This window comes from Pinus tabuliformis, chromosome 4_2, assembly GCF_031772625.1.
Source record: "Pinus tabuliformis cultivar Carrire ecotype Pingquan chromosome 4_2, CPIR1, whole genome shotgun sequence".
Lineage (NCBI taxonomy): Eukaryota > Viridiplantae > Streptophyta > Pinopsida > Pinales > Pinaceae > Pinus > Pinus tabuliformis.
Genome location: NC_142304.1, coordinates 1,086,067,692 through 1,086,211,870, shown reverse-complemented (window position 1 = coordinate 1,086,211,870; position 144,179 = coordinate 1,086,067,692). Strand labels below are relative to the sequence as shown.

At 39.6% G+C, this 144,179-nt stretch overlaps 2 protein-coding genes across 2 annotated transcripts; both read left to right on the top strand.

The window, feature by feature from the left end:
* Window positions 1-49,858: 49,858 nt before the first annotated feature.
* On the top strand, window positions 49,859-50,512 carry LOC149173413 (uncharacterized). The gene has a single exon (XM_089426691.1). It carries the CDS (start codon window positions 49,859-49,861, stop codon window positions 50,510-50,512), a length of 654 nt encoding a protein of 217 aa, XP_089282817.1.
* An 11,248-nt stretch (window positions 50,513-61,760) lies between these two features.
* On the top strand, window positions 61,761-125,620 carry LOC149173412 (uncharacterized). Its single transcript, XM_089424592.1, is given in 13 exon segments — window positions 61,761-62,291; window positions 63,707-63,783; window positions 70,083-73,395; window positions 73,398-75,016; window positions 75,180-75,732; window positions 122,338-122,446; window positions 122,584-122,696; window positions 122,776-122,960; window positions 123,061-123,583; window positions 123,712-124,204; window positions 124,537-124,665; window positions 124,857-124,938; window positions 125,121-125,620. Coding segments are annotated over 12 exon segments (7,296 nt in total). The 5' UTR covers window positions 61,761-62,183; the 3' UTR covers window positions 124,931-124,938; window positions 125,121-125,620.
* The last annotated feature ends 18,559 nt before the right edge of the window (window positions 125,621-144,179 follow it).

The window sequence follows — 144,179 nt, the reverse complement described above, 5'->3', positions numbered from 1 at the left end:
ATGTTACATCTACTAGTCATCTGTCTCCCCCATTTGAGGATGCGCATGTGAGCCTTGTCTCTCATGCAAATGCCTCGGTAGCTCCTCTTCATCATGTGGTCTCTCTTCCTCCCATCTTCCCATATTCCATTTTGATGAAGACATCATGGAATCCATGACCACCCTTGATTATCCTTGGCATGATATGCACCATCGTGCATACTTCCTCCTGCAACAAACCCATGACCAACATTTTTTGGAGTCCAAAGACTTCATCCATTTATTCTTGGATCAACAACACAACACAATCATGTAAAATATAACATTGCATGCACATGATCAACTGTTATCACCTAAAAAAATGATCACCTAGCCATTTCCAACTAGGTGGATCAAAATACACTATGTAGGAATAATTTTACCATAGTAAAATCACTTTCACCATAGTAAATGATTTAATAAACCATTTTTATTAAATTACTTCTAATTAAAATTAGAAAACCCGCTGAGAATAATTGAATAAATCATTATTTATTTAATTTTCTCTAGGAATTATTATTAAATCATTATTTGATAATTATTCCTTGTCACATTTGACTAAATCACCTTGGAATAATTAAATAAATCATTATTTGTTTATTATTCCTTAATTTTATTTTTGGAATAATTGTTAAATCACTATTCAATAATTATTTCAAATTCACACATTTCTTAATCCTCGTGAACTGATTAATTTTTCATTTTAGTTGTTAGTTACTTCTAAATAAAGATATTTGACCATTTTGAATATATTTTCTCTTTCCAAAAATATAATAATGTATTCTTAATGGTTAGATCTTGATTTGGTCAATATTATTTTATTATTTCCCATTTTTTGAATCTAACCCAATACTTTTCTATAAATAAGAGGGTTTTCCATTCATTCTTCACCATGATCACTATCATCGTCACCATTATCGTCTTCTCACATTTGAGCTCCCATTTGAGTTCCACTTTTGTTTTGGCTTTTCCACATATTGAGAGAGAGAAACAGATTGCTGAAGCACAAGGACATCAAAGGACCCATCCCATGGAGGGGGATTTGCAGACCCATTTTGTAGATCTCCTTCACCAGGTGTTTCAATAATAAAATTATTCATTCAAAGATTTCTATTGGGTTATTACACTGGTTATTTCTTTTTGTTCTATGTTTTTGGTTGCATATGATTTTTTTACTACAGGGTTTTCTACTTTTATCATTGCAGATCTAAAGCATAAACAACAATATCTTGTTGTTAGGGTCACTGGTCAACAGTTACTTGAGTGAAGCATTTTTGGTACACAAACTAAGAATTTTCATGCTAACAAATGGAGACTCCACTATTGTAGTAATTCAGATCCTCAGTGAATATCGTTTCAGAAATATTCAGTGTTTTTCTAGCTATTTTTAGCTTCTAAATTTCTATTTTTAGATCTACTTTGTTTTCTGGAAAATTCATGGGTCTTATTGTTTTTCTGCATCTTTCCACATATCACAGGTACCCACTAAGAAGGTGAGGGCACAATCTAGTTGAGATCTGTCGATCGAGACTCTCAGGAGTAAAAAGACTTTTTGGCCCCATATCTGTGTTCTGCAATGCACTTGTTGGTCAATTTTCTGTGTTCCAACACTCTTTTCAAGTAATAAGCTATGTTTTGCACTTTTTCAGAATTGCAGATTGTGTTGTGTGTGTACTGGGAAGGGTATCTATTCTCTCCTAAGTCACCCCTAGGCCTAGATTCTCTTATTAATTTCTCATTAAGGAAGGAAAAATCCCCCTAGGGTTTAGAGTACACCTCCATCTTATAGGAAGATATTTGTTGAGTTGAGGAGTCTAGGGTTTAACATTTTCAGCCACTAATTTACAGGGTTTTGTCCATTGTTTTATAGCCCTTTTGGATAGATTATTTCATCATTTTAATCCCTTTGCAATTTAGTGATTGCCTTCCCCCTTAGGATCTCCTTGAGTGTCCTAGGTTTTTGGAGCTTCTTGTCTATCCTTTGCAGCATTTTTCACCTCTGATTTTTGTTATTTTTCTGCACCATTTACAACAGATTAGTGCCTTTAGATATTAGTCCCTTAGACATTAGATCCTTTGGCCATTTATGTGTCTTTGAGTTGCTTGTTTGCCATATCTTGCTTAGCTTCTTGATAGCCTTCTTGGGTGGGGTTTTGTGTGCTTGATTTGTTTTTCATTTTACTATCCATTTTCAGCATTATTTATAGTTTTTCAACACTTTATTTTCAGCAACACATGGCATCATAAAACATGCTCAATTAACTCATCCACTTGACACATCATTTTCACACACTCACACCCTAAGTGAATGTGAGCTTGGTTAACACCGCCAAGCCAAGACTTGAAACACTACACCTTAATAATTCAACACACATATATTAAGCTCACTTGGGCACCAAGGCCAAAATAATTTGTGTAGTAAGGTGTAGGATTGGTGCGATAGGCTTCCAATAACACCCATTAATCACTTACATTGAGACATAGAAGTTGAAATATTAGCAGCCTTGAAATCCTTCACCATCCCACGGTCTAAAGTTGGAGTGCTCTAGAAACCTGATTTAAAGGGGGTTAGGCTAGGTCATCATGCAAGTGATTCTCCTCATGGCTACCTAACCTATGGCATGGAATCCTGTGTGATGGTTGATCGCCAAGGAGCTTAAGAATTGACCACCCCTGTGGAACGAAGGTAATTGCAGTGACCAATCATAGGAAAACACCCTATAGGACTGGTTATGGGCAACAATCGGTTCTCTACCCCGCCTTTCTCTAGACAACTCTGCTTGCGAGGATCAGATTTCATCAAGTAAGAAGTCTTTTGGAAGGCCATCTGAAATAGTAGATCTAGGACTTGTTTGAGGATTTATATCACCTATAGGCTAGAGGTCATTTTTATTTTATTAGACGTGTTTTCTTGAATTAATAGTAGCATATTAATATAGTTAGTTTACACATGGAACCACTGCACTAGGTGTTTGCTTGTTGTTTGTTTCTATTTTTCTCCTATCATCACCTTTTAGTCTATTGAGTAATCTTTTGACATCATTGCTCCTCCTAGGCATTTGTCACAGAGACTTCATTGGCTTTTCCCCCATTTTCCTTAAGGACATCTTACTCCTCCTCGTCGAGTTAGATTTCACCCTCCTAGTCCTCCATCGAGTCCCTATTCTAACTCTGGTTCGTCCTTTGATTTTGTGTCCTCCCAACCCCATACAATCACCATGTTAAGAACCAATGTGGGTGTGGGAAACCAAGGTAACCTCACAAGCGGAACCTTTATTAGTATGGTCACCAACCCCCCTATCTGGCTGGTTTGAGCCTCCCAGATTTCAACTAGCTCATCAACGATCCTCTTCTCCATGACCCCAATTAGCCTATTATGCCTACAAATCTTCCTTCTGACATCCCCAAGTTCGAAGCTAACCTTGGAGAAGATTCCACGAATCATGTTCACTCATTTCATATGTGGTGTTCATTTAATTCCATCATTGAAGACTCCATTAGTCTTCGTCTTTTCGAATGTTCTCGTACTAGAGTTGCTACCAAGTAGTATGTGGACCAACCGCATGCCTCCCATTTCACCTTTGTGAATCTCACCAAAAAAAAGTCTATCATACTTCCACTTACCCTTCCGATATGATACTTGTACCAAACTCTTGACCTCTTTCCGTCAAACTTCTGCCACTCGCCTATCTGACCATGCTTAAGAATGGTGCAGAAGGAGGAGCCTCTGTAGAGCCCCTGATTTTGAAAACCGTGTCTATATGGATTGGTTCCTTAGATCATTCCCCCCCCACCATAGGTAAATACGTCGCCTCCCACTTCCCTCAGTATGGGAAGAAGCGCTCCAAGTATCTTTGAAATTCGACTTGATTTATAATTAGGATACATTTATATTGTCCTTCTTGATCTCCCTCGACCTGGTGTTGCTAATGCGTCGGGGGAATCTCACACCGTAGACGGTATTGTTGGACCCATTTCACACCATCAACCTTCACCATATGCTCCATCTTTGATGAGTTATGGTCAAACCCAAGGCGGGACCAATTCCTCTTACACCTATCCACCTCGCAATCCTTCGCGTGGAACCACTTATCCAGGTTCAAGAATGTCATATGCATATTCCCATATGCATCAACATATGCCAAGGTCAACAGTTGCTTCACTTGTTTATCCTAATCTTGTCACCAATTCTTTCTACCCATATGCACTGCCTAGCGCTCCAGCCCCGCCATCACTAGTTCCCTAACCTCTGATGCCTCCTTTACCTCTTCCACCACAACAACCACCTCCTCAAGGTAAAGTGTGTGATCAGTAGAGCTCACCCAATCCCCCAAACCCCAAGCGAAAGAATAAGGGGAAGGGTAACCAAAACCAGGCATCTAAAGGTAATCAAGGAAACCAAGATCCACCACCTAATGCCCCTCAGGGTGACCAACCTAATCCTGCAACCTAGCAGCAGGGCGAACAACCTAAGAAAAACAAGGTTCTTTGTACAAATAAACCTTGTGCCTGTTACCGAGTATTTTTCCATTGTACTCACGAATGTCCCCTTTTACCTCAAATGCGACAAGCATGGGAAGCTCACGCAGTTACTTCTATAGGACCTCAGCACATTGCTACACCTCCTCCTCCTCATTCTTCATCACAACCGAATATTCACACAAATCCTTTTCCCTATTAGGGATATGTAGCTGCTCAATCCACACAGGGTACTGCAACTCCTCAACCTTCACAATCTGGCCAAAATGATTACCAGATCCTCATGATTAATTCCAACGAAGTCAACACCCAACAAGTCAACTTCCAGACTTGATTGTGCTAATATGACAAGCCCTCTGCCAAGTCAGCAATCGATTCCCAAACCAAAGTATCCACTGAGCCTCTGTCGTCACCAAACCTAAAGTCGAGGTTCCCTCCAAAATCCCCAAATGTCCATTACGTCGAAATGTTTCTTCTTTTTAAGTCGCCCATACCTATAGCATAGTAGATGATTTGGCACAATCTCCTACAACCATGTCAATGTTGGAAGTCCTCAAGATGTGCCCATCCCAAAGGAAAGCTCTACTATCTGCTTTAGGCATTGTGGATACTTATGACGATCACCTTATTGTATTTGACTTTGACAAAGCGAAACATCCCCCCATTCCTTCATCATTTGCTTTTCAAATACTAGTCTCCATAGATAATGCCTCGATTTAGTGGTGTATCATAAAGGAAGGTGTCTCCACCTATGTGATGGTCGCTAGTGTTTGGAAGTAACTTGGTTCCCCTTGTTGTATCTCCCAGCGACAGCCTTGGATTGCTTACAAGACCAGTGCCTGGGCACATCTAGATTCTGTGTGTCTCATATGATTTTCTAGAAATGGAGACATCACACACACACACACACACACACACACATATATATATATATATATATGAGACATCACACACACACACACATCACACACACACACACACACACACACACACACACACACACACATATATATATATATATGAGACATCACACACACACACACACACACATATATATATATACATATATATATATATATATATATTTATACATATATATATATACATATATATATATATATACATATATATATATATATATATATATATATATATATACATATATACATATATATATATATATACATATAGATATATATATATATATGTGTGTGTGTGTGTGTGTGTGTGTGTGTGTGTGTGGGATTGGTTCATTCTCCTAAAGGAGTAAGACATGAATTTCTGGTACTTCTTCACATGTACAAATCTAAGAAATATGCATAAAATTATGGAGGCCAAGTAGTTCAAGGGCTTAAAGCTTAATAAGATTTTGAAGGGCAGATGAGAGAAGATGAGGAAAAGGGGAAAGTCATCACATAGAGCATAAGGCTTCAAGAATTTTACACTTAACACATAGAACTTAAGGCATTAAGAATTTCTAGATTGATTTGAGTTACAAGCAAACGTAATGGATAAAGGGGGGAATTGAATGCTATGAATAATGTAGTGTAAATTTAAAGATATGATTTCAATAATCCATATAGGCACATGCATCAACAGTGTTGAGACAAGTGAATCTGTGATATAATTATAGGCACTTGCATAAACATATCAATACAAATGAATCTATGAGGAAGCTTGAAATAATTCTAACACCTATAATTGCATGAATTCAGAGAAGAAACGTGAACATAATGGGTTTTAACAGAGGGAAAACATATTGTAATACTTGAAGGGGGAATCACCACCATTTCTTCATATTCTGAAAGATCTGTATTCTGAAGTTATACAGTCTGAAAATTACATGTAGAGTTTTCTTTAGAATTTCTTAACCTTTCTTAAGTCTTGCTTTCCCCTATTTATCTGGAGAGGGGAGCAAGAACATTCATTACAACAAAATATCTTTGGCCTAGTCTCAGTTGTCGGGTCGACTAGCTGTCTTAGTCATAGATGGCTCTGTGGCCCAAAAAACATTACAGAATTAAATGCCTCTTTGAAAGGAGGCACATTACAGTACAATAAATAAGTAAACAATCAGATAAAAATCTCTCCTTGCCCATCCTGTGATCATCTCTGCTTCAGGAGCTAGTCTGCTCACGGTATGGCTTCCTGTGATGCTTAGCTGACTTCTGTCATTTCTGTCTTTATTGCATTCGGCATTGACCTCATCGTTTCTATGTCACAGTGAGCCTTTCTGAATTAGCTCATCCTGGCTTTGAATGCACCACCTGCTTCCCTTAAAGCCACAGCTGCTAACCATCACGCCTTTAAAGCCCTGTCTTGCACTATCAGTGCCTTGATATACCTGGTAATGCTCTCTTGGTGGCAATATGGAGGGCCTTCTCATACTCGCATTTGGCTATAAAAAAGTGTTGTGAAATAGATGAATCTTGATCTCCCTTAGCCCCTTACATTGTTTCTTTCTTTATATGACCGGGGGTCGTGACCAGGAGCTTAGCCTTCAGGTGCTGACACCTTTAAACCTACGTCTAGGGAGGTGTTTCCTTTGTAGCGCAAAATTCCACATCCCAACGGTTTACAGTGCTTTCCCCTAAGACTTCCCTTTGAACCCTGCGATCGTTGATCTGTGGGATCAGGGCCACCAATATATCACAATCGCATTGCGGGATTGGAAATGCCCATTACCATTTTTCAACAGCGTGGGCCGATTTATCCGGATGTGAAATCCTCATGAGGTAGAACAAATAAAACATCGCATCCGGGAGGATTTCTCGCATATCGCAATCACAGGCCAGGAGAGACTAAGGTGCAGGAGTGCCTTAACCTGTGATATCGCAAATCGCTGATCTGTGGGGGGTGACGTCATTATTGTCACGTGTCACCTTATGAGTGGTGACATGTGTCACCCATAAATGCCCCTATAGGACCCTTGAAAATGCCGAAAATGAGTGACACGTGTCCCTCGTATGGCCACGCCACCTTCCGTACTACCACGTGGAAGAGAGATAAAGGGTCCGCTTGACCTTGATTTTTTCATGAAATTCCTTTGTAAACGGATTTCGGCCTTCCCCGACACTTTTACACTGGATCACAAAATCAACAGTTCGCAGGGTTTTTTGTTTGGATGGTAGTCCCTCAGATCATTGATATGTGATATCCTGGACTTCGCCAATATGCCTGACGCATCGTATTGCCACGTGGAGGAGAGAGAAAGGGGGTCGCATGTTCCTATTCTTTCATGCAATTCCTTTGTTAATGAGACTTCGGTCCTCCAGGCGCTTAGCAAGAAGGCCTAGATTTCGATGATTTTTAGTGTTATCGCTGTCGAAAACTTCATGATCTGGTGTTGGTATGCACCCCTTTGTTTTTGCGATCACCAATATGCGATTTGCCTTTATACTTGGTAATTTTCTTTATTTTCGGGTTTTCCAAGGGTAACTTCAACATGCTCTAACTTCCGATCCAGAAGTCCAATCTTGGACTTCCATATACCGTTGGAAAGCTCTTTCTGAGCACTGTGGAATGGAGATGGTCCAATTAAGCTCTGAGATCTTTTATGGCCTGGGAAGGTGGCTTCAAACTTCATTGCTCTTGGGCAACCTTGACCAACTTTAACCCACAATGCAGTGAGTGACAACATTGGCTCCAACTAGGGACAGTGCCTTGCTGGCAAGGTGCTGAGAACCTACAGACCAGTAATTTTCCTTCCATTGGGAATGGACTCATTCTTAAACAAGATATAATTCTGTGAAAATGGACTTTTTCAATTATAAACTGAAAAATTCAAATAACAATTACAACACACACACACTGGTATTTACAATGAGTGTAAAACGAATACCACTAATTTTGAAAACAAAATTTGAGGAACTAACCATTTACTGGTAGTTTCAGCAATTCACCATCCAAGTTTTCAAGCAGGTAAGTGTTCTTTCCCCTCTCTTCTGCAATATTGAAGGGATCGAACCATAGCGGATCGAATTTCCGATGTTTGCCTTTATCTTCCCTCAAGACATCCCACCTGAGAACCAAATCTCCTGGTTGAAGAGGTCAATCCTTTGCCCTCTTTTCAAATAGAGATTTCATTTTCTGTTGGTAATTGGATAGCTTGGTCCCCACCTGTTCTTTGCTTTCGTCAAGCTCCACTAACTGATTTATCCTTCTAGTCAAGGAATTTGGCTCTTCCTCTTCTTCTTGTAGTGATCTCACCACCAGCATTGCTAATTGGATAGGGAAGACAGTAGACTGGCCGTACACTAGCTCAAAAGGTGATTTCCCAATGGATCGTTTAGGTGTTACTTGGTTAGCCCACAGAGCAAACTTCAGTTAGGAGTTCTAGTTCCTTTGATTTTCAGTGATGGTATTCTTCAATTCCCTCACCATAGTTTTTTTTTAGGACTCAACCAAGCCATTACCTTGAGGGTAGTATGTAGTGGATTTCCCAATAATGATATTCAATTTATGTCAGAAGCTCATGAACTTGGTAGATTTGAAGACCTGAGAATTATCTGTGAAATTTTGAAAGGACACCCAAAGCAGGATAGTATGTTCTCCTCCATGAATTTTATCACCACTGATTTTGTAGAATTTCTAGCAGGGATGACCTCTACCCACTTGGTGAATTAGTCAGTGGTTGTCAGTATCCAATTGTGTTGGCCACTAGATTGTCAATTTATTTCTCCAATGAAGTCCATTCCCCACTGTCTAAAAGGTTCCTCCACATGTAATCGAATCAGAGGGAGGGGAGCAAACTTTTGTCTTTCAGCTAACAATTGGCATTTATGGCATCACCTGACCTCAAAGTAAACATCTCCAAACAACGTAGGCCAGTATAATCTTGCCTCAAAGATTTTATGTGCAGTGGTCTTCTAGCTATATTGTCCCCCACACACTCCTCCATGGAAATCCTCAATCACTTTATGGGTTTCTCCATCTACCAAACATAACAGTAATTCAAGATTGCCTCGGGGATGGGCAAGAACTTCTCGGGAGGCGATGACGATAGTTGGGTATTAATTAACATTTTTTTGTGTTGGAACGTCATAACCATGATGCCAGACAGGTTGATTCCCTCTCGTTGGCTATTAATTATGAAGGAAGGTGAAGGCCTTGACAATACCATTGTGTTTCATTTTGAAGTCAAATGAATAGTGATAAGGATGGAGGATCATGCCTTAGCTAAGTTGTAGACAGGGAAGGCATTTGATTGCGATAGGATGGGTGCCTCTTAACAGGAACTAAGCAGTTATATATAGAAGTTGGGTGATGCAGCTCAAGCACAAAAATATCGATGTGCTAGAAAGGATTGTGCGTAAAATGGCTTCAGCTAGCAAAAATGGAAGTGGTAATAGATGAGAGGACCTTCGAAACACGAGCAATGGAAATGTGGAGGCTATGATTGATAGTTCAAGCAAGCAAATTATGAAGGAAATACATGACCAAATGACTGTAGTGTTGACCCACCTGGTTGGAATTGGAAAAGATATGGAGTTGCTCCAAAAATCCATGGAACTTTTGAATATTGGCATGATCAATTTGAAATTCAAGGTGGAGAACATTGAGGTTAAGGTGGAATCCACTACCGTCGACGTGTTGAAAGAGGTCTTCGGATTGAGTCACACACCCACTCTAATGATTGAGGAGGGAGAAGAACCAGAGAGTCGTGGACCTATGCCTGATGCTAAGCAGAATGCGGAACCTAGCCAATCTTCTGAAGTAATCCAGGAGGAAAAAGAACTGGGAAGCAGCAGGTAGTTTGTCGCTTCAGTTATATGTTTTATAGGATAATTAAGCTTTGTGGTGTTTTCTGGAAAGTTTATAGCTTAAATAATGTAAGAAGAATAGATAGAAATAAAAGAGGTAGCAATAGGATCTCTCTGAACTTATCTCTACAAAACTATGAGACATAGAAAAATTTGAATGTAAGGGACCTAGCCTGTTTCTAGTTTTGTTTATAAAAATTGCTACTCATTTCTTTAAAAAAAAATTAAAAAAAAAAAAAATCTACTTGATCGCATCCAACTAAAACACAAAAACTTTCAATGGACCCAAGTTTTAGATTATGATAACACAACATTTAGGTGTCAAACTTGCTTTCAAATAGGAAAACACATGCCCACAAGCAAAAAAAATCTCGAAAAATGAAAAAGAGGCAGACAAATAAGCCTAAGGGATAGAAGGTATCTGACCGTTACCTTTCTGAAGAAGAAGAAGAAGTAGAGACCATGGAGAATAATCCAAAAATGGATGCATAGGCGCAACATGGTAACCAAGAAGATGGAGGTGTTATGGGTCAGTGAAGAACCATGAACCACATCCAAAAGAGTACTACACTAGTAGAGATCAAAACACCAGAGTCGCGGAAAGAGGAAACACTCAACAAGAAGGGCAAGGGGGGTATAAAGAGAACTCATGTATTTGAGAGCTCAAACTTAGACAAAGAAGTCCCTTTGCAGGTAGTTGGAAATGAATTGGAAATGGTATAAATAGTTGATCCAACAATGGGATATGGCAAAAGGTTCTAAAAAAGAAAGGCAAAAATGGGAACTTAAGTGATTTTTATCGCACTTGACCCTGGAAAATTTTATGTAATTTTTTACAGTTTTATTTTTATTGCTCTTTAGTCAAAAGGCTGATATGATCGAACGCTTAACAACATCTACAAAATGTAATTTTGTTTCTTGTTTCAGGTTGAATAAAATAATTATTTTTTCCTTAAAAAAAACTATATTTTATTTAAATTGCACCCATATACAAATTTTTTAAAATTATATATTTCACACTAAACAAAACAAAAGCCACTTAGTAGTTTGGATATTTCTGTGGTGCAAATTTTGGGATTGAGAGATCGGAAATTCCAAAGTTTGCATTTATATGTCTATGTTTCAAGTCTAGAACAAGACTTATCTTCGGGACTGAATCTACAAAGAAGAGAAAAATTGGAAGCTATAAATATGAGATGCAACGCTGCTAGGGTGGGTAGCCGACCAGCGCAAGGAAATTTTAATTAGAATTTTATTTTAACCTTTTTTAAATATTCTTTACTTTTTTAGTTAGAATAGAAGTAAATGATTTGTTTTCACACTTAATTAATAAATTTTAATTTAATTTAAATATAGATCTTTTTTTACTTTTAATATTAGAATAGAAGAGTAGGATTAATTTTTCACTATATTAATTATCTTAATTTATGATTTTAATAAACTGATGTATTAGATTATGTTAATATATTTTAATATAAATCTTATTAATACCTAATTTAAAATATCATGTTATTAGTAGATATAAGTAATATTAATTATGAATATGATATTAATAATAATTATTATTATTATTACTAGGGTAACAAAGGGTTAAAGCCAAAGACGGGAGGGGCAAATGAATGGAATCCCAGCAAAAGGGTGACTAAGGGGACATGTTAATAAAATTCACTCGAGTGAAGCATGAGAGGGTGATAGGGAAATTTGAGAAGAAGAGCGAAAATGTGATAAAACATCCATGGGAGAGATTGGGAGGAGGGGCAAGGGGAGGAGAAGAGGGACTGATAAAGAGTGGTAAGGATGATAAGAAAGGGGAAAACATCTTTATTCCTTGGTATCGCAGGGGAGAAGGGAAATCCAATTTTTGCTAATTTCTAAGCCTCCATCCCTATTGAGGTTGTTAGGGTGTTTGATGATTTCAAGGGCCTCCCGTACTTTATGTTTAAAATGATGTTTTTCATTGGCAATGACCTTAGTGTCTTCAAGGCAGATATGGTGGTTGGTCTTTCCTGCATGCTCTGCTAAAGCTGAGGATCGAGTTCTTTCATTTCAAATATCTGCACCATGCTCTTTAAGCCTAATCTTGAAAGACCTACCAGTTTCCCCAATATAGTATTCTTTGCAAGAACAATTGATCATATAAACACCTTTTTTTTGGAGGTGATCCGAGTTATCCTTAATGGATTTCATCCTTTGTTTAATAGTCGTCATGGCCTTGAATGAAGTTCTTATATCTTTCTTCAAGATAATTTGTTAACCTTTTCATAAATTTACGAAGATAATCAAGAATTATTTTATATTTTTCATATAAAAATAAATTTAACATTAAATTATAGTAAAACTCGTCATTAAAAAAATAACTTGCAAAATGTATTTTTTCTTCCTAACAAAATTCTCAAAATGTATAACAAAATTCTCAAAATATATGAATTTTAAGGGATTTAAATAAAAAACATATAAAATATTAAAATTTAATTGCCATATTTTTCAATATAATGTGTAACATGTTATACATTCACCTAGCAATTAAAATAATTGTAGTATATTTGTTACAACAACACTATGGTTGGCAATCATTTCAGCACGATCCAAGGTGGAACGCATTACAAACAATACTACGACAGGATTATGATGAAGCGAATGCAGCGGAAACGAATGATTAGTCGCCTCCGGATTAGGGACAGGAGGGGAAAAGACAGGACAATAAATGCGGGATTAAGGTGTATGAAGAGGCGAGTGTATAGATTTAACCTTAGGGACGGTGAGTTTAATCAAAACATGGGAGGAATTATCATCCCAAGAAGGAAAGTGGGCAAGATTTCGAGGACGAGAGGTGGCTGCGTCAGAGAGACAGAGTACGTCTCACATCATGGCCCAGTAAATGAGACGTGTATTAATGAAGAGGTCAAGTGGAAACGAAGTTTCAAGAAGCGAAGGTGGCCGAGCAGGGAGTCCTTATTATTTGCATGCGATCGAACGGAGAACAGGAAGAAATCAGGAGTGAATTGCAGCAAAGAGAGGAGGAGGGTTATAAGTCTGCAGCAGACGATGACAAGCAAAATGGCTGTGAACCAAGAACAGGGAGAAGGCCGGTGGACGCGAAGCAAGGAGGCGAATTTAGACAAGAAAGGAAAGAGTCTTGCAGAGGATTCCTTTCAGCGGATTTATCTGGACATTCCGGATGAGTCGGAGGAGGAGTTTGATATACGACAGTACTTTGTAGACGACAAGCCGAGATGAGCAACAGGTGGGAAAGTAGGAAAGGGCAAGTAGGATAGCAAGGAAACGGAAGAAAGGGATGAGGCGGATGAGGGTCAGGGAGGTGCTGAGGAGGGAGCGGGTGGAAGACGCAGTAGTAACAGAGGAATGCGAGGATGTGGGAAACAGAGGGGTAGAGGGAGGCAAGGTGGATATGGCAGTAGAGGGAGAAGGGCCCAAAGAGTTGAGTTTGAGGAAGGATCAGCCAGTGAGAGCAGAGGCAGAAAAAGAGGAAAGAGAGATATGGGGAAAAAATTGCAAGAGGCAGAGGAAGCATATCTTCAAGAAACTAATCCAAACATCAGGAAAATTATTGACCATTTAGAGGAAGAGGCCATGCAGGAACTTTCAGACCCTGAAATGGAGGATTGGGAGAGATTTATCCCTGACCCGGGCCACACAAGAGGAAGAATGTCTTTGTACAAGCAGTCATTACATGTTTATTGGGGTATGAAGAGATTATTGGCCAAAGCTATGGAACAGGTAGCAATGGAGATGGTGGAATTGGCTCAAGGATTCCCCACCCTCAAAAGGGAGCTGAAGAACATCCAGGTTACTCTTCTGATGCAAGACCGAAAGATGGACAAAATTCTGCAGCTGTTTAAAGCAAGTGGTTTGGAGATCAAGGCAGAGAGTGGACCCAAGCCAGATACAATGAATCAGTAGGATATGGAATTGCTGCAAGGAGGTTTTTCTCTGTTTCTTTTTGTTTTTTTGTAATCTTGGATGGTAATGCTTCAAAGAAAAAACAGTTTGACTGTAGAACCAATAGTTGGGTTTTTTGCATGGGTAGATAGACTGGTTATATAATTTTTGTGGATGGCTGTTAAAAACTTTCGATGGTCACCCGGTTTCCCTTAAGGGCGGGTTGAGACCTGCCTATGTATGTAGTATCTTTTATTTTCAGCAATAGAATATCGCCTCAGTTTACAAAAAAAAAAAAAAAACACTATGGTTGACATAATATGAATGAAATTAATGGCTTAGCCATAACCCCAACACACGTCTCTCAAGGGTGTGATTAAAACAAATAGTACAACTATCAATGAATACACATAACTATCAATAAGACCTCAATTCATTGGCGAGGTAATATAGTTAAATACTATTGAATTGAGCATTTATTTCTTTCGTAATATAGTTAAATACTATTAATAATATATAGAATTTCTTACATGTAGTCTTTACTATAACTCGTTTTCAAAGAAAATAGGGTTATAATGCATCAAAAAAATACTAGGGTTATTTTGAGATTTGGGATGTCCTATAAAGTATTCAATAAAACAATGATAATACTAGAAAATAAGAGCATAGCTATTTGGTTTACGACCATTACTACTTTCTTTCTTTCTTTAATAGTAACTAAGAGGATATGTTAGCATAAACGTGAATTTGGGGCGCAACCAAAAACCATAATTACATCAAAATTTCCCATGGGCCAAGTTATGCTAGAGAGGCTAAAGCTTATGCTTTAATTAATAGAGTAGTGTGGATATGTCTACTTCCTTGTATTCAACTATATAAACTAAATATAAATAATTCAAAATTTTGTTAATTTTCTATTTTACTATAGACAAACATAAGTTTTTGCTATTGGTAATTACTTCTAATGATATACAATCTTACTTAGTACATTCCATAACATTATTAAGCAATTACACTTCAAAAAATTCAACAGTAGATCTAACGGAAATAGTAAAGATCACAATAGAAAGGCCATGTACAATAGACACCAATATTTTTCACCTGGGAAACCCAAAGTTTTGAGAAAACCCAGCAATCCTTTCTATGAGAAACTTATTCAGTTCAACATAAAAAGTATAATATGATTGACCAAGTCAAATTTGGTCAAACTATAACATCAATCTACCACAGATCAAACTTGGTCAAACTAGCCTACTTTCAACCTTCTGCATTTTAGTCAACTTAGAGTCAAATAGGCCTAATTTCAGCCTCCTGCTACTGCCCAAAAGTTCAGTCAAACTGTGATCAAAGCTACCCAAAAAGTGCTTGGTAAACAAATTAGAATCTTGATCAAACTTAACCAGAAAGCCTCAGTCAACTCTACCCATAACAAGCTTCTTTCCATGGTTAAACTTGTCAAAGATTCAGTCAAATAGTAGCTCAGAAATTTGGTCAAGCAGATTAGAAAGAGACTTAGACAATTTTGACTTCAATGATGCTTTGTCAAACTTGAGAAGACTCCTCTCTTTCTCGCACGTGTGAACAAAAGAATATATTCTTTTATGTGATTCAAATTGGTTTCCAAATGAGTGAGGTTGAATGTCAATATATAGTGGTCAAATCAAGTGGGTTTTGACAAAGGGTCAAACCCATTCAGTTGTTGGGGCCAACCTATGTTTTGGAGCTTGCATGAGCTTCAAAAATAATAATTTTACTTCCTTTAATTAGGTTGACATGAATATCGACCATAGATACCAAAAATCAACACTCCCTCTTAGCTAGGGAGGTATTCAACTTTGACTTTCTTAGATGTCCTCTTTGCCAAACAATTCTTCCATCCAAAGAAAAGATTGAATGAGCTAGCTATGTTAATGCATCCATCCACTTCATGCTCTAATCTAGAACCATGTGGAAAGCATAATGCATCAACATGATGCAAAGGATACAATCACCTACTAGTCAAATCCCCTTTACAAATGGATCTAGTCACCCACTAGCCAAAAACCTATTAGTGATATGGTGGGAACCTTCTGACTGAGGTCAACAAGACTAGTCCTGGGTCACTAGCTACTAAATTTGTCACTTGGAGCAAGGTTAGTACCTTTGACAAAAAAAAAAATCGTGAAACCTTGGGCCATTTACCATTCCCACATGCTAATTGAATGGTAAAACACTTGCTTGATGCTAAAGGCACTCACTCTATCTGCTAGCCAATTACCTCTTGGCAATATGGTTAGAGCCTTCTAGCCAAGGGACAACTATGGGCCTTGATGCTCACTAGACCATTCTCCCTAACCACATTACATGGTAACTTGGTGAATACCTTTTGCCTAGGGAGAATGTCTACCCTTGATGCTACAACATCAACACTCCTTCTCACTGAAGGAGACATTCTCAGCCACTACAAGTTTTTTCCTAAAATAGACAAACTTCATCTCAAACAAAGGTTTTATGAGAATGTCAACAACTTGCTCATCTATACAAATGTACTAGAGCCTCATTGTTCCCTTTTGTACCATGTCTCAAATGTACTGCTAAATTATCTCAATGTGCTTTGACCTGTCATGGAAAACTGGATTTCTAGAAAGCTTCACACAACTTCGATTATCGAAATGTATCATGGTCATCTTCTACACCTGATCAAACAATCCTGCGAGTAGCTTCCAAAGTCATACTACATCACAACTCATCATACTAGCTACAATATAATATGCCTTTCCAATGTTAAGTGTAATTGATGTATGCTTTTGACTCATCCAAGATATCGTAGCAGATCCCAAACTGAAGCAACATCCTAGTGTTCTCTTACTGTCTTCTACACTAATTGTCTAATTAGAATTTGTATATCCCTGTAGTCGTACATCAACAGTTGAGACATATCTCAATCCATAATTAACTATATCATGCATATATCTCAACATATACTTCATTGCAACCCAATGTACATGCCTCGACTCAGCCAAATATTGGCTCAAGGTATTCACTACAACGTAAATATAAGGTTTGGTATTAACCCAATACATGTTGATATATAATGGGATCCACCAACTCATAATTAGAGTCTCTCAACTTATTTAGATTTGTCACCATGGGAGTGGCAATGGACTTGCATTCCATCATCCCAAATCTCTGAAGGATCTTAATAATGTACTTCCCTTGACCAAGGAAGGTCTCACCTGACTTCTACCATACCTCCAATCCCAAGCAGTAATGCATCAAATCAAGATCCTTCATGTTGAACTCAAAGGTAAACATCCCTTACACTAATCAACAATCGCAGGCTCACATTCAACAACCATGTAGTAAAGGTTAGGATCAACATCACTCTTGGCGAAACCAAGACTCATCAGGTACCCATCAATGTGAGAATACCAACCTCGAGGTGCCTTCTTGAGTTTGTATAAATCCTTCTTCAATCTGGAAATTGGAGCAAATGTCTTATCATAGTCCTCTCCCTCTTTCTAGGATAACCCTCTTGATACGAATCTTGCTTTGTACTTCTCTATGCTGCCAAATACCATATGCTTGATCTTGTATATCCACTTGGAAGTCACCATTGACTTCCCTTCATGTCTCAGTATAATCTCCCACACATAATTATTCGTAATGGGCTATTATTCCTTCATCATGGTGTCCTTCCAGACTATATGATTGTCTACTTCCTCTCAACTAGAAGCTCTTTTGGTTGTTTGACACAGTTCTAGATGTTTGTATAGTTTCTCCCTCTCAAACATAAATTTGTATACCTAAGTTTAAGCTTGACCTTAGGAGAATCCTCTTGCCACAAACTTTGATTTGTTCTTCCTGATGCTTCCATCTGCTACCATAATCATAGCCTTAGCAGGATTCACAGCGTACTGGAAAACCTCACTAGGAGGTCATGGAAGAAACGATTATAACCAAACACAAGAAACAAAGACAAGAGGTTAACTAATAATAAAGTAATGATAAGGAAGAGAGATATAAAGTACTTATCTTTTTAGGATTGTAGGGATTTTCCAAATCCCTCTTTGCTCCTTGCCTATTTTTGCAAAAATCATTGAAATTTAAGCATATCCTCATCCTCATCATCATTTTTTTCCCATAAGGAAAAATCGTAATTTCATTAAGAAAGGAAATTACATTCTGTAGATGTTGGTGCATATGCAGTTCATAAACATGTCATGTATAAACAAAATTGTTGCCTTTGTTCCACGCAGGGGGCAACAATAAAAAACAAAAAAGTTGTAGGCCATACAGTAACCATACTGTTTTCCACACTGTTCAGTGTCAATATATACATACAAAAAAGGTATGTGCCTGTTCAAAACATATCCATGAATGGCCGATGGTAATATTGGTAGAATGCTTCACCATGGTGCTCTCTAATTAACCAGATGCCCGGCTCCCCGAGCACAGCCTCTTTGGATAGGCTGTCGGCAGCCCCATTCTACTCCCTGTAAATATGAGAGCATGTAAAAGTATCAAAAGATGTAATCAATCTCAAAGTTTCTTCCAAGATATGATTTAATGCATAAGTAGAACATCTAGTTTTCTTGTTTAGCCAGTCACAAATAATTTTGAGTCCCCAAATAATTGTAGATCTCTGCAGTTTTTCTCCAAAGTGAAATGAATGAGATGTTTTGTGGCAAGGAGCTCAGCTGAATTGTTAGTGCCTCTTCGGAAACCTATGAGCATCCTATAAGTATGATGATGGTTTATATGAAGTATAGCCCCCTGCCCCCCCCCCCCCCCCCCCCACACAGCCTTGCTCTTGTGCTGCACCGTCGAAGTAAGCCCAAGGTTTGTTGTAGTCTATTTGAACAGGAGTGGGGATGTGGGTGTTACGTGGGGGAGGATCATCCAGAATGAGAGAAAAATCGGCCTTGACTTTGGCCGCCAATACAGCCCAGTTCGGCGTTGTGTCCTGAAAGATTATACGGTTTCTGGCAATCCAGATAGTCCAGCAAATCAGAAGGGGGAGGTTCCGGAGCTTATGCGATGATGAAGTGTTGTACCAGGACTGCCAGGCCGCAAGAATAGTATTGCCAACCCAATTTGCAGAAGGGGTGATGGGAGGGAGGATAAGTTTCCACAGGTTACAAGTAGCCGTACATTCCAGAAATAGGTGGGAAGTGGATTCATTTTCCTTCTTGCAAATGCTGCACCAATGGGGACCATATTGTGCTCGTTTGAGGAGGTTTTCACCAGTTGGGATTTTGTTCCATAGGATGGTCCACATTAAAAGTCTAGTTCTGGGAGGAGCCTTAAGCTTCCAAAGATGTCTCCACCAGTCGACAAGCAACAGAGGCTTCCTTGGTGCCGACAAAGTTAGATATCCTTCTTTTGGCGAGTACCTTCCATTTTTTGAAAGAGCCCATATAATCTCATCGTCACCTTCAAGGATACGGATGTGGGCATCAGTGAGGGCTTGAGTGTAGTCCTCCCAGTGCTGTGTCCAAATAGGAGGAATGTTTAAATGATGAGCATTTTTCCAGGCCTGTTGGAGGAAAGAGGTGTTCTCCGAGTCTGCAATTTGTGCAATATAAGAAATGTTATGTTGTTGGAGATACTGTATGAGTTCCATAGGTAGGTGGTGCATGTCCCCACATCCCACCCACGGATCGAGGCCGATGTGAACTGTGTTCCCTGATCGAATTCTCCAAGTGAGGCCCTCTCTGATGGGGTTCAAAGCTTTTAGGACGGCCTTCCAGATAATAGAGATGCCCGTGGTACTTAGGTGAGGTCTTCTAATCCAGTCCATAATGTGCATCGGAGCAATATATTTGGCATATGTAACCCTTGTCCAAAGGCTGTCTGCTGATACTAATTGCCAACCAAGTTTGGCAACAAGTGCTGATGAGAAGTCTTCTAGCTTTTTTAGGCCCCAACCCCCCCATTTTTTTGGTAGGTTCAGGGCCTCCCACCTGACCCATGCAAAAGTCCTGCCCTGTTTGTTCCCTTGCCAAAGAAATCTGCAGCAGAGGGATTGTATTCTAGTGAGAATGCCTCTGGGTATCCAAGCCAGGGACATCCAATATACAGGAGTGGCCTCCAGGACGCTTTTGATTAGAGTGAGACATCCTGCACGCGAGAGGTATTTGAGGTACCAGGTATTAAGTCTTTTCTCCATCTTGGAGATGAGCCAAGTCCAGTCAGCGATTTTATAGCCTAATGGCTTCAACTTGTAACCCAGATATTTTAAGCCATCAGATAGTTGCAGCTGAGTGAAATGGAAATGCTGCAGAGAAAAATAGATCTCATGCAGAGTACATTCAGCTGCTGTTAAAGTGGACTTGCTGTCGTTTATGATCATACCTGTTGCCTCTTGAAAAAGGGAGAAATTTGCTTTGATGATGCTAATGTCCCCAATACTGCCATTGATAAATACAAGGATATCATCTACAAAGAGAAGATGGGTCAGGATGCAACCTTCTGTTATCTTTATACCCTTTAATCTGCCCCTTCGATGCTCTTCTTTGATGAGATTACTGAGTCCTTCCATAACAAGCAGGAAGAGCAAAGGTGAGAGAGGACATCCCTGTCTCAGTCCCCTTTCAGAAGTAAAGAAGGGAGAGGCACTTCCATTCACCAGAATGTTGAAAGGGATATTATTAATGCAACTCATGATCCATTTGATGAATAAGTAAGGAAAACCTAAATGAGTTAACATCATTCTAATATAAAGCTAATTTACCCTATCGAAAACTTTTGATAAATCAACCTTTATAATCATACCTTTGCCACGCCTAGAGTGTAGAGTATGTATTACTTCCTGAGCAGTACCTACAACTTCATGGATCTGTTTGTCCTATAGGAAGGCGAATTGTTCTGAAGAGATATGATTAGAAAGAATAGGTTTCATCCTGTTTGCAATGATCTTAGCTATGATCTTATATATATAGTTGCAAAGAGATATGGGACGAAAGTCCTCGAATGAGTCTGGGTTGTCTTTCTTCGGAATGAGTGCAATGAAAGTAGAGGTGATTGAGGTTTCAAGATATCCTCTGGTTCTTGAGTCCTCAACAATTCTGAGCAGGTCTTCCCCAATGGTGTCGAAGAAAGCCAAGTAGAATTCAATCGACCAGCCATTGGGTCTCAGACTTTTATCCTTTTTGAACCACTTTAAGGTGTATTCCAATTCCTCCAGAGTAACTACCTTTATTAATTCACCTCCCTCCTCAAGATCCACAAATCTGGGGAAGAGTTGTGCAACCCTGATGATTTCTGCCAAGTTGATATCCCTAGGAGCACGGTATGTGCTTTTGAAATGAGAGGACGCAAGTTCAACAAGTTGTGGGAATGTATTAACAATCTGCCCCTGCTCATTTTGTAGCTACCATATGGTGTTGATCGCTTTTCTTCCATTGGCATATTTGTGATATAATGTTGTGTTTTCATCCCCTTCACGCATCCAGATGGCTTTACTTCTTAGGTGCTGTTAGCACTTGAAATTTCACCTCAGGCTGAAAAGGCAAATCTCAAGGCAACATCAAACCATTTAGCCCCGTAGCTAGCCCTACGGGGCAGGAGAAGGCTCTCTCCGGTCAATCTCGGTGGATTTTTCAATGGGATGAGATGACCAACACGGTAACACTGATATTAGGCTAGTAAATTGATTATAAAGGTTGATTTGGGGCTTTTTGGGTTTTTGGTGGCAATTGGAGGGAGTGCAATTCAGGGTGCGGGGATTGAGCTCAGGTTTTGCAGGTGGGTCTTTGGGGCAAGGTAGGAGTTTGTGCTGATGCCTTTAGCTGAGATGGATGATCAAGGAAGAAAAAAGAGAAGCTAAAGAGGGCAAACAATGACTTTGAATCCTCTCTAGACAGTGGAAAACATAAACATTAAACAAATTTGAAAGCTGAGCACGGCAAGCATGAATTCAAACTTTATCACTTCATTTGTTTAATAAGCTGCAGTAAAGAAAGAGATGGAACACATAAACACACTTACAATTACAATAAGAGAACACACCATCAACACAAGAGTCCACAAGAATCCCAATGATGTCTGCAAAACCCTGGTCTTCCTTTTCCTCAAATTGCAGAGATACAAGTAAAATATACAATAGGAGCTTCTCCCTCAAGAGTCCAACCATGAAAATGAGCAAGAGAAGGCATAATATAGATGATCTAACTCCTTTCCCCACCTCTAGGGGTCGAGCTCAGCTTCCTAGGAGTTGTTTCAACTAATTCTAAACTGAGCACTAGATAATAGGCAGTCAAAACAACTTGCCTCTAAAACTTAGGAAACCTATCCATGCATTAAATATTTACCATTTACATCAAAGAATCTTCTAGAAGTGATGAAGGAGAGTAAAAGTATCTAAGTGCCATGAAAATTACATAAAAATCCATCATTTACATGCCTCAAAAGTCAACCAAGATGAAAACAGTGTTTTGCTGGCCGAACTGGTCAAAACAGGCAAATTTCCCTGACAGGTCGCGCACATCACTCTGACAGGTCGCGCACATTCACAGCTCTGTTTGAGGGCCTTCCCGGTGTCCAAATCAGGTGCAAGATAGATCGTTGGAAAGGTCTGCGAGTCTACTTTCCAACCGCACTGGAATTTTTGATTTTGGAGTTGATTTGACCCCTCAAAAGTCATTTCTCCCAAGACAGCTTTCTGCAACTCAAAATAGGGGCAGAAAGTCAAAATTTGCATGTATTTTGAGCTTTTGGAAGCCCAAATCTCCATAAAATCTGAAACCCATCCATAGGCAAGTGTATTTTTGCATGAAAATTCCAAAAATGCAAAGTTTTCCCCGTTCTGAGTTTCCCCCATGTAGGGTCGCGCGCGGGGTGAGACCCGTCAAATGGCCAAAACCTGTAAAATTCCCAAAAATGCCAAAAATGCTTCAAAACTCTCAAAATTTCTTGGGTTTTCTGCTAGGAGGATGCTAATGAGTATCATGGTGAGTGAGAGAGGCCTCGGCCAAGATACGGAGCGGGTTGGTCTTCTTCTTCCTCTTGCGGGCCTCGGACAACCTCCTCTGGAATATCTTCATCTTTGCTTTGCAAACATGCATCCTCGCCCAGTAATGATTCTTCATGTTCCGTAGCAGTCTCTTGTCCTGGTTGGCCTTCTCCAACAGCCTCTCCAAGTGTGCATTCACACGGATAAGCATGGATTCCCTCTCCTTGGGCAGCAAGTCACCGGGCCTCCTACGGTTGATGACTCGGTCACTTCGAATCCTCCACAGCTCATCCAACTCTTTCTCATCCTCAAGTTGCTTGTTGCGCTGCTCAAGATAGTTTATTGTCCATTGGGCCATGTCTAGCTTCTGCTGTAACAAGCGGTTTTCCGCCTCTCTCTGTCGGATGATCTCATGCAAATCTGAAGTGGGGGAGCGAGCATCAAGATCAATGATGTCAACCTGTGTGTCACCGGCTCTCTCCTCCTCTGTCATGGGCTATTTGCCCTCCCGTAATGCTGATGGAGAATGCGAGGCCCCTTCCACCTGGTGTGGAGATAACACTCGCTGACCTGTAGATGATGATGGCGAGACCCCTTCCACCTGCTGTGGAGATAGTACTCGCCGAGCTGCTGCAAACAAGGCCCTCGGGCCTTTCTGATAAGTGAACTGAGGTGAGGAAGCAACATGTCTCGGAACAGTGATCTCAGGCTAGTGTGACGGACCTCCCTCCTCATAAATGGCCTCTGGCTCTGGCTCTGGCTGTGGTGGCACTGTAAAGAACTCATGAGAAATGAAGTCTGCCCATGGAATGCCCTGTTGACTCAACTGATGGGAAACAATCAGCTGGATGAGACCATGATGGCACAAACTCCTATACTGCTGAGCTGGGGACCGCCTCTGAAACACGGACACCATCCTCTGAATGTCCTGGAAGAAGAAAACCGGGATGTTCATCATCCTCACTCGGGTAAAGTGCATCAACAGGCGAATGTGATAAGAGAAGACCTGTGAAAATCTCCCCTCACATGTGAAGTAATGCATGATAAGCCGCATGATCGGAGCATACTCCCCCCGGAGGAATCTGAAAGGAAAGACCCCCGACAAGTGGCTCATGAATGCTGGCCTGACATATGGCTCAAAATAAACATAATCCAGCATTTTGCGCTTGGGCCACACCTCACCCACATTTGGTATCCTGGTAGCCTCTAAAATCACCTCCGGAGATAGCACAAAATTCACCCCTGCAAGAGTGACCTACCCATCCTGAAGGTGCAAAACAAATAAGCGGGCCAACTCCCTGTGGTGCTGAATCTGGGCAAGCCTCTCACAGAACTGAAAACATGACATATAACGGAAACAATTCACTGCCATAGGACAGGCCTGCAACTCTGCCAAAGAGGTGGGCTCCTCTCTTTTATGATGACCACCTTTTCCACCCCTACGAGGCCTCCGCTGTACCTCAACCTTTGTGGAAGAAGACCGGTCATCACCTTGCTCATAGGTTTCAATGGTTGACATGGTGCTTTTGAGCAAAGTGGAGAAAATAGATAAAGTAGACTGCTGCCCTTGCCTGCAAAAATGCTGAGTTGTATGCTGTTTTCAAGGGGAACAAAATCATGAAGGAAATGTTAGGGGAGGGGATTTTTCATAAGGAAAGGGAAACATATAAAAATAGGGAATTTCTAAGGGACAATTCACAAACTGTCAAACATACAATCTCATCTTAATCACCGGGAAATCATTTGCAAAGAAATGTTTTTATTAGGGAAACATGGATGATAATAACCAAGGGAAAGGATATACATGCTCAACAGGGGGTAAGGGACAGCATGTATAACAGGGGTATGGGGCAGCATAGATCACTAGCATCAACAACTTGCTCTTTGATTTTGTCCTTTAACTGTACATTATAAGGCATACTCTGTTTTTCAAGGGATTCATGTACATTTGATGCTAAGGGAAACAAGGGATTCTTTTACATTTGTCATAGGGGAAGGAGGGCTTTATTTACATTTTTGTCAAAAGGGGAAAAGGGATTTCATTGACAACTTCAAAAGGGAAAAGATTTGTATTGAAACAAGGATATTAGGGGATAGAAGGGAAAAGGGAAAACAGGGTTTAGTTTTGGGAGACACAGCAACATTATTTTTGTAATGAATACTCAAAGCAATATGTCTTTTTGATAAATATACACAGCTGCATTATCTTTGTTTTTGCTTTGAATATACACAGCAATATGTTCTCTGTTTTGTAATGACTATGCACAGCCATATTGCCTTTCTCTTAGTTTTGTCATTTTGCCATCATATTGCCTTTTTCTTTTTGCACATCATTTTGTTTTTCTTGCATAGAAATTTGTTCTTTTGCTGTGTGTGTTTTTATATCACAATGGAGGGTATTAGGGTTTTGGGAATATGTTTAGGGAGGGATAGGGTTTGACATTTGGAGATGGGAAAATTTTAATTTCTTTGCAAATGACATATGAACATATGATAGAGATGTATAATGACAATTGCGAAATCAATGGGAAAAAATGGAGGGAATATAAACCTTGAAAAAACACCAACCCTAGCACTATGCCTACATGAACAAGCAATAACTAAAATCCATTTCTCTTTACATTCTTGGTAGCAAAAATATATATAAGCACAAGCCCAACATCCTTGATTCAAGCATCCAACACGTTAAAAGACCCTACCTCGATTGATTTGGCAAGCACGAGGGCGATTGAGCAAATTTTGAAGCGGTTTTGTGAGTGACAGGTTGACGGGTCGCGCACAGGCTTTGACAGGTCGCGCACGGGCTGACAGGTCGCGCCCGTTATGTTTTTGCACTGCGGAGAGGCGCCTGACAGGTCGCGCACCGCCCAACAGGTCGCGCACAGTCCCTGACAGGTCGCGCACCTGAAAAACGACCAATTTCTTTGCACTTCGCCTTCGTTCGCCTCTTCGCCCTATCTCTTTGCCTTGCAAGCTCTTAGATGCACAATGAGGGTGTTTTAGAGGGAATTTGACTCTTTATAGGCCCAATTTGAAAAAAAATTACTTACCAAACCCACTTTCTAATGTTTTGTTTTGGCATTCACTTTTAACACTGATTTGAGTTTTCTTTGTCCTGAATTTGGCTCTTTGAGTGCTTTAACTCCGTTCTTTTTGCAGGTAGACCATCTGATGGACTCTGGCGAGAAGACCAGGGATATTGCCGACATTTTGAAGAATTTTTGAAATTTCCTTATTTTTTGCAAAATTGACATGACCTTGGCTTTAAAAACAGGGTTTTTAAATCCAAGGTATAAATGAGCTGTACCTGATGAAAATATCAATGAAACATATTTACATACCTCCTTCTGGCTTGCTGGGGACTCATGGACTTTTGACTCATGACATTGCAAAGACTTTTGACCGAAACCCTAAACCTAAGACTTTGGACTTCAAGACAAAGCAAAACAAATGTGACACAAGCTCATTAACTGATATGACCTGATCCAGCAAAGCCAAGAAGGGAACAAGGACCAGCTCCTCCATCAGTTTTATGGCATGCCTAATGGAATGCAAAACTGACATTGATGAGACACCTACCTATGCATAATGCAAAGAGATTTTGATCACCGATGGAGGGCATCATGACCAACACTAACAGGTGCCAAGTTTCTTCCTTATCCTTGAGAATTTTTGCCCTATCAGCATCATGAGAAACCATGCTTTCCTTATGTTCCTCTGAGGTGTATATTCCTCCAAGATCATTTTCAAATGCAACGATTTCATATTCAATCCTACAGAGAGATTGTTCCTCCTGTACTCTTTTGTTATGTGCCCAAAGTTTGGACATTCTCTTCAGGATTGTAAGATTGTGTATAAATCCTTTAGTATTGTCTTCTCTCCTCCCAAGGGGGTTGGCCTTCCAGAAATCAGTGACCATTCTTTTATAGGAGTCATCCTTGAGCCAGACAGAACAGAACTTGAAGGGTCCTTTAGGTTTTGTTTTCCCTCCATCAATTTCCAAGTAAATGGGTAGGTGATCAGAGATCCCACCTGTACCTACCCAATGTCTGATATGTAAACCCAAGTCCATAACCTTTTCTTTGACAAGGAAGCGGTCAAGCCTGCGGGCCAAACTGTCTTCCCCAGTCCTGTTGTTCCTCCATGTCGCTTGGGGTTTTGCAGAGGGGATGTCAATCAAATGGTGAGCGTCTAGTTCAGATAGAAAGTAATCCAAAAGGGAGTCTCGTTGTGCCCTGTGTCCCCAGGATTCAGAATGTCCGATGGAAAAATTAAGGTCCCCACCAAGGATCAGGTGGTCAGTCAAAAATAAATCAGTACTCAGGAGGTTCTGCCAAAAAGCAGGTTTGTTCTGGCAAGGCCCGTAAACATTATATATCCGAAAATTCATACCCAGTTCAGCAGATCTGATATCTGCTCCAAGATGGCCCAGACCTCCCCAGCAATTGAGCATCTTGATGGTATGGGAGTTATAGCCCAAAGCTAATCCTCTTGACCTCCCATGAGCATCAAGTCCAATGAAAATCCATCCAAGAAGCATGTTTTGGAGGGACTGAGAGATGTCTAATATAGGTCCTAGGGTCTCTTGTAGGAAAATAATATCAAGTGATACATTTTTTAGCAAACGACGAAGAGCTAGTTTTTTGTCCGACCTAGCCAGCCCTCTACAATTGTAAGAGAAAATCTTCATGGAGGGGGGACAGAATGGGATTCTCTGGCTCTAAGCATCCCTGGGATAGTAGATTGAACCCCAAAGCAATCTCATCTTCAGCAGTGCCTTGGGCTTTAGATAGATTGGAAGGTCGGCCCCTATGGAGTTTAGGGGGAGGGGGAGAGTGGAGTATATCAAGCCCGACATGGTTCTGGGCTTGTCTCTTCGATTTCGAGTGAGTCATGTACCCCCTAGGTGGGGGGGCCTGGAAGATAGATGAAGATGATGGGAGGTGAGAGGGAGTAGTCGAGGAGGGGGCAGGTGAGAAGATGGGGTTAGATGTAATCAGGCAGGAGAGCAGAGCGGTGAATGGGGGGTCAGAATCCTGACCCAATCCTAGATGTTCAGAGGATGGGTTCATGACATGTAGATCAGAAAAAGAGCTTGATAAAATGCAATCAATATGAGATGAGCAGCAAGAGGAAATAGGGATGTAGGGAGGATTCATACCCGACGAGGGAAAGCCCTCGGATGGCAACTGAGGACGAGTAGGAGGAGGCGGTTGAGGACGGTTGGGAGGCCGCCCTCGCTTCTTCAACTGTGGGGGTTCCGCAATCTTTTCTGTTGGTGTCTTCCGCTGTCCGGCTGGGATCTCAAAATCAATCGGGTTTTGTGGAGTAGTAGAAGCCTCGCTCCTAGGTTCTACGTCCTGAGGAGTATGTGGGTGGGTTGCAGTTTCCTGTGCCGAGGGCTGATTTTTATTTTTGCCTAGGAGTGGGCAGTCTTTATAAAGATGCCCTACATTATCGCACCTCCGGCAACAGAATGGTACGCCCTCATAATCCAGCTGTTGTCTTATGTTATTGTTCCTCCATCGGATGTCTATGTACTCGAGCAAGCCCTTTGAAAGATCCAGGTGTACCAATATCCTGGCATAATCCATCCTCCTCAAAGACTGGTATGAGTCGTCGAAAATGAGGTAAATGCCAAGGGCATTCCCAATGCGCTCGAAGACATCTTCCGTCTAAAAATTCAAGGGTAGTCTGAGCAGTCGAACCCATATAGGGCCGACATCGACCCTCTCCCACTCCGGATCAAAAAGGGGTGTCCATCTTCTGAGTAAGACAAGGGCTTGATCAAGGTGCCAAACCGTGGATAGCACCCAGTTTCTATGTTCCAGACAACTGAAGTGCAATGCAAACCAACCTTTGACGAGTGTTTGTACCTTCGGGGTATCCTTCAAGTTTTCACCCCAGACCTCCGAGGCCCATTGTTGTAATTTCTCCACATTGTAATATCTACCGTGAACCCGACCTACTAGCACCTTTTCGGTAATGTCCATAGCGTCCAGTAGTTTAATGTCCTCTATAAAATTGAGGGGCACCGCGCTGGTCCGAAGCTTAAGACCCCTTTTCTTTCTTGAAACCCCAAAATTCCTCGCAGTCGATGTTTCTTGAGTTGAGGCGGGTTGAGCAGGTCCCAAAGAAGGAGAAACCCTAGGGTTTTCGGTTGCCGTCTGCGGAATAGTGGCAAAGATACCAGAGATCGGTCCAATGCCCATATAATGCCCCCTAGAGGGGGCCAAAGAGAACAGAGGAGCAGATGGTACCGGTCCAAGGACTGCAGAACCCTAGGGATGTTCTGAAGAAGGGGGGTTTGTCACTGCCAGAGGTGGGTTAAGGGTAGTATCACCTCCAAGAGAAGGGCAGCTAGGTTTAGACGGAGGGTCGATAAGGGCCAGGGAGCACGGCGAGAGGGGCTGAGAGATGAAGTCAGGGGGAGAGGGAGCGTCTTCTGGGAGAGATACCGGTGGGATGCGAGGGCGAGAAAACGGTGGGAGAGCCTCTATTTCATCGGTAAGGTCAAACATGAAGGGGAATAAACCGGCAGCAGTGGTCCTGGTGGGTGTCCAAATGGGCACATCCTTCGAAGGATCCGCAAAGTCACCCAACTCATCCATAACTGTCAAGATTTGTTAATGACAGCTGCCAGAAGAGGACAAAAGCACTAACAGTAAACGGTGAAGGTTAGTAAGACGGGTGAGGAGGAAAGCCTGTGAGGAAATGTGTATACCGCAGTCGCAGGGGTCAGTTAGGCAATTACCCTAATCAAGAAACGCAGGGGGAAACGAAGGTTAAGTCCACACGGTTACGGGGGCAGGTGCAGGCAGGCATCAAAGGCTGCGGCTTGCAAGCGGTCGCGGCATCGAATCCCTAGACCCGTCGTCATGGCCGTCCCTCTACCTTATCCTTCCTTAAAGTAGTGGTGTATATCTAATTTTTTCCATAATGGAAAAATGAAAAAAACATATGTCCTCGTCCTCATCGTCATTTATTCTATCATACTTTGATTAATTCTATTATGGATGATCATCATCATTAATGTCTTTTGTTGAAGCATGTTGCTTGCCTTTACTCTTTTTATCATTCTTCCCTTTGGGACACTGTTTTTATAGTGACCAAAATTGTGACAATGGAAACATTGAATGTCCTTCTTCTTTTGATCTTGAATGGGAGTAGGACTTCTACCTGTATTCCTCTTATGAAATTTACCAAACTTTCTTCTTCCTTTACCATTCTTAGAATGAGTTTAAAATTCTTGGGACTCAACATCTTAAGATCTTTGAATCTTCCCTTTTGATATTAGCCTAGATTCCTCTTAGGTACATGAAGTCTTTAGTTGATCAAACATTGGAATTTTTGTTTTGCCAGAAATGCTCAATACAAAAGAATCCCATGAATATGACAAGCCATTAAGAGTTGTAGTCAGAAGTTCTGATTCATCAATATTTTCCCCAGTGGCCTTGAGTTGATCTTTCAACCAAGAGATCCTCATGAAGTAGGAAGCCACAATATTTGTTCTAGTCACCTGAATATCACGAAGTTGATTCCTTGAGGTCATTTTTTGTTCAATGTTGTTAATTGTATACAATCCTACTAGGGTATCATATATTTGTTTTTAAGTCTTCATCCCTGAAATAAAAGGAATAAAGTAGTCTTTGATGGATTCAACAAGAATCATCTTGGCCTTCATTTCCATTTTCTTGTGTTGGATATTTGCATCATTATCTCAAGGCTCATAATCCTTGCCTTTCACATATTTCATGACATCATTTTCTTCAAGAATGAGATATATGTTGGTCTTCCAAGCCCTAAAGTTTCATGCACCTTCCACCTCATGTTCAGGCTTAATAGAGGGAGACATCTAGTCATAGATCTAATTATATAATAGGTATCTTCAAAGAGTGATCTTAATGCCCTATCTTCACCAAAGCTTTGATACCATGTTGATTTTATAGTGCTATTATAGACAAGCACACTTTTATACTACTTATAATTACTTATAATGATATATAATCTTATTCAGTGCATTTCAGAAAATCATAAGCGATTACACTTAAGAAAATTTAACATTAGATCCAACGAAAACAATAAAGATCATAGTAGAAAGGTCATGCACAAAAAACACCAATATTTTCTCCTAGGAAACCCAAACTCAAGAGAAAACCTAACAATCTTTTCTAGGAGAGATTTGTTCATTTCAACGTAAAGTACAATATGATTTTCCAAGTCAAATTTGGTCAATTAGACCATCAATCTACCATAGGTCAAACTTGGTCAAACTGGACTTCTTTTGACCTTTTGCAATTGATCCAGGGATCTTTTACTTATTGATGTATGAAAAGAATCACATGTGAAAATTGCAGCTTAACACGGAAATTTAATGTGCACACAAGAAAAGAAGAAGAAAACACATAAAGGCACAACAAGAAGACAACAAGACTTTATAACGGAGTTCATCCAACTTCGTGCTACGTCTCTGGGCCCTGCTCTATCAATGGGGAGGCCTTCATATATTAAATGGCATGAAAAGAAGAGAATTACAATCACCAGTTACATAAAAAGGGGCTTATACCTCCATTCTGGAAAATGGTTGTGAAATGGAGACCTCAGATGGAGAAATGGACAGCACCAATGCATCTGTGGCTTTGAAAGGGGTTGAAAACATATAAAACTTATCAAAATCAGACAAAATGCACTATCGACCCTCTTGTAAGTTTTCCTACCTCAAACTACGTGCTCAAAATTCCTCTCCCCCATCCCTTTTCCAATCATCAGGTTTTTATAATGTCAGATTTGTAACAAGGCCGCTTGAAAATTAGAGCTGTTTTGTTATAATAGAGGCCGTTTAGATGGAAGAGTCAACGAGCACAACAAACCTTAAAAATAGTCTTCTTCTTCTTCTTCTTTTTTCATTCCAAGCAATAATATACGGGGAAACATTAAAAAACCGAAAACCCGGACTTTAAAATATATCAAATCGGGTCCATAAACCCATCAGATTCGGTTCCCCTATCGCAATCAGCATATCGCTAGAAATGGAGACCTCAGATGGAGAAATGGATAGCACTAATGCATTTGTGGCTTTGAAAGGGGCTGAAAACATATAAAACTTATCAAAATCAGACAAAATGCACTATCAACCCTCCTGTAAGTTCTCCTGCCTCAAACTACGTGCTCAAAATTCCTCTCCCCCATCCCTTTTCCAATCATCAAGCTTTTATAATGTCAGATTTGTAACAAGGCTGCTTGAAAATTAGAGTTGTTTTGTTATAATAGAGGCCGTTTAGATGGAAGAGTCAACGAGCACAACAAACCTTAAAAATAGTCTTCTTCTTCTTCTTCTTCTTTTCATTCCAAGCAATAATATACGGGGAAACATTAAAAAACCGAAAACCCGGACTTTAAAATATATCAAATTGGGTCCATAAACCCATCGGATTCGGTTCCCCTATCGCAATCGGCATATCGCTACTGCACTGGTCCTGTTAATGGGGGATTCCCGACCACCGATCGCCGATCACCGATATCACCAATCGCCGATATCGGTGTATCGCATCAGCCCTATCAGATTGACATATCGCATTGCTGCTGCTTAGGGGTCCTAGTCCTTGGTCCTGCCGATCGCCAATCGATCGATTGCTCCGATCGCCAATGACGATTACATGTTGCCTATCGTAAGTCCCGATATCGGCCATCGCTTGTCCCCAACTCCTATTTAATTAGATCTCGCTGATTGGGGGTTCCGCTGTGCATGCCTTAAGCTTGCCTCTTGCCTTCTCCAATTGTGATTTTGCCTTTTAAAAGGCTTAAAGCCATTTTTAAGATAAAATGCCTCATTTTCAAAGGAACTAAGGCAAACTCTTTTTGCCATAACTTCATCATCCAGACTCGGATTGGAGTGTCGTTCACACCGTTGGAATCAGGGTGACGAGCACTTCAATCTGATGCTAGGATACTTGCCTTTATACCACTTTGAATTTTGAGATTTTCCATGCCATTATATCTGAAGATCCACTTGGATCAATCCTCCCCATTGAGGAGCTTTTGGACCACCAAAAGCTTTCCTTAGTCAATTGGCAAGTGAGAGAATTGTTCCCTCACCCTTTCCTTCTCCAGCCATTTGGCCTTGCTGGGGTGCATTCCATTTAAACCAACTCGGAGGTATTCCACATCTCCTCGTCGTGAAGTCTTGGTCCTTCTGTCAAGGATGATGTCTTTAGGTAGCTCATTGAGATATTCTGGTGCAAAATCATGAACTATAAGAACTGTGCCCACCTCATCGATGTCCATGATCAATGGTGGTTCATACAGCTTTAGGTTCTCCACATTCACTACTGAGTACATATGCATATAAATCGACAAATCAAGATGAAAGGCATTGTTCCCAATCTTCTCCAAAATGGTGAATGGACCATACCAGATTGGTCGCAACTTCTTCCCTTCTCCCTTCATCCTGTCCTTGATGATGTCGAACAACACTTTGTTGCCCACTTGGAATTGATGGTCAACTCGGCATTTGTCATGTCAAGCCTTGTAATGCGCTTGACTTATCTGCAACTACTCTTGTACTTCCTGGTGAATCAATTGGATTCGCTGAATGAATTGTTGAGCTTTGTCCCTATCATTACATCCACTGGAGCCATCTTCCCTTCCAAAGACCATGTCAAAAGGGTCCTTTGGTAGGTAACCAAAGCATTTCTCAAATGGTGAATGCTGCGTAGATGAATGCACTACTCGGTTGTAGGAATGTTGTACATATGGGAGATGCTCATCCCACAACTTGGGATGTTTCCCACAATAGCCTCGTAACAAGTGTACCACGGTACGGTTGAAAACCTTTGTCTGTCCATTAGTCTGCAGATGAAATGTCATGCTTCTTTTCAATTTGGTGTCCATCATCTTCCACAAGTTGGTCCAAAACTCTCCAAGAAAGCGAGAGTCCTGATCTAACACAATCGATGTGGGTAATCCAAAATGGACCCAAACATGCTGAAAGAAAAGAGAAGCAGTCTGCTCTGCAGTGATCTGCTTTTTACAAGGCATAAGAATACACATCTTGCTAAAACGGTCAACAACGACATACAAATAGTCGTGACTCTTCCTAGACAAAGGAAAACCTCCTACAAAGTCCATTGACACACTTTCCCATGGACGACTCGGAATAGGGAGTGGTGTGTAGAGCCCGAGTTTTCTATTAGAGGGCTTTGAAACAGAACACATCACACAACCCTTTACATAGCGAGTCATAATGTTTTTCATATGAGGCCAAAAACAAAATCTTTGTACATGACATAAAGTCTTTTCGACACCAAAGTGTCCAGACACAAGAGAGGTGTGGGCCTCTCGAATTACATGTACTCTTTCCCCTGTGGGAATACACAATTTACCAAGGTGATACAACAGTTTCCCTTGCAAATGATAGTTGTCCACCTGTGAACCATGGGTTAGTTTTTCATAAATCTCCTTAAAGTCATCATTGTTATCATATTGTTCAGCATAACTCTCAAAAGACAACGAAGCATTATGCAAAATAACAGAATCAGAAATAGGAGGGTGAGATAGCATATCAGCCACGTTATTGCTAGTGCCCTTCTTATACTTTATTACGAGATGAAACTGTTGAAGAAAACCCATCCACCTGAAATGACAAGATTGTTGCAACTTGGTCTGTGACTAAAGGTACTGCAAGGGCTGATGATCCATATGGATGATGGTCTCCTTGCCGATCACGTAGTTTTTCCACTTTTTCACACTCTGCACCAAGACATAAAGCTCCTTGTCATAAGTGGGGTAGTTTATCACAGCTTGAGAAAATTTCTCAAAATGGTAACAAATCAGCTTCTTTTGCTGCATTAGTACAGCTCCCATGGCATAACCGTTGGCATCGGTTTCGATCTCGAATGGCTGTTGGAGATCGGGTAAGGCTAAGGCTGGCGTCGAGATGATCTTTTCCTTCAATGTTTCAAAGGACTTCTACTGTCTTCCTCCCCCTTGGAAGACCTGTTTCACACTTGTCAATGTGTGTAAAGGTGCTACAATAACAGAGAAATTAGCAATAAATCTCCTCCAATACTGGACTGCACCTAAAAAACTGTGAACCTCGGTTACACTAGTATGCTTAGGCCAATTTACAAGTGCTTCAACTTTAGAGGAATCAATTTATAACTGACCATGACCAACAATATGACCTAGGTAACCCAAAGAGGTTTTCCCGAACTCACACTTTGACAACTTTACAAAGAGTTTTTCATTTTTCAATACATCAAGCACTTTCTTTACATGACACACATGTTCAACCCAACTTTTACTAAAGACAAGTATATCATCTAAATATACAAGAACAAATTCATCAATGAAAGGCTGAAAGAGATCATTCATGACCCTCATAAAAGTGGCTGGAGCGTTGCAAAGTCCGAATGGCATCACCATCCATTTGAACAACCCCTGTTTGGTCTTGAAGGCGGTTTTCCACACGTCCTGCTCTACAATTCGGACCTGGTGATAACCACTGCGCAAATCCAATTTTGTGAAATAAACAACATTCTTTAACTGATCTAATAAATCATCAATGCGTGGAAGAGGGTAGCGATTTTTCACCATGATCTTGTTTAGTGCGCGGTAATCCACGCACATCCTCCATGTGTCATCTTTCTTTGGGACTAAGATAATCGGTGAGCCACACAGAGAAGTGCTCAGCCTGATGACCCCTTGGTCCAGCAATTCCTACACTTGTTTCTTGATTTCCTCCATCTCAATGGTCGACATCCTGTACATGCCAATATTTGGCAAAGGAGCATCATGCTGCAAATGGATCTCGTGTTGGATTTCCCTCTTCGGAGGTAATCCCTTCAGTTCCTCAAACAACTCATCATAATTAGAAATTAATTCAAATAATTCTTTTTATGCTCTTAATCATAGCCCTGGAAAGCGTCGGCTAATTCTGCCTCTTTTTCCCTTACAACCATCAGCATGCAACCCTTGCTGGAATTCACCAGCCTTTTCATTTGTCCAACGCTGACAAGGTTGGCATTGATTTTATTTTGATGAGCCCTTACAATATATTCTACCCCATCTTTTGTGATTTGGTATTTGTCTTCATGACGGAAAAAGACTGCCTTTCTATCATATAGATATGGGCTCCCTAACACCATGCCACAGATATCCAATGGTATTACATATAGTTCTAGTTCGTCCACTAGCTTCGAAGCGATTACAAATTTTACTTTACACTACATGGTTACATTTAGTTTTGCTTTATCATGTATCCATCCAAGCGGGTAAGGTTTCGGGTGTGGTTTTGTTTCTAAGACAAGTTTCTTTACCAGGGATTCAGTGATTAAATTTGCTTGGGATCTAGTATCAAACATAGTTTCAACTTTAGTATGATTTACAACAACTCTGATATGAAACAATTCAATTCTCTTTCGATCATTAGGAAGGGACTCATTTACAGAACTAGTGCCTTCATGCGATTCAGAATTAACATAAGATGTAAGAGTAAATTTTGTTCTCGTTGTTATGATCAACTCTTCATCTCCTGAATCTGATCCAAGGTCTTGCTGTGCAGTTGCCACTGTCTTCTGCTTCCCTTTTCTGCCATACTTCTTTGGACTCTTTTATGGGTGTTGTTTCCAACAGTGATCGTCATCGTGGCCTTCCTTTTTGCAATGATTTCAATACGACCTCTCTCCTTCTTTGGTTGTTGCCGTCTTCTTCTCCTTTCCTTTCCCTTTCGCTTTGGATTTGCCATTGGGAGGTTTGAACGGTGGTTTTTTGGAATGATCATCTCTTTCATTTTTGCCCCTGTTTTCAATATGAATTGCCTTTATGATGGCTACGTCAATAGTGGTTGGTTCAAACAACAACAATGAATACCTAATGTAGCTACATAATGAGCCAATATACTTAGTTACAACTTCAGGTGTATCAAGTGCAATACCCAAATTCAGTGCTTGCTTTCTAAACTCCTCTGTAAAACTCTGAACATCCTGACCTTTGCCTTGTCTTAAATACTGCCAATTCATTAAAGCTTTTTGCTTGTATCCCAAGGGATAAAATTGTTCCTTTAACGCAGAAATAAAATTAGGCCATGAGGAAAAGAGGTTACCCACATTCTTACTGCGCTGCGATTTGCTCTTCCACCAAACGAGAGCAATGCTGCTCAGCTGTAGAGAGGACAGTTGAATCTTTACCTCATCCTCCACAATCTATTGAATCCTACAGTAGACCTCAATCTGCCTAATCCAATTACTAAGCTTCTATGCGTTACTTTCACCATTAAACATGGGAAGATCAAATTTAACATCTAATTTAAAGGAAGGTTTCTTAGATGCATCCTTTGAATTTCTATGATTATGGTGGTGAGAGGAAGGAGAACCTTCACTCGCGGAAGGAGAAGAAGGGGGTTCTTCTCCACCATCCCCATGTGCTAAATCTTGTTCTTCTGGTTTTCTTTCTTCTGCTTTCTCCAACCTTAAAACCAACTGGTTGATATTCTCTGCCATTGAATAGAAGGTCTTGCAGAAATTGTGCTCCTCTTCAAGATGAGCATCATCTTCTGCCATGTTTCTCCTTCGTTGTGCACGCCCCGCTTCGGGATCGAAAGGCTCTAATTCCCCTTCGCCTCTTCGGAGTCTATCTCTTGTTAGCATACAAACATGCAATTCACATCTAAAAAGACCTGCTCTGATACCACTTGATCCAGGGATCTTTTACTTATAGATGTATGAAAATAATCACATGTGAAAATTACAGCTTAACACAGAAATTTAATGTGCACACAAGAAAAGAAGAAGAAAACACATAAGTCATAACAAGGAGACAACAAGACTTAATAACGGAGTTCATCCAACTTCAGACAACATCTCCAGGCCCTGCTCTATCATATATTAAATGGCATGAAAAGAAGAGAATGACAATCACCAGTTACATAAAAAGGGGCTTATACCTCCATTCTGGAAAATGGTTGTGAAATGGAGACCTCAGATGGAGAAATGGACAACACCAATGCGTCTGTGGGGTTGAAAGGGGCTGAAAACATATAAAACTTGTCCAAATTAGACAAAATGCACTATCGGCCCTCTTGTAAGCTCTCTTGCCTCGAATTGTGTGCTCAAAATTCCTCTCCCCCGTCCCTTTTCCAATCATCGAGCTTTTATAATGTCAGATTTGTGACAAGGCCGCTTGAAAATTGGAGTTGTTTTGTTTATAATAGAGGTCGTTTAGATGGAAGGGTCGGCACGCGCAAAAAAACCTTAAAAATAGTCCCTTTTTTTGTTCCAAGCGATAATACATAGGGAAACATTAAAAATCCAAAAACCCAGACTTCAAAATATATCAAATCAGCTCCATAAACCCATTGGGTCCAGTTCCCCTGTCGCAACCGGCATATCGCTGGTGCATTGGTCCTGTTAATGGGGGATTCCCGACCGTCGATCGTCGATATCGACGTATCACATCGACCCTATCAGATCGACATATCACATTGCTACTGCTCAAGGGTCTTGATCCTTGGTCCTGTCAATCGCCGATTGACCAATCGCTCCAATCGTCGATGTCGATCGCATGTTGCCTGCGGTAAGTCCCGATATCGGCCATCGCTTGTCCCCGACTTCGATTTAATCGGAGATCGCTGATGGGGGGTTCCGTTGTGCATGCCTTAAGCTCGCCTCTTGCCTTTTGCGATTACGATTTTTCCTTTTAAAAGGCTTAAAGCCATTTTTAAGAGAAAATGCCTCATTTTTAAAGGAACTAAGGCAAACTCTTTGTGTCATAACTTCATCATCCATACTCGGATTGGAGTGTCGTTCACACCGTTGGAATCAAGGAAATGAGCACTTCGATCTGATGTCAGGATACTTGTTTTTCTACCACTTTGAATTTTGATATTTTCCATGCCATTATATCTGAAGATCCACCTGGATCAGCAATTTGGTCAACTCTGAGTCAAATAGGCTGAATTTCGGCCTCCTCCTGTTGCCTAGAAGTTCGATAAAATTGCCTAGTCAAACTACGATAAAATTTTCCTAGAAAGTACTCGGTCAATATATCATAATCTCAGTCAAACTTGCCCAAAAAGTATCAATCAACTCTGCCTAGAACATGTTTCTTTCCATGGTCAAACTTGTCAAAGATTCGATCAAACGATAGCTCATAAATTTGGTCAAATATATTAGAAAGAGACTTGATTAATGTTGGTCAAATAGAATTCAAAGGTTCCTGTTCAAACTTTAGAATATTCCTCTCTTCCTCATACATGTGAACACAAGAATAAATGATTTATGTGATCCAAATTGGTTGCCAAATGAGTGAGGTCAAATGCCATTATATAATGGTCAAATCAAGTCAGTTTTGACCAAGGGTCAAACCCATTTAGCTGGTGGGGTTGACCTGTGTTTTGGAGTCTACACAAGCTTCAAAAATAATAATTTTATTTCCTTTAATTAAACCAACTTGAACACTAGTCGTAGTTACCAAAAATAAACAAATTTTGCATGTCTTACTTGCATATAAATTAGGTCTGGGAACTGTTGGGCAAACCTGAATTAGATTTTTTAAGAAGGGGAGCATTTAAATCCAAGGCCAGAGGAGAAGTGTTAGTTGAGTTTGATGAAGAGTAGAAGAGAGGGGCATGTTTTAAGTCTTCAATCTAAGATATGAGAGCTTGCATTTCATCTTCCATCGTTTGAATTTGTTACCTTTGAGAGATTAAAATTTCCATGGTGGAGGCCTAATTGGAAGCCAATTAGACTTGTTGAATCTAAAGTTGATGGATTTCCTACTGCATCTCATCAATTGTCTTTGTATGGTTGATAGGATTTTCCTGAATTTTCCCTTTGACATGCCAAGCCATTCTTATAGAGGAGAGCATTCTTATTGAACTAGTTGAAGGTTCTAGTTTAGAGCAAGAGAACCATGAAAGGCATGGGTGAGAGGATGGAAGCCAAAAGAAAAAATGTCCAAGGAGATATACCCTATTACTAACAAAAAATCCAAGAGATGAGTGAACACTAAATGGACCTACATCTGGATGAAAACAAACATAATGTATTGCATACAATCTAACTAACATTAGATGAAATAACTTAAAAATTACTCTATTAGACAATGATGATGTAGACTTGGTGCAGAGCCTCGTATCCTTCCGCTAGATCATGTGCCCAACCTGCTTACAGAGACTAAGGATGTAAGCATGATAAAGGAATGGACCCACATCCACAACAGGGTAAGCGTCGAGCATTGCATCCAATCCAATCAGCACAAGAGAAAATAAATTAGAAGTTACCTTGAAGGATGATGATATTGTATACATATTACAAGTCTTCACACCAATCCCTTGGACTGTGTGTGTAATCTGCATATGGATACAAAGGATGCAAAAAATGATAGAGGAGAAGTGTGGGGAAGGGTGGTGGGAGGGGTATAATTAAATTAAAGAGAATATCACATGTCCAAACATTCGACTGCATCACCACCTATTTTCCCACAAGGCGTTCAATTATCCATGGTTAGGGATTGGGAGCAAGGGAACCCTAACCAATGATTAACATGGTTTTAACTTGTTGGTTAATGGCTTGATTAGCCAAAGTGTTTACCCTTTTATTGTTTTGGTGAAGCACGTGATTTTTTTTTTTATCTCTTGAATGTGAATTAAGGCCATACAAATCCTTTTGAATATGGATTTCAATCGATCATTAGCTAATAGAGAATGGAGGTTGACATTTCCAATTATTAAGGAAGAGTCACCAATCATTATGAGTTGTCTAATATTTAGTGAAATTACTTGCTTTATTCCTTTATATACCATGTCGAACCCCACTTGATTATTTGAGGCTTTAAACATGCTCCGTAAGTAGATTAGTTATTTTAGTCCTTCCTGGAGAAGAATCACACCCCCTGGCACCTGCCATCACTTAAGACCACAACTATTTTTTTTGTTCCTTGGAAAAGAACCTTAATTTTGCATTAGCAAAATGAACAATTACATTTTGCAGATGCATATTGTGTATGTGTTCCTTGCCCGATGGGGCTAATCAGCTAAGAAAATAGAAATTTATGCTTTGAAACATAGCATCATATACTTATATGTAAACATCATAAACTCCCCTTTTGAGGGGCCAATACATCACACAAGTTTCCAATCTTTTCCAAAATTTTCATTTCATATGCTGTATCTGCAAAAAATATGCAGTTGTAGTGGTGGTTATGACTAAAATGTTGCAAGGCCTAGTAAGACATAATTAATCATTTGTGAGGAGAGTGTGAGAGTCACCATTAATAAAATACATGTGGTAAAATTTAAAATGTTCACCTTCACGATCTTCCTAGATCAACCACCACCCATAAACTTGTCGAACACCCTCCTTAGGCGAGGCATCCATAGCCCTATTCTTCTCCCTATATATGTGATGTATAGCAAAAAGGTCAAATGATTTTTTTATTCTGAAAACCTCTTCCAACAAAGGCAACAAAATTTGATGGTGGCATCTCTCGACTCCTTTTACCCAATTGATGACCAAAAGGGAATCACCAAGTATTTGTATGCTGCAACATCTTTTTTCAATTGAAGATAATAGTAGTAGTTCCAGAGACATAATCTTGGCTTAGTTATTAGAGCCCTCCCCTAGGCCCATTTGTAACGAAAATATTTGAGAATTAGTGAGGTGTAGAACAACACCCCCACTACATTCTCTACCCTTGGATGCCCTGTCAAAGAAATCCCATGGCCTTGAGCAATCAATTTCTTCAACATTAATGATCCTGGGAGTGAGGATCCTTCCTTTTTGTAGCAAGAGATGGAAAATGGCTAAAGATTGTGTGATTTTCCCATATGGGGAAGAAAGCACTTCTTGGAAAATTGTCTTGTTCCTCACTAGCCACACATCCCTGCAAAAGAGCAATGGAAGTGGCTTGAACTGGTGAACCTCATTGTTATTCCACCAAACATGCCATGCTTCCAAATTGTTCCACCTCTCCATTCACCTAGGAAATTCAGTTGGGTCACACAAATAACTCAGACAAACTACATGAACGAGTATTGAATGAAAAGATGATTGGCAATCTCTTCCTCAAATTTGCATAAGTTGCACCATCGTGGACCTTCAATTTGGCACTTTTGTGTTATGTCCTAGGTTGGAGTTTTGTTATCTATTATGTATCACATAAATAACCGAGCCTTTGCAGGACATTTATCTTCCACACAGACTTTCACTGCTTGGCCAGAATGGAATTTAGTTAATCAACAATAGTGTTTATATTCTAGCTTTGGGTTGTAGTCAACAAAAGGGGAAAATGCCCACTATTGTTAATCTTCCTTTGATGTCAACCTGGTATGATAATTTTGAAGAGCCATCGTATATCTTTCACATTAGCTAAAAAAAAAAATTGCATGTTCAATTGCCTAGCAAATAACCAACCATGGGCCCAAATGATTGTTTGTGTATATTATGCTACTAGGAGAACCAAAAGTAGCCATTGTAGTTTAATATGACCACCAAATTTTGTGTGAGCTGAAATTCCACACTGCACCTGAACCATGGTTCAACTCTAGTTCGCATCCTCTAACCATCTCCAACTCTCCAAAAGAACCCATCATCGATAAGCTAAAAAGATGTTGTAACTTCCTTCCAGATGACCGAGACATTTGTCCTTGGCCTTGTTGGAAGCATAACCCATTCTTCTATGGATAAATGATTAATATACTTCTGATGGACCATCGATGTCCAAAGGATTTGGGTATGTAAGAGCCTCCAACCCACCTTGTCGCAAGAGATTTACCAAAAAGGAGCATGTTTTTTAGCCCACAACCACCCAAGCTTTCAGAATTGCAATCCTTTCCCATTTTAGCTATGGCATGACAAATTGATCCCTGGAACCTACCAAGAAAAATCCAAGACATAACTTCCTAAGCTTCTCTAGCATACCCTTGCAGATCCAGGAAAGGGACATCTAGTAAACTGGAATTGCTTCAAGAACATATTTGAGTAGCACTAGCCTCCCTACTCTAAATAGACATCTAAAACTCCATTAACAACCAAGACCAATCAACTTTCCTGTAATTATTTAGCTTCAAATGGAATCCCAAATATTTTAAGCTCTCATCCAACATAATAGGAGTGTAACGGAGTAGAATATGCAAATGAAATAATTCGTCGTCATCAAGATAGTTTGTGGAAAGAGTATTTTTGGTAGCATTAATTTCATATATGTTACTCTCCCATACAGACTTAAAGAGTTTTGAAGAAAGGCTACATCCTGCCCTGAACCGTATCCAAAAATTATAATGTCATATACAAATAATAGGTGTGTGATGGAAATATTCTCGGCTACCGCTAAACCCCTAAATTTACCCCTACGCTTTTCCTCCCCAAACTTCTTGCTTAAGCAATATACTACTAGGAGGAAGAATACATGGAATATGGGGTAGCCCTGCCTCAGACCCTTTTGCGCTCGAAAGAAAGGAAACACTAAACCATTGATGAGCACAACAAAAGAGATTGTAGATAGACAACTCATTACCTAGGAGATGAAAGGAACTTCAAAACCCAAATCTATCGACAAAAGCTGAATGTATAACTAGTTTACTCTGTCATGGGTCATGGAGAGGTCGATATTTAGGACCACACCTTTCAAATTTTGAGTTTTGAGACTATGTAAACCTTCCTGTGCCACCCCTATAACTTCGTGGATCTGATGACCTTCCAAGAAACCAAACTGCTCCAGGGAGATTGCTCTCGAGAGGATGGGCTTGATTCTTATGGAAATTAGCTTCACAATTATTTTATATATGCAATTGCATAATGATATCAGTCTGAAGTCGTCAAAATTATAGGGATGATCCACTTGGGGATCAAGGCTATGAACATGGAGTTGAAAACATTGATGATGGATTCAACTTTGATTAAGTGTGAACCCATCAGTTACATATCGATCAAGTTTCCTTTTACATACAAATATAATTTTATGACTTATATATCCAAAATTAGGTTATAATCCCCCCAAGATTCAGATCAAAGCAACCATTATTCCTTTCATTATTGATTCCTCTACCACTCTAAGGAAGTCTTCTATAAAAACTTCAAACAATCCTAAAAATAATTCCATTGTCTAGCCATCGCCCCCAGGCTCTTATCCTTCTAGAAGCTATGTAGGACCGCTTGGATGTCTTCTTCAGAGATTTCCTCCATAAGTTGTTGGTTATGCTCCTAATTAACAAAACTTGGGAACAATTGTGCCAATTGTATAATATTTCATATCGAAATTCGCTCCTTTGTTTGGAAGATTGTTGAAATGCATTTTCCCCATGAGAGTCAAATCCTTAAAAGAGGAGGCTTTTTTCCTTTCTTGATCCTCCAACTTCCATATTATGTTGGGCATGTTTCTACCCTTGGCATAGTTTTAGAAAAACTCGGTGTTCTCATCCTCACACTCCAGCCAAACAACCCTATTATTTAGCCTGTTATTTTTCTTCCAAAAGTCTTATCCCAGTTGCTTCTAGTTGAACCAACTTGCCCTTCAATTCTTTAGTGGAAAATCGCCCTCCTCATCCGAGCACTTGTGACAACTAATTCATCTTCCACATTTCAAAGAGTTTGCTCATCCATCACTCTTTTTTGAGCTGCCAAATGGAGGGTGGCTTATTTGATTTTGGATAGGTTTGATGCAAACCAAGATTCCATTGAAGTTCCTAACTTATCATTGTAAGGAGTCCATGCAGTCCACACCATTTCATAGAAATCTTTGTAATTCAGCCAAGATGAGTTAAATTTGGAAGGACTTGTTGACTTTTTACTTACTCCTCTAAGTTTTAGGAAGATTTAGTGGTGATCAGATTCCCCCCACCTCATACATGTTAATGAACTAGCGGCAATACCTCCACCAAAATCTTCACTAGAAGAAAGCGATCCAGTCTCTTGGCCACTCTCGCCTCCCCAACCCGCTTATTTCTCCAAGTCAACACTGCCTTAACCAACTCCACGTCTACTAGGTGATGGTCCATCGAGGAGTGTGCAAAGAAATCAGTGAGTCCAGCCTAGCATTTGACCGCTACACTTCATCTGCACCCATAGAGAAATTTAGCCCCCCCAACCCCGCCCACCAAAAGATTAACACATATGAGCTTATAATTTCCTTCTAGGGTAGAGCTTCAAAAAATTGAAATCTTTCCACACAAGGCCCAAACACATTTACAATCAAAAGTTCCTTCCCAAATCTATCGAGAATAATTCCACTCCTAATGTTTATTGAAAGCCCTAAGAGTAGAGAGAGCCTATGTTTTGAGGGTTCCAACCTATTGCCAATTCCCTCAATCATCCCGAGCATTAGAGAAAAAAAAATCCAACAATGAAACAAGGCTTCTAATAAACTTGTTACTGCATCTCCATGACCAAGGATCTCCTGAAGGAGAACAATATCATAATTGATTGAGCTAACCAAATTGTGGAGGGATAATTTTTTTGAAGGGTTGGCCAAACCCTTGAAATTAAAGGATTGTATTATCATAAGGAACCCCCCCTCCCCAAGGCATTCACTTCTCTAAGTGCCCCATTAATGAATTGTTGTTTAGCCACTGCCACATCAGGGTGAGCTTTAACTTGGGCTTTGGCCATAAATATTTTCTCCCATGACCCTTTCCATCACACAAGCCTATTTGAACTTGTCACAAGCCCTTGAAACAAATCGAGGATACACCTAGGGAAAGCATAGGCCTCAAGTTATATTGGAAACCTAACTCAATAGAGTCTCCTGAGCACAACTCCTCTGTTGACATAATTGGGGGACAATGAGGACCAACGACAGGGAAAACACAAATCACAAAGGAAGGCTTGGGAATGGGAACGACAAGGTCAAAATGAGAGCTACCAACTGATCCACCAGAGCACCCCACCTTCAAATTGGAAAAGGAAATAACCATACTTGAAAGAGGGAGAGGAGGGGAGAATTTACCATGTGGAAGAACCTCTTGCTACACTAACGCCTTAAGAGTTGACTCCTGAAGTCCCTTCTCTATTACTGTGAATGTTTCCTTATCTATACCAACAAAATACTCCTATTGAGGCAACTTTGAGGCAGGGGGTCGCCCCTCTGGAGATGAGATTGTATGCATCTAAGTTACCTCTCACGAAAGTTTTTTAACCCCCAAATCATTAGCCTAGGATGACCCTCTTTTCCTTGTTTCTTCTGGAGGTTTATCTCCCTTATGCCCATGAAATGGGAGTGAACAATCTTTGAGGATGTGACCACACTGGTGACACCTCTTGCATTAAAAAGGTATTCCTTCATAATCCAAAATATGAGTAAAGGACCGAACCGAAGGCCCAATCTCTAATTCGGTTGCAAAGCCATCTCTAAGGTCGAGCCTTACCAAAATGTGTGCCACCATTAACCTTCTACTTTCTTTAAACTAGCCTAAATCCATCTTAACTTCGGATCTATCAAGCGCTGAGAGGGATCAAATCTCTGGAGGTGAAAACCTCTTTTTTTAGTGCAAAACTTGAGGAAAGGTTTGCATCTTGAGAGGTTTGATCCCTCTCGGCGCTTGACAGATATGGGGTTAAGATGGATCTAGGCTGGTTTTAGTCGTGTGCGGCTACACAAAATTTATTGAACATATAATTATTCTAATAATTTTAAATATGCTAAATATGTCTAAGATTGATATGGTCAATTTAATTTTAAATTTGCTTAGTTACCTCAGTTTGTTGAGATGAAAGAGATTGTTAGTAACTAGAATGATGAAAAATGATGAAATACAAATTTTGAATGCAAAGTGACAATGTAACAATGTTTAATGTTAGAAAATGTGAATTATAAGAATTACAAACAATCTTCATTGTGATCAATCTCAAACTATTTTCTTCTATTGTTCTTATTATCACACCTATTAGTTTTGTTATCTTTTAATATCGATCATATGAAAAGGGCAATCGAAATTATAGACAATTCAAATGTTTAACATGAACTACTATAGTAAACACCATACCTTGTCTCTCTTGCTCTCCAATATTAATAGTAGTTCTCCAAAGTTAATCATTGCGACTTATGGAGTGTTAAACCCCAAATAATTTTCAATGGTAGTTGTTTTCTATTAGCTCGTTTGAATGCAAAGTAATTAACAATGTGAGTGATGGAAAATGGGATTAATAAGAAAGAAGCCAATTACAAATAGTTTACAGGTTTAGGAAGCAAGCATTTGGGTAAGTGGACATTTTATTTAGGATGAAAATTCAAGTATTGTATTTATGGTTGAATTACCGTAACATAGAAGTTAATGCATGCCATCAATCATTTTTATGTTCTTACACTGAAAACAATGCACACTATTAATCTAATTACTTAGAAATTAACGTACATCATACATCTAGTTGCATCAAATTAGAAATCAACATCTACACTGAAATCAATGCATCTAGTGCAAACAGTCAAATAGGATTATAAATCAACATCTATATTGAAATCAATGCATCTAGTGCAAGTAATCAGATGGGATTATAAGTCAATATATACATTGAAACCAATGCATCTAGTGCAAGCAATCAAATAGGAGTAGAAATCAATGCATCGAGTTCAAACTATCAAATAGGATTAGAATTCGACATCTATATTGAAATCAATGCATCTAGTGCAAACAATCAAATAGGATTAGAAATCAACAACTACACTAATCAATACATCTATTTTAGTGAAAAAACAAAACATTCATGAATTTCTAGATCTAACTTCTATTTTTGTTTTTGTTTTTGTTTTTGTTTTTGTCTCTTTCTTCTTCCCTCTCTCTCCACCTTCCATCTTTGTGTCTATCTCCATCCCTCTCTCCTTCTCTCTCTCCCCCTCCCTCTCTCCCCCGTCTCTCTCTCCACCTCTCCCTCCCTCTCTCTATCTCTCTCTTATTCCCTCTCTCCCTTGTCATCTATATATATACCTCCCTCAATCTCTCCTTATTTATCTCTCTATCTCACCCCCCTAAACACATGTCATACTCTCTCTCTCTCTCTCTCTCTCTCTCTCCTTCCCTCTTTGCCTCGTCCATCTATATCTTTGTATCTCTATCTCACCCTGAAAAAATACTCTCTCTCTCTCCCATTCTTTCTTCCACTTATCTCTCCATATCTATCTCTCTTCCTCCTCGCCTCTCTTTTCTTCTGTCCCCCTCCATCTATATCTCTATCCCCCCTTGCCTCTCCTTCTCACCCCAAAAACATATGCTCTCTCTCTCTCTCCATATCTATCTATCTCTCTCCTCCTCCCTCTTCCTCTCCCTCTCTCTCTTCCCATTCTCTCCCACTCTCTCTCCTTTTCTGTCTCTCTTCCCCTCTCGCTCTCCTCTCTCCCTCATTGTTTCTCCATATCTCCCTTATCACTTCCTCTCCCCCTCCACCTTTCTCTTTCTATATCTTTCTTCGTCCCTCCCTCTCACCCCCTCCAACTCCATCTCTCTCTCTGAAGTCCTCTCTCACCCTTTCTCTCCCACCTCCCTTTGCCTTGCCCCCCATCACACTCTCTATCTCCACCCTCCAACTTTGTCACTATCTCCCTCCTCTCTCTCCCCCCTCCATATCTATGCCTCCCCCCCTCTCTCTCTTCCCCTTCTTTCCCTATCTCTATCCTCTCATTTTCTCTCTCTTCCCTCATCTCCTCTCTCCCTCACTCCCTCTTCATCTCTACCTTGTCACTCCCTCTCATTCTTAATGTCTTTGTTCTTCCCTCCCTCTCTCCCCCTCCAAATCCATCTCTCTCCCTCTCTCTCTCAAATCTGGCCCCATTGTACTGTATTTAAGAAAGTATCTAAAAAAAACAAAATTGGTTGTAAAATATTAAACCTATATTTTGGACCAATCACGTCAAAGAAAATACAATAATAAAATATTTAAAAGAATCTTTCAACTGTCATTGTTAGTAACTTTGCTTTCTCTCTTCACTTGGATCCTTGGTTAAGATATATATATATATATATATATATATATATATATATATATATATATAAGTATTCTAGTTTTAAATTTTATTAAAACCTCAATTTAATCTCTATGGAAATATTTTTTAGTATTAGCAAGGATGGAGGGATGGAGGGTTTAGATATATCTCAAGAGTAATTATAACCTTTTTATTTTTAGATTTAATTTAAAAATGTCAAAAATTAAATTAAATTAAAATATTTATTTTGATTGTGAAATAAGTTATGGTTTTTGGGCATGTGGTATTGATAAGCCATGGTATTGACCCATGGTATGTTATTGGTCCATGGTATTGTAACAGAATAATTAAAAGCTTAGATCCATAACATAACAATCAAAAGCATAGATGGGCCATGGTATTGACAAACCATGGTATTATGATTTTATTTTATCTAAAAAATTGTTCATAATTTTATTAATCAAAACAAAATTAAAATATAACAAATTAAATTTTATTATTTTGGTTACTTGGCTCAAATCGGTTTATTGCACTAAGAAGGGCTAAAGAGAACATGGAATATTGTGTTGCTTAAGTTATTATTATTATTATTAGTTATAATATAGTCAAAACAATAAATTGAATTCAGGGACATTGATATTGTGGCAAAAGCAAGGAGGAGAGCGCGACCAGGTCTCTGCTACGAGCCTCGGCTCCCCTCGATCTGCCCCCCGCGGGCTCTTAAACCTGCGTTCCTCCTCGATTTGCTGATCCTGCAATCTGCGATTTCAGATCTGATCGGATCTAGACAGTTAGTCGCCCTTCTGGCTAGGGGGTGGCCTCTGCTGCGCTGCCCCTGTGGCGGCCGGCATCAAGCCTGATGGAGACTCAGGGCCAAGATCCACCCTCCGGTCCTGCCGCAGAGGCATTTAATCAGCTCCTGGCAGGCTTGCCTCCGAAAAAAAGAAATGATGCCTCTAAATTCGTCAAGAAATTAGATGAAATTCCAGAGATCTCTCTGCCTCCGGAGACTCCCATGCAAGTAGCTTTGTCACTGGCGGATCGGGGACTTATTGGCCAATTCACAGGACTTTGGCCCTCCCCGAAAACTACAGAGCAATGGGTTAACAGGAACTGGGCACCTCTAATCAGCCAAAGTGCTACCTCTTACTTTCTAGGGCGAGGGTTCTTTCTTTTCGAATTTACCTCCAGAGAAGACAAAGACTTGATCTTTAGAAATGGACCGTATTTCATGGGTCCTCAGGGTCTCTACCTGAATAAATGGACACCGGATTTCGACCCGGCGGTAGATGTTCCCAAGGCTGTTCCAGTATGGGTTCGTCTCCCAAATCTGTCGGTTCACTGTTGGAACTGGGACTCCTTGAAACACATCGGCAACTCCCTCGGGAAATTCATAGATCGGGCAAGCAACAAGGATCAGTACGATTGTGCCAGGATCTGCGTGGAGGTAGATCTAGAGGAGCGTTTACCAGAACCAATCAAAATCAAAGTCGACAACTGGTCCCATGTGTAGATCTTGGATTATGAACAACTACCTTTCAAATGCAGGAAATGCCACGTGTATGGGCACTTCGCTAGAAACTGCCCGACTAACCCAGAGCCAGAGAAAGGAAATGAAGAGGGCTGGAATCAAGTAAGAGGGGCTAGAGCCAACCACAAGGGGCAGAACCAGGGCGGACCATCCGGCAAAGGCAATCTTCAAGTTAATGCCTAGAGACCCCCTACAAGAAAGACGCAAAAAAACAAATTTTACCTTCTAAGCCAACCGATGGAAGACATTCCAGAGGTAGAGATCCAAAAGCCAGAATCCTCAAGGAAAAGCACACCTCCAGCTTCCCCCAAAGAAGCTGAGAACCCCAAAGACACGGTCCCAGAAGACGAAGAAGAAGAACAAGAAACTGAGGAGTCAGAAGAAGAAGGAGAAATAGGAGAGTCCCAAACCTCGGTAAGAAGATTTGCAAGAGGTCGCAAAACAAATAAATAGAAAAGAGAGCAGCAGACCTACAAAGATAAGCTACAGGGCAGCCAACCAACTCTGGAAAAACTCCTTGCCTCAAAGCCCAAAATGTTGAAAAACCAGCCCCAAGGCTCCAAGGGAGCCCAACAGAAGCATAAATAATGAAGGCCATCTCCTGGAACTGTAGAGGTATGGGGAGCAAAGTCAAGGAAGAAGCCATAAGAAATCTAATAAGAACAGAAGCCCCAGACATACTTCTCATCCAGGAGACCAAACTGGAAGACAAACTCTTCCTGCAAATAAGCAAAAATTTGTGGCCCAAAAGCGAAGCAAGAGCAATTTTAGCCAGGGGTGCCTCAGGAGGGATCGGTACTCTATGGAACTCCAACAAATATGCACTCACCTTTGAAGCAAGCAACACTCATTGGTTGATGCTAAAAATGCAGAACCTCGACACAAAGGAAATCATTACTCTCTTCAATGTATATTCTCCAGTCAATATAAGGGAGAAAAAGGATTGCTGGGATACTATAAAACGACAGGCAGATCTGATAAGTCTGGAAAATACAATCATTGCTGGAGATCTCAATCTCACTCTCCACTCATCTGAGAAGAGGGGAGGAAGCATAGTCTGAGATCCGGCAAGAGAATGGGCGGAGGATCTTCTGCAAGATTGGGACTTGCTAGACATCAAGCCCTCAACAGGTAAGTTCTCATGGTCTAACAAAAGAGTAGGACCTGGGCATATAGCTGCCAGGCTAGATAGATTTTTCATCCAAAGTTCTTTCCTGCTACTTGGTCTAGAACCTAGAATGCACATTCTCCCTTGCAGCATCTCGGATCATAAGCCGGTAATGCTAGAGCTACTTGCCCACCTAGATCTAGGCCCCATCCCCTTCCGATTCAGTCCCTTTGGGTAAAGGAGCCCATTTTCATGCAATCAATCAAAGACTGTTGGAGCCAGCCTGTTAAAGGCTCACCTTTCTTAATTTGGGAGGAAAAGCTCAGAAGGGTAAAAGGAGTCTTGAAACGCTGGGCAAAAACCCTTCCAAATCCTGCAACAGAAAGGAAAGTCATCAAATCCTCCCTTGCCTCTCACCAAACTTGCATGGAGAGCGCCATAATCACAGAGGAGATGATAGACCAAGAAACTCATCTACAGCAGAGCTATCATAAGGCCTGCTTGGCCGAAGAAGAATACTGGAGATTGAAATCACGAAATCTGTGGCTTAAAGCAGGGGATAGGAATACGGGCCTCTTTCATAAGCAAGCTCAGGCTAGGAAATGCTTTAACACTATTTCTGAGATCAAGGAAGATAATGATACACATAAGGAATTTGCATACATCAAGAAAGCAACCTTTTTACATTTCCAAAATATATACACTGATGATCAGGAGCCGCTCCAGCACCAAGAGCTGCTAGACATTATCCCTCAAGCAATCTCACCTCGTATGAATAGGATTCTAGAGGCCAAAATCACAAAAGAGGAAGTTAAAAAAAGCCCTCTTTGACATGGAGCCGGACAAGGCCCCGGGACTAGATGGCTTCTCTGCCAGATTTCTTCAAGTCTGTTGGCCGATTGTTGAAAAGGACCTTCTTAAAATGGTACAAAAGTCTCAAAATTCTCAGAAAATAGGAGGCATTACAAACTCTTCTTTCTTAGCTCTCATACCAAAGGAAAAAGGCGCCAACAATTTCAGCAGATTTCGCCCGATCTCGCTTTGCAACACTGGGTACAAATTAATTACCAAGGTCATTGCAAACAGGTTGAAGCCCATCCTGCCAAAAATAATTCCGGAAAATCAAGGAGGCTTTATACAGGGAAGGCAAATCGTGGACAACTACACTCTAGTTCAAGAGGCAGTACATTCAAGTCTTCTCCAAAAGGAACAAGGTATGGTGATCAAACTCGATTTAGCAAATGCTTTTGATCAAGTCAATCATAGATTCCTTTTAAAAGTTATGTGTAAATTTGGTTTTGGAGCAAATTTTATAAAGTGGGTTCGGGCTTGCATCTCAGAGCCTTGGATTGCCCCCCTTGTAAATGGAAGAGCCATTGAATTTTTCAAAGCCTCGAGAGGCCTCAGGCAGGGATGCCCACTGTCCCCCTACTCTTTGTCATTCAAGCCTCTGTCTTCAATTTTCTATTAGATAAAAAGATGCAAGACCAGGATATCAATGGTCTGTGTATAGCTAGAGGGGTTAAAAGCTTAAACCATGCCTTATTTGCGGACGATACCCTGCTGTTAGGCAGCGCCACCCTCTCCTCCGCCTCTAAGTTTAAAGCTGCCCTGGATGTCTCCATCAAGGCCTCTGGCAGTGCTCTTAACAAGAACAAATGTCATATTTACAGCTGGAATACCTCGCCTAGGATTCTCTCTGCTATCTCTAGATGTCTGGATTTTGCTGCCTCATCCTCCTGGACCTCTTTTAAATATCTGGGCCTCCCTGTCTGTCATAAAAGGCTCTCTGTCAAAGACTGACATCCACAGCTTGAAAAATTCAAGTCTAGAATCCAATCCTGGGGCTTCCGCTGGCTCAACGCTGCTGGCAAGTCAGTCCTTGTGAAATCTGTGCTCTCCAGCCTCCCAATTTTCCATTTTGCAGGACTCCTTGCTCCATTAACCATTCTTAACAAGATGGATGAGTTTATGCGCAGATTTTTTTGGAAGGGCGGAAAGCAAAATGAAAGGAAAATCCCTCTCATCAGCTGGGAAACTATTGCCAAGCCGCTGTGGGAAGGCGGTCTGAACTTCAAAAACATAGGTCACCAGAACATGGCTATGGCAGCAAAGACCATTTGGAGGATCATTGCGCCCAAACCTGAATGGGCTCAGCTCGCTTTATAGAAAAAGTATTTCAGGGGATATCGGTTAAGATGTTTAGATAATGAAATTCAGGTTCAGAATTCACCACTCATCAAGCAGAACTCGTCATTTCTCAAACTATACGCTAAAGCAGGCCCTCTAATCAGAACGCACTCTTATTGGATCCCCGGGAATGGCAGGAGGATTAACATCTGGTCCGATCGAATAATGAACATGGAGCCTATGGAAAACAGAACTGCCATCAGTGATCTGCGTACGTGGATGGACAGCAACGGGCTGCGCACTCTCTGGGATATCTCACTATGGCACGATGAGATTTGGGCGGGCTGGAAGAGTGTGGCAGTGCCGGACCACCTGCGCAAGGAATGGACCACGCTGACAGAGCATCTCCACGGCCTGGCCCCCACGCAGATGAGAAAACAGGATCAGAAGGGATGGGGATCGCACGACAGAGGGTACACGGTTGCCATGGGATACAGAAAGTTAAATGAGAAACCTCATGTTCCTCCCGATCCAGCACCGTGGCATGGAGTATGGCGCACCCCCTCATGGCCCAAAACGGATTTTTTTGCCTGGCAGCTCTGCCATGAAAGAATTCTTACATACGACATTCTGCAAAGGAAAGGAATTCATGGACCTTCTATATGCCCATTGTGCAAAGAAAACTCCGAGACAGCTGCGCATATAATTCTTGAATGCAAGTTCTCCAAACGAATCTGGCGCTCCTTCGTTCAGAATTTGAATTCCAACTTCTTATTGCCAAATTCCATTGTGGAGCTGTTCTCAAATTGGACAACCATATATCCTGGTCAGCCTCCAAAAAATCAGGTAATCAAAACAGCTTGGGCCATTCTTCCAAAGACTATATGCTGGCAAATTTGGCTTGAACGTAATAGAAGAATTTTCAGAGGCACAAATCAGAGCAGCAAGGTTTTAGAGAGCAAAGTTAAAAGCCAAATCAAGGAATGCCTAGCTGACATTAAAGATGATTCAAACCTCAGCCAACAAGACATTTCCTGGGGTTCTCTCATTGGCTTGCAATTCCATCCAGCAAACAGAACTGTCCCCTCTTACAAAAATTGGCATATAAGAAAATCTGAAGATGACTTTAAAGAATGGCTCAATGCGCTTTCAAGACATTCCCTCTTCTTTGATGGGGCAGCAAAGGGAAACCCGGGCAAAGCTGGTGCAGGAGGGGTCATAGTAAACCCAAATGGGGAAATAATTCATTCCTTCGCATGGGGGCTTGGACATACAACCAGCGTGCAAGCTGAGGCTCTAGCTCTATATCAAGGCCTCAAGTTCCTCCAAGACATAAATATTGAAGTAGCCAATGTAATCGGTGACTCTCAAATTATAATAGATGCAATGATATCCAACTCCGCAGTGACGGATCTCAAGCTTACTAGACTGATATCCAGAATCAAGGGACTTGGAAAACGCTTCCAGAGCTTAAACTACTTTCATGTGCTGAGAGCCCTCAACAAAGAGGCCAATAAAGCTACTCTCCTCTCAACAGGAATCAAGCAGAAAGACAAAGAAGAATCATGGGATCCCATCCCTTAATCTGCAGGCTCCAATGTTTTACTGCCTTCTTTTAAAGCAATTTGTCTGTATCTCCAAGTGGGGGAAAATAATTAAAAACATAGACACTAGATCAAGGAAGAACTTTGTAAGAATAAGATGCATGCTCACTCACAAAAGTGACCCGCATCAGAATACAGAAGACCTCTATGTAATCAGTTTACCGGCATTCAGCCCAAGAGGAATATAAATACCCCATACCCGTTTTCGTAAAATAAAAAATAAAAAAATATAGTCAACATTAAAAATGTTGACATACAATCTTTCTTACATTACATCTAACGCCTACACATCGCCTCTCAACACAAAGACATGTCTACCTCCAAGAAAGTCCCTAGTTGATTCCTTATTGCTATGAAAACATCCATAGATCGATATTGAATTGATAACATTGATAACCTAACCCATATTAGAGGTAAAGCAACCCTCTCATTATTGGCATAGAAAAGGGGTGTCCATCTCTTGAGCAAGACTAGAGATGAATTAATCTACTAGTTCCTCTCCAAAGCCCACTCAATATCATCCCCTTGCCTAAACTAGAGCATGAACCAAGGGTTGAGACCACATGGCACATACTTATCTTATGGCTCCAGGCCTGGGCCATCCATTCTTCAATTGACCTTGAGCTCAAACGGCATCCTCAGACTCAACCCACTACTGCTAACTTCGTCATTTTCATAACTTCATTTATCTGGACATCATCACTAAGGAACATCCCAATTTCCTCTGGTTTCCTCTTTGCACACTTAAACTTCCTCTTCTTAGAGCCTGAGATGCCCTAAAGATGCATTGGGGAAACCAAATATGGGCTCTTACCAAATTCTCTGTACTCTCCCCAACTTTTTTCAGCCCTCCTTATGGGAACTCACTTCCTGCCAGGCTTCTTTTTGTAGGGATTCTACCACCAAACTTTTTTTGTTGAGGAGAAAGACCTCTCCTCTTCCTGACTACACCTATGATATGGCATGAGGAGAAAAACTCCTTAAGAAAGATCACTTTGCCCCCAAATAAGTTATAGACATTGAAAGGATTGGTGTTGGAATCCCATCCTTCATATAACATGCCTTTCCACCATTGTCTTCTACATTATTAGGGATTTTCTACCATCCATGACTAAGGGTATTTTCCACACTTTGTCAAATTTCCCCTACGAAATCCTAATGCACCTCTTCGAAACAAAAATTGTTAGGGGGTTCAGATAAACCCTGGGTGACCTTGATGCCTTCCCCCACAAGATCACGAATTGACCAATCTGCTCTAACTTCCTCTTCATGAAATTGTGTGTCCCTCCCAATGACCCTTTAAGCCTGAAGGAACCCATTGCAATGGAGGAAACAAAGATACCTTTGTAGCAATAAATCCTCATTCTTGGGCTAAACCTCCATCCCTAGGACCCTCTATGCCTATTGAAGAAATCTTGCCATTTGTCTCCCATCTCTGGAAGAATTTGTGAGGATTTGAGGAATAATCTACCTATATATCCTCCATGGATGTCTGACTACTTATATGAAGTTGCATACATATCAAAATATAAATACAATCTAATAATAAAACTCAGTATGGCAAAAGATAATAATCAATGTTTAGGCTTGAACCAACATTATTGAAGACGAGAATGGTGTCCACCTTAGGATTAGTCTTAATAGCTTCTCCAAATCAAACTACTTCTACCTTGTTCCACTCCTCTTGCTTCAGCCTTACAAGTTGTCCACCTTCATCTAGTTCCTCACTCCTTGCCTTCTATCCCCAAATTGCATGGATCAATTTCTTGTACTTTTGGTCTAGTTGGTCTAATTGAAAGACGATTTCATTTATCTAGGTACCTCTTACTTGCATGGTCACGTCAATGTATATCTTCATCCATTAGCGCATATCCACAAGATTTAAGTGTTTGGTGTCTCTATTATGTGAAAAACAAGTGTTTGGAACCTAGGGGTATATCTCCTCATATGATTTAACATTTGAAGTCATGCCCTTTTTTTCCTTGATCATGTTTTCAATTTCGTCTACTTCCATCTTTACCTCTGTAGAAAATCAACTATTGTACTCCCTTGCTACTACTACCATTAAGGATGATGCCTTGTTCCTTAAATGATCCTAATGAGGCATAAAGTTCTTCTCTCATTTACAAAAACTCCCTCTCTATGGCTCTTGATCAATATCCCTTAGCTCATACCCCTACTTGCTTACCACCCTTTCCAAATAGGGAATCCAAAAGCTAACAACTCACCTTGAATGCCATTGAGATAGGTTGTATCGCTAAGCTAAGAGTGGCTATATGAGATTAGTGGGTTGGGACTAAAATTCAAATGATTCAGAGAAAGACTATTGAGCTACCTTCAAAGAACATATACCCATAAACTATGAAACATGTAACCATATCCATGCAAAGTTGATGATATCCATTTCTTGTCTCGAGTGTCATTTTCCCACCATAAACCATCAACAATGTAACTGTATCCACTCTCACTTTTGCCATCATATTCCCAATTAAGGCTTGTTTTTTTTTTTGTAAGCTTGGGAGGACTACATCTTCATCATGTCCAATATATCACCCCGACCAGGGCGAGGAATTGAGCCCATGACTTCACATCAAGGAGTGCCTTAATAAAGCACCTGATCACCATCTATCCAAGACCTTGTGGACCAATTAAGGCTTCTTTTTAAAAGAGGTAAGAAATATCAATTTTTGTGCATGGAGGACTAACAAGTATGATTCAAGGTCTCCACAATCTCCCCCCCTATCTCCATAACACCCTTTGACCATGTGAGGTGTTCCTTCCATTTGTCCTTCCTCTAAACGCACATCTAAATTATTTCGTTGTCTCCCTAACACCCCATGTAGGGCAAATTGAGCCACATTAAATTGAATTGTCTTAAATGAAATAAAATAAATTAAGTTGAGTTGCATTAAGTTAAATTGAATAGAATTAAATCAAATTGTGTTTAATGGAATCAAGTCAAATTGAGTTTAATTAACTTAAGTTAAATTATTATTATTATTATTATTTGTGACCAGAGGAATTGGCAACTGGGTTTGATTTTGTATTTGCATGACATGGGTTCGATTCCAACTGCTACCACTATAACCTTTAGGTGTTTACGTACACTTCTTTTGCAGACATGGGTTAGTCGAGGGGATTTGAACCTCAAATATGATGGTACACAACACTTCATTATAATGACAATTGCCGACTGAGCTGCCCCTAAGAGCTTAAGTTAAATTACTTTAAATTAAATTTAGTCAAATTCATTTAAATTACATTGATTAGAGTAAAATTAAATGGAATTAAAGCTCCAAAGATACTTTATAATATAGGCACAATGCAAATACATTGAGACTTTTTGAATTAGGACCTTACGACGAAACTCACATTTAAACATTGTGTTCTAAATGACTTAGCTAAGCAATTAAACTTGAGGGAATATGATTGATCACAAAGAAGAAAATGAATATTGATATGGAGTGGGATTAGGCCTATAAGCAAAATGGTTCACTTGACCTCCTTCAATCCTTTGGCTCTTTGGGAGGTCAGAAGGTCAAGACTAAAGTGTGTTGAATCAACTATAAATGCGTAGCATAGTATAGGTTTCTTAGTCTCGATGAATGGTGTTCTTTTGATAATAAGTTGGTTGCTTTGTTGCTCTTAGGAGTGATGAAAAGGACTAGTTCATCTCCAAGTGCCTTGGTTAATACTTTGTAGTTGATGATAAAAAAGAAATGACAATTAAAATGGAATGAAACCCCAAGGCATAGATGACATTGCCTAGATAGCATATAATATCATGTAGGTAACACCCACAAATTAAAGATGACCCATAAACATGACTTTGAGAATGATGTTAGTAGCCAAAGCGAGGAAGGATGTCATCAAATAAGCTTTGGGACTTGCACTCTCAAGCAAATAAGCTTTGGGACTTGCACTCTCAAGCAAACTTACGAATTAATACAACTTTCAGTATGAATAATACCTTGTAAGTTGTCTTTGTCTCACTATTATTATGGATGTGGGATTATTAAAATCCCATAAAGAAATGATGCTAACACACACAACACTAATTAAGAACTACACACACAGACAAGAACATATATATATTGCATTAGAAAGTTGTTGCAACTACATTAGTCAGTGTAATAATACAAAAAAATTAGTTTTCCCAAAAAGAAACTTTGAAACATGTTTAGAGCTTAGCATCCATAGAAACATAAGTCCTTCACAAAAAATAATCAAAAGTTGTCATTCGTATAAATCCAATAAAAAATACCTTAGATTAAACAAAATTTGCAAAACAGTAACCACTAGTTTTAGATAAAGGCATTATGGCTATAAGCTTCTTTTTGGTTTTTTCCAATAGTGTGAAAGTTCTAGTTTACATGCCACATTTCTACATCATCCTACTTTTGTTGTAAGTCTTGTCTTCTTTAACCTCTTCGACTACTGACCCAATAGATAGTTTGGCATTTGAAGTATGTAAAGTCTGACTTTTGACTTGGCTTGAAAGGATTCTATTTGTCTTTTTTAATTGTGTGAGGTTTCCGAGATGAAGCCATATTCATCATTTTTTTTTTTTTTAAATTTTTAAATTTTTTATTTATTTATTTTAATTTTAATTTTATTATTATTATTATTATTTTTTTTTCCCAAGAATGCATTATATCAGTAATAAAAAAACAAATTCCTCTTATCTGTAATAAATTATTCTTGTCTCATTAAAACTTTTTTCAAGGGGAATTATCCTCTCTCTCAACCAAAGGTCGAGAGTGAGGGGTTAATATAACAATATTCATAGGCAATTCATGTGCACATAACCATTACAACAATATTTCTCATCATCATGTCACTTGCAGGGGAGTGAATCTCGATGGGGGAGATACCAACCATTTTGCCTAACCACTCGGGATAACCCCAATTAACAATCTCCTTAGAACTTTATGAATATAAATAGTTTCACACAATGGACATCTCCTAAAATGTAGGTGGTCCATTACGAAGACACTGCATAACACCTGTAAAATCCCCCTCCCACTTCCCATAAATTCCACTAATAAACTACCATAACCATTAACTAGATCCTTCCCAACATCCCCTTAGAGAATCGATAACATAGTAAGAGACTTCAATTTTAAAATTTATTTCATTGACCTTTTGATTTCTAACAGAGAGAGAGGGAGAGGTGCATATGAATATTCATAAGAAATAGTATTAGTTGAGTCATGATTCCATGTCATACATACCAAACTAGAAAGTGACCAATGCAAAAACTTTTAAGCCATCACATAGAGACCATCGAGCATCCCATGGGAATAAACTAGAACTCGTCCAAACATTGGAGAGAAAGCTCCAATTTGAGTTAGGACATAATAAAGCAAAAATCCACAGACTCCCCAACTTGCATCTTTGACGCCATATCCATTATCCATCTGTAAAAAAATACCAATTTGAGTGCAATTGATGAGTTTGCTCCAACATTAAATGTCAAATGTGTATATGTACTACAAAGGGTGTATGCCTCGAATGTCGTGTTCCAAAGATTAAATCACCCATGTTATTTATCTCTCATGCAAAGCATATTGGTAACTATAATTTGAAACTTAGGAGAAAATGGAAGTTGGGAGCTCTCTTTTAGTTCTCAGGCCTCCATAATTAGTTAAGAGGCTACATTGGCTACTTGATTCACTATTTGTTGTGCTCCCTTCATTATTTGTTGTGCTCCCTTAGGATGTGATAATATTCAATGATTTCAACCTTGCTAACTTCCTTTTATATTTGCTTAATAAGTTTTGTGATTTTGCTATCACTTAGAGAGGAAATTTTATACATCAATTAAATAGCTAATTCCGGAATAACAATTAGGCTTCTAACATAACTTGCATCAATAAACTTCAACCCTTAAAAAATAAAAAATTCCTTTCTTATTATTTCATACTCTACATAAACACATTCAAAAAATAATTTACTTATTTTTATTAAAATCAATAATAATCACCCTTCCAATCACTTGTATAATTTGAATTTTCTTTTTTCTTTTTCCACAACCCTAAAAATAATTTTAACATAAAATATAAAAAAAATAAAAAAATAAAAACACTAATTACCTTTTACAATTACACTAATTAAATTCACACTGCCCCTACTTTCCGTTTGCCTTTTGAAACAATCATTACTGAGCTCAAACGCTAAAGAGTTTCTGGAAGTGTGAATTCATTAAAATAATTGTAAGCAGTTGAACAATCATTAATCACTCTCTTAATACTCCTCTGCAAAAGTTTCGAGCACAATTTAAATATTATAAAATATTAAACTAAATAATCCGGAAATACATACATATTTTTTGGGATGGACCAATGAGCGCCCTCGACTCTCATCGCTCGCAACCCTCAAATACAACACAACACTAAGAGGACCATTTGTTTATTTGTTTCCCCCAGTTGATCACACAGCAGCAGTACCAAAACAAGAAGGCGGCACTGGCAAATTATCGAGCTCAGCTGGATCCGCTATGGCGGCATCCTGAGAATCAAACTTTCAATTTTGTATGAAACTAAAATTCCGCTGAATTACACCCTCCTTCCCCACAAAAACGAACAAACACAAGACACAGAGTGGAAGACATTTGAACTGCTCCGAAAGATGGAAGGCTGTTCGTTCCCCAGGCGTCCGACGGCAGAAAAAAATGATGCCTGTAAACACTTCTGATAAGTGAAGAATATGGGAATTTACAGGTTTTGCCAACAAACACCGCCTCTGAAGTCGGCAGGCTGTTAATGCCCTAGTGGGTTCAATCTCGAATCCCTTAGGGTACTAGTTTACCATGGCTCCCGGCCGCAAACGAGGAAAAGCTGCAGCTGCCCGTCAGGAATGGAAGGTTGGAGATCTCGTTCTAGCTAAGGTGAAAGGTTTTCCGGCGTGGCCAGCTCAGGTAATCAGTTTTTTTCCTTAAATTCTTTGCCACAAAATTTCATAATTTATTTTTAGAGAATGCCTGGAAATGCAGAGTTGCAATAATCAGACCTCTCAGTACATTGTTTGCAAGATTTCGCGCTACCCTTTTATCAATCTAAAGCTGAGGAAATTCCATTCCACAAATTCAAGCAGTAATGTTAAAGTAGCTTTGCCAGTTCCACTGAACTTGACTGCAAGTCTAGCTTGTTAACAACAATCTTGAGGTTACCAATAAAAATTAGTAAAGAAATGCTCATAATTTGAGCTACTTCGTAGCCAAGACCGCTGAGGGTTCCATTAGTTTCGGTCAGAATTGCATCTTGTGAGTTTGGTCGCGTTCTCCCTATGATTTTTTCTTTTAGTTTTACATAAAATGCAGTGTCTACCCTGCCATGTATCACTGTTACAAAATTTCAGTCGGTGAAAAATTCGGCAATTTCAGAGAGTAAGAATTCAACTTGGACTATAAGCAAAAACTTGGGAAGAACTCGGCTATTTTTTCGAGCAGGATGACATTTTTTTCCTGTTTGGGTCTTGTAAACTTACCCATCGAGTCCTTCAATGAGGTTCAGGAATCAAACTCGCTTACTCGTGGAAAACTTGGCAAGTATTCTCGGGTCAGAGTTTGGTCTATGAGCATTTATGTGTCAAACTTGCTGTAGATGAGTCGGTTCAGTCATTTTATATGCTGATCCGAGGTCGACTTGGGAGTACTTGGTGATTTGGCTGAGTTTTGTATCAAGGCCATGTCTTATGTTCATGAGTGCCTGCCAGTATCTATGATACAGCCATTAGTTATGTGTGTGATGTTACAGAAGCACGCTAGCATGGAGAAAGGGCACTTTCTCGTTAGCCTCTAAGCTGTGCCCCTTGGTAGCCACATTTGTGAGAAAACCTATAGAATTGCTCATTTTCAGGTTCCTTTCTTGTGTAATCTGTTGTATACTCTCTGCTTAGATTTGTTAGATAGGAGGTGACTCAGCTATTCCTTGTATTCCTGTTATTACGTTCGGTTTTTTCAAGTCACGTTGACTGGATATTAATATAATTTCAGCTCATTTCATTTCATTTGCGTGAAAGATATAAATAAATTCTCTTATTTATAAGAAGAGCTTCGGCGTAAATCACATATAGAAAGACCTTTATCGACGCGTTTCGACAAAGGTCTTTCTATATGTGATTTACGCCGAAGCTCTTCTTATAACTATTATGGATCACAGAAGTCTCAATTCAACAATAAATTTCCTTATTCTTCTTTGCCACTGAAATTTCCTTCTGCAAAGTAGGCATCTATTTGTCAAATATCTGCTGATTCAAGTTTTTTATGAATCCATTCTATTCTGTTTCAACAATATTATTTTATTCTGATACCGAAACTGTTCTATATTGCAGATAAGTACACCTGAAAAATGGGGCCAGTCACACGACTCGAGAAAAGTATTTGTGTACTTTTTTGGTACAGATCAGATGTAAGTGTTTTGAAAAAAAATATGCTATGTTTCCAATGCCCCATATAAAATGATTTTAGATGTTTTTGATTGAAACATTGACTCATTCTTACCTGGCTGTGACATATTTGCTTTTGACAATGGTTACCTGAGAGGTGACAGATTGGTGCCAGGGAAATTTGATGTTGAAACATTCTATACAATTCTCAGTTGGCTGGCAAATCTTTTAAGTCAGAAAATAAGATACTCGTTCAAGGGTTTGTGTGAGTGCACAACTTCTGGCAAATTTGATAACAATTTTCATTTGTTGCTCCTAGCTATGTTTTTTTTTTTTAATTGATTGGTAAATTTGTTTTTCAAGAAGCGGAAAAAAATTAAATTTAGCTGCTTAGATATAAATAGCCCATACTTATTTTCATTTTGGTCCTTAATTGTTGTTAACTTCATGCATATTATATCATGGTTAGTACTTTCTACATCTCTCTTTTCTGTTTCTCGAGGTCGTTTCTCCTCTTCTCCATCCTTGGTTTTTATCCCATGGTGGTTTTTATTTTACTTCCCCCCTTTGTGAAACAACAATCAGCACCTGACCTTTTTTTCTGAAACAACAAAATAGCAGCCAACAGAGAATGATGTAACTAAAGTAAGTTGCTGAAAATTCAGTTGACATTACTGGGTGAGCTAATGATATCTTCAGTCCAAAATTTACTTAGCTTCTAATCAGCCAGTAGGACTTGGATGATGACAGATATTGCCAGCAGTCAATGTCACTAGAGAAGCACAGGTGCTGCTACAACAGCTAGTATTGCTGAGGAGTAGAAAAATTTGAACTATTTTATTGATTTATATGTAAGCTGAGTGTAGGGGTTTTCATGAAATGTTGGACAAATCCTTGGTTCTGCATTTTTGCACAGTTGTGTTAGTTCCATGCAAACACTGATAGATTCAAACCAGTGTGGGATAAATTACCCTTGGGTTCAGTGTCATTGTTTATGCCACAATGGTACCTTCTCTATGTTCAGTTGACGACTTGTTCACAGGAGTGTTTCTGTGGTAATATCCAAATGCATCTTTTAGTCATCCTCTACATGAGTATTACAGGTTAGGAAAGATACATTAGAGTGATCTAATAAAAAGGAAAAGTGAAGAAAAGTTATCAAGGGCTTAAACAAATCAGCCTTAGTGATGCTCCCAATGAGACCAAGACCTACAGCAATGAGAAAAAATAACAATTTGACATTAAAACATTTGAAATTCTCACGACAGAGCAGTGGACAGTGGTAGGTATTGAAAGGTTACAGAAGGAGGAAATGAAGTGTCCAAGTGGGTCTATTTAAAAAAGGATCATCCCTCCCTTTCTCACACTTGAAGGGATTGTAGTCCAAATTTACTTCAAATTTGTTCTATAAGGATTTTGATTTTTGAGGAGAAGGAACTCTTTCTTTCTTTGGCGTTAAACAAGTGTTTAAGGGTTGGGGAATGTACAAAGATCAAGAACAATAATAGGCGATCTTTTCTTAATCTCTTGCTTGTTCCCAATCTGATTTCAAATCAGAAATTATTAGTCATGGTTGAACAAGCAAGAAAGAGCTAGGGTTTTGTCACTCAATGACCCAAAAGGTTGCAACTTGTATTGTTATCTTACATGGCTGTTTAGTTGTAAATTTTACACACTGATTTTTTGAAATTGTATTAAAATATCCATAGATGAATTAATCATAATCGGTGATTTATCTGTGAGGGTCCTGAAAGGATTATATTGGCAAATAAATGGAATTAATTGAGAATAATTAGGGTTTTTTTTGGTCTGGTTTCTCAAAATAATTGTTTTTTCATGACATGGAGGTTAATTCAATTAATTGGGGATTATTTCTTTATGTCAATTCTCATTAGTGATGCATGAGGCATAGTAATCCCAAAACCCTAACATTTTACTTGTTCTTTAATTGATTGTAGTCCAGATCTAAGAATTGTTATAGAACTATTTCAACTTGTGGGGAAAATAAAGTATTTTTTGCCTAGCTTGGACCAAATGCTAAAAGTTTGGGGAGAGTTTCAACAAAGACTAGGACAGTTCTCAACTATGTTTTCTTGTCTTTTAATTTTTGCTTATTCTCATGCAGATTTTAGATTATTTTTAGATCCAGTTCCATCATCAAAAGAAAGAATTAGCATTTTCTTATTCCATCCATGAAGTTGTAATTTGCGTAGTTGCACATATTACAATAATATCGGAATTATCGCAATATTGCCGCCAAAATCAGACTCATCAATTTTATTGCGATAATTTCGAAATTATCGCGAGTCGAACGGAAATTATCGCCTTGCTGCTGGAAAAGAAGTTATGGTTTGGGTTTTTTTTAGGGTCATTTTCATTTTTTCTTGTGCTGAGGTTGAGCTTTGAGGGTTGTGTGAGTCTTGTGACCATTTTTCATCAAGCAAACAAGGGAAAATCCATAGTTTTCTTTGTCATCAACCAAATATTTTTGGAGTGGAGATTTACTCCAGTATACCATATGCATATTTCCAGTATGTAAAAGAAACGTTGCCTTCCTTTTCTTTGTTTCCCTAGTATAAGTTTAGAATCTGGCCCATCTTTCCCTTTTTTAAATTTCCACATTTGTTCTATGTCGGAGGTCCAAAATTAAAAAAATTCATTAGAGCTCTACAAAATGGCAAAGCCATTGGACCAAATGTGGGAGTATGGTGAACCATGTGAGAGGTGGAATGGAAATGTTTGGTGGAATCACCTTGCCAATTCCCAGGGTATGAAGTGGATATTTGCCCTATAGATACCCCAAACATTGTCCTTATTGCAAAGAACTCAATCTTGATACTGCTAGAAAGAGAGATTAGAAGGAGGAACCAAGGAATTGCATGGGAAGGAACCACAAGCTTCTCAAGGGCAAGGGAAACCTAATTCTTGGCCATACCTTCTGAGTGCCTTATTATTATCGGATTATCATTATAGTAACTAGATGCCTCATGATGATCATCTCATGAGATACATTTATTTTTGCTTTAGTATGATTTTGTATAATCTTGTCAGAAGTTATGACTGAGGATAGATATCATATTTCAGTATCTACTATCAATGACTGATGTACCACTTGACATCTTATACATTTTATATTGTAGTTTTATTTTCATATTTGTGTGACAATATGTTTGTTTGATGTTGATGTTGCTTTAAAAGAATAAAAATTTGATATATATATATATATATATTTGTATTTTTTAAAGTTTCCCGATAATTTCCGATATTGCCAATATTTTAAATTTCAGACCACTGATGATAAATTCTGATAACGATAAATGTAACATTAATAATTTGTTTTTGAAGAATTTTTCTAACTCATGGTAAACAGATTCTGCACTATAATACAATCCCTACAGGAAAACTAGATAAACAACAGAATTAAGAACCAATGAGAACAGCTTTGTAATAAATGCTAGAATCTATAAACACAAGCCGTATAAAACAACAAATAGGATTCAATAGATGACTGTAAAAATCTGTCACTGCTTTTATTGATTCTGAACATGAAAAAAATTGTTACTCGAAAATGCCTCGAAACTGCTAGCTGCTATACTTGGGACTTGATGAATAATCTGTGCTTCTGTTTTCTCTCTTATAGATCTGAGAAGGGTGTAGTATGTGATAGGGTTTACAAAAATAGGCTTGCATGTGACTCAAACTCAAATAGAATTTGCTTTAGCCCAAGTCAAACTCAGAAGTAGAATTTACTAAAAATAAAATCAAACTGAATTTTATTTTTATTTTGACTGCTAATCTATCTTTGACTAGTGGCGCATGCCTCCAAGATTGGCTGGTATTGTCATGCCTTATTTAAGGCTAGCGGGCATCCATGCATGCATGTGCCCTCACCTTTATAACTCAAGAGTGATGCACCTCCTCTTTGAGAACTATGATGCGCGCGCACCTCACTAGCTTCTACATACAGGACACAATACAATGCTTTTGAAGAGGTGCCCAGATCTACTACCGTTTTGTAACAATAACAAGAATATATATTAGTAAAAGCTGTGCTGAAGCACAAAGATATTACAGGGCTGAGAATCTGATCATCATCCTTTTTCTACAATACAAAATGGCCCTGAGAATCTAAAAAAAACTTGAAACCTAGTGGTCTTTGAGACCAGATTGCTTTTACATCATTACATATATTACTATAAGTATATACTCTGGATGAAGTTCCTTAACTAAATCCAGATTTATCAGGCATATAACAAATAGAGAGAGCAAAATTTGTCATCCACCATTTTCACATGAGAACTCAGTTGTCCATGATCACCACATTTTATATGCGAGAAACCTCTGTTGAGGTCCGGGACCACTGCTCGAGGAGACAGCACAGAATTGGCAGAAGATATCTGGACCGCTTTAGATTGTAGACCCCTTTTCTGAACATCCACAGGGAAGCTCTGCCTGGCTTCTAGTTCCTGAATTTCTTCACTGAGCTGGTGAATCAGCTGTCTATGGTCAGTGATTATCTACGTCATAGAATTGTACTGCAAAGTCAATACCTCTGCCCAGGATCTGAGGTCTTCCGTTTTCTTTTGTTGGCTGAACTCAATAGACTTTCCCCCTTGGACTGAGGTGGTCCTGGACTGTGGAACATAATGGACCCCGAGAGATCAAGACAAGTATACTCACAATGAGTCTGCGCTGGAATATACTAGAGAGAAAGAAGGAAGCCTCTACCAAAACTGCCACCACATCTAAAATGAACACAATAGCGACCGAGCATCCTCGAGAAGAATATATATCAGAACTCTTCCCAAATTCGAGAGAGCCAAACTCAATGACCTGAAGGGGTGTCTGTGCAGGAAGGACTGCCAGGGACAAGCTCACCCGCATCATCCCACTTCTAATCTTCACCAAACGAGCCTCTCCACATCCAGATACCCTGCTCCATGATGTCCACTACCTTCCCACAAACGAAGCTCACCAGGCAAAATGAATTCCCAGCACACACCCCAGAAGTAAATGCAGACCAAATCCAGTGAAGTCTGAGTATGAAGCAAAAAACAAGGAGTGGCAGCGCAAATCTAATGAAACTGCACTCCATGGTGTGTGAAGCGATCTCCACTTGGCTGATATAGATCCCGAAAAGGCTTGAGGACTGCGCACCATGTTCCAACTCACACCAACAAAACCACTTGTAGCCACTGGGAGGATGGGATAGGAAGGCCCTTTGGGCCACAAGTTCTATGATTATCCAAATTCATACTATGGAATAGGATCAAAACATTGCCTCCCATTTATGACTAAGGTGCCCACACTCAGGCCTATGGCTTGGTCGGCTGTATGATATGCACTCTTGTTAAGTTCTTTTAGCACACGGAAGGCATGAAACTCGTGGAATGTTTGAATCAAAGCCATTATCCTTTTGAATAACAAGTTGAGCTTACATCCTTTTGGAGAAGATTTCAATTTGACTTGCTTGATAGTGTTTAAGGAATGTCCAATCACAATTAACTTTTCAGTTGAATATTTCTGAGGCAGGTGCAGCCCTTTTGACGGGGCATACGTCTCTGCTTGATTGTTAGTGGCTGCTCCCAAACTCCAACTATAGTTGTATTCTAATTGTCCCCTGGGGCAAACAAGAACCTTCCCCCCCTCCCCTGCCACCGCTGGATTTTTCTTTGAGGCACCATCAAAATATAGAATTACGGCATTCTGTGAGAAGATTTAAATTTTTAATCCTTAATTTGAGATTTGTTTAGCTGTAGCTGCCAATCTAATTTCTTATTAGCTTTGGAAGGACGACAGAGATTGAGTTTCAGACAGGAAAGCAAACTTCTATCATGACAAAACCCAAATCATCATGTTCTACCACCTGAAGTTACAATATTCATAACTGCCACTAGTATGTTGCAGGAACATTGTGCCTCCGTCAATGAAATTTATCAGTAATAACTCCCTTTAGAAAGAGATCTATTATTTTCAATGAATTCTTATGCAGACCCTATTAAATGTCAAATGTAGCAGATCCTCTGGTAATAATCAACATCGAACTTCAAACAACATGTTAAGTTGCCTAATGTTGTTGCTTTGCTAGAGCTCTTTAATGTACCCAGGCTGGTCTTTGTAAGTTTGTAGTGCAGAGATTACTTTCTAGTCTCTATTAAGTTCTTCTTCGGAGGAGAGTATTTGATACTATCAACAATCCATCTGATGATTCTGAATATCAAATAATTTCAGTCAGATTTAATTGTGAGAGCTTTAACATTTTCTTTGCTATTTTTTGGTATTATGTTCAATATACCCTCTAAAAATTCTCGTTTTTTCCCAGTGGTTTTTGCAGTCCCGATGCAATCCAGGCTTTTACACAGGAGACCAAAAAGCATCTGTTGTCGAAGTATCAAGGAAAGGGAACTGACTTTGTTCGTGCAGTGGAACAGATTGTTGAGGTCTATGAGAAGCTAAAGATGGAGAGGAAGGAAGACATCCAAAATACTGTTGATGAAGAAGTTAAGATTGATGGCCGGAGAGGATCCGCAAGAAAATTACAAAGTAAGAAAGGTAATCAAAAGCCAGCAACACAACGTGCACCAGAATCTCTTAATGCAGTGCCTGATGCTGAAGAGGAATCTTATACTCAGAGGGATCAAGCATTTGTTGGCAAGGGTAAAGATATCAAAAATCGAATGCAAGGGCTAAAAGATTTGCAAAAAATTGCCAAAGTTGGCACTGATGGAACAGCCAGTAATGACCAAAACAATGAAATATCTTCTGTAAATAATTCCATGAAGAAACGAGGAAGATTGTTAAGGGAGAATCATGACATTCAGAAAAGGAATCCCCCAAGGAGAGTACCCAAGCCTGGGCCTGAAATGTTGGAGAATAGATTGAATATTAATAACAATGTTTGTGCACAGACAACAAAAGTCAAGCAGGATATTAAGAAAAAAAAAAGAAGGGTCAAAAAGTCGACTGATGGTAAGAACCTTTGTCAAGATGATGGAGAGAATGGTGCTATCATTTCCCCAGGGAACCTTTTTCAAAATGATGGAGATGAGGGTGCTATCATTTCTCCAGGGCAAGATGAGAAGGATTTCAGATTTCCAGTTAAAACTTCTGATATAGATCTAAATAAAAGTGAAGTTGAGGTTCAAGACAAGATTCCTAGTGAAGGGGGTGCCCAACCACAAGGGGAATTGTTGAAAGCAAATGATGCATCTGAAGTATTAAAGTCCTTAGGTGATGGGGAGATGGAAGCTATAAGAATCCCTACTAACCAGAATGTAACAGTATCAAATGAAAGTGTTGAACACAAAGAGACATTGCAGGATATGCAGGTAAACTTTGCATCCCATGAAAAAAGCAGTGTTGCTTCTCCATGTATAGATGAGGATAATGGAGACAGGGCAATCATAGATGATAGTGTGCAACATAGCTATGTTTTAAAGAAGAAAAGGAAACACCTCAAGAAGTGTGATTTGGGATTATATGGGCTCAGTAGGAGATTTATGGATTTTGGCAATGGAAGAATCACTACGACAGAGATTGAAGTAAGTGGTTGTGTAGCAAAATCACACGAGTTGGAGTCCAAAGCTAGGGTGGTTGAACATAGAGTTGACACTGATGAACATCTGCCTTTGGTAAAAAGGGTGAGAGCTCGTCTGAGAAAGGAGTATAGTAAAACACAGGAAGATCTCAACGAAGATAACATGCCAAAGACAGTGGAGGGCACTTCAGGTAAGCATACCCCACAGGATGCATTGCCATCAGATGATGCTAGCTGCAAGTCTAGTATTTTAACAGCTTCAGAGATTATTCATCTAGAAAGGGCATCTTCACATTGTATGGATTCTGCTGTATTGGGTGAAAAAGATACTTGTTTGCCACGAAAAGCTGATAAGTATCGTCTGAGGAGAAGTTTGGCAGATGATGAAGCTGCATTACCACCCTCAAAAAGAATTCATCGTGCTTTAGAGGCAATGTCCGCATATGCTGCTGAAGCTGCTTCCGTTTCTGATGAAGTTGATGCCACAAGCATGGAAACACAAGACGATGGTAAAACTGTGTCTGTTTGTGTGAATAATGGCAATGAGGATGTTTCAAGGACAGAAGAGCATGCAAAAGGTGAAGTTTTATTGGTTCCAAAAGATTCAACAGGAGAGACAAAGATTTCAGAAATGTGCACAGATACCTGTAAGTTAGTTTCTGAAGTATCTTCAGAACCATCTAATATTTCAGAAGAGAAGGTGGGAAATGATGTTGAAGCAGATATTAGGTCTGATATGCATGGGGATCAAGGTAAAATTGACATCCAGGATGATAGGATAATCCATGCTAATAGTGCTGCAAAATCCATTGTCACTTCACACAAAACTGAGGAATCAAAGCAACGTGAGAGAAGAAATGATGGTTTAAAATTTCCCTTAGAGTGTAGTAGTCAGACAGAAGGGAATGCTCATGAATTTCTGGATACAAATTTAAAGTCTCATTTACAAGACAATCAAAAGAAATTCATTGATCAAGATGATGTTATAGGACATGATAATGATACCAAAGAATTGGATTTCACCTCTCAGAAATGTGAAGAGTTAAAGTTACGTGGCAAGCCCTTTGTAGTTTTTCCCAAGAAGCGTCGTGGTTTGGAGTTGGCCTCAGAAAGTTTTAATCAGGTAGAACCAAAGGTGGGGGATATTACGGGGACAAATTTCAGGTCTCATATTCATAATGATCAATTGGAAATGGATGGTCAAGGTCTTGAAACATTACATTCCAAGAATGTTAAAATATCAAGCCTTGCCTCTCAGGAAACTGTCTCATCACAGCAACCTGGCATGGCTGTCCTGGTGCTGCCTGTAAACTGTGATGGTTCGAATTTTGCTTCAGAGCAATATAATCAGGCAAAGGAGAATATGGTAGGTCCTATGGATGTAAATCTCCAGTTTGATGTGCATGACGACCAAAGGAAAATGGGCAATGGGGATGCTCTTGAGTTGAGTTTTAGTTCTCAGAAATCTGTCAAAGCAGAGCAATCTGGAATGCCTGTAACAGTGCCGCCTGTGAAATGTGATGGTTCAAATTTTGCTTCAGAAGACTATGGTCAGGCAAAGGAGAATCTGTCTGGTCTTACGGATGTAGCTCTCCAGTCTGATGTGCATGATGATCGAAGGAAAACGAACAATGGGGATGCTGTTAAATCAACTATTAGTTCTCAGGAACCTGTCAAAGCAGAGCAACCTCACATGCCTGTAACAGTGTTGCCTGTGAAATGTGATGATTCAAACTTTTCTTCAGAACACCATAGTCAGGGAAATGAGAATTTGGTGGGTCTTATGGATGTAGATCTCCAGTCTGTTGTGCACGATCCTCAAAGGAAAATAGGCAATGGGGATGGTATAATAGCGCATGTCTCAGAATGTCCTAGTCAGGCAGAAGAGAAGATCTGTGAAATTATGGATACAAGTTTCAAGTCTCATTTACAAGACAATCAAACGAAATCTATTTGTCAGAATGACTTAAAAGGTTATAATGAGGAAGAGTTTTCCTCTCAGGAACCTGAAGAATTAAAGCAACAGAAGTCCATAACATTATCTCCAAAAAAGCATCATAGTTTGAGTTCAGCCTTGGAAAGTTTTAAATGGCCAGAAAACAAGTTATAAATGCCAATTTGAAGTCTCGTATTCATAACAATCAAAAGAAAATGGATGGCCATGGTATTGCAGTCTTAGATGCAAATATTGCCGAAGAATCTATTCTTATTTCTCAGCAAGATGTCAAATTAAAACAACATGGCATGCCTGTATCAAGGCTGCCTAGGAAACATGATGCTTTAAAGTTTGCTTCAGAACACAATCATCAGGCAAAGGACGAGTTGGGAAGTCTCACTGATGTAAATCTCAAGTCTGATGCACATGATAATCAAAAGAAGATAGGCAATGGGGAATGTATAATAGTACATTCCGTAGAATGTACTAGTCAGGTAGAAGAGAAGACATGCAATATTATCTGCTCAGATTCAAAGTCTCATGTAGAAGAGGATCAAAAGGAATTTGCTGTTCAGGTTGATGTTACAGGATATGCTAAGGATACCAAGAAATTGGATTTCACCTCTCAGAAACCTGAAGAATTAAAGCACTGTGTCATGCCCATGACTGTGTCTCCCAAGAAGCATTATTGTTTGAAGCTGGCCACAGGAGCTTTAAATCGGGCTGAAGAGAAGACAGGGGATATTTCGGATGCAATTTTGAAGTCCGATAATGATCAAAAGCCAATGGATGGTCAGGGTCATGTACTATTGCCTGTTAAGAGCACTGAGGAGCCAAGTCTTAGTTCTCAGCAAGTTGTCAACTCAGAGCACTATGGCATGCCTGTACCAATGCCACTTGGTAAACATGATGGGTCAAAGTATGCCTCAGAACACTATAATCTGGCAAAAGAGAATTCTGGGTTTCTTATGGATGTTAATCTCATGCCAGATGTGCATGATAATCGAAATCAACCAAGCAATGGGGATGGTATGATAATGCATGACAAGAGTGGTAACGAATTTGGTGTTACCTGTCAGAAAACTGATGAATCAAAGCAACATGTTAAATCTGTTTCAGTCCTTCCTAGGAAACATGATGGTTTGAAGTCTGTTTCAGACCCTTCTAATCAGGAAAAACAATGGGTTAGGTGTATTATGCATACAGATTTGAAGTCTCATGTGCACAATAATCAGAATAAACTGGGCAGTGAGGATGTTATGACAGTGGATGCTAAGAATGCAGAAGAACAGGTTTTTAGCTCTCAGAAAACTGATGAATGGAAGCAACATGGCAAGCCTGTATTAGTGTCTCCCAGGATGTATGACAATTTGAAGCCTGATCTAAGGCAAGGCAGTTGCAGTTTATCTCCAACTAAGACTCATGGCATTTTAGATCGCACAAAGGTTGATTCTAATCAATTAGAGCATAAGCCTAAGTTGATAAAAGCTAAAAGACATAATCTGACACCAAATAAGGAAATGTGTCTGGATGTGTCCAAAAAAGATGAAGGGCAGTTGCACGCAGAAAAAACAAACCTACAATATCAACATAGGCATCCAGTTGTTTATACACCAGACAAAGTTTCACATGCCAAACCTGGACCTGGTAGTTCTACACCAAAGTCAAAAGTCATCTCAAAATGCAATGCTAACGTAAATGGTACACTTGTGGTCAGTAGGTCTGAGAGTGGTGCATGTTCTTCAAAGTTACATTTAGATGAAGGCAACAAAATCAGGGAAGCGTAAGTATTCTTCTAAGTGCATTTTTGAATTGAGGTGTTTCCATTAGTTTTTTAGTATTACAGTTTTTCAATATTACATATATGATTTTTTATCCAGCATAACTGTGTATATTTCATGATCGTATTTGGTCTTTGGTGGTTCTCACACTCTCATTGTTATCAGGTATGAAGCTGCAAAAGAGGTAAAGCTCAAAATATCGTCACAAAATTCTGGGCTAGCTGCAGCATCTACATCTCTGAAGTATCTAATTGCAGCCGCTCAGTCTAAACGTCAGGCACGTTCTACTGTGGTACATCCTCCTGTTGTGCCCACAGAATTTGAAAAGTTTGCCCCCGCACTTCCATCAGTTCTAAGCCCTTCTCCAGCTCAAGGAAGAAGTTCTTGTCATCGTAATTCACCCTCTCAGCCTTTGCTGTCTGGGAATTTGACAGATGATGATACAAGGGATATGATCCTCCATGCTGAATCTAGGACCCCTGAAACAAGCACACAACAATGTGCTCCAACACAAGTAACTGGTCCGGATGTGAGTGATGAGGGCAGAGCTAGTTCAGGAAGAAAATCTGTTAGAGGGATGCTTGATTCTGATGCAGAAGCAGCTATGTCGAGGGATTCTTTTGAAGGAATGCTTGAAACATTGTCAAGGACGAGGGATAGTATTGGGAGAGCAACTCGCCTTGCTATTGAGTGTGCACAATATGGTATTGCAGGCGAGGTAAGCATGAATGCCATATATTCCTAAAAGCTATAGCTGCTATTGTAAATTATGATTTCATATTTGAAAGAAATTTTTAAGCGAAGGTCCAAGCCACCACTCAATTCTCAAGTGTTTAGATTGCAAAGCATACAGGTTGAAATATTCATATTTTATGGGCAACACATATATTTCTGTATTGCTTTTGTCCAGTATTTGCATATTCTTCTTTGCTAGGTTTGTAGATATATTGAACCACTTTTATGTCAATATTGTGATTCTCATGATGCCAGGTTAATATACTACATTGAGGATTGATAATAGAATCAGGAACACAATTGCTGGGAGGAAAACGTTGCTAGATCTGACTCGGCATTTGATTTGTTTTGGCTGAACGGTCAAAGTTGACCTGTGACTTAAAAAGACTTGGGAATCTACCAGATAAAAAGACAGTGTGAATAAAAATTACACATAATTTCCCAAAAAGTTCAGATGCTTTGCATTGAAAATTGATATGAAAATTTACTCTATACATAATGCAAAATTAACACATTGAGATGTCCAAAATTGTACAGCTAAGTACATGATTCATTAAGTGCCATTGATGATGGACCATGGCATAAAACAAAACAAAAAATGTTTGATGAATCATATATAGGAGCCAACAGAAGGCCTTGCCCCTCCCATACTAACTCTTAATGGATTAGGGTCCTCATGGCCATTGCCCTGCTTAAGAATCCAATCAGATATTAGATCAACATCTTCCATCTTGATAGCTGTAAAATAGATGCTGTCTGAATTGTTTGTTCCAATTTTTTTAATTATTTCAAACAGTACCAAGTAAACAATTTTCTAGTGAGATTCAAACCTTTTTCCTTTTTCTTGGAGCTTGCGGTTGTAAGTGAAAAACAATTGTAAGAGAAAAACACCGAACATTTAGGTGTACTTGTTTGCACTTTTTGGAGAGTATATGCCCAAAAAGCTCTATGCTATGACCCTGGAGATGTGGTTTTTAGAACACTTGAAGAGGAACAAACTTAGTGCTAAGGGGCATGCAAGGTTCATGAGAGATTATGAAACCATTGGTCACATTTTCACACTTCTTGTTATCATTGAGGAGGCTGGGCAATGTTCTTCTGAAGTCTTTTGTTGCTCTGTGGATTTCTGGAAGAATTTCAATTATGTGCAAGGTTACTCTTTGTTTTAGAGGCTTAGTGACATTGGCATCTTCAATTCTCTCATCGTAGCTATCACGAGGTTATGTGAGCTGGTTTCTGGTCGGATTTGCATTTCTCAAGGATTAAGCAGGGGTGTCCCCTCTCCCTAACCTTGTTTAGGCTTTAGATTGGAACACATGCATGCAGAAGATGGTTTTCTTCTACGACAATTTCTAATTGGTCCTCTTGTATGTATATGTCATAGTCCTTTTGACATCTTCTCTCAAGGGATTACAACGATAGCCCCAGAAGGTCTTTCTAGTTTTTTGTGGCGATAGGTAGTTGATGTTGGATCTTAGCAAGACTAAGGTCATGATCTTTTATGCTTCTAAAAATGGTATTTTAGACTATCAATTTTTTTTTCAAGGGGAGTGAGATTGAGATCACCATTCCTTGTACTTGACTAGGGGTCTATCTCACTAGTCCTCGATTTGTGGTTGGAATTCTACTTCCCAACCCCAAGTTAGTAAGGGGTATGGATCTCTTTCTATGCATGAGTGTTAATGCTTCCACACACATTTCAGGTCATATTGTCTATAATGTCCCCAAATTTTGAATTACCTTGTGATGTGGTTAGGAGGGATTCCTAGAGCTTGTGTTAGCCCGGTCATAGGAGTGAGATTACTCCTATGAGGTGGGCTCAGATGTTTTTTAGAGGAGTTCATTGGTGAGGTCAAAGGGTTTTTAGAGGAGTTCTATGGTCTTGATTGGGATCACTTACCATATTTCACCATCTGGTTCAGTTCTGCACAGTTTGCTTTTGGTTCTCGCTGCATTCCAACGATTTCCGTAAAACGGAGTTATTAACAGCATATTTTAGTTAATTACGGTTAAGGTGTTGTTTCATTCAGATTACTTGGAGAAACTCCTTAGTGTAATAGCTTATTGGAATTGGGGTGAAAAAATCTACAACGCAGGATGATAAAAAAGGGCTTTGGGTGGCCAGTGTGACAAATGAGGCGAATTAAGCATTTTACGACATTGAAAGTGACTTTTATTAGTTTATAAAAGTCACTTTATTGAATAAAGAAAAGAAAAATGTTTTTAATAGTTAATTTGAGGAAAAAGGTGAGTTATAAAAAAGGGAAATGAGGGGGTCTCTTTATTCTTACACTTGTATTTTGAGAAATGAGCTCTTGGAGAGTTTGGGCGAATAAACTTAGGGTTTGAGAAACTCTTGTCGACATAGCTAGCTCCGGTGTTGAAACTAGACACCCTAGTTGGTTTGAGAGAGTGGAATCACTCTGATTTCACCGTTGGGCTTCAAAGGAGATGAATATTTAAAGCAGATATTGAGGTGAATGTGCCATCAATCAATTCTATTTTTTAATATTGTGTTTTCCATCCTCTTTACAGGCTGAGAATGCATTTTGGAAAGAGCCAAAGTCTGCCATAAAGAGGGGTTGATTTCCAGTGGTAGAGAGGCCAAATTTTGAGATTTACCTTGTTAGACAAGTTTCCCATCTAGAAGGTCGAGTCACCTAACTTATTTGCTGGTTGGTTTCAGTGGCAAGTGGGTCAAGCTCTTCATCCTTGAGGCTGGTTGAGTTCACTGTTTATTTGGGCTGAGTCTCTTTTATTTGTTCGCTGAGAGTGGTTTTCAGTGTTGGTTGTGGGCTTCTTTCCCAAGTTGGACAAGTTCTACACACTTATTTGCTGGTTGGTCTCAGTAGCAAGTGGGTCAAGCTCTTCATCCTTGAGGCTGGCTGAGTTCACTGTTTATTTGGGCTGAGTCTCTTTTATTTGTTTGCTGAGAGTGGTTTTCAGTGTTGGTTGTGGGCTTCCTTCCCAAGTTGGACGAGTTCTACACAAAGAGACAGCGTATTTACTTGCAGATATCGACTCCTGGAAGTATATGCATAAGCGATATTATTTATCAGATCAAAGACTGCATTGTCAGTGAGCTATATCAAACTTAAGAAGGGACCGAATCATCAATCTTTGGGGGGTTATTAGCTGTTGTTAATTGAAGGACAATCTCCTTCTTCTTTGCTCAGCATGCCTCCATATTCCATTGTCATTCAAGGTCGAATCTCTTGCTGGAATATCGCTGTTGTATACTGATTTTTGAGCTGAAGATTGATGGGGCTGCCATCCATATTTTATATGATATACCAGAGGACAAACTACTGTATAATTTCAGAGATTGGCCACTCATTGCTGGGCAGTGTATGTTCTTTTGTCATTATTCAATGAGGCCAATTCCCTATTGTGAAGCTGTTCATTGACAGTGTTTCTTGGCTGAACGTTAAAGGGTATTACTTTCATCTTGGGATATTTCTTGTGGTGTCAAAGTGCTGAATCAAACACCAGGTTCCCATCTATTCTTGCATTGTACATTTATATTAATCCGCTCAGAAATTTAAAGTGCATGTTGCTAGTATTTCTGTGTTATTTCCAGTGATAAAATATCGTTATTGGCTGTTATATAATGTGCACAAGGGTGGTGTGATTGGTTCTGAGATTGAAGAACATAATATATTTTTGATTAAGAAGTAATTGAATGCATTTTCTTATCACTATGTATCATTATTTCCTGAAAACTAATGAAAGTGCTCCTACGACTACTTACCATCAAACTGTTTAACAAAAGTCCTCACAGAAAAGTTCCCATTAACTCAGACAACTCTTACCATCAATTCTTAGTGGGAATCTTACAATGGTATCAGAGCATATTCTTGGATAGCTGTTGGGTTTAAAGGGTAGATGATAACAAGGGAAAAATATTTCCAAGTCAGGAAGAACTGTTTGCCCGAAAATTTGGAGATTATGACAAAACATTTGCAAAGGTGATAGAGCAAATGGAAGCGTGGGTGTCATCGAAGCCAGAACATAAAAAAATTGAGTAGCAGATCCAAAGATGAAAAGGTAGCTAAAGACCAGGAATTAAGGATTGGAGGGAGCCCAAAGGAGAATAATGGTTCAAATGAAGATAGGAGAAATGTATTAACTCATATAGAAGAGACAACTCCTGTAGTTGAAGGTGAAGACCATGACTAAACCTCCCATGACAAATTGGGAAAAGTCATACCTGTAGAAGATGAAGCTAGCACAGATCCACCCCAACGGGTTGGTACAAGGGTTTGGGATGACAGAGAGTTAGAAATTGCTACAGAATGCTTGTTCATGAGACTACGACAGTTGATGATAATTTCCAAGAGGTGTGTAAAGATGATAACACACAGAGAGTTGACGGTGCAAACCCAGACCCATCAGTTGATGAGGTATATGTTGTTGTTCACAACCGTACTTATGCCTATAACTTGGAAAACCAATTGAAGATGAACACAAACAAGATTAGGGCAGCCATGAGGCAATATGGCGATACAATGGTATTAGTGACAGAGTATTGTTGGAGAAGCACAGTGATACATGTTAGGTTGGGAGGAGAGTCTTTACTTGCAAATTTATAGACCCTTAGAAAGGCATTGGTAGAGATGAAATCTAACTACCTACACCTCCTTTCAGATAGAGATCACTTACTCATGCTTGTTGAGATATATCATGATGCGCTAGTAGGGAAAGAAGAGGAAGTTGATAGACTTACTTATGAGCTTGAGACTTCCCAGGAGTCCTTGAAGAGCACTCAGATGGCCCTTCATGAATTAGGGTTGCAGGTCGAGCAACTTTTTATGGGGTTGAATTGTGTACGATCTTTTATGGCAACCATCGCACAAGAGGATGTTAGAGGGACTCATGATTTGATAGAGCCTGTTGTGATAGTGGAGCAAGAGGAGCACTTAGATGATCTGGCACTTGCAGAGAAGTGTGTTCATGAGGTCTCTAATTATACACCCTCGGGATTTGGAGACATATATTTCACCCACGGGATGTGGAGACAATTATATTTCGGATGAGGAGATTGTGGTTGGCATTGTGTTCCATGTGGGGTTTTCAATCATTCACCAGGTGTGCAACATGACTATGCCGTTGACAGGGTGATTGACCCAGTGACCAAAGACTCACGTTCTTTCACACTTCCATCAAAATTCTAGTTAGTACTAGTGGTGAGTTTGTTTGATGGAGGAGTGTGTAGACTTCGGGAGATGTCTTGGCACATCATTCATGCATGGGGTTGCAGGGTGGTCAGCGCGCCTCGATAGGAGTTATTTAGTTGAGATGGCATTTGTATGCCACCAGACAGAGCAATATATGGGGATGATGTTATTCCACTAATGTATTGGGCATAGGGGCATAGGAGTCACCGAGGATCGACATAACAATGGCATCCCCATTAGCATGTGAGGAGCCATGCCACTTAGGTCTACTAGGACAAAGAAGGAGATATGACTCTCATCATAGTGGGTCCACTAGTAGGGTGGTAGATACATTGGCGCATGTGGCATACCAGACGGTACGGGGTGCGTCAAAAATAGGCAGTGATACCCAGTGGGGTACAGGGACATGCCATGGTGTGCAGAGGTATGCAAAGGAGTACGGTGATGCATGGTTTTATGCAGTGGTGTATGGTGCTGCATAGTGGGATCTTGGATCATTGCTTCTGGGGAGACTGATTGATTGGGACATCTGACATACTAGTGGGCCTAACTTACCCAAGACCGATGAATGGATGGATGAACATCAGGGAGCCTTGCATTCCTCAAAGTTTGATCGTTGATTGGAACATCACTTGATTAGAGTCAGAGAGCAGGATACTCGCAAGACTACACTTAGTTATCCAAATGGGTTCTTGATTGCATCCTTGGAATTGACCCATGCGTCTATCACTTTCCAAACCTGCATATTGTTGCAGAGGCTTCTGTTGTTGTTCTTTGATGCTCTCATCACATATAGCAGGGCACATGGGGGTCACCTGAGACTATTGGGTGAGACATAGTGCATCGTGGACAGGAGAATGACTTTTTAGTTGAGGCATATGGTTGGAGTGCGAGTTGACAGATACAAGATTAGAGATGGTGTGACCCACTGCAGAGGCAACGTATGTTTGGCCCCTAAGTACACACTTGGGGAGATGATTAGGAGGGAGTTGCATGACACACCTTTGGTAGGACATTTCGAGGCATTGTACAAGCATGGGGCACAGTGGATGGTAGGCCTCTTTTACAGGAGGGTGTGTGGGCTCCACACAGTAATTGGGTACATCACCAGGGGATGGGATAACAGAGTTCGTTGTGTGATTAAGCAAGAGCATGGCAGTTTAGCATGCACGGATTGATTCATGATACATGGTGTTCGTCTATTGGTTGCATATAGGGATTATTGATGAGGCATAGATGGGCGTTGCCGCAACAATCAGTTATAATGAAAGTGGAGCAGTGGCAGCATGGCGGACCCCTTTTGAGATTAGCATGGGACTTGGGCATTACAAGTCTCGACAACTCAACTACCATCATGGATGAGCTAGTCTTTACAGGGGAAGATCACTCATATCTTCCATTGGAATTTAGTTTGGCAGAGGGCGTTTTACTTCTCAGTGCTCTATTAATGGTATCCGAGGTGGTAGTGGTTAGTCCCTGTGGGTGAGGACTTTTTTTAGTAGGTTTTGTATTGTACCTTCAGGAGTTCATTCTTGAGGTAACATGAGATTGGTTTTTCGATAGCGTAGCTTCCCGAGGAGATGGCCGAGATTTTGTTTTGAGATGCTCTACTTATTTGTAGTATGCAAAGGGCCTCTAGCATCTATACCTTGTTGGAGAGTATGTGGGGCGAGGAATCCTTAACGATGATCAGGGTGGTTTGAGATCTTGGTATTACTTTGGATTAGCTTGGGGAGCGACAACATGCGATGACATTGCCCGAGGACAAGCAATTTTGGGGAGGGGAGACTGTGATGTCCCCATGATCCAGGTCCGGGTGTGACGAAGGACCTTTCCAAGACCTTTTACTTACGTGATGTGTTAAATTGCATTTTAAAAGAACATTAATGAATACATCTGCACACTGTAAAGAAGAGGAACATAACAATCATCAGCACATGAAAACATAAGCCGTTGATAACGAAGTTCGTCCGGGCCCGGTGTCAAGATGGTGTAGGCCGCTGCATTAAGTGCTGTCAATAATGGTGATGTACACAAGAGATGATATTGCGATCATACAAGGAAAAATGCCCTCACGTAGGAGTGGCTCTAAGAGATATTCCACCACTGGAATTCTCAATCAAAAGACTCTTATCAGTATGACACAGAAACATGCATGATGAGTATCCCGCCAACATGGCACAAAAGGGATCTTAATGCAAAATCATGCATGACGACAAGAAGAGTATCCCAACAACATACAACAAGGGATCTCAAAGCATAACATGATGAGTTATGACAACAAGTACATCACATAGAAGATTCCGCATCAAATCAAGCAAGGAATCATGACAACATGCATTAAACAAGATCCTGCATCAACATCAATCAAGGATTGTGCAGCATAATGCATAAAGAAGAAGTACATGAACACATCATATACCTCACAACCAATGTCCTTCTCAAGAAGTGGCTGTCACACTGCTGAAGCTGCTTGGATCATCGATTTCAGGGCATCGATTGTATGAAGATGGGCTTGCACAAGAATGTGGACATATGCACTGGCACTTAGAAAAGTGGCTAGAAGAAGAAATGAGAGAATAAGAAATCTGAAGACACCGTCACATTTGTGGCATCGAGTAGTGTTGAATCGACTGTTCAAGATCTGAATTCTGATAAGTTGAGAATTTGGGCTCAAGGAATCTTTTAGATTCCCCCGTGATTCCTCAAAGATTCTGTTCCAGGGATGAACTAAAACTCTGCAACTCAGATGACGAATCTGATCTCGCCGTTGCGATCCTTGCGGAAAACCATGAAAAACAAGTATAAACTTGACTATATTCTGAAATGTCAAAATTTTACCTCCTTGGGAAAATTTCATGGCTCATGGGTCCGCTCCTTGTTTTTGTTGAAATCATGGTTCCATGTGCATTCTGGAAATGACTGAAAAATGCAGAACTCTGATGAAGAAACGGACAACGCCACTGTGTTCGTGGTGACGAGAGGTGTAAAAGCCATATAAAATTTGTCAATTTCTGACAAAGTGAAAATTTTGCCCTCATGCAAAATTCATGGTTTCTGCATTAAAATATTAATTAATTGCATTGAAATCCGTGCCTGCATTTTGCCTCGAAATCTGTGCATGCAGTCTCTCTCCTATGTCTCGAACTGTGTGCAAAGGAATCTTTTAGATTCCCCCGTGATTCCTCAAAGATTCTGTTCCAGGGATGGACTAAAAGTTTGCAACTCAGATGGCGAATCTGATCTCGCCATTGCGGTCCCTGCGGAAAACCATGAAAAACAAGTATAAACTTGACTATATTCTGAAATGTCAAAATTTTACCTCCTTGGGAAAATTTCATGGCTCATGGGTCCGCTCCTTGTTTTTGCTGAAATCATGCTTCCACGTGCATTCTGGAAATGACCGAAAAATGCAGAACTCTGATGAAGAAACGGACAGTGCCACTGTGTTCGTGGCGACGAGAGGTGTAAAAACCATATAAAATTTGTCAATTTTTGACAAAGTGAAAATTTTGCCCTGATGCAAAATTCATGGTTTTTGCATTAAAATATTAATTAAATGCGTTGAAATCCGTGCCTGCGTTTTGGCTCGAAATCTGTGCCTGCAGTGTCTCTCCTATGTCTCGAACTGTGTGCAAAGGTAAAGATGACTATTTAAATAAAATTATGGGCAGATATACCAATGAAATTGGTTAGCGCCTTGGTAAAATGGGCAAATGGTTAAGGAGAGGTCGGGGGATCAAATCCTGCCCCTCTCTCTCTCTCTCTCTATATATATATATATATTTATAACCACAAATGTATTTGAAATGGGCGTCTGTTCTGCATTGGGCGGCCCCGCCTCTTAAACCCCGCACTAACTTTAACATCGTCGTATCAAATATTGACGCTTTGATAGGGCCGACGATGCATAAAAATTGGCAATTGGCATTCCAAATCGGCGATCGGCGCGCGTGCTGTCGTCGCATATCGCAATTGGCAATCGGCGCTGATTAAATCGACGATCGACACTTTAACAGATGTGTTGGCACATATATCGGCGCGATATTATGGGTCAGGGCAATAGGGTGTGGGCTGGGTCCACCGCAAATGGCCCGCGCCCACCCCATAAATAATGTAGCATATATATGCGGCATATATATAGTTTGGAAGGTTCGACAGGGGTTATGGACGTTGATCATAAACATATATGTGATTTGTTCTGATTGCGATGGTTGTTAAAGGGTTCGGCGGGGGTTATGGCCGCCGATCCTAAACAAGTATATATTTTGTTTTTATATAGTTATTAATAACTATATATTAAAATGAATTTTGTTACATGGTTATTTAATAACCATTTTCCATATTTTAAAAATGATTTTTGTCTCTTATGCAGGTTTAGGAGACCAATGAAAGAACGCCAAGTGTCAATGCTTGATGGGCTGCCATGTGGGTCCCATGTGCTTATTGGGATGCCATGTGGCACACTGTGGGCCCCTCTTTTCTCCTGTCATATCAAATTTTGAAGAGCTCTATCTTTCGCATACGAGCTCGGATTGACGAACCGTTCGCACCTCTGCGATCAGGACGACGAGGTCTACGATCTGGTCCTAGGTCGAAGTCATTCTGAGCACTTTGATTTTTGAGCCCTCTTTGTCCTGTGTGTCTCTCTGGAGCCACTTGGATCAATCTTCTCCACTGAGGACAACTCTGACACCTTCGAGCACTCTCCTTTAGTGTATCCGAAGCCTGCAAATGGATGTTCATGCACAACCTCCAAAGGTGGAGTTATGCCTTGGTTATTAACACCAAGTTCTTCTTTCTCCTCGTGCCTCATCCTTGTAAGGAGCCTCATGTTTGTCCCTGTAATTGGGATCTCCAAATCTCCAACAGACATCATACTATGAGAAGATGAAATCGAAAGGAAATCAACATCTTTTACCTCCTCTTTCGATTTGGAAAGATCTGATGAGGACTGCTCATCATTCGTCGTTGGTGGTTCGCTAACTCTCGTGGCGCATTTGCCAACGTCCTTTCTGACATACCCAAGTCATGCCTGACGGGGTAATTCCTCTACTTTGATGGGATTGACAATGCCTTGGCCATTAATGCCCAAGCCTTTTCTTTCATACCCTATTCTCTTCAACAGTTTGGAGCCAATTCCTGTGGTATGGTTTTCGAAAACAACGAAATCATTATTAGGAAATGTACATGAAGATGGACAACTACTTTTTACCTCGCATGGGTCACACAGCAGCTTTTCCAAGGCCTCGTCCTTTGCTTGCAGCTGTTGTAGTAAACTTTGTTTTTCCTCTTTCTCTTCATGTAGATGCATCTTCAACTCATCATTTTCTGTTTGAAGATTTTGTTTGTTTTGCTTCAGTTCTTCCATGGCCTCTTTTGTGGCTTGCAATTGAAGTTGCAATCGCTCCTTTTCCTCTGTCTCTTTTTGTAGAGTTTCATACACGATTTCTGCTCTCTTGGAAATGTTGACCATGGTCTCGTACATCGCTCTTTCATTCTCTGTCGCTGCACGTTCCATTGTTCACTGCAATTCACATCAACGTAAAGACCGCTCTGATACCACTTGATCCAGGTCCGGGTGTGACGAAGGACCCTTCCAAGACCTTTTACTTTTGTGATGTGTTAAATTGCATTTTAAAAGAAAATTAATGAATATATCTGCACGTTGTAAAGAAGAGGAACATAACAATCATCAGCACATGAAAACATAAGCTGTTGATAATGGAGTTTGTCCAGGAGGGACTACGTCTCTGGGCCCCGGTGTCAAGATGGTGTAGGCTGCTGCATTAAGTGCTGTCAATAATGGTGATGCACACAAGAGATGATGTCGCGATCATACAAGGAAAAATGCCCTCATCCAGGAGTGGCTCTAAGAGATATCCTGCTACTCGAATTCTCAATCAGAAGACTCCTATCAGTATGACACAGAAACATGCATGATGAGTACCCCGCCAACATTGCACAAAAGGATCTCAATGCAAAATCATGCATGACGACAACAAGAGTATCCCAACAACATACAACAAGGGATCTCAAAGCATAACATGATGAGTTATGACAACAAGTACATCACATAGAAGATTCCGCATCAAATCAAGCAAGGAATCATGACAACATGTAATAAACAAGATCCTGCATCAACATCAATAAGAAATTTGTGCAACATAATGCATAAAGAAGAAGTACATGAACACATCATATACCTCACAACCAAGGGCCTTCTGAAGAAGTGGCTGTCACACTGCTGAAGCTGTTCGGACCATCGATCTTAGGGCATTGATCGTATGAAGATCGCTGCTCGCACAAGAATGTGGACATCTGCACTGGCACTTAGAAAAGTAGCTAGAAGAAGAAATGAGAGAATAAGAAATCTGAAGACAGCATCAGATTTGTGGCGTTGAGTCGTGCTGAATCGACTGTCCAAAATCCGAATTCTGAGAAGTTGAGAATTCTGGGCTCAAGGAATCTTTTAGATTCCTTTGGGATTCCTCAAAGATTCTGTTCCAGGGATGGACTGAAAATTTGCAACTCAGATGGCGAATTTGATCTCGCCATTGCGATCCCTGCGGAAACCATGAAAAACAAGTAACTTGACTATACTCTGAAATGTCAAAATTTTACCTCCTTGGGAAAGTTTCATGGCTCATGGTTCTACTCCTGTTTTTGCTGAAATCATGATTCCACGTGCATTCTGGAAATGACCGAAAAATGCAAAACTCTGATGAAGAAACGAACAACGCCATTGTGCTCGTGGTGACAAGAGGTGTAAAAACCATATAAAATTTGTCAATTTCTGACAAAGTGAAAATTTTGCTCTCCTGCAAAATTCATGGTTCCTGCATTAAAACATTAATTAATTGCTTCGAAATCCGTGCCTACCTCTTGCCTCGAAATCTGTCCCTGCAGTCTCTCGCCTCTATTTCGAACTGTGTGCAAAGGTAAAGATGACTGTTTAAATAAAATTATGGGTGGATATACCAAAGAAATTGGTTAGCGCCTTTGGTAAAATGGGCAAATGGTTAAGGAGAGGTAAAATGGGCAAATGGCCCATTTGTAGATCTACAACGCAGGGTGATAAAAAGGGGATTTGGGTGGCCAGTGTGACCATAGAGGCAAATTAAGCATTTTTCGGAATTAATTGTGACTTTAATTAGTTTATAAAAGTCACTTTATTAAGTAAAGAAAAAATGCTTTTAGTATTTAATTGGATAGAAAAGATAAGTGAGTTATAAAAAAGGGAAATGAGGAGGTCTCTCCTCATTCTTACACTTGCATTTTGAGGAAATGAGCTCTTGGAGAGTTTTGGAGAAGAAGCTTAGGGTTTGCGAAACCCTAGCCACCATAGTTAGCTCTGGTGTTGAAACTAGACACCCTAGTTGGTTCGAGAGAGTGGAATCACTCGGATTTCATCGTCGGGCTTCAAAGGAAAAGAAGATCTAAAAGAGATATTGAGGTAAAGATGCCGTCAATCGATTCTATTTTCTAATATTGTGTTTTCCATCCTCTTTGCAGGTCGAAAATGCATTCTGGAAAGAGCCAAAGTATGCCATAAAGAGAGCGGTCGATTTCCAGTGGTAGAGAGGCCAAATTTTGAGATTTACCTTGCTAGATGAGTTTCCCATCTAGAAGGTTGAGTCACCTAGCTTATTTGCTGGTTGGTTTGAGTGGCAAGTGGGTCAAGCTCTTCATCCTTGAGGCTGGCTGAGTTCACTGTTTATTTGGGTTGAGTCTCTCTTATTGTTCGCTGAGAGTGGTTTTCAGTGTTGGTTGTGGGCTTCCTTCCCCAGTTGGACGAGTTCTACACAAAGAGACAGCATATTTACTTGCACAGATTGAGGCCTGGAAGTATATGCACAAGGGATATTATTTATCATATCAAAGACTGCATTTTCAGTGAGCCATATCAGACCTAAAAAGGGACCGAATCATCAATCTTTGGGGGGTTATTTAGCTGTTGTTAATCAAGGGACAATCTCCCTCCTATTTGCTGTGCGTGCCTCCATATTCCGTAGTCCTTCAAGGTCGAAACTCTTGCTGGAATATCGCTTTTGTATACTGATTTTTAAGCTGAAGATTGATGGGGCTGCCATCCCATATTTTATATAATATACCAGAGGACAAACTACTGTATAATTTCAGAGATTGGCCACTCCTTGCTGGACAGCGTATGGTCTTTTGTCATTATTCAATGAGGATGAGTCCCTGTTGTGGAGCTGTTCATTGACAGTGTTTCTGGGCTGAATGTAAAGGGTATTACTTTCATCTTGGGATATTTCCTGTGGTATGAAAGTGCTGAAGCAAACAACAGGTTCCCATCTATTCGTGCTTTGTACATTTATATTTATCTGTTCAGAAATTAAAAGTGCATTTTGTTAGTATTTCTGGGTTATTTCCAGCTATAAAAAATAATGTTATTGGCTGTTATAATGTGCACAAGGGTGGTGTGATTGGTTCTGAGATTGAAGAACATAATATATATCTCATTAAGAAGTAATTGAATGCATTTTCTTATCACTGTGTATCATTATTTGTCTGAAAACTATTGAAAGTTCACCTACAGCAACTTACCATCAAACTGTTTGACAAAACTCCGCACTGGAAAAGTCCCTATTAACTCGGAAAACTCCTATCTTTTTGGTCAATTCTATGTGGGAATTTTACATCATCAAAGGTGCATCTTTTTCGACACAATCATCATGTCCACTATCCTATTTGGGGCCAAGGTCCAGGGTATTGCCTAGAGATTGGGTTTGCACAGAGCGGGTTCAATTGTTTATATTGTAGTAGATGATCTTATTCAAAAGGATAAATAGATCATTACAGAGGCAATTATTTTGTTAGAGTTTGGTGTTCATCTCATGTACTTGAAGCTCTTTTTCAAATTAGTTTTCATTTTTCACAGAGTTTGCGCCTGGTAGATTTGATATCAGATTGTGAAAGATACACTTACTTGGCCCTATGCTCTTCGATGGAGGTGGCCCTATACTTTTGTAGATGAGAATGATTCTTTGAAGTTTTCTTTCTGTTTCAGTGCATCAACATTGTTATCAAGCACCTTGCCCTTTTTAGTTTCTCTTTGGACGATCTTGGTCATTTTCCCTCCCATTGGTGCTACGTAGAGGAGAGAGGAGGTGGTTCGACAATTTGATTGGTAGATGGAAGCTAATGGGTTGCGAGATCAGGATCGGTTGGAGGGAGCATCCAACTATGTGATCTGGAACGCAAGGATCTCATGCCTTCAAGATGAGCACGACCTCAAAACCTACGTCGACAGTGTGGTAGTTGTACCCGTGGATTCAGATCCGCTCAAGAAGTACAAGGCCGAGATGGCGAAGGCCAAGAGGTTGATCCTCGACGGAGTGATGAATCATATAGTGTGTCACATTGCCGGCAAAGATACTGCTCGACAGATGTGGGAAGCTTTGGCCATGCTATACGAAGGATCTTCCGAGTAGTGGAAGATGTACTTGGAGCAGAAGATGAGATCCACACAAATGTAGAAGGGGGAACACATTGATCTGTTCCTAACAAAGCTTTAGGAGATTCGTTGGCAGCTGTGGGGGCAACACCTCAACCTACCGAGATGGTGAGGTTGGCCCTAAATTCAGTCTAAGAAGAATGGCAAGTGTTTGTCCAGAGTAACCTAGGCAGAGATAGATTGCTAGATTGGGAAGGGATGTGGGTCGCTCTTCAGCAAGGAGAGATGAGTAGAGACTTAGTCAAGTGCAAACTTGATAATCGCAGCAGCAGCAGTGGGACGAAGCCAAAGGAGGAGGATGAGAATGCAACCCTCACATCTAAGGGGTAGCAGGAGCAACGAAAGAAGAAGAAAGATGTTTCAAAGATCAAGTGCTTCCGGTGTGGTGAACTTGGTCACTACGCTACACAGTGTCCTCTCAAAAAGAAGGACAAAGGCGAGAAGCATCATCCGAAGATTGCATCGACACAAATCGAGGAAGAGGAGTTTTCCATGATTGCCCAGAGGTGGGGTGATATAGAAATGTAGTTCAAAAGAACTGCAGATGAGCAAGATCCTTGAGGAGTCCACCTTTTGGATCAATACCTTGCTACTGGAGTTCAGATTAGAAGTAGCAGGATGGACCAGTATCAGTTGGTGCAGAGGAGTGTCAGAGTCACAATTGTAATAGCTAGGAGTGCCAGAGATTGAGCAGCGCAAAGCTAGAGTTGGCAGCAGCAGTGCAGTTGGCAGAGTGCAGAGGTCAGCAGAAACATAGAGGCTTCAGAGGTTCAATGCAGAGACTAGCAGCAAGTAGAACTCCCGCAACAAATGCATCATGTTGAACACCAGTTCAGTAATGTTGGATGCTTTTCCGTTGCTGATGCAGCAGCAACATCAGTTGGAGAAGGTTGCAATGCAGATGCAGTGTTGGCAGTGGAAGTGCCAGTAGTAGCATGGATGCAAAATTTGAGAGGGAGTTGCAGTACAGATGCAGTGTTGGCAGTGGTAGTGTCAACAACAGTAGAGATGCAACATTTGCGCAGTGGTTGGTGGGTAGTGATGTCAAACATCAGCAGCACAAAGGGAGATGTTGCAGAGCAGGGTGATGCTTCAACAGGTTGCATTACCATAGCACATTACTCGCTAAGAGTGTTGACTTTTGGTTGCATCAGATGTGCTCTAAGCCTCAAAATTTGCAGGGAGGCTTGGACACATGACAATACCCATCAATTGTTTTGGGAAATTCCACCTGGAATCAATATTATTAAAATAATTAATTATTTTTAATGGGTGCCTAAGTCTAAACTTAGGAAATTAGAATAATTAAAGGGTATTAATCTAACTGTGGGTGAAACTTCAAGAAGAAGACGAGGATCAAGCCAAAATGATTTGAGCCATTGATTAGAATCTAATCTGGGCCATTGATTCTCAACAAAAAGATTATAAGAAGAGGCTTGATGGGCATTTGGAAAACACATCGAGTGGGAGATCAGAGATCGAATTTCTGAAGAGAGCAGTGCAACAATTGCCAGTGAGATTCGAAGTGATTTCTTGCAATGAGGGGCACGGATAGTTTCAGTTGGAGATTTCCCTTGATCCAGGAATACTCAGCAGAGGAGGTAGAGAGAGAGACCTGGGAGAGGCAGCGTAGAGGCTACGCTGGGTAGCGTAGGCTGACGCGGAGGCAGTGCAGAGCCTTGAGGAGATCCGTATTTTTGCTGGAGAGATCGATTTCTAAAGCCGGAAGCCGGGAGGACAAAATCAAAGTCTCAAAGAGGTAAATCAATCAGCAGAAAGGGTGATGCTGCCCCTAGGAGCTGTGACGCTGGGCTTACGCAGTGACTACGTAGAGGCAACAAAGGATAAGCCATTATGTGGCTGGATTAGTCGAGATTGCCAGTGATAGTGTGAGGTATTTCACACTAATCTTCTGTCAGCCATATTCTCTGTATTGGATAGCCAACAAGGCATCCAAAGATTGTATTAAAAAAACTACTGCTTAATAATACAAACCCGTAGCTGCTGCACTGGTTTCCTCGCATTGGGTTTTTCCAGGGACATTTGTCCAAAAATAACTTTGTAGATGTGTGTGATGTTTATTTCTCTCCTGTGCTGTATTTAGTTTCTACAGTTTTTATTTGTGTAGGCTGCAACGTATTTAATTAACATCAGTTGCTGAAGTAGGAATTGGATAACCTATTTTTCACAATCTTTGTTAAGCAACAACTCCCTGATTGGAGTTGGTTGTGGGATGACTTCATCTAAAGGAGATGCAGGACAACTCATTGATTGGAGGACAACAAAGGTTACTGAGGATAAAGATGAGCTTACTCTTGCTACACAAGCGAAAAAGGGCAAAGGGAAGGCCAAACAAAACCAGAGTGGAGGAGGACCTTCATAGAATAAAAAGGAGAACGACACGAGCAAAGTCAAGTGCTTTGCATGTCACAAGCTTGGGCATTTTTCCAGTTAGTGTCCAAATAAGAAGGGCAAGGGAAAGACAACTATGGCAGCCATTGTATAGATGGATGAGATGGCTGAAAAGTTGAGAAAAACTTTGCCTTTGGTGTCATGCCTTTTTGGAACCGTCACGAGAGGTGTCTGGTTTGTGGACAATGGAGCATCTTGTCACACGGCGGGATCTCAAGATTTCTTCACCAACATGATCATGGAGCTTAGGGACATACATGTAGAGCTTGGTGATAAGGCCAAGTATGCAGTGGAAGGTACTATTAGTATTGAGTTTCAGATGGACTCAGGTGGTATCATGGAGATGAAGGAAGTATTGTACGTACCGGGTCTAGAGAAGAATCTACTTTCATTTTTGGCCATAGAAAACAAAGGACTAGAAGTCAACTTTAGTGGAGGTGAAGTGGTTGTTGGGTTGAAAGGAACCGACCCTAACAAAAAGCGAGTAATTGGGAGAAGGATCTCTATTTGTTGAGAGGATAGCCGGTGAAGGCTCTCATACATGAGAGTGATAGCCAGAGTGAGATATGTGATAGGAGGATGGGACACCTACACTACAAAGCTCTCCCTTTGTTGTAGAAAATGGTTATTTGTTTTCCAGAGCTCAGGTAGAGCAGGATGTGGTGTGTAAAGGGTGTGTGCTTGCCAAGTAGGCCAAGGCCGCATATCCTCATAGGGAGACCGGTCTAAGGGAGTGCTAGACTTGGTGCACTCAGATATTTGTTGTCCTATGTAAGTGACGTGGATCATAGGGTCTTTGTACCTTGCGACATTCATAGATGACTCTTCCAAAAAAACTTGGATCTACTTCCCGAAGACCAAGGATGAGGTCTTTTATCGGTTTCAGCGGTTCAAAGCTCTTGTGGAGAACTAGACTGGGAAGAAGATTAAGGTGTTGAGATCAGATAATGGGGGCAAGTATACCTCAAAAGAGTTCTAGGGCTTTTGTAGGATAAGAGGGATTAAGGAGGAGCTAATGATACCTTACAACCCTCAACAAATTGGGGTTGTCGAGAGGAATAATAGGACCATAATGGAAGCAGCGAGGGCACTAATCTATGATCAGGGATTGCTTATGTTTTTGTGGGCAGAGGCTGGCAATACAAGTTATATGTGCATAATAGGAGTTCTCATAGGATATTGGAGGATGTGATTCTTGAGGAGACATTTACAGGAGTGAAAAAAGATGTGAGCCATTTGTGCATCTTCGCTAGTCTAGTCTTATGTCCATGTTCTCATAGAGAAGAGGACTAAGCTGGGGCCCTTATTAGAAAGGGGCATATTTGTGGGCTATAGTGAGGTTTTAGAAGTCTACCGAGTCTATATTCCAAGATAGAGAAAAGTTATTTTAAGTCGGGATGTCATATTTGATGAAGGTAGGACCGTTAGGAGGTTTCATGAGAAAGCGAAGGTAGAGGGTCGAGAGCGAGAAGCTCCTAAGGCTCAACAAATACCAATAACACCAACAACAGGGATATATTCTGTAGTCTGGAGGATGAGCTAGATATGCCTTTGAGCTCTACCAGGAGGAAGCCAAGATGGACTAAAAAAACCTTGAGGGATGCTAAGGAGCACGTGGAGGCTCCTAGCAACACCTTTAGGTAGAGTAGACCACCGACAAAATTTTCCAGTTATTTGGCATTATCGAGCAACATCAGTGAGTTTGAGCCTTCCACTTTTAAGGAGGATGTAAATGAGCAAGCTTAGAGGGATGCCATGGTGGAGGAGTATAGCTCCATCACGAGGAATGATGTATGGGACATAGTGCTGAGATCACATGGAAAGTCTGTGGTCACTTCTTGATGGATCTATAAGATCAAACATGCAATTTATGGTAGTGTTGAGGAGTACAAAGCGAGGTTCATGCCGAGAGGTTCTCCCATTAAGAGGGAGTGGATTATGAGGAGACATTCACACTTGTTGCCAGATATGCATCCATTAGAGTAGTTATGTCCATTGCTTCAGAGATGGGGTGGAGGATACATCAGATGGATGTGAAGATTGCTTTCCTCAATGGGGTGATTAAGGAGGAGGTGTATATTGAGTAGCCTCAGGGCTTTGAGGTGCATGGGAGCAATGTTATCATAATCGAACTAGTGATCGAATCGGAAAACCCTCTGAGCTAGGAATCGGTCGGAACCGGACCAGAACCAATAAAATAACCGAATCAAAAAACTAGTTGACCAAAAACACATATAATATTCAAATTTTAAAGAAAAACATATATATTCATATGCATCCATATGAATCCAAACCATTTATACACAAATAAACAAAATATCTCATTTTTATAGCATGTAAGAGTGCACATAACCAAAATAGCATTTCGTTCAATCCATTTCTAAATAAAAAAACACATCAACAAACAGGCTCGAGATGGCCTCTAGCATGCAAAAGCAATGATGCTACAACAAATACCTACATACCATCAAAATCATTGCCTATATTGGGATCTTCGGTATAAATATCACCCTCTAAGCATTAAAATAAGATAGAAAAACATATCATGTCAAGGCTTTGTTTGAGTGATGGGTACATTTTTATTAAGGTCATGACAGAGGAGTTCAACAACCAATGCCACTAACATCAAGGTACATAGAGTGCTTGGTGCTATTGATTAAATATTAGTTCCATACCCCTGTACACGACAAAATCTAATGGAAATGTTGCAATCCACCCAATCGCGAAATCTTGAAAGACTATCAAGTCTGTTGGATTTTGAGTGAAATCTAAAATTCTACTTTCTCTGTTTGAAATCCAATGAGGTCGAAACCACTCAAACATACCGAGTCATTTCATGGTAATGTTAAAAATTTAAGTAAAAGGATGAAAGTGAAAGATAAAAGAGAATGCCACTTTTACTTTAAGAATTTAACATTACCACGAATTGCATAGCAATACTAGGGCCGTAGGCTTGAATATTAGGCTGGCTCACTCATTTTTTTTTTCTTTTTATTAAAAGAATTGTGTTCCCAATGTCTTTGGTCAAATTGTACGGAACCCATCGGTTTAGTGAAAAATGGCTTCTTTGGTACTGAACCAACCATTTTCTGTACCAAAAGCTCTGAATCAAACCGGTTTGGCCCCCAGGTCGGTCGGACCGGCTAGTTCCACTAGTTCCGGTCTGGTTCTGATAACACTGCATGGGAGAGAGTCTCATGTATGTAGGTTGAAGAAGATCCTTTATTGGTTGAAGCAAGCTCCATATGCATGGCACACTAGGATCGCTGGATATCTTCTTGGTTTAGGCTTCATCGAGAGTGAGGTAGACTCCAACATGTACTTATGTACTTGTTGAGGATGAACTGCTCGTCTTGGTACTTTATGTGGACGTTTTCTTCTTGAGATCAAAGAAGCTCACATGAATGTGTAAGGAGGATCTTGATTCAGAGTTCGAGATGAAGGACATTGGATTAATGCACTACTTTTTGGGATTGGAGGTGTGGCAACAACCAAGAGAGGTTTTCCTTGGATAGGGCAAGTATGTAGAGATTTTGAGGAGGTTCAAGATGGAGGATTGTAGGCCTATGTCTACACTGATGATCACTAACTTGAAGAAGCTGAGTGCTTTTGAAGGCGAGTTGGTGGATCCCACATTGTACAAGCAATTGATTGCTTGATAGGTTCCTTGATGTATTTGGTCAACACTATGCCAGATATATGTTTTGTTGTGAACACACTCAACCAGTTCACAGTGGAGCCAATACAAATTCATTGGGTGGCAGTGAAACATGTGCTGAGGTACTTGCGAAGTATGATAAACTTTGGATTGAGATATCTCAGAGTTGGAGGAGTGGAGCTGTAGGGGTACACAAATTGTGATTGGGTAGGGAGTGTTGTGGACAGGAAATATACGTCTAGATGTTGCTTAAGCGTGGGATTAGCCATGATCTCGTGGTATAACGGGAAGCAACAGTCAATAGCACTTAGTTCAACAGAGGTAGAGTACATGGCAACAAGTATGATGAGCTTTGTGGCAGTGTGGATTCGCAAGATGCTTGCAGGATTATTTGATCTAGAGATGGGGCCAACAATAATTCACTATGATAATCAAAGTTGTATTAAGCTCTCTGAGAATCTCGTGTTTCATGATTGGTCCAAGCACATTGAGGTCATATATCACTTCATCAAAGATGGGGTCTAGAGAGGTGCTGTGAGATTACAATACATTTCCACATAGGAGCAGGTGGTAGATATTCACACTACGTCTCTAGTGAAAGGGAAGTTTGTGAAGTATCGGGATAAGATGGGGGTGATGGAAAATCCCTTTGTTACTAGGAGGGAGTGTTGAAGCTTGTGCTAGCTTCAGAAGGTATTTTGCATAGGCTTGGTGTCTTAGCATGTGAAAAATGATTTATTGCCTCTTTTGGTGCTTGCTTGGTGGATAAAGTGATTTATATCTTCTTTCCTAAGTCTTAGGAAAAGTGCAATAGTTAAAATCAATTAAGTTATTTTGTAAGGATAAATAATTTAATTATTTAAGTGCCCTAGAAATAATCTAAACCACTAATCTCTAAGATCTTCTAGAAGGGAGATTAGGGTTAGGGATTTGGGCTTAATGAAGATTATAAAGGAAGCCTAGTAAGGAGGTGAAGTTCAAATAACAAGCGTATGATGGTCTTCAAGTTCAAATAGCATTCTGTCGTAGTTCTCTACCTATTGCTTTGGTTGGTGCTCTCTTCCTTGAAATGCAACAATTGAAATCACACATACAAAAGAGATCTCTTGAGGGATGGCTAGTTTCATACCCTGCAACCCTCATACATGATAGTTCAATGGAAACGTTGCAATCCACCCAACCTTGAAATAAAATTGTTAAGTCTACTAGATTTTGAGTGGAATCTAAAATTCTACTTTCTCCATATGAAATCCAATGAGGTTGGAACTGTTGTCGCCTTGCTTGCACACCTAAGTTAATGTGGGAAAAATCCTCAACCCCACTAGGTGTGGACTTGGTGGCAAAGCTTAGAGAAGGCGCTGTCACCTAATCCCAACTCTCTCCCTCTAGGCTCTCTCCTAGCTAAAGCCAAAGGGGGTGGACCCTAAGGAAGGTTTCTAAAGGAAATACTTATTGAAAACAACAAGTTCTAGGAGACTAAGGGCAAGGCAATTACTTCCCAATGCAACTTGATCTTAAAATTAGCAAGTACAAGAATTAACAAGCAATGGAAATGATAAATTCGATTAAGATAAATATGACATTTAACAAAGTAAAGGTGAGAAACTAGTGCCTTATAAATAATGCTCAAGTAGAGATTATATACTTGCAAACTAGAAATAACACTTCAAGTTACAATTATAAACAATGTTGCAAGACAAATGTGAATAGAAAAGATATTGAAATATGAGCAGTAAGATACACCTTGCAAAAAGGAAACTTGTACTTTAAGAGGAATGCTCAAGTAAAATAAGACAACATCAAATGGCCATGAGCAAAAGTTTAGATAACAAGTACAAGAGAGGCACAATATAATATTGCAAGTAAGATAGAACACCTACCAATCAAATTGATGCAAAATGAGATGATGCCAATTTAGACTACGTGAAATGCTAGTTATCTTGGTTGATTTTTATTAAAGATCTATGGTGAGAAATCTTCCTTCAATTTCTTACAACAAGGTAAAGAATGGGGTGAGTTGCAAGAATGATGGGTTGAGGATGCACATGTCCGTCGTTAACTATAGCCTTGCCAGGCTTCTTGCAATCCACGTGCCTTCGTTACTACAAGGGCTCAGCCACAAGAGAACTGCAAGGTCACATGTTTTAACCTTACTTTGTACACAAGTGAAAGAAAATAAGGACTTACCCTAAAATTTCTATTCAACCAAGTTTATGCTTGGAAGTAGATTTTAAAAATGCAAGCCCACGCTTAATATGCAAGTGAAATGCCTAAATGTTAATGAAATGTCTTCAAAGAGATATATTGATAACAACGTGTTTCAAATAAAGAGATAACAAATGAAATTTGTGATCAAGATTACATTAAGCACAATATGACATAAGCTTGTAATGATGCTCAATGAAACATGTGCCAATTACTCAATGAAAATAATGAAAGAAAATTAGCTCAATGGTTAAAATACCAACTCAAATGCCTTGAATTGAAAAATGTATCTTCACTGTAACATATTATGATAATTATCCAAGTGAAAGTTGCATCATAAAGCACAAGAAAATTTGGAGGCTATTGAGCTGCTCAAATTTGTAAATGGAATGTAAGTTGAACAAATGAACCAAGATAGACAATTAGATTGTTCAAGCTAGAATAAACTTGCAAAATTTGTTCGAAGTACAAAGATCTGCTTAAAGTAGATTTTCCAAATGAAACAAGCTTGCAAATGAGTTGAGCATGAAACTTGAGGTAAGTAAATGAAATTGCAACTAGATGGCATGAAATGAAAAGTGAACAATTAGCATTTGACCATGAAATATTAGCTTGCCAATGAAAAGAGAGCATAATAAAATTAAAACTAACTTCAAGAAAAGAAATGGAAAGCTAATGAAACATTACACAAGAAGAGGGTGTTCTCCCAAAAGAGAGAAAGAGAATGGATGCCAGGGGGATGGTTCCCCAAGCTCCAAGAGAAAAATGTCACTTTTATTATTATGATGTTACAAGATAAGAACCCCTTTGTTAGTGAGGAAGAGCTCAAACTTCAAGGAGGGTGTTACAATGAAAATTTAGTTTTGAAACAATGAAATCACTCCTCAAGAAAATAGTGAGGAAATTTTTACAAGAGTTGATGGAAATGAGATACAAGAGGATTTTTCAGAGCAAGTCTGAAAATTTATTGAAGGACTTTCGCTCAAGGGTCAGCCACTTAAGATGAAGAACTTGTGCAAGGAAAAAGGATGAGCCTCCTCCAAATGTCCACGGTTTAGAAGAGGTAAAAAACAGCCTCCAAGGCCCACGACCTTGAGTAGTTTCTGCTCCCAAGCAGTGGTTATGGCCTGCAAAAAAGTTCAAAGTTATTTCCAACCTTGCAAGCCTAAATCCCTACCAAAGTTAAGTGAGTAAACTCCTAAATAAATTTGATTGTTTTCTGCAAAATGCGCCAAAAGGATTAATAGATGGTACAAAAGAGTAATGTAAGAAAATATGTACAAATAATCCACAAGGAACTAGATCAAGGATTAGAATATAAGCACACTATAAATTTGAGAAATTAGTTTTTAGGTAGATCTTTTGCCACAAAGTCAAGGCCAAGGAGATCCCTGCACCATAAATCAAATGATGAGACTTGAGGAGAAAACAATATGTGAGTCCTTCCACATCTTTCCTCAAGAGTGAGATAGTCCAACCAAGAACATCCCCTCACGTTTGAGATTTGGTTCACGAAAAAGTTCTACACAAACTCAAGATGAATTGTTAGATCCATTTGGGATTAGATAATATAATGAAAAGGAAATCTTAGCAATTTAACCGAAAATCAACTAAAATGTCCAATTCTAGAATAATTATCCAATCCAAATACTAGTGCAAGGTAACTAGACACTAGTAGATCTATAGGGCGAATGGAAATAACAATGGAAATTATAACACATAGAACATAAACACATAACCAGAAATCATACCATGAAAATGGAAGCAAGACACCACATATGAAACCCAAAGTCTTGTTGTTGCACCAAAATGAAAGTATACAAGGCAAGATAATCTCCCCAAGGACAAGAGCTCTTTTCTTCATGATTACAATGGAGTCCCATGGCTCAATATATAGAGAAATTGGAGAAAATCCCAATGTGGGAGCCAAATTCCAAGTGGTGAGAGGGAGCAAATCACAATGCCAAGTCAATTTGCATGATGAAAGAACTTGGACAAATGGAGTCGAATTTTTGCTTTGTGGTCAATGTATCCCTTCATCCCATGTGCAAAATTCGAGTTGCTTGCTGTAGATGCCAAGTGTTTAGTGTGTTGGGTCGAAAGGGAACCATTTCCCACAAAAATATCAACCAGATGATGCCACGAATTTGTGGTGTAGACACCTCTGCAAATTTGAGCTCCTACGGTTGTGCATTAATGTTGTCAGGAGCTCTGCATATCTCTACTAAACTAAATTGTGTAGCGTTGCCAGGAGTTGTGCGTACAAGTGTGGGGAATGCGAAGATAAGTTGAAGCAAATCTCCTAAGTTATTTCCACCAAATATATTAATCACTTTTCAACCCAAACATTAAACTCTAAGGAAGAATCGAGCTGCCATATGGGCTAGACGTATCACCCAAGTTGGCACACAAGTTGATTTTTCCCATGTGCTTTAATTCTTGATGATGTGTGATGCCAGTTCATTCTCCACTTGCCCTTTGACTTGCATTTTGCCTTGAGTGATTTTCCACCTCATTTCCACATCACTTGGTAGGTGGAATTATTTATTATTTTCTCCACTTTTTATTTTCTGGCTAATTTATTGCCACATTTTCCCCTAGACTTAGGAAAAAGTGGGTTTTGGGGGTTTAAACTTTAAAGTGATTTTTAACCCATCAAAGTGTGTCTTAGTAGAAAGTTGAGGAGTAGAGGTCCAAATTTGACTATTCATACCCCATACAACTTCTCTAGACATCACTTATTACATTTTTTATAAAAAAATTATTAAAAATCTTGTCTAGCAAGAATTATTAATAATTTAAAAATGGCACCTAGACCTAATCAAATTCCGCAAAATTTTACGAGTGATCTAACATGGTAATATACATTGACTCTAAACACTAGGACTCACTTAAGGCCTTGCTATCAAGCCACACTCCAACTTTGGGGTTATATCTGGGAGAAAAACTCAATTAATAATTAAGTGTTGAAAAGCACAAATAATTAATTAAGTAAAAAAAATCTCCGTTGAGTGAACTTACTTGATAGCAAAGTCCTAAGTTACCTAGGGCTGTTACATGAGTCTATTTCATCATGCTTGCGTCACTTTACAATATCCCTGTAGGGCTGCTGAATTTGAGTACATTGAAGAAGAAGAGAGAAGAAGGGGCTTAGAATCCTGATAATATTTGGAACTCTGTAGGTGCGGGAATGTTTTAGACATATCCTTGGGCATGGAGCCTTTGATTGTACTTCATTGGTCAACATGAACCACTCTCAAACATCCTAAAACAATTAATGATAATGTCAAGAATTTAAGTAAATGAGAATTAAAGGAGAATGTCACTTTTACGATTATTTACATAGTATTAATATGGCCATATGGTTGAATATTAAGTCGCCTCACTGATAACTTATTGCTCTTTTTAAAAGAAATTATGATCTAAGGGTCCCTAGCCACATTGTACAAAATTGGCTAGGTTGGTGAAAATAGGCCGGTTTTGTACAAGAATTGGCCTTTTTTGATCGTGGCATTTGTTCAGACCAATTTTTGCTTCAAAACAATCAGACCCATTGGTTCAGTCCAGTCTCGTCCATATCTTATAACATTGCATCATGGTGGATGTTAATTTTTCCCACACATATGGGTTAATTTTGGCATATTATTATGTTTTAAAGCTATTTCAAGGTCGACTTGTGATCTTTGAACTTGTGAATTCTCAAGTGTTAAACATAGACAAGATAGGAAAGGTAAATCATTAATTGCATTTACTATTAGCATAGATGTACATTTATAATACATTCTTGTGACTATTGGATTCATCTTCCAACGTCTCTTGGACTCCCTTTGACTGTCCAACTTCCACACCTTAACCCTTAGCGGATTAGGTGTCCAACATTCCCCCCCTTAATCCGAAGGGGTATGTGTGAGTCCAAGAAGAGAGTTGTAATACAAAATGTGCAAAAATGCATGGCATCACTAGGCTGAATGTGCTCTCTGAAATGTTGGTATAAGGGGGTGGTTTAAGGATAACCACCAACACTGGAACGCTTAGTGCAGTTCCCAGAACTCTTCCAAAATTGGCAAGAAGCTAAAGTCTTTTGCTAGAGGAAGTGTCCCCAATTATTTGAAGAGGGAGAAGCTCAACCTGAAGAGGGAGGTCTCAACCCCACATAGATGGTTTAAGGCTGACCACCAACCAAAGGCATGCTCAAGGGCATCTTTGTCTCTGGCTACAACTCTGAATCTGGTATGGCAGGTTGTGGCTCAGGCTCGCTTGATGTGGCTTTGAAGCTTGTATATGACCATCACTTCCCCCCTGTCAGATACAAGGTGAGAAGATGAAGAGATCTCAACTGCAAGACTTTTCAATATTCGAGAACAAATCCTGTTGTATGAGTGAAATATCTTCTTGGCTGTTGAAGCCCATTTCCAAGAAGCAATCCATCCAAGATGAATCTTTGTTCTTGTAGGAGGCTTGTTTTTGAAGCATCTGTGTGAAGAATGAGTACGCTAACCACAATGCTTGCACGGATGAAGATCAAAACAGTGATCTTTCATATGGCCAACTTGGTCACAGTGTTGGCATTTAACAACTTTTGTTTGCGAATGTGGAGGAGCAGAATCTGGAACAGGTGAAGGTGAATTGTCATGAAGAAACCCAACACTTTGAAATTGAATGGGCTTGGAATAGTATGGAATATGAAAGGACACATCCTTGTCATATCCAAGACCAGTTTTGTGCTTGTTATGGACAAGCTCTTCCCAATGTCTGATGATGGGCTTGGGAAGTGTATGTTGAATTTCCGTTTCTACATTCAACTCTGCTCTTGAGATGGGTAATGCATTTGAATCAATCTTAATCTCATTGATATGATTACTTTCTGGCAGCTGATGGGAGTCTGTCTCAATTTTCTGAATAGAAACAGATTCATAATGACAACTCTTATGTATTAATTTTTCTTGCTGAAGCTGAGATTCTAGTTGCAAAAAATCAATCTTTTCTTGTGCATTCTGCAGATAGTTTTTGATATCGGAAAGATTGTCCTTGTTGATGTTTACCATCCCATCAACAGTGGACTGTATCAAAGTATTTAATAAGTCTAATACATCATAAATTAGAGCCATTTTCGGGACTTTAACATAGACTCAATGTTTCAATCAGCCAACAACAATCACTGTAATGCGCTATACCTAAACCAACATTCACTATATAAATCTTAAGCACTCAGAAAGCCGCATTCATTATAGTTTAATGCACACATATATAGAGTTCTTTCAATGCATTATACACCATCCTTTAACTAAGGCAACAAAGAGCATGAACACGTGAGGCTCCAACCATAAGCAACAAACTAGCATACCAAACTAGTGTCCAAGCTAAACCAGTGTACCAAACCAGTTCACCGACGTACCATTCCACCACACTGAAATGAACTACTGGAAGGAAACAACATACCGAGAGAAAGTTAATATGGTGGTTGCATGCTGCACTCAACGTGGCTCAGTTCTCCGACTTGGAAAAGCTTCCTACACTTAGCACCACAAATTTTAAGTTGCACAACGCTTAGCTCCTTACGAATTGTCTTCAACTACAGGTATGCATTTGAATCTTAATGACAACTCAATTCTTAGACATAGGGCACCTTTTCCTTTGTCTTTATTGATATTTTATGGCAGTATTGTACATCATACACCATCACTCACAGCTGCAACAAACCATGATACGATCCGACACCTCGCGTCTTCGAAGTAATCTGAAAGTCGGGAGTTTCGGCATAAAGGCTTTTGCCACGAACACACCGAGGCTTTCTCGAAATGAAATTGCACAGTCCTCCTTTGGCGGACTGTTCTCATGGCTTACAGGAAACAAATCTAGATCTCTTCCTCCCCTAGATTTTCCCCTGCCAGGCGTGAATCTTCTGCCTGCACTTCTAGATTATGTGGAACTAACAAAGACCATTGTCACGACCCTTCCAAATGGTCTCAAAGTTGCATCTGAAAATTCTTCAAGGCATTAGTTACATGGTAAAACCCTATGTTGCCAAGAAACGTGGGTTTGGGGACAGGGACATGTACGTCGCTTTTGAAACAGGGTATGTGGGTTCGTCGGGGTATATATATATATATATTATTTTATAAATTATAATATATATGAACTTGTATATTTTCCAACTTTAAACAAGAAAAATAAAATATTTATGATTTAAATTTTAAACTTTAAAGATTTAAACATGCACATCATTGAACATTCACATTGAAATTTCAAATTTCTAGTTTGATATCAAGTGCAAATTGGAGTTTACATATTAATAAGAATCATGATATATGTCCATTGTCATACTACATTCAAAATTGGCCTTAAGACATCTGCAAATATGAACTAGGAAATTTTAAAACAGTTAACAATGGCTTCCTCAAGCCATGTCATCAACATCACTTAGGTCTTCAGTCAACATGCTCTTTAGGTAGGAATCACTCTTATCTTGGGGCTCTTACTTATCCATAGCAACTGGAGGTAGCTCAATAAGGCCATCTAGTTTTATCGCCTCATCCACACACGTAACATCATCTATGTATTGGTCCCATCTCTTGAAAGGACCCTCCTTGTACCTAGGGTCTTTCCGAGATCTGAAACAAAGTGTGCTATGAATGTACACTAAGTTCTTTGCCTTCTTTGAGCCCAACCTATTTCTCTTTATTGAATGGATAAAGGCATAAGTACTCCAATTCCTCTCACAAGATGAGAAACTAGCTACTTGGAATGTTAGGGGAAGCCCATTGAATTAATTAAAAAAAACAAAAAAATGAAAATTTAATACAAAAATTGAGAAAGAAGATGAGGAACTCCAAACTAGCTACCTATCCAAGTAACCGCATGGAAAATTGCTGCAACTTAGGAGCATCAACACCATGAGGCCATCACCAATCAGTTGGATCCTTCTTCTTGCATCTATCGACCAAAGCTACATGTGAACCAAAGACACCTCAGCCACATGAAAATTGGGCAAACTGAGATCGTATGTTAGATGCTTCTTCTGTACAACCATAAATTCTCTTAACAACATTTAAGGATCCTTTGAACACCTCTCTATATTGGGAAGGAGGCCTCCTTCTTGTTGTGGGATCATACCATTTTGGATTAACTGCATAAGATGACATATGAAGAGGGGTGTTCAATTTGTTTCATCTTCCATGTATAAACTCTTTCAGTTGTGGCCATAAAGTAGGATCCTTCCTATCTGTGACGGTTTGGATCCTCTTACACACGGAGTCCATGTTCTCATTAATCTCACATAAACATGGACCATCTATGTCTGCATAGTGAATCATATCACAAATTGGTTCTATAATTTCGACAACAAATTTGGCATCAACCCAAAAATGATCATCCAAAATCAACCTCTTCACCTCCAAAGCTGCATCTGAGGTAGATAACTTCCACTGGTCCCACGTCATTGACAACTGTGGTAGATAAAGTTGTCTTCATCTCCACAAGCTGCCTAAGTAAAATGTAGTAAGTTGCAAATCTGGTATTTGCTGGTTTAAGAAGCTCCATTTTGGCATGCTTGTGGTAAATGGCTCATGATTGATGATGGTTGCATATAAACATTTGAATTTTGTGGCCATTTTCAATTAATGTTTGAATCCATTCAATTTTCCCAATGCCAATGCATTATATAAAGAATGCACTGCACATGGTGTCCAAAAAATATGCATGGGTACATCAAGGACAAAATTAAAATATTAATAAATCAAAATGTTTATTGTTAAAAATTAGAAAAAATTGAAACGTGTAATCAAAATTAAAAATATAATTCATGTAATTTAAATATAAAATAAATCAAATTAGAAAGTTGAAACTTGTCACTAACTTGTACTCCGTTTGAACCATTGCCCATGCTGCTTCGCACACTGGATCTGCATCAATAATAACTTGAACAACATTGGATGGTCCTACCTCTGTAATGGCATCACATAATTGGTCTTTCAAGAACATAGTGTTCTTTTCATAACCAGAACAATCAATTTCCTTGAGAAAATAAGGACCAGACAGGGAAGAGACAATGATGTTTATCAATGGACGATTCCTACAATCAGTGCATCCATCCATGACATTTGAGCATTCATATACACTTCAAGATGCCTTCAGGGGTGCCATTGTCTTCTTAAGAGGGGCTTTCTCCTTGTCCACCAACACAGTTCAGAGCTTCTCATAACTAGGCACTTTATACCGTGGATGTCCATCATTAATAGCATAAACCATTTTCTCAAAATAGGGTGAATGGGCTACATTGAAGGGAATGCCACATGCAAGAGAAAATCTTGCTATTGCAAGATCAACGCCCTCCCTACCTTTCACATCAAACATGTCATAAAGGCCACCAAGTTTGGGTTTCTTGCGTGCATGATTTGTACTGATTTTTGATGTTCTAGATGGCACATGCTCATCACCAACTTGAACTTCATTATCGGATGGTAATTCTTCCTTATCGGAGTCATCATTTTCATAAACATTGCGACATGGCTTAGAGATTGCCTTGCCTGCGTTACCATCAGCGTTTTGTTGCTCTCTTTGTGCACTAGGGAGTCTAGTGGGATCATCTGGGTCTCCAATGCAAGCATCAACACCCTTCCTTGGTATCTACATAAAATGAGCTTTAACTCTAGTATAACTCCCTTTTTATTCAAGCTGATAGAAATTGCATTTTATTGTTGCTGTTCCCTAGCACCCTTTGGAGGTTTTTGCCTATCCACATATTTCCAAAGTGGATATTGTGGATTTGATGAAGACATTTTTGATTTTGCAAATTTTGGAAGACAATATGTTTTATAAAGTTCAAAGTAAAATTTCTGTTAATAGAGGTTAAATAGTTGATGGATACTTTGACAACAAGAAGCTACAAGTAAAGATCTCCAAGGAAAATTTCAAAAAAATAGACGGATCTCCAAAGAAAAATTCGAAAAATAATTTCCATAGTCCACTACTTCATGAATTTATAGACCTCTTTTCTATATATATTTGACATAAAATTACTTGTCATCTCAATGTCTTACGCTGATCTATAGTTTCTCACTTTTCTAAATAAAAGAAATCAATTAAAATTTATGATGAATTTTAAAACACAAATTTATGTTGAATTTAAAACACACACTGATTCAAATTGAGTACCAAAATTGATGCCATTACAACATGAGTTAGAATTGGACTAATAGGAAAACCATAGTTATCAAGGTTCATTTTTCAAAATGTTTGCATTTTACTTATTGTTTGAGAACCTACTTTGCTATTTTTGGTAAGTATAATTGTGAAAACTTAAAAGCTATAAATTTGAGAAAACTATCCTTAAACATCTAAATTGATTTTTTCTTCTTCTTCTTGACTAGGCATCTCTAAAACGTAACGTCAGGAACTTTGAGAATCCTTGTAGAGTAAGATGAAAGAGCACACAAAGTAGGTTGTAGCTTATTATTTATTCATCTGTCACTGAAAAATGCTTAATATATATTTCCTGGTATGGTAAGCTTTGTTAATTATTATGTATAGTTTATGCAAATACATGATTGCACTCCCCATTTCATTTTATAATTTAGATTGAATATATTTATATAATTCCCTGCTGAGTTACTCAAGGGATGTTTAAACTTTAAATTTTATTGAATGCATGGAAGTAGCAAATGTTATGGAAGAAGTGGGCATTACAGAACATTAGGATCTTCGAGCAACCTAGAAACCTAGAAAACACAGGTAGTATGAGAAGACGTTAGGAACACCGAACTACCTAAGAATCTTCAAGCACGGGATAATGGTTTGCAAGGTTGCGTCTTTGTGGGAAAAGGTAAGTTGGTAAGGTTGCATCTCCTGCACACCAGCACACAAGGCTCTAGCGAACACACCGACGAACAAGGCGTAATCGTTAGGCTCTTGCACACCAGCACACACCAGTGTTTGCACCTCAAACACATCGCGAATGCCTCGCCGTCTCAAACCAAATGCCGTCGTCGAACTGTTGGGTGAACAAAATGATTTGCAATGTTTGCTTTTAGGTTTTAAGTTTGGGCTTTCAACAATATTTTATTTAATTTTTTAAGTAAAAAACTTTATTTCATTCCACATGAACCCTCAAGCACCCGATTTTAGGGTTCCACACACTCGTACTCGAGGGTTCGGCGCACACAAATTGACAGGCGAACCCAAATTTATGTTATTGCGAACCTGGTTGTTGATAGACGCACCCGGTTCTTATGGGTTCGTTTTGGAAGTACCTGTACCCAAACACGGTTCTTGGGTACGAGAACCCTGGACAGGCTCGCGAACCCATGCTACATAGGTAAAACTATATATTTAAGGTTGACATCATCTCTTTTATTGTTGTTTTATGCATAGTTCAGCCATAAAACCTGCCTACCGCAAACCTTGCATGCCTAATCAATAGCCTGGTCCCATTTTTATTTTTTAGGTAAATAAGCTTCTTTGTTCTATTAAACTAATACTGGATTACATAATATCACAATCCTTTTGCTGTGGTTTGTCAGATTGGAAACCTGAACAATGACGAAAGTTTGTCTTTTATCCCAAATTTCCATATACTAACTGGATACATACAAAAGGATCTATTGGCCAAGACTTCATTATGCAATATATTATGCCACACTACTGGTAAATTCCAAGTGAAATAGAAAAACCACAAGTTAACTGAAACCATCAAGAGGACATGGAAATATCAATAGTGCCTAGAATGATTGGATTGACTGGAGGTGTGGGATTTGGTTTGTTGCAGAGTTGCTCGTCAATGCTAGCTAGTTCTTCATGTTCTGCCACCCTCAGCGGCGTAGATTGGTCCCTTTATTGGTCAATACTTGGAAGGCTATTTCTTCTAGCTGTTATATGACATTGCATGCCATATCATTGAATATCTATCAAAGCCTAATTTATAACGGCTTGCTAATCTATCTAAGAGGTCTTGGTCAAGGATACTTGAACTCTAGTAAAGATTATCTTAGCCTCCGAGGCTCCCCAATACCCTTTTCACAATCATTAGACCTTCCCTCACCTTAAGTCCTTCTTGTTGAATATCCTTTAGGTGATATATATAGGGAAGCCTCCCCCGTGGGATTTAATTCACCACTAAATAGCTGGAGAATAGACATTGAGATGTCATGGTGGCTGATCACTTGTTGCCATAAGGTCTAGATTTTCCTAGTGGGGCTTTACACAAGGCATGCTAGATTTTGCGGTAACACACCCCACTTTTGTTTTTTAGCTCTAAGGTGAAATGATGATAAACACAGATTCTTTTATGTGGGTCTCAATAAGTGCGCCCCACTTCTTTAAGCACAGTCAACACTTGAAAACACTTTCCTAGTGAAATAATGGCCAAATCAAAATGACTAAGGAGAGTAAGGTGAATTGAGATTGTCCATTTTTTAAATAATTAACCTAGGCAACCTTGGTGTAAACTTAGGTCCAGTTTGTGAAATCTTTACTAGGAAGTGCCCAAGTACATATAAAATGCCTCCCTCGAATAAAAAGTGTAATGAAACCAATGGATATCAAAGGATGACCAAGAAACCTCAAGGAGGTGAGAATTACAAACTCCTAACCACACACACCCACCAATGGAACTGTCAATGCACTAAACAAAATTGAAAAGAACGTTAACAAGGGCATGATCACAGAGCCCTGTGCTCTAGGATATGCTCCTGAACATTGCTATAATATTGATAGGTGACCATGGGTCCTACTGCAAAAGCCCCCATTCAACAGATGTGGTAACAGTTCCAGTCATTGTTTTAAAACCTGGCTGGTCTCAGCCGGTAACTGGTCAAACTGGCTGGTCAGCAACTTGAGGACATTGACCTGGCCAATAAACCTGGTCTGGGGACTGATTGGTACTGGTTAGGTACCAACCTGGCTGGTTTGGTATCTAACCAGTACCAGCCGGTCCAAACTGGTCAGTTCCTTTATAAACTGGCCCATTAGAGACCATGATCTTTGATTGAGATAGTTACATATTGAGTGCAAGTAATTTCTGTTATGAAACAATATTTAGGGTTAAAACTCATAAATCTGACCTTTCTCCCAGTGTTTTGGGAAATTCTTGACAATTGACACACCCTAAATCAAACCAATGCAGTAGACTGAAAAACGACCTCCTCCTTACTGCCAATGTCTCATTTGTGATCTGTGCTTGAGGGCTTTTATTTACAGTTTTTTGCCCTGTAAGTTCTGAATTTTTTTACAATTGCATGCTTGTATTTCTTTACTTTGCTCTCGCACATATGACATACACATCCTAAGTAACCCCTTAATTGAATTGATGAATAATATTCATTGAATGATGCTAATATCACATGCGATTCACAACTGTTCGGTTTCAGTGTTGGTTTACTACAGAGTTATAAATTTTTGGGGCAAAATTCCTTGCACAACTTAACACTTGAAACACTTCACCACTGGTTGCGCTTGAATGGTTAATATTCACACAGAGCACAAAACGTTCATATTCGATTGTTTAATGTCCTTCACTGTTCTCAGATTCCTCGTTTTGAGACATTGATCCTTGTTTTGTCTCTAATGTTTTGGAATCATGGTTTGAAATCTTAAAATTATTTTTTTTCATTAAAGATTGTGTATTTTTTTCAATTCCGCTTCATTGAATCTGGTTTGATCTGGTTGTGGTTCGAACCACGGTTTGATAGGTGGTTTCACCCAGTTCTGGTTTTTAAATTTATGGGTCCAATATGGGAAACTACTCTCTGTTATGTGCTATGTGACTGGTGGCACTTGAATCTATGTACCATGCATCTTCTGGTACATTCTTACATGGAGAGGCATGGAGAGGCACAGAGTTTCTCCTATTGAAAATTTGAAACCCTTAGCACTTAAAATCCTGTACTATTTATTATTTTCACCATAATTGTTTGAATGTCTCTTCTTTGTTAACTGTGATAACTCATACTTGTTTATGCTTCACTGCCCTTTAAAATGAGTAGGTTTTCGATGGTAGAAGCACTCATCTTTACCTAAATTGGTGTTTCCTTTCTTTGACTCTTCATACCTTGTATAGCCTCGTTTTTGACCATCACTTCTCTTTTCCTTGCTGGCCATGGTTTTAACTTTTTTGAAGTTTTCTATTATTATGGTTATTTTTCTTTGCTCATGCTGTAAAACTAATCCTCCAACTTCATCAATGGCCAACTCTTCAATTTTAGATGATAAATTTAGGTATTATAAGACACTCCAGCAGAGTGACACAAACTATTCAGTACCACTCTAATTGAAAACCTACTTTGCAATGTTATCAGTTATCACTGCTTGGAATCTATGAATGTTTCAAATCATTAAATTTTGTCAGGGGTTTTGTGACTTGATCACCTTTGCCCATCATTAAATTTTGTAATTTATAAGCCAAATACGGGACTCTGTTTGCACTGGAAGTCTTATGTAAGGACTGCAATGTATTCCATGTACTTTTCGATTTTTTTGCATCTTGGATGTTGATAATGACTTAATTTGACATTGACATACCGTCAATTTTCAATGGTTTCTTGCTTGTCCTAGATTTCTCCAATTGAACTAGCTTTTTATGGGTTGTGTTTTGTTCATTGTGCGGGGCACCTGTAATACGCCTGAAACTATATTAATTAGAATGTATGGTCATATTCATTAGCAGGACTTGCATGTCTTGGATCCCATATAAGATAGTGTTGTGACTGCCCATTAATCATCCTTGTACATTCACATTTATTAAATATATTGTGAATTATGTTTTCTTTGAATTGTTGCTTCTTTAGTTCATCGAATTAATAGTACATCATAGTTCAGAAAGTTACGGCACATGAACAACAGGGGTACCATGAAATTCCTGCCCATCAGTTCTCAACACTTTCATGTTTTTATCACATTTGTCTGATTTCTTCATACCTCCTCCAACTGAACTTGCATTTTATGGGTTGCATTGTGTTCATTTTGCAGGGTGCCTGTAATATTCCTGAAACTAGATTAAATGGAATGTAGGTTCATATCATTTAGCAGGAATTACGTCTCTTGGACACTCTATAGGACAGTGTTGTGACTTCTTCTCAATCTTCTTTGTATCACTAACATTTATTAAGTGTATTGCAAATATGTTTTTATTTGAAATGATGCCTATATTACTTCATTGAAGAAATAAGTACATAATAGGTCAGAAAGCTACATACACAAACATCATGGATACCATGAAATTCTTGCACAATAAAAAAAGCCAAAAAGGCAATCATACGCTTCCGTGCACTAAGAGAAAGGGACTCAATATCATGACGAAAGATACTAAGTATGGCATTCAGAAGCAAAGCCAAGCCATGCTTAAAACTCCTCAACTCCCCCAAACTAAAAGGTAAAAGATCTTCCTGAAATGTAATATTACTACGATGTTTCCAGGGAAAGCCAATAGCATGTGATTGTATGGAGTGCCACACAGTTGCAACTGTCCCTAATGTCTACTTGTGTCAGAGAAGGGGATCTTTTCACAAAAGTTAGGCAGTGAAGAATAAGTGATGCTCACCCTGAAACCAGGGTCAAAGCACCTTGGCAGTCTGACATCATGATAAAAGCACGTTCCGTTGTTTCCTTGTCACGTAGAATACAAATAATTTGTCAAGCTAATGTTCTGAAGCCTACACTTGACAACCAACTCATGTTGGTGTAGAAGCCACCCTGAAGCCTTGACTTTGAAGGCGGAATCTGATTTCCAGATGGATTGACACCATTGTAACCAATTTTCCTTTGGGTCCTTCACTGTCTATGAAATAGATTTGTTTGCAGAATGATCCCTATTCTTCTCCACTGCAAACTACACTAACACATCAGGAATCTGCCATACATTGAATGATGTCGATTTTGTGGACTGCCTTAAAACATTCCAAGCACACAAAGAAAATCCTGAAGTTATACATAAAAATAGTTGTCCCACATCCTGTGGTTAGGGGGCACATTGGAAAATATGTTAGAGAGAAAAATGCATCACTGTTGTCTGCAATCCATTGAGTCTATAACACCAAATAGGGTTAGACACGTGCTCAAGCCACTCCTTTGATGCTTAGATCCTGAGATCTATTTACAGAAATAATGCCATGATTCACACCATTCCAAAATTGCTGTCCAATCTTAAACCACCAAACCGTATACATAGTCAACAGATCATGAACAGAAGACATTGACAAATCATGTAGTGCCAAATTCACTCTCTTTTCTCCAATGCCACCTGTTTGAAGGAAGTCACCCAAACCACGAACAGATCTATCTCCTTTCACCAGTCTTCAGAACCGAGGACACTCAGGTCAGTTCACCATCTTCACAGCTATCAGCCCCAGAATCAAATAAAAGAGGATTGGTGCTTATATACAGAACAATTCATGTCTTTGCAACAGTTGGCTGTGCTAGAATTTCTATCACAGAAGTTTTATACTAGTTGGCTGTGCTAGAATCTCTATCACAGAAGTTTTATACTATGTCAAACTGGCTACACTGTCCTACTGATTGTACATCCAAATCAGAGGTAATCCATTTAACTCCTCTGGAAACCTTTGCTGTTCTGATACTATGTAAGGGTTTCTTGGTGAACTGATGGTGTTAACTGACTGCAACAGTAATGTTCTTACACACCTTTAAACCAATGTTCCATGGGGATGCGTCCCCCAGGGTGGCGGGTCTGCTCCCCACGTGTCCCACTCTTCTGGGATGGGGCACATCTGGGGAAATGTTTTTCTATGTACCACTTTTGGGGAAACTCGGGGAGGCACAGGTGGGAAATGTTTCCCCACTGTGGGGGATGCGTTTTCCCAAAGGGGGTTCTTGTGGGCGTCCCCACTCAAAAAGGGCTTGGCGTCCCCCCTGAATTTTGCTTGAAAACAATAACTTATGAGTGGGGAAGCCTAATATTCTACCCTAGGGCCCTAGTAATGCTATGTAATTAATGGTAATGTTAAATTTTTAATGTAAAAGGGTGAAATACTTTTACATAAATTCTAACATTATCATTAATTGACTCAAGATGTTTGGAGTGGTTTTGACTTCATTGGATTTCAAATGGAGAAAGTAGAATTTTCATTGGATTTTATATGGAGAAAGTAGAATTTTAGATCCCACTCAAAATCCAACAGACTTCACATTTTTTCAGGATTTCAGGATTGGAGGGATTGCAACATTTCCATTGGATTTTATCACGTATGAGGGTATGAACTCACATTTAATCAGGAGCACCAAGCCCTCTATGTACCTCAATGTTGGTGGCATTGATTATTCAACTCTATCATGACCCTAGTAGAATTGTACCCATCACTCAAACAAAATCTTGACTTGACATGTTAAAGTTTTTCTATCTTATTCTAATGCTTAAAGGGTGATATTGATGATGAGGATGCGAATATACAGAATGATTTTGATGATATGTAGGTATTTGTTGAAACATGAATGTTTTTCGACCATAAAGGCCATCTAGAGCCTCTTTGTTGATATATTTTTGGTTCAAATATGCATTGCACTTGGTGCTATTTTGGTTATATGTACCCTTGCTATATATATGTACTCTTGACCAGTTTTTTGGTTTGTTTGTTTGTTCAGTTCCCAGTTTTGGTGTAGACCGGTTCGATCACTGGTCCAGTTCTGATAACATTGGTTCATTGCCCATTGTTAATTTTTAGTTTTAACTTTTGGGTCTTGTCTTTATGTATTGGTGATCTTAGACCAAATCTTGGACTTGTCACTCTTTACTTTTTTTGAGTTTGAGTAATTTCAATTTATTATTCCAGTCTCCAGACTTTAGTATCCACTGTTCTGCTCAGTACAAATCAGATTCTAGAATAATGAAAGATGAATTTAAATCAATGTATGCACTTTTTTATTATTTCTCTTTCATTGAATCATTTATGATAAATGAATCAATGTATTTCATTATTGAATTTGAATTTGAAACATGGAAGCACATCTTTGTATGAAGATCCCAAAGAGAACAACACGTGTGTGCAATTCATGTATTGGCATGTCCAATGACGCTAGAAGCTGACCAGTGGATAGGTTAAGGGTTTACCCCCAAGATCCTAAAGGTTGAGATGGAAATAACCATTGCATTGGTTAATCATAAATGAAGTTGTTCAAAATGTCCAACAAACACCACAAGTTGGGTCTTCATTAAAGATTCTCACAAGTTATTATTGAGCATGTGTTCATGTCACTTGAGCTTCACCTTAATAAAGGCTGCAACCTAAAATTAAGACATTAACTGTAGCACTTCTCACCCATTTAGGAGCTATCATGATCCCCCAAATTAATACTATTTTCACTATGTTGGTACTTAGAATTCTTGGTCAAAACCCATTGCTCCCATACATCTTCCGTAGAAGTTGAGTAACCTTATTGTTAATGAACTTTGTTAGAGGTTGTGACTGTAGAGCATGTTATTTAATGTGGATATGTATATTATTTAATGTGGATATGTATATCTTGAGATTAGGAGTGTATATTATTGTTTACATACATATTTGGTGGGTTTTGTGGCCATCCATACCTTTCTATGAGAATGCCTTAATGTCTTAACTGAGTAATGCTTAAGCCTTGACAAATTCGCTAACTGGTTAGTTGACAACTTGGCATTTGCCTTAATGCATGGACACAGAGCATGTCTTTGAATACCGAGATAGGAGAAGCTATCAAAGCGTTTTGTTTGCAGGACAAAACATTGACCAGTGATAGTCACGAACTTAGCTTTGACAACTTAAGAAGGTTGTGGCCTTCGGTCATAGACCAAGTAGCAGGCATTGATCTGAGAGTGTGTAGAATATAAGTTACTGTGTTTGGCAAATTTCAAGGTTCTGGTTTTAAATTCGCGATACTTGAAGGAAATCCAGACAAATTTGTTGAAGTTTGCCGAACTTCAAGGTGAACTGCAAGTCAAAATTGAATTCAAATTTTTCATTGCACATATTTGAACATCGGTTCATTCCTTCCTTCCATTCATTGGCTCATTCAATCCTCTGGGTGCTGAGTACCCTCTCAAGCCCTGCCCTCTCTTACAATGTCAAATGTAAACCCCTTTTGATTCCTGTCCTCTAAATGACAGATCTTGACCCCTTCTGAGTCCCACTGGTGATGGCAATTCCTTCAATTGGTGATTCCCGAGTCACGACTCACAACCTACCATCACAGTCTAATTGATTTGGTGGCAGCCGCAGGTTTCGATGACAGCCACATACGTCGATGATGGATGATAATGGCTACATACTCTGACAACGGTTGCATATTTCAACTTTATTCCGTATATTTTTTGATTATATTGAACTGCTATATTTTTAATTACATAGAATGTGTTAAATTTTAAAACATTAAATTTGTTGTGGTTTTCTTATATTTTTATAATATATATTTTTATTACATCGACTGAGTTTATTATGGTGATAGCCTCAACCCCTGAGCATTGAATTTTATTATATGTAACTCTTTTACAATTGAAATTTATAGTGTCCTGAACTTATGCTGAATTTAATGTCGAATCTATCACGTAATTTTTCAATGTCATATTTTTGTCGAACTCCAGTGTCACTGAACGTGAACCAGGTGACTTAGTGCAGAATGCACTTATTATATCACATGCACTTGACAACCCTGTAAAGGACAATTTAAAGCAGACTGTAGGTTAGTTTATAATGATTTGAGTACCTAAGTTGCTCCTTTAAGCTGGAGCACTTCTGAAAGGACCATACTCAAGGTTTACATTTTATACACTTTGTTTTCTAGGTTATTCTGAATTCATTTATGGTACTTAGTTTTTTCATTATTCTGGGTCTCTTTGCAGTAATGGACTTGGGTCAGAGGCACACTGCCTTGTCATATTAACTCTGTTTGGTCATTTATTATTATCATTATAATTCTTTTCTATTCTTTTCCTTACATATTTGTACAGGTGGGTATTGTTGTTATCATGATTGCCGTTAGACCAAAACCTGCAGGCATTAGTATCCGCTACAATTGCCAGAGTTAGGATCCGTGCGAGGCAGTTAGTCCGTGTTGCGAAACACACAGGGAGCACTGAATCCAATGTCCAACAATCTCCCTCCCCAGCGCGAGCGGGGTGAGTTTCGAACTCGAGAGCTGTTGCTCTGTTGGAATTACGATTGCCGTTAGACCAAAACCCACAGGCATTAGTCTATGCTACAATCGCCAGAGTTAGGATCCATGAGAGGCAGTTATTCCATGTCGCGAAACACACGGGGAGCGCTGAACCCAATGTCCAACAGGTATAAGTGTCGGTTTGTCTATAATTGTTAATGCAAGGAGTGAAATATTGAGAAATTGAGAGTATTCTATAATAATGAGATTTGTGGATATCTAATAAGTATTTGGCCATGTACTTTGACATCATACTTATAATATGAGCATCCCAAGAATCAATGAAAAAATGGATGCCTGTGAGAGTCCATGATCAAGATCATAGCAGTGAAATGAAATGAAATTTTATCAATGTCCACAGATGACCAAAATAGGTGAACAGGACTGAAAAATACAACATAGATAATAAGATTGTAGCTCTATAGCTGAGGGATCAAGAAAAGATAATCCTAATGTTGAAGGGAGCCAACTATAAATACAATCACAATTTACATGCCCATTAAGTGTATGGGAGCATTAGGTATTCTTTAGTTATGAAGTGTGCTTAGGAAGTTGTGTTTGTGTGACTGAATGTTGGCAATGATGGCGTAATATTGAGAACTAACATAATTCTACTAGGAAAAGCCATGAAGGTGGAATGGTGTTCTAGACAGAGAATTCCTGTAGTACATGTTTGCAATTGCCAAAATCTATCGGAGGGTGAAGAGTTTCTATCTGCATTTCGAAGAGAATGTCAAATGACAAGTGGAGCATTTGTAATTGCTGTGTGTATGGTTGCAAAGCACTATATTTTTAAAAATTACTCCTTTTTCATATTTTTGTTGGCCTGTATTAATAATCTGTTTTAGTACTCCGATTCAAAAAGTTGACTACATGGAGGTCAGTCCCAAATAATCTACGAGAAATGTAGATGTTTTCAAGGCTTCTATGATCATATTAATATGAATCTCATTTCTTGTTTCCCTTATTTTTCTGTTCATTTATTTTTCAGTGAAACCATTTTAGATTTACATTCTCCCCTTGTATGTATATTTTCCTTATTTAGAATGATGTATTTTTTACTTAATTTGTGGTCTATATACATGTTTTTGACTTACATTGTGACTACTCGCGAGACAATTTTGAATCCTGATACCTATTAGGCAGGATGGTACCATAGTTTAAAAATCCTGCCAGTCTGAACTGGAAACCAGTCAAATCAGCCTGTCAGATAGGCCCAGGTAACAAACCGTTAGAAAAATCTGGTTGCAGGGTCGGTTTGTACTGGTTAGGTACCAAACTGGCCCTAACTGGCCGGTTTGTACTGGTTAGATACCAAACTGATCCTAACTGGATGGTTCCAACCCTAACTGGCCTGGTTAGATCTCACATGCATGGGAGAGTCTGGGACACTTGTGGCAGTTTTGCAGGTGGTTTTGGAGGAAACCAGGGGTTGTGTTCCTCCCAAAACAACTCCCCTTGGCCATGAAACCAACCCTCTCCCTCCTAAACCCTAAACCTAAACAAAAAACCTATCTCAACCCTAGCAATGTTGGGAGTCTATGGTAATGTTAAATTCTTAAAGTAAAGGTGGCACTTTTACTTAAATTTTTAACATTACCATTAATTGTTTCAGGATGTTTGAGAGTGGTTCCAACCTCATTGGATTTCATATGGAGAAACTAAAATTTTAGATGTCACTCAAAATCCAGCAGACTTGACAGTTATCAGGATTTCATGATTTCCAGGACTGCAATGTTTCCATTTGATTCTGTCATGTGTGAGGGTATGGGATTGGCATTTGATCAAGAGGATGGAGCCGATTATGTACCTTGGTGTTGGTGGTATTGATTGTTGCATTCCGTTGATGTTGGTGGTATTAATTCTTGAACCCCTGTGAATTGTAGATAACAATGGTATGTTCTATGCTTAGCACAATTTACTTCAATGTTCCTTTAGCAGCCCAATGACAATTTCCAATAATTTCCATTTGCAATCACATTAACCATTAATCATATTGACAGTAAATGCAGATATAACTTAAAAACATATGCAGAAGACAAGCCAAGACAAGAGGACACCAGATTGGTGGATGCCAGGGAAAAACCTCAATGTGGGGAAAACCCTTTGATCAAATTTTCTTATCATTATTCTGTAGTCAAGCAGAGAGAGAGAGAGTACAAAAGTCAAATAGATTATCCCAATACAATGTCAAATCAGCCCTGTCAAATTCTGCAGTCAAACTTTAGCCCTAACCAGAAAGTCAACACTGGTCAAATCAGCAGCAAGTTACCTCCTTTGAAGCTCGGTCAAAGGCAGATTAATTCGGCCTCCATCAAGAGTCAAATTCAACCCAAAACAGTCCCACAAATGCTGGTGAAACTTGGTCAAACAGCAGTCAGCCCTGCTGTCAAACAGCTCTGCAGGCAACGCTGGTCAAACAGTCCCAAACACCTCGAAAACGCTGGTCAAGAGAGTGAAATTCTGCCTCCAAAACGCAGTCAAAATTCGGTCAAATCAGCAAGGGTTAACGCTGGTCAACAGTCTGAAATTTTCGGTCCTGTTTCAGCCCGGAAAAACAGTCCTAGCCACACGTGTGAGAGAGAGAGAGAGAGAGAGAAGATCCCCAATCTGTACGAACCAATCTGTTGAAGAGAGAGAAGAATTGTTGAGTGATTGATGTCCAAATCAGGAGAGAGGTCTCTTCTCTTTATACCGTTTGATGAGGGTGAAGAGAGACATCTATTGGGCTTCTTGAGCCTACATTAAGTTGAGACCGACCTTAACAATTTGTACATGTGAGAGAATAAATTCAAGATCACACTTTTGCTTGTCCGAATGAGATGATCTTTATATCAAACTTGGACCTCATGAAAAAACGAATCTGATGTTGAAATTTCTAAGTCTGACCCATTAGAAATCCCTACTGCATTATCTGGTTTATTTCACCTACTTGTTTATTCCATTAACAAGTTATTTATACATATAAATATTGAAAATAAACACAAATGCAGCTTTAACTCGTATGCAAATCAGCAACTGAAATACTAGACAAACACACAAGGGGCACTGCTATTTTTGGACAATCGTCCCCAGAAAAACCCAATGCAGGAAAACCGGTGCAACAGTTCTGAGGGTTTTATTATTATGTAGAATCTTGAGTACAACTAGGGTGCCGAATTGGCTCACCCAACAGAGATTGTTACACGACAGTAATACCTCTTCTTGGAGACAGATATTTAGCTTCTCAGCGCTAGTCTGCCCCACGAAAATATTTTTGACGCTTCTCCTAGGCTTTGCGTCAGCCTTGCTAGCCTCTGCGTCACTCCTGAACCCTTTGCATCAGCCTTCTGCTTCTCTGCGTCATCTCTCTGGCTTTCTGCTTCGCCCACGCAGGCCTCTCAACCTCTGTGCAGTCTCTAGCTGCCTCTGCGTGGCTCCTGCTGCCCTTGCGTAGCCTCTCTGTCACTACGTTGACCCTCATGCACTATCTCTGCCTCTCTGCACTGCCCCTCACTGCAATAGATCACTTGTTCGAATTTTCTTAGCAAGCCCTGCTCCAGAAAGTCAGAGTAACTGATCAATCTTGGTGTATCTCCAATTGACTCTCAAGCCTCCTCTTATACTTTTCTTGTTGAGTCTTCAACGATCGAGACTAAGTCCCTAATCAATGGCTAAGATTAGATTTGGCTTGATCCATCATTTAGAACATTTTCACCTAGTTTTATATTAATACCCATTAATATTTTAATTTTCCTAAGTTTAGACTTAGGAACCCCATTAAAAATATTAATTATTTTAATATCTCTCTAACCGGGTGGAATTTCCCCAAACCATTTCTGGGTTTTGGAGATCTGATGTGCTTTAGCCTCTCCACCAATTTTCATGGTTAGAGCACATCGGATGTTACCACAAATCAACATCCAATGCAATAATCATCCCCATCATATGAGCTGTCCCAAGGTGGAATTTGGCCCTAGTTTCCAACTTTAACAACTCCTCTACCATGGCCTTAACAAAACTGTACTTTTCACTCAAAGAAAAATAATTAGTTAGGCATGCTCATCTTTTTCTACTAAGGTTGAGGAGATGAACCCTTGGGCCTTCACTCAAATCAAATTCATTGGTTAGGCATGTTAAGCTTTTTCAATTTCTACCATATTATAAAGTTTAGGAATTCGAGTTTGAAGACTTTGATCTAGATGATGTTTATGATCTCATTTCTAGTAGTGGTGAATGAGTGATTTGTAGTAGGCCGGCAAGGAAGACTTCAATCAAATTGGTTATTCTCTTGTGATCCTGGAGGCATTGCTGTCCATTTTCTTATTTTAAAACACTCAAAGAAGAAAGAGATCATTCTTTGCAAAATATCCTTCCAATTTTTATGCAAGCTTCATGCAAAATATATTTGAACCATGCTTTTAGAAAGTGCTTCCATATATAAAATTGTAAATGTGTGGTGTGCGTTCTGTTCTTTTTAGGATTTGAAATAATACTAATAGAAAAACCTACTAGGTTGTTGACATGATGTGTCGAATGTACGTGCAGGTGGTGGAACTTCTTGTTCAGAAGTTGGAAAATGAACCAAGTTACCATCGAAGGGTGGACCTTTTCTTTTTGGTTGATTCTATCACACAATGTTCACGTGGACAGAAAGGTAATTACTTGTATGTAGTTGATTTTACTTGATATGGAGTTTATTTTCGCTTTATGAGATGACTACATCCACGAAATTAAATAACCGCTGTCTAAAATTTGTATATATTTTCTTTTCTTTCTTTGGAATCATTGCAGGAATTGCTGGAGATATGTATCCATCTGCTGTCCAATCTGCACTTCCGCGGCTGTTGAGTGCTGCTGCTCCTCCTGGAAGTCTAGCACGTGAAAATCGCAGACAATGTTTAAAGGTTAGTAGCATAAAGTTGTTTGATGTCAATGCATCCCCACATTTCAGTTGGATTGAATGTGGTAATTTGTGATTGTTAGGTTTTGAGGCTTTGGCTTGAGCGCAAAATTCTTCCCGAGTCCGTTATAAGGAGGCACATAAATGAGATTGAGGCTTCTGTTGAGGATAGATCAAATGCTATCATACCTAGGCGTCCATCTCGATTACAGCGTGCTCTTGATGATCCAATCAGGGAAATGGAAGGCATGCTTGATGAGTATGGCAGGTGAGGAAGGGTCTGTCATTTTAGGATCTATATTTACCTTTATTTTTTCCAACAATGTTTCTGTTTTTTCCTAACATTTTTTTCGTCTCTATTTCTCCAGCAATACATGTTTTCAGTTGCCTGGATTGCTAATACCACAAATGTCTGAAGATGAAGAAGAGCCAAGCACAAGTGATGGGAAGAAAGTTGAAGATAGTGTTCTGATAGGAGCAGCTGAAGCCCCAGAGGAGGGAGCCAACAGCTTGACTTATAATCCAGAAAGACATCGACACATTCTTGAGGATGTTGAAGGGGAGCTTGAAATGGAAGATGTATCCCCATCTTCAGAATATGATGCAAGTTCTTGTAAGAGTGATATTATTGGAGCAGATGCAAGACTAATTGGTCTCAGAGAAGCATTCTGTTCCCTAGCACCAGATCAAACCAATCAGTATCCTCCCTTGCCCTTGGATCCTCCGCCACCACCAGAAGAAATGCCCCCATCCCCTCCACCCCCACCTACGTCACCACCACCTCCTTCACCACCGCCACCTCCACCACCACCGCCACCTCCACCTCCACTTCCACTTTCTCCAGCCTATGTCTCACGGCCTTTACTTTATATGCCCTTTGCATCTCCAAATGTGAGTGCGTTATTAGCTATATGTTTATTTGATTGCTTGCTGGATTAAGTGCATATCTTTTATTAAATTAACAAAGTTGTTTCTATTGGAGTGATTCTGAGCATTAGTTTAGCTTTTAATGTTTGCAGGATGTGCAACAACATATTTTGCCTGCAACGCCACAACAGCCTCATCAGGGAACCAACCATTCAGGAGGGTCTGATTCAATTTTATACAACTCTTCTACATACCACATGCCTCTAAATCATAACTGTACAACTGCTAATGCCTTCAATTCTTCGTCTTCCTATGGATTTCTACAGAGTAGTTTCCCTGGGGTTCCACATTGTGTACCCATTGTCCAACAAACGCATGTCAGTAATATGCCTTTTCCTCAGCAGTCTTACCGTCCACTTCCACCTACTCCTGCACCTTCCAATCAGTTCTCATTTGTGCGGGCAGAAGTAAGGAATCACTTGCAACAGTCATGGCCAGATTCATCTCTATCCCCTGTACTGGAAAGTAAACAACCGGTACAAGATGAACATAGGGGCCTTCTGCATGGTGACTTTGGTAACATGAGATTAGAGGAGCAGCATAACATCCAAGGTAGAAATGAAAGCGTGGAAACCTTGCACTCAGGTTCGGCAACTTTATCATTTTTCTATATAGGTTGAGTTTTATCGTGCATAGAACTTTTAAGACTTGAAGCCTTTATTACTTGTCCATCTAGTTTTTTGAATGAAACTGCATTAAGTCTTGGAGCATTCCAAAAACTGAATGGACAATACGAGTAGCTATGAAAGTCTACACAAAACAATCTTTATTATTTTCTCAGTGGTTGTATTTACTATTTCTAGCCCAAGATTCACTTTCCATGTTAACTACATGAAATTCTCCTTCTCATTTGGGCCCAGGCTCTGTATGGGAAAACTAAGCGTCTGATGTTCATATTTCTCATTATGTATCTTCAGATCCTATGGTGTGGCAGAAGCAAGGGATGCTCTTGTCTCCCACAGGAACAGATAATCCTTGTGGTTTGTCTGGTTTGCAGCCTCCAAGACAGATGGTGATATCTCGAGGATCTAGAAGTCCACTATCAGGTGTGTATTGGCAAGGTTATGTCTGCAGCTGTCTTTATTTTCCAAAGTACATATTTTCTTCCGATTGTTATTTTTCATTCCTAATGAATATTTATTACAAGTACTGCCTGCTGCAATTTTTCAGTCAATTTGATGTTGATTTTAGAGCAGAACAAAAACACTGACTTGATTCTGTATAAATGCAAAACCAGCTAATCTGGTTTCAGCCCAGATATTACCAAGCAATACTGGCAACTCTCTTCAAAATTGTTGGAGACCAAACTGATTTTCATGGTGAGGGTAATAATGCAACAAGATTGGAGAACATATTTAATGTTTACCACATTACTTGATGCACATGTAAATATTTTAGTGGACATTCCATGAATATTTGTTATGAATTTTAAACATGGAGTTGCTTATGTTAATTAATAAAATCTACATTTTTATTTACATGTTTCTTCTTTAATATATAGGTTGGAGCAAGCGAGCTGTGTTTTTGGGATCTATATTTCTCAATTGTGTTAGAGAAGATTATATGCTGTGGAAAATTCTTAAGATTGACTACAAGTAAGTTATAAGGATTTCAATATGGCTGCTGGACAGGAAGACATTCGTAATAACTGTACATATTGTACTCTGTGCCTCTATCTGCATTTGCACTTTGCAGATGCAATAAAGACATGATTTCTGAAAGAGAGATATTATGACTTTGTGAAGGGTTTTACAATATTGAACCATTCATTATTGTAGGCTTATTTTCCATGTCCTGTTCTTGTATTTTTTATCAAATGATTATAAACAGGGCATATTGTTCAGAGTCAGGGGAATGGATGCTGTACTCAATTAAATTTTTTCTCTAAATCTTTTTGTCACTGCGAAATCGAAGAATGTATTTGAACTGAGTTGAGTACTAACTTCTTCCTTCACCATTGTTTAAAAGTTAAAGCCTACTAAAAAATTCTGTTCCAAGTCAGATGCGTCTATTTACTAAAAGTTAAATGGTTTACTTTTGGTATTTTAAGATTAAGTGGCAATATAAGATATAGGCACCAAGTTAGCGTCAGACTTGGATCGATATGACTTTCACAATTGGTGTTTTCATTTGGTGTGCATTACTTGTTTAAATTGTGAATATAATCATGCTTTGGATGTTATGAATGTATTCCCTAATTTTGCGATGTTTTTGTATTCGATATGATTTAGTCTAAGTATGTGTGATTAGACTTGCCGATGTGTGGATGTGATGGTTGGACAAAGGACTTGGGGATCCATATAGCATCTCTTAGAAGCAAATTAACCCTTATGTTTTACTAAATATCATTACTTAGTATCATGTCAAGGTATTTTGTTTGAAGCACATACAATGTTAAAGGGATGCCTGGGGCATTTCTAGGAAACACCTGCTTGTTGGTAGGTATCCTTTGCTGCATGAAATGTCTGCGGCAGGGCTGTCACCCCCAGTGAAAAACAATTAAAAACTGAATTGAATGTGATTTTATACCACAACCTTAATTTCAAGCATGATTATAAGTGGAATGTTCCCGTTCCAGATGCAAATCATTAGTAAAGCATACCTGAAGATGGATTGTAGAATTATGTCAAATCTTTGCATCCACATTTTTATTATATGTTATGTGGGAATTTCATTTTAAGATTGCCTATTCTACCAATTGGAAGAATATGTGGCCTTTGGGGAATGCCAGAGTTTGTGTGGAAATCTTCATACAGACTTGGAGATTATGCTTAGACTGTGCTGTTTGACTACATACACGGAGGAGTATAGCAATGCTATACTGTTGCCTTTCATACTGTGCCAGGATGGAAGTATCACATATCTTTACGTCTAAGCATTTTTTTTTTTTAATATTATGTATGAATTTACGATTAAAAGTTGGTTATTCTGCCAAATGGAAAAATGTGTCTTTTTTGAAATATCACAAAGTTTATGCAGAAATTTTCATGCAGACTCAGATTATGTTTAAACTATGGCATATGCTATTTAACTACATGCGCAAAGAAATACAGCAATGCTATACCACTACCTTTCATACTGTCCCTGTATGAAAGTATGGGAAATTTATTTTTGTAGGCACTTTTATTATTTATTATTTACAAATTTCAGAATATGAGTTGCCTATTCTATAGATTGGAAAATGTGTGGCCTTTGGTGAATATCAGAGAAAGTTTATGCAGAATTTTTCAGAGTTAGAGATTGTGCTGTTTAACTAAATTTGCGGAGAAACTTGGCAATGTTATACGATTAGCTTTCACTGTCATGCCATGTTGGAGATTAATATTTAAACTGTAATGAATTGGCAATTATAGCTTTTTTTTGAGTGTGTGTGTGGGGATGATATGTACATTGCCGACCCTTAATTTCTACATTTGGCACCTGATCTGTACCCACAGACTGTGTAGCCTAGCTTCTGAGTACTGGACATGCTTTATTTAGCTTTTCCAAGTATATGACTGAATAATGAATACACCAAATGCCAAATATGAATAATGACATTAAAGTATCATATACAGCTATGTGGGATTTTTTATATACTAGTTCTGTAGACATTTTACGTGTAGGCTCCATTTCTGGTGGACCTACTATTTACTTATACAAGTGTTTCTATGAGCATGCCAATTTCTCGAACCATAAGAAAGTATGCGTGATAAATGTCTACATGGACTCCAAAGTAAGGAAAACATATGGTATTCTAAAAAGAGCTGTAAAGTACGCAAGCATAGATTGAGACATACATACAAGGAAAACAATGTAAGTCTGAAATGTTTTCATAATGAAACTAACAAGGATAAGGAAAAATTATAAAATTGAGGTTAGAGATCAATTTGAAAAACCTTGTTGAAACTCAAATCTGTAGGGGATCAGGGATTTAGCTACTGCTTCTCTCTCTGCAGTTCTGACTGACTTTTCTTTCCTCCAAGTAGAATCTCATTAAAAACCCTCGAAGTACTCCCCTGTGATTAAAAGATAGTAGCCAGGGTAAACTATTAACGCTAATTATGGTTCCTAACCCTGAGAGGCTTGGGTGAGTTGAACCTGTTACCTCCCAACTGTGAGAGGATCCATGTCTAGGCCTAGAACACTCAAGCTAACCCCTCAGGACTAGCATTTGTCGCTAGCTTGTTTATATATATCATTTTTCCAAATATTGTGATAATGTTGAAAATATTGTGATATATCACAGGATTTTCAAGGCAACAATAATATTGGTTTACTGTATCGCAAAATTTTTGAAAACGCTATTTTGCTGAGGTTTGCCAATATTTTCTGATGATTTTTTTCTTAAAATTTTGAGGTTTTCTTATACTTTTTGGTATTTTCCTCAATATTGGTGATAAATCCATTTCTGGGCTTTCGATAATATATTTGCTGAAGTGATATTTGCAACTTTGGAGTGTGTGTGCATTGTGTTGTATTGTACTAACATGCTGTATTAATCAAAGGCTGCCCACAACTTACAAGTATAGAAATATGGACTTTTTGGACTAATTGTGAGTATTTTGGTTATAGTTCATTACTCTATTCCAGTCATCTGTTTCACATTTCATCATGTATTATGCCATTTTGTTTGGGAAGGAACTATTAATTTATTCCTAGCTCCTCATTAATCCTCAAAAACTATGTTAAATATTTGTATTGGTTATTTCAACTCATGTTCGTCTTTTTTGAAAAACAGTCTAAAATATTCCTCATAGTTCTGCTGATGGCTATTGGTTCTTTTTTTCCACTGTTTAAAAATCTGAGAGATTTTGTTTTGGTTTTTGCCATAAACCACACTAAGATCTTTTCATATATTCCATAATGACTGCAGAAACAAAAGTAGAAAAACTGTTCCATTCTTAATGCTCATTATGCCCTTGCATAAGGTAACACATGCTGTTTATAATCCTACTGAATAGTTACTCAGTTATCGGATATCCTTCCATCCTATTAATTCATATGAATCATTTCATTTCTCACAATGGGAATGTCTCAAACTAAAAGAAACATGTCCTGGCATAAAGGCAACAATATTTCATTTTGCTCTATCTGCTAGCTGGCATTTCTGAAAATTGCTGTCACTATTCTATTTTTTACATCTTTAATATTTATATTGAGCAAACCTCAAGCGTATTCATTGACAGTAAGTCTCAAGGGTTTGCTGTGCATTCCCCAGATTCTGGATATTATCTACTTTCTTGGTTTTTCATTGGTGTTACATTTGTATTCCTGCCATTGTATTCCACTACAGAGTCGTTTGACTTATGTAAGTTGGAGTGTTGGAAATTGGGTAGCTTGGGAGGTACTCCTTAGAAGCCTTGGGTTCTAGATTTGTGAGGAGAAAACCCACAAAAGGGAGAGCTTGTGGGCAAAGTACCCAAGTTTGGGGTTTCTGACCCAAAGGACTGGGCTTGGAACCCAAAGAAACTAATTTAATATTCTAATTTGTGTAGTGGGGTCTGTTGAAGGATAAAGAGGGCTCCTAAGCCACCTATTAGAGAGATATAAATATGGAGCCAAAGGAGAGGCTAGATGCAAGTCAGATGAGATTTCATTTGTGAAGATCATCCCAAGAGGAGCCACAGCTGGCAAGAGGAGGCCGAGTTAGGAGCTCTGTTCAAGGACGTGTCTGTTCTGTGGATGCTGAGTTGGATTGCTGAAGGAAGACGCATAAAGGAAGTCTGTTCAGGAGTTCTGTGAGCATAGTTGAAGCTGCAGCTAGAAGAGGGAGAGCCCTAGTATAGGCCACAGTAAGGAAGAGACCAGCATAGGTCTGTTAGGGCATGAAGAGGCCTGGTTACAACAGACCGAGGCTGGGCAGAGACAAACAGAGCAGGCCTAGGTCATTTGAGGAGAGGCCGAGGTTGCCAGGAGGAGGGCCGAGGTTAGGCTGCTGTTAGGGCTGCAGGAAGAAGGCACAGGGCTGCAGAAAGGGGGCCGCAGGCTGCATGCTTCTGTAACAGGATGAGGTTGAGGAGACTTAAAGAAGAGGGCTGACAGAGGGCTAAAAGGGAAGTCTGTTAGGCAAGGAAAGGAGCTGACAGCAAGGTGAGAAAGAAGATTGTTGCAGCAAAGGAAGGCTGAGAGCTACAGCAAGTGGACAAGGTCTAAAGGAGCAGATCTTGTGGACAGGAGGACTTAAAAGGGTTGGTTGCCAAGGACCACAACAGCAAGTACAGTTGTTCATTGTTTGTTTTTTATGGGCAGATGAGGATCTAAAGGATAAGGCTTCAGCCCTAGTCATATCAGTCCAAGGACAGATTTGTATTTTATTGTATCTTAGCATTTGTATTGTAAAGGGCCATGATCCCTGGTATGGGAGCCCTATGATTTTCTTATTGATGAATTGATAAGAACATGTTTTGGGCCATAAATCTTGTGTATTGTTCGTGATTTCAGTGCTGTTATATTCCAATGTGCAAAGTGCTTTATTGTTGGTCATCTCTACTGTGTTTGTGTTCTTAGCTAGGGCATAGACCTGACCTAGGGTTCAAGGAAATTTCAGGCAATCTATGGTGTTGAAAGTAGCTAGCTTATGGTACTGTTGAGTAAGAGGAATGGCTTAAAAGGATGGAATTCATATCCTGACTCAAAAGCATGGAATTTATAGTCATCTGGTGGTATGGTTGCAGATAGTCTGGTTATAATGGCACTGTTGTTGCATAGAATCATATTGCACAAATATTTGATATGCTTGGGTGTACTTGATTACTCTATGTTCCAACTTTGAAAAACTTAATAGATGTTATATTATTCAAACAAAACTGCCCTTGACTTTCTCACTAGGCACTTACTGTGACACGGTTTTTGGAGCAGTGTTTTAAAAGTTGATCAATTTGGACTTGGACTGGGCCAAGTTGAACGAATTAACCCCGGACCATACCAACCTGGCCATCTAATCAGTTCAGGGACTAGTTTGGTACCGAACTGGCCCGAGTTGATGTATAGTACACCAAATTGGTCCAACTTGGGCGAGTCCATACCTCTTTGGCTGAGTTGATCTGTTTCACTAGGCATTTTCTGTTCAGTACCAAACTAGTCCAACTTGGCCGAGTTGGTTTGTTTCCTCCCCACAGCACACATTTTGAGGAAATGTTCATTTTTTTAAACATAAATGCTAAATTCTATCACCCTAAATCCTCAGACAGACTATATAGATATTAGAGACCTGCCCCATTTGCCTAACACCTCTCATTGAGCATTTATCAGCATTTGGAGTTTTCGGAGCAACATTGAAGAGTTGTGATTTAGAGTGGGCACATGCTGACGATCCCATTTCTAACAGTGGTTATGAGTTTGATGATTGATGTTGGTCGATGATTGATGATAGGTTAATAGCTGGTAGAATGTTGTCTTTTGGACTATAGAGGTCATTTAAAACCTCCTTTAATATGTATTTTGTTTCTGATATGTATTGCACTTCGTGAAATTTTGATACTTCCACCCTTAGATGGTATATACACGATGAGACTCTGCATATTTTGTTTATAATGGTTTGGAATCGTTCATATATTTTTTCATTAAAATTTTAATATTTTGTATATTCTTTAATAAACAAGAGTCATAAAATTCAAACTGGTCTGATTCTGTTTTGGCCCTCAGCCTATTCTGAGGCTGATTCCATGTTTTGAAACATTGGCTTGTTGACCATAAATGCAGGATTTCTATCTACTTGACTTTTCACAGGCGCCGGCTGAACTGTCCAATTTTTTAAAGTTCCAAAGCTTTGTCTTATGTTTTTCCTTTGCTCTGTTTGTTGTCAGTTCATGTCAACTTTCCATTTGAGATGTACAATTCTTTTGCTACACTATTTACCAGAAGTGAGCTATGATCTCTTTTGCCAGTAACATAAAGCTTTGTTGTAGAGTGAGTGCATTTTGCATCAAATGATCTTGTAACAGCATCTAAATGATAAGCTTTTCATGTTTGTAGAAACGTCTGGCTTTTCCAAATCATTGCTTCAGGGTTGACCCTGCGGCCCAATCTGAAACAATATATGCTAGTAAGGTAATTATGGATTTTTTGTACCATATTAAGATTGTTGCTTGGAAATACTTCGTTAGAGTTACAATACATGGGTAGAATTGTTCAAGACACCAATAAAAGTGTATATGTGTCCCCTGACTGTATTTTTCACCAATTCTGGTTTCCCACCAGGAGGAGCCTTCAGTGCTGACCCTCTCTCGCATGTAGGGCCCTGAGGCTAGATCCTAGGGTTTTCTAAGGACATGTCTCTGTATATGTTTCTATTCATTATATATGTTCTAATAAATCATCTTTTCCATGTTGATGATTTTCTAATAGTATGTTGTTGCACTACGTGGATGGGTTTGATGGTATTTTATTGGTTATTCTGTATCCTCGAGAAGGGGTAACAACCCTGGACATGTGTATTCTTTGCTAGCGTAACTTCCTTGGTCTAGAAGGTAGATATGCAATTTAATGGTTTTGTTTGTGTTTTTTTATTTAGACTGGAAATTAGCTTTGATAGGGTGCTCAAGTGATTGTGAAACACTTTGTATGTATATAACAGAAGTCATCCTAGGGTTAGATCCTAGGGTTTTTTAAGGACATGTCTCTGTAGATGTTTCTATTCATTTATTGGTTATTCTGTATCCTCGAGAAGGGGTAACAACCCTGGACATGTGTATTCTTTGCTAGCGTGACTTCCTTGGTCTAGAAGATAGATATGAAATTTAATGGTTTTGTTTGTGTTTTGTCTTTATTTAGAATGGAAATTGGCTTTGATAGGGTGCTCAAGTGATTGTGAAATACTTCGTATTTATATAACAGAAACTTATCAGAAAATAACCTTCATATCCATTTAAGTCTGGAGGCTATTGTTTTTTATTCATAAAATACTGGATTTTGTTTGGCTATTCCTTTTAGATTTTATTCAAATCACTTGGCAATATCTACAAGGGTTTTCCCAGTTGTTACGGACATATGGCATGCATTAACTGTATTTACTATTATACTCTAATATTAGCTATAAAAAGTATAAAAAAATTGACTGCAAGTAGTTCGGCATTCTCACTAATGCTTATAAATAATGATAGTGGTTTTTGTTAGTTTTCTCTAAGCTCAACAAAATGATTAGTGTGCCAGTAAATTTTTATAACCAGAATTTTATCTTTACTGAAAACCTAGAGAGACTCAAATCTGAAATCTGCTCACAATTAACACAGCTGAGCTTTTAACAAATTATGGATAGCAGAAACAAGAAATCCAAGCACATAAAATTTTACACAGCTTTTACCCTGAAAAGCCCCAGTGTGGGGAAAATCCAACAAAGAGGGATTTTATTAGGCTTCAGAGAAAATACTTAGGAAACAATTATAGTAGCAGATACAGAGAATGTATAGCCAAGAACAACCACAGAAATCAGCCCTCTCTACTCCTATGTAATGGTAGGCTTGAAGTATGGCCTCTCCCTATCCGAGTACAACCACTTTTCTTAAGCAGATCTTGGCCCAGAGTTTGGCCTCTCCTCTAGTAGGAAACTCGGCCCCAAAACTCAGCCTCTCTGCTACAAACACAGCCTAGGGTTCAATCCCTCTCTTGTTGCTCAGTATGGCCAGGCTACAACCCCTCTTTCTCTAAACAGTCCCTTCTCTCAACTGCTCGAACTTTTCTTCTTCTCACCCAATTTCAGCCCTCTTCTCTCTCACTCGATGTGATCCCTTATGTGTTGTTCACCCACTTATTCCAACAATTTATAATTTCTGTCATATTCCTATTTTGTCTGTGGCATTCCTGGTTAATATTCCTTCATTACAAATAAACTGTAATTAATGAAAGGGTTGAGAGAAAGGGACATTGATTCTAGTTGTCTGAGGAGGGAGATTGCTTAAGGAAGGAGATTGCTGGAGGGAATTGTTGTTTTAAATAACAGTCCTGGTTGGTTGAGAAGTTTAATGGGCTGGCTGTGTGATAAATTTAGTTGAAGAAATGAGGATAGGCCTAGGTGTCCTTTAGCACCAACCATAAGCAAGGAAAAAGACAAAATATTAAATGCAGCATGGGCTGTGCTGTCCTAGAGGGTTGACTGGTGTGGAGTTGGGATGCAGACAGACAGTTAGTTTGTTTGGGGGCAAGAATTCCCAGATGAGCACACATATACAAATAGGCAGAGGCGAGCAGACACAGAGGCTCTCATGCGTGGAGACAGTTGGTCTGGGGGTAGACACATGCACACGAGCAGAAGGGAGAAAATAAATCTTCTCCAGAGAAGCGCATGTAAGAGGGCAGAGAGCAGGTGAAATCTCTGCAGAGTTAATCAATTGAGGAACCCCGATAAGGCTTGCTGGGTGAACATTATAGAGAGAGCAGTGGCTTGTCTGAAAGCGGAGGAACCTCCCCTTGAAGCGAACTCTCTTCTTTTGAAACTGAGCTATAATGCCTGTATTGCGATATCCCAAGTTCAAAATGAAGGTAAATAATGTCTGTAAAGTCGGGTTACGCTAGGTGAAGGCCTGTGTAGTTGGTGGATGAAGGTAATGTGGCCCTGTGCATCCTGTTTCAGCGGCGGTTGTTAAAACTCCTCTCCAAGCACTCCACCTCAAGCACTGGATTTTGGCTCTTGATTAAACAACCCCATGAGTAACTTCTGAAGCCAAATGGTCTCACATGATGCCAAACTTGCTGCCATATACTCAGCATCATCAGAACACAGTGCAATTGACTATTGCTTTGTGCTGAACCAAGAAACAGCTCCAGATGCCAAGCTAAAACAACCTGAAGTAATTTTCTTGTCAACTGCGCTACTTGCCCGACTAGCATTCGAATAACCCACTAGCTTCTCTCCATCTCCCTGGACATAACTCAATCCATACTCCACTGTACCACACAGATATTGAAGTATGTGTTTCACAGCCACCTAGTGCACTCGCTTTGGCTCAACAATAAATTGACTGTGTATTGACAGCAAATCATATATCTGATCTGGTGTTGACTAGATACACAAGAGAGCCAATCAACTGTCTGTATAAAGTGGGGTCCACTACCTCTAACTTAGAAGCATCAATTTTCTTTTAATTGGTCACCATTGTCGTAGCCATAGGCATGCAGTCCTGCATACTGAATCATTTCAATTATCCACATCGTACTTCCCCTGTCTAGGGAAGATTCTCTTTGCCATGCGTGTAGCCCCAAAAAATAGTGCATTAATCCCATATCCTTCATCTCAAGCTTTGAAGCAAGATCCCTCTTGCAATTTACAATCACCGAACTTGTAAGAAACAAGTCATCTATATATAACACAAGAATGAGTGTCTCTCCCTTGACCAATATGTAGTACAGGTTTGAGTTAGCATCTCTCTTGGTGAAGCGCATCGATAACAAATAGCTGTCTATCCTAGAATACCACGTACGTGGTGCTTGCTTGAGTCCGTACAACACTCTCCTCAACCTGCAAAAATGGGAATCACTCCCATGCACGTCAAAGCCTTGTGGCTGCACTTTATAGACTTCCTCCTCAATCACTCCATTAAGAAATGCCATCTTGATGTACATCTGATGTATCTTCCAACCCATCTCCGCAGTAATGGAAATCACGACCTTGACGGAGGAGTACCTTAGCTATAGGCACAAATGTCTCATCATAGTCAGTTCCCTCTCTATGAGAGAACCCCTCAGCTACAAACTAGGCTTTGAACTTTTCAACATTGCCATCAACAATGTGTTTGATTTTATAGATCCACTTAGAACCCACCGTTGATTTCCTTTTAGGTCTTGACACAACCTCCCATACGTCATTCTTCATGATGGAAGAGTACTCTTCCACCATGGCATCCATACCTGTTGCTTATATGCCTCCTGAAAACTAGAAGGCCTACCCTCAATCAACTTGATCATAAGCTCCATGTAATTGGAAAATCTCTATTGTGGTATGCTCTACTCACTAAAGTCCCAAGAGCATCCACTTGCTCCTATGTTTCCCTTAAGGTATGCTCTGCCTATTTCGACCTTTTCATCTTGGAAGTCTCAAATGGGCATCCTACTCCTCATAATTATGCTGCTCGTTTTGCACACAAGTCTGGGGTCTTGCAATCTGTAATGGATCCCTCTTCTTCCTTTGATGCTTCCCACTCATCGACCTTTGCTACAACTGGCACTGAGCCACAAGACTCTCCAAAAGGCTGTCCTCCTCAAATTTCACATCCCTCTACATTTTATCTTCCCGAGTGTAGGAATGTAGACTTTGTAAGCCTTTGAGGTCTCACTTATCCAACGAATATGCCCATCTCTGTAGTAGTCTTGAGCTTCGTCTTCTTCTTTGATGGAACGTGACAATAAACCAAGCACCCAAAATTGCGAAGATGCCCAAACTCTGTTTTTTTCCCTTTGAGTGCCTCTTCAGGGGTCATCCTCCCCAACATCTTGTGTGGACTCTTGTTTTGCAAATAAATTACTGTGTTACACGCTTTTTCCCATAAGAACATAGGCAAATCCTGATCATGAAACATTGCTTTTGCTGCCCAAACAATGGCTATGTTCATCCTCTTCGATACTCCATTTTGTTGTGGGTTATATGAAACTATCAACTCCCTCTTAATTCCAAAATTTGCACTAAACTCCTTGAAGGCATTCAATTTGTACTTGCCTCAATTGTCCAGAAGAGCTTTAAACTCTTAAACCGACTGAAGACATCGTCCTTAGTCTTCATAAAATAGATCAAGGTTTTCCTAGAATGGTCATTTATGAAGGTTACATTGTACCTGAACCCTCCAGTAGACACAATTGGCTTGGGCACACATACATCTGAATGGATCAAGTCCAAGATCCCCTTGGACCTATTGTCACTACAGGGAAACACAGTCTTGGTATTCTCTCCCATGGCACATCCTGTGCACATGTCAGGTTGATTTGTAGCGAAATCAGGGAGTTCAGTCATGGCCTCCTTGAGCACTCTGAGTGCTCCATGATGCAAGTGTGCCATTCTCCTATGCCATAGCTCCCCCAAGTCACAATTGTTGATGTTGTTGCTATTGATTTTTCCGAATCTAACACATCAAAAATTCCTATTGCATTATCTGGTTTATTTCACCTACTTGTTTGTTCCTTAACGAGTTATTTAACCATATAAGTACTGAAAATAAACACAAATGCAGTCTCAACCATCTACAGATCATCAACTGAAAACAATAGACGAACACACAAGGGACACCATTATTTTTGGACAATCATCCCCAGAAAAACCCAACTTGGGAAAACCGGTGCAGCAATTCTGAGGATTTTATTATTAAGCAACTTTCTTGAGTACAACTAGGGTGCCAAACTGGCTCACCCAACAGAGATATCTATCTGGCAGTAATACCTCTCTTTGGAAGCAGATATTCAGCAAGTCTGCTCCACGAAAATCTCTCCAACACTTCTCTGAGGCTTCGCGTCAGCCCCCCTGGCCTCTGCGTCACTCTGAAACACCTTGCGTCAGCTTTCTGCTGCTCTGCGCTGGCTCTTTGGCCTTCTGTGTCACCCACGCAGGCTCTACTAGCCTCTACGCAGTGACTATGGCCCTTTGCGTGGCTCCTACTAGCTATGCGTAGCCTCCTCAATCTTTGCGTTGGCCCTCCGACACTATCTCTGCCTCTCTGCTATGCACTCACTGCCCCTCGTTGTAACTCAGATAACTTGTTCGAATTTTCTCAGCAAACCCTTCTCCAGAAAATCGAATTGACTGATCAATCTTGGTGTATTTCCAACTGACCCTCAAGCCTCCTCTTATATTTTTTCTGTTGAGTCTGCAATGGATGAGATTACATCTCTAATCAACAACTAAGATTATATTTGGCTTGATCTATGTCTTTTAGAACATTCTCACCCAGTTTTATATTAATACCCATTAATATTTTTATTTTCATAAGTTTAGACTTAGGAACCCATTAAAAATATTAATTATTTTAATATCTCTCTAACCGGGTGGAATTTCCCCAAACCATTTCTGGGTCTTGGAGATCTCATGTGCTTTAGCCTCTCCACCAATTTTCATGGCCAAAGCACATCCGATGCTATCCCAAATTAACAGTTGCTCACCAACACTTTTGGCTGGCTCAAACTGAAGTCTGTACATCTTTTTCCTTCTCACTCCAAGCACCTTTGTTGTGTTGAAGTTGGAACCCTTGGGACAAATATACACCTTTCCATTTCGGAAAATTACCACATAACCTTGTCCTCCAAGGCTGAAATAGAAATTAGATTCTTCTTCACACCTAGAACATATAACACACCCTTCTCCAGTAGGGGATTCTTGGAATCCCTCTGAAACTTAACAATTCCATTGCATGATAACTTGTACTTGAGATTGTCACCAAGCTCAATGTGGAAATCCAAACTGTGCTCCTTCATACTGGTAAAGTAGTCTTGCACTCTATTCATGTGACATGAAGTGCCACTACCAGCATACCACATGCTCGTGGCCATTGAACTAGGGAGACATGTGATGAGTTAGAACTCATCCTCAAATATGGCTGCAAAGTTGTCCATCTCAACTGTAGCAACGCCTTACTTCTTTTGTTTGCTTTTTTCTTGTTAGGGCATTGGATGGAAAAATGCCGTAGCTTGTGGCAAGCAAAGCATTTCACTTTACTAGCATTGAATTTGTTTTTTATTGCCCTTCGAGGTAGCTCCTTCATTGGAACCTTTCTTGGCATTTCCCTTGCCCCTAGAGGTTAGGGCTAGGCGCTTTTCCTCCTCACCCTTCTTTTGGTCAAGTGACATTAAGTGCCACTACCAACATACCACATGCTGGTGGCCATTGAACTAGGGAGACATGTGATGAGTTAGAACTCATCCTCAAATCTGGTTGCAAAATTGTCCATCTCAGCTGTAGCAACGACTTGCTTCTTTTGTTTGCTTTTTTCTTGTTAGGGCATTGGATGGAAAAATGCCCTAGTTTGTGGCAAGCAAAGCATTTCACTTTTCTAGCATTGAATTTCTTTTTACCGCCCTTCGAGGTAGGTCCTTCGTTGGAACCTTTCTTGGCATTTCCCTTGCCCTTAGAGGTTAGGGCTAGGCACTCTTCCTCCTCACCCTTCTTTTGGTCTCCACGCTGAGACCCTTCTTTGATTTCCTCTTTTGTGAAATCATCCCACAACCTTTCCTAGGGGAAGATGCTCTCATCCTACGATGAATTTTACCAGTACATCTCACTGCTTTGTAAAGCCATTTAAGGCTATATGCAGCAGTTCAGATTTAGGGTCTGTCTTCCCTACAACTGCCATCTCATCTCACACTTGTGTGAGCTAGGTTAGGTAGGAAGCCACGTTCGCTCCCTTGGACATCCTGGTGCTCTAGAGTGTATCCTTTAACACCATCTTTCCATTTTGGTTGTCACTCTAGTACAGTTTGGTGAGTGCATCCCACATCTCTTTGACAATCATTTTCTCTGATAGATGGGGAATCATATGATCTTTTACCTTGTCCAAGATGGTTCTTTGTGCCCTTGCTTCTTTCACCTCATGGAGATCTAGGGCAATAGGATATGACACTGGCACAACCACTGTGGAGTTAGCAAAGCTCCACAACTTGTTCTCCTTGAGAACAATTGTGATCTAGACTTTCGATTGAAAATAGTTTGAGGCTCCTTCTAACTTGTCTTCATCCCTAACACTAGTTTCCATTGTAAATCAAACCCTTAAATAACTGTTTGTTGGAAATGCTAGAAAGTCCATGAACCCCTTTGAGCTTGAACTTGTGCAACACTTGAATTTCTTTCAGAGGCTTTGCTCTGATACCATATTGGTTTTCTCTAAGCCCAACAAAATGATTAACGTGCTAGTAAATTTTTATACCCATAACTTTATCTTTTTTGAAAACCCAAAAAACTCAAATCTGAAATCCGCACAATTAACATAGTTGAGCTTCTAACAAATTATGCACAACAGAAACAAGAAATCCAAGCACATAAACTTTTACACAACTTTTACCCTAGAAAAGCACAGTGTCGGGAAAAATGAACAAAGAAGATTTTATTAGGCTTTAGAGAAAATACTTAGGAAATATTTATGGCAACAAATCTAGAGAATGTACAATTAAGAATGGCCATAGAAACTGCCCCTCTTCTTTGTAATAGTACGGCTTAAATTACGGCCTCTCTTTAGTAGAGTATAGCCACCTTTCTTCAGTAGATCTCGGTAGAGAGTTCAACTTCTCCTCTAGTAGGAAACTCGGCTCCAATACTCAACCTCTCTCTTTTGCAAACATGGACTAGGGTTTGGCCTTTGTCTCGTTGCTCAGTACAACTAGGTTACGACCCCTCTTTCTCTGAACAGGGCGACCCCTTCTCTCAGCTGCTTGACCTTTCTTTCTTCTCCCCCAAATCAACGTTCTTCTTTCTCACTCAATGTTATGTCTAATATGTCCTTCACCCACTCATTCCAACAATTTATAATTTCTCTCATAACTCTAGTAGAGTTCGGGGCTCAACCTTTCCGCCTAGAGGTGATATTCAGGTTAGTGTTGCTCCTACACAGGCTCCGAGGCCTGGCAGACACGAGGAAAGGTCGTGACAGATACCCATATTTAGCATATTGCTCCTCGGAGAACATCGCCTGTATGTAGACTGATCCAAATGTTGGTATACCGGTGTGACAGAGCTTCTGGAGGCTTCAGGAATCCAGATTGACCATCTCCCTCCTTTTCAGTACTCTCTAAATGCTCCAGGCCACCTCCTTCCCAATCAGCAAGAGCTGAATAAAATCATTAAGGAGGATATTTACAGACGATACATTCAGACTACATGGATCAATCCTCCCAATGGGTTGCGTCCAAAAATGGCCTTCTATGCGGAGCATTGCCTAGAGATCAGGGATAGGCTCATCATCAGACCCCAATACACATTCCAGCATTGGATGCATGCCCTTAGAATCTCCCTCGGGCAGCTCAGAGTCGGGTCTCACAGACTCCGGGTGGAGACAGATCACCACATCGATAAGGCTGATAGGATTTGCCAGCTCTGTCACTTACAGGAGATAGAGACAGAGACACACTTCATCTTCAGATGCCCTGCTTACTACGAGATTCGAGGTTGTTTCCATTGTCTCTTCAGGTCTTCTCAGACTTTGACCAGCTTCCTCAGATATGTTGATCAGAGATGCCTTGCACTTTATCTCCAGGAGACCTTCAGATTTCGGTCCCGTTTTCTTCAGCCCCCCACCAGATCGGACACCACGCAGAAGATCACAGACTTCTTTAGGGCGCTACCTTCAGCGTGGGGCACCGACCCGCAAAGAACCATTGATCGACCCGCAGACGCTGAGACCAGATCAGTGCGGTCCTGGGGGGGCCGACCCACCAGACTGCACCAGTGCTCCAGGAATGGATCCACCCCTGGGAGGTGCCCTAGAACCTCCAGGTGATAGCAGCGACAACCCAGTGTGCCCACAGGACAGTAGACTTTGACAAGCTTCTCTCGGTTTTCTTCTCTCGACCTCGGATGTTAGGAGTAGGAACTATGCAGGAGACTCTTTCCCTTTCATCGCTCCTTCTTCTTCTTCTCCTTCTCTGCTTCATCGCAATGCTTTGTTTCGAAGCCAACAACTTCTAGCTTCTACATTTACATTTACTTAGATTATAGATTTATTTTCTGCCTTTTAAAAGAAATGTTAAAGGGGACTGTTTGGTCCACTGGCTTGGCATGATGTAATCATTGTAACCGACAGTCCCGTTGATCTATTATGGTCATTTGTTGGACATTAATAAAATTATCTTATCTTATCTTATCTATATCCTCCTTGAGATCTTCAAAGAAAAGATCAACGGCCAAGATTTGATCTTATCAAATGCCGAAATAAGTAAATTTTCAAGAGATTTTTGCATGCCTGGACACAAGGCCTATGCAGAGACACCTATCCGAGCTACAATTTTAACAATTTTTTTGTCTTTCATTGTGTATAAAATTAATCTTTACAAATAACAAAACTTTTCTCATTTTTTTCTGGACCATATGTTGGGCTTTCCTTTTCGATATTTTTTAGTGTAGTTTGACTCAGCTACAACTTGCGAGTCTTGCTGAGTCCTAGCTGGGGTAACTGATGAGCCTCATCATTAGGTAATTATATGGACCTTAATTCACCCGCTAGCTTAGTCAAACCAACTATTCTCCTAACTTATTGGATGCTTTTGATTATATTTTGTTTATGAGATGAGTTAGAGTTGGATATTATGCTTTGTGGTCTAATGTGCATTTAATGTAGGATTAAAGGAGAAAATCAAGGAATTTTGGCAAAGACCAAGGTCAAAACTCAAATGGGACAAGGGAGAGGGATTATAGGAGGTAAATCCTCCTCATTTACTACCCCTCCATTCGAATATTCCTCCATAAGCCCGGAGTGCAAACAGGGAAATCATGAGGACTAGAAGGCAACCAAGCAAGTGAGAGACAAAGCACCAGTTTATCTCGAGTTTGGGAGTCGAGCCTCCCTAATTTTAAGGAAGTCGTTGGGGACTTTAGATGTATAAGTAGCAGTGTTGTGAAAATCGCGATAAAATGAAAAAATCGCGATTTTTTCCCTCTGCCGATAAAATCGCGATAATTAAACAAAAAAATTGCCGGATATTTTTTTGCCGATTTTTATTGAAAAAATCGCGATAAAAACGAAAAAATCGCGATAAAAACTTAAAAAATTGCCGGGGGTCGCGACATCATAGTTTTATAACGTTTTTTTGGGCTTTTTCATGCAATTTTTTTTGAAAGAAACAAATAATTTTTGAGTGGGGCAACTTAATGATCAAGTCTAGGCCCTAGTATGGATATGCTATTCATGGTAATGTTAATTTCTTAAAGTAAAAGGTGTCACCTTTTACTTAAATTTTTAACATTACCATGAAATGACTCAGGATGTTTGAGAGTGGGTCCAGCCTCATTGGATTTCATATGGAGAAAGTAGAATTTTAGATTTCATTTAAAATCCAGCAGACTTATTGGTTTTTCAGGATTTCAGGATTGGGAGATTGTAATGTTTCCAGGTGACACCACCTGCCGGGGTACCCCTCACCAGTAGAGGACGTGGTCTACCTCCTATAGCTCCTACTTCTAGTTCTTCAGCTTCTAGAGCACATCAGATTCCACTGCCATCTCCACCAGCACAGGCACCAACATCTACATCTAGAGGGAAAGGGAAAGCTGTGGCATTTTCTCGCAAGAGGGGCTGAGGAAATCAATAGGATTAGACTTTCATTTGATTGTATATGACATTATGACATGATGAGATACATTATCATAATTTTTGTTGATATTTTGAGGCTGAGTTGGGACTCAGGAGTCAGGACTTACTATTTAGGACATGATTCAATGTTATGTGTGATTTTAGCGCTAGAAATGATATTAAACATCTTATATATTAGTTTTTTTTATCATATTTATGTGTCAATGTATTTATTTTATGTTGTAGATGGTTTAGATATCAAAAGAATTGAAAAAAAATGAAAAAAAATGAATATTTTTGTACCAAACGATTTTTTTCCGATTTTTTCACGATAATTCCGATTTTTTCCGATTTGTTCCCCGCGCCGATTTAATCCCGATCACGATTTTCACAACATTGATAAGTAGAGAGGCCTAGGACCTCAGTAGGATTTAGATTTTTGATTGTAAAACTCTACTCTATTTTCGAGCTGCAAGACTTGTGACAATTCTTTTGATGTAATTTGTTGTTTTGGTAATAAGAATGAGTTTTGTTTTGAGCTAGCATTGAGTTAACTTAGAGGGCTGAAGCTCTTGGGTTCGGGCCCAACCCTAGCAGCCAAGGCTCCTCTTGATTGTACATGTATGTTTAGTGTAGATTCATAGCTTAAATTGTTCATTTGCTTATTAGATGCATTCCCATTACAAGTAGTGTAGATTAGATTGGTTGTGTGATAGTTTGCTTCCATTTGTGCCTTTATTTCAAGTAGCAGGTTAGCAAGGAGAAAAAGGATCACCACAAGGTTTTTTGCAGGTGTCTCGGCCTCACTTCCTCCCTCTGGGACCATGACTTGAGGAAGGGACCCTTAAGCAGCGCCAAAATCATAGATTTCTAGTTCTTTTATGAGCTTTGGAGTTTGCTGTCTTTAATTTAGTATTTGGTTAATGTTGCAAGGTAGATTTCATTGTCATCTCTTCCATCTCCATTTTTGCAGTAGATCTCACTCATGCTTTCATTCCCTTAAACAACTTTCTTCATGCATAATATAGGCAGTGGATTCATTAGTTTTGCTTTTCTAGTTTATGAAAATATATCTTGTTGCACAACTTTTTGGAAGACACACATGTTTTATGCAGAGCAGGTGCTTCAGGAGGAGACCAAGACTTCATAGCCAACAACTACCTTCTACTTCATCCACCTTAGCCATCCCTTGTTTTCACCATCACCCTCACTAGTTTTTTATCATTTTTCATTGAAATTCTCCCAAACACATTGAGCGAATCTAGCCGTCTCTTATCTTGGATATTGACTCCTGAGTGCTCCTAGACCTTCTAACAGTCCATTCCATCTATCACATACCTTTCCTAAGCCTCCCAACACCTCCAATACCGCACATTTACTCTCGGCTGTAT

Excerpts from the sequence above, each read along its gene's own strand:
- LOC149173413 (XM_089426691.1), top strand. The coding sequence starts at position 49,859 with ATGGAGACTCAGGGCCAAGATCCACCCTCCGGTCCTGCCGCAGAGGCA.